Source organism: Cinclus cinclus, chromosome 6 (assembly GCF_963662255.1).
Source record: "Cinclus cinclus chromosome 6, bCinCin1.1, whole genome shotgun sequence".
In the NCBI taxonomy this organism is placed as follows: domain Eukaryota; kingdom Metazoa; phylum Chordata; class Aves; order Passeriformes; family Cinclidae; genus Cinclus; species Cinclus cinclus.
In genome coordinates this window covers 25738744-25877749 of record NC_085051.1, presented here as the reverse complement: position 1 = coordinate 25877749, position 139006 = coordinate 25738744, and the positions used below count along the sequence as shown (strand labels likewise).

Here is a 139006-nt window from a genome sequence, read left to right as displayed (position 1 = left end):
TTATCCAGAAAGTCTATATTTGGTAAAAAGTGAAATGATGGAACGAATGTCGAAGAAAAATATTAGGTAAAGAACACCCCCCCCTCCTCCCCCACCTTCCCCCCCCCCCCCCCCCCCCGCGTGCTCTGGACGTGGGCAGGATGGCTGAATTGTGTGGCAATTGTAACCGAGGGCTGTAACTGCATCAATGAGGAAGGCCAGGCCTCCCCTGCAGTCTTGAAAAATAATTTCAGGTTGCCTAGGGTAAAGGCAGATCGCATGTAATAGAAACTAATTTAAAATTTAAACAAAATCTGGTGGTAAACAGCACCATAATATAGTCCTGGGCTGAAATTTCTGTGTTGGAGGTCTTGGCCTCGAAAGGTGCTCACAGCAATCTGCATTCCCCAGGCATTGTGACATTACTGAGAATGTGTGACAATATGGCTGGGGAGTCCATAAGGAATGTAAAAAGGGAAGTGTCTAATTAGACATGGATTTATACTTCTGCAGAATTGAACTTTGTGTTGAATTGATACCAAATTGAGTGGTTGGGTCCCAGATCACTGAGATGCTCAAAGATATCTTCCCGCACATCTTAGATAGGAATATTTGAGGAATCTGTATACAAAGGTTACATATATATTAGCTGGTACATAAGCTAGACTTTTGTTGGGATCTAGCAATCTTACAACCAAAGTTCAGAAGGATTTGCCTGTCAATGGAGAAAGCACTGGTGGGTTTAGGACCTCTCTTTTTGTAATTTCTGGGCTGATTGAGGGATAGCTTCTTTGAAATCCCTGCTATAAGGGATGAAGTGCCCAGTTCCCAGCTGCAGGATCTGTTTTAGTTAATAGGCCAAACAGAGGAAACATCATCCAAATAAAATTTACTGTTTGACATTAACTGTAATGTTGTTGCAAACATATAAAAGGACAAAGAAGTAATGCCAAGGCAGTCAAAGATATTGGAGTTTTGGAAAACTAAAAGATAATACGTTGAGGGGAAGTAAGTCTTTGATAATGTCTCAGGGGGAGAAAACAGCAGTTTTGAAAGAAACCTGGTGGTGTTTGTGAATATCACACTAATGAGCCAACTGCATGTTGCAGCTAAAAATAAATAAAAAAATATTTTTAAAAGGGTGTTGTTTCAGTCTCTAAGTGCCAAAAATATCCTTTATTGGAAAGAGGTAGATCTTATGACTGCTGTCTTTAAGAAGTTCCTATGCAAGTTAGATTGGGAAATCTTAACTTTAAAAATGCACATGTCATTTGGAGATACCCAAATTGAAAGTGAGGTTTTGCACCTCACAAAATCCTTTTGTTTGTTGGCTAATTTTTTATCTTTTGAAAGCTAAGTATTGGGAACCTAAAGTTCATTAGAAATTAAGGAACCTTAAATAAGCAAGAAAAAAAATATCCTCCTCTCCCCCCTCCTTTCCCTTCTGAATAAGACCTTTAAAAGGGGGAAGAGCAGTCAGTACCTGTTCTTCCAGAGGTGTGTTTGCCCAGGGACCACACTGCTCTTCAACATCATCTGTTTACCCAGAGGCTCCCACTAACAATCCCAGTTCTCTCCACCCTCTGTTCACACATCGTTCACTGTGGGCATCTTCCCTTCACTTGAAATCAACACCCAACTTTTTCAGTTCTTCCATCCCCATCCATCCCATTAAGAGTGATAAAATGGGCCTGGAAATCCAATAGGAGTGTTCCCACTGAGGAGGATATTTAGGAAATAATGATTTAGAAAACTGAGCAGAAACAGGCACATCCTTTTATAAGAAGAAATTATGCAGGTTTTGAGTGGGCTGAGCTGTGGGAGGAAGGAAGTGTGATACAAAGAGAAAGGGTGGTGCTAAATCTAGTCTATGCCTAAGGCTGGCATTTTATTACCAAACTCATTACCTGCTCTGTTTATTCCTCATGACTGTAGAAATCAAACCCCTATAAACAAATTTTATTCTCCCATTAATAATATCCATTTGTAATTAATAAAAATGTAAAAATAATTACATTTAAACAACTATAACTGCATTTAACAACCACCACCACCCTTATGTTTGAATTACATTATTTAAATGCTATAATCCATCAGTCAAAGCCTTCAAAATGTCAGATTAAGGATGCAACTTCCTGGGCACTGAGCAAGTCAGGATCACATGAAGAAAATAATGTGTGAATTTTTCATGAAATCAGCATTACACACATGGGAACTAGATAAAGATTGCTGAGATAATAGTGAAGCTGACATTTACTAGCTTTGCAGCATGGACTTTGCATTCCAGATGACCTTCTTATCTGAAACACGGAAAGGGTTCATTGATGATGATGCTTTCTAAGAGTTTCCCTTGGTTACATTGGAGCTGCTGCTATGGTGCATCCTTGTGAACCTGAACCTTCCCTTTACACCGGTCACCGGAGCTGCAAAGGTAGCAGTGTAACTGTACAGCAAGAAAGGTTCTTCTTTCCAAAGCCAGAGGCCAGGAATCAGGCACTGGGACTGGAGAAGAAAGGTTGGGAGGAAAGCCTGTCCAGGTTTTCTTAAGTAATTCGACAAGGAAAAATGGCAGGCAAAGCAGAAGACCTGCCCCTAGCTTTACTGCTGTTTTTGTTTCACAGATGTGATATAGTCCCCTAAGAGCTCATCGAGGTCTCCAGACTGCTCCTCCTTGCAGTCTTCCTTCTATTGTCTTCCCATCTCTGGACACTTGCAGGAGCCTGTGCTTCTGAGGCCGGGTTTGTGCTCTCTCTTTTACAGAAGATTGCAAGGTGGCCAAATCCTCTTCTTCACAGGGATCGCCTCAGCTTCCTTCCATGAGGGCCGGGAGTTGTGACCTCCGAATTCCCAAGCTGTTGCCTTCCCCAGCCCAAAGTAGGCAGGGCTGCAACAAGTCTGCACTTCAGCTCCTCAGTCATTCCACGGAGAGCTGGGAGACCTGCGGCAGCACCCACAGGAGAGGAGCTTCTGGCGCCGGCGCGTCTCTGCAGCTCGCTCCTGGCACGGTGTTTATTGAACGCAGAAACCCCCTGGGAATGCATCAGTGACGAGACGCTGCGATTTGGCATTCTTGCTGTAGGCGCGTTCCTAACGGGCTAAGGTGCCTTTGGGGTTTGGCCCAAGAGTCGCCGAAGGGAGCAGCCCCGACCATCCCGACGGAGCTCTCTCAGCCTCGCTGTCTTTCCCGACTGCTTTGAGTGCCGCAGTTTTGGCTCTTCTGCTGCCTCAAGCCTTGCCGAGCCCAGTCTTTCTTCCTTCCTTTTCCCATTCTGAAGGGACCGCAGGCTAACAAACCCTTTCCTGCCCGAGCGGTTCAAACCCACCCTCCCCAGGCCTTGGGCTGCCCCTTCCTCTCGGCGACGAGCGGCACCGCAGCCAAGGGGTTAAACCTTCCCCCAGGCAAGCCCCGAGCAAGGAGGCTGCCGGCGCAGCTCCGGGCTCCGATGGCTATCGCAGCGCCACCGACCTGAGTCCCGCTGGTCAATGGGGGCACAAACCTGCCCTGAAGTGCGAGCGGGGCGGGGGCTGCCCTGCGCCCCAAGGTCCCCGGGCGGGCGCGGTGCCTCCATCCCCGCCGCCCAGGGCTCCTCCGGGACCGGGAACCCAAACGCTGATCTCTCGTCATCCGTGTGAGCACGGAGCTGTCCTGGAGCCCCGGCAGGAAGCTCCAGCTGCAAGCTCCTTGCGCACGTCTGCCGGCAGCAGGGCGAAAGCAAGCTGCGGCGCGGAGGCGCCCGATGCCAGCTCTCCTGGCTGAGCTTCCCGGTAGCACCCAAAGCTCTCCCTGGCTCCTAGAACTATTTCCTTTTAAACTGAAAGTGGTGGTGATTTTTCAGATATGTGAAGCCTGTAGTTCTCATTGCTGCAACATCCTAATTTAAAGCAGTTTCGAGAGACCCAAATGATATTACAGATCTAACGGACAGATTCTTACCCGTGCCCTGCAGCCTCTCCCGGTGAAAGGAGACATGAAGCAGGCGCAGCTCATCCCTCCTGCAAGGGGCAGAGCTCTGCCCCTGCAGCCCAGGCTGCTACTGGCACACTGGGGCCAAAGCCTTGGACCTTCACCAAGGCAGGAGACCTACCCGGTGAGTAGCAGGGAGGAAAGAAAAGGGAGAGAGTGGAGTAGAGGAAAGGAAAGAGGCGGGCACCAGGTGCTGGGGTACTGCTAGAGGGGGAGCAGCGGGGTCACAGGTTTTCTGGGTAGGTTGGAAGCCATTCTTAGACCGTTGTGGACCATCTAGAGGCTTTCACGCATTGGCAAAATTTTTGCCTTCCCCAAGGGTGTCTGAGTGGTCAACAGCAGGTGAGGGGACCCCAAGGTATCTGCTGTCCCACTTGAGCATGAACATCCTCCCTGCCCTGTCTCCCGGCCCAGCAGCACTGCCCTGGCAGGACTAAGCAGCAGGGTGGACAGTTTTGCCATCCAAAGTAACTCGCTGCCCTAAGCACTTGTCTGCTACCCACATCCTACCTCTGAGGCTGATGCAATGGAAAAATAAAGTTCCTGAGGCAGGCATGCAATGTAGAGACCAGCTCAGACACCTGGCAGCAGAGCACCAGATCTCAGAGTCTGATCTGAGGCAAGGAAACTTGCTCAAAAAAGCTACAGCTGCATCAGTGAGCAGTGCAGTCAGAGCATGTTCACAGACCAAAGCGGTTGGCATTAGCAGCCTGCTGCTTGTGCTGCACCCATTTGGGCAGGGATGGTTTCCTCAGTCCAGCTCCTCACCAGGTCTGGGCACTGACAGCCCTTGGGCAGCCTGTGAACAGTAGATGCATTCTCGCAGCCCATCTCCCTGTATAGTCTCAGTCAAAATTCCCCCCAGCAGCATGAGGAGGTACTGTCAGGACTTTCACTATGAGTGCACCATCCTTATCTAAAGCAAGGACATGCTGAGGTGTCCATTTCAAGGCAGCCCGTTTTCATGTTATACATTTGCTGAAATACTTCCAGAGAAACTACTAAAATGGCACAGACAAGGAAATGATCAAATAAGCAGCTTCTTCATAGATGCTGCTGATAAAGAACATAACCACATCACAAAACTGCACAAGCAGCCTAGGGCACAAACAAGCAACGAACTCTGTATGGTCTGAGAGTTGGCACTTGAAGATGTTTCTGCATCGTTCCCAAGCCTGCTTCATAGGGCACCTCACCAAATCTACATCCAGAAATCTCATCATGTTTTGCACACTGAATGTCAATGCAAGCAAAAATCACTCATTTGGAGCCAAATTCTCATTTCAGTTGCTTCCTGTAATTTTGCAGGAGTCAATAGTTGTAACTGACCCGAGGCAAAGTCTGGGCAGGAAAATCTCCCAACTCTTAGACTGTATGGACCCAGAATAAAGAATTTTCTTTCACTCAGAAATCTGCTACTCCTTTTTGACAGCAGAATCACAATAAAAAAACATTCAGAAACATAAGCAGGATTACTCTTCACTATTCACCAGCAAGGTCAGTAAGTGGAGTAAAGCACTGAGGCCACCTCAAGAAATGTGCCTGCTGTCAAGGACCCTTAGAACAGTTCAGTGGCATGGTGGCAAAGATCCTGAATTTGTCAGCAAGGGGAAGATCTGGCTGGTCGCACACAGCATCCTTGTGGGTGTGAGTGTTAGCGGGGGTCAGGGGCTGCTGGTGGTGCTGGGGCTGCCCTCAAGCCAGTCAGGATGGGTGTTCTCAGTCTGAGTTGGGGCAGGGAGAGGAAGGAGAGAGTGACCATAAGGAGGTATTGAAATTGCATTTGTGGGATGCAAAATAGGATTTCATGGCTGAGCAGGCAGCAGGGAGAACTTCAGGGGAAACAGAACCTGCAGGGAAAGGTTTCCCCTATACACCTGCAGACCATTAAATGACTTCAGCTTTCTGAAGGGCCTATGTTCAATTGCTTTTGTAGGCATATTTCTTAGGATTGTGAATAAAGCATGTGAAGGATTTTAAAAATCAGGCAAAGTCTGCTGTTACAAGAGTCCCAAGAGCAGCTCCAATTTGTTTTGCAGGAGAGGAGACTGGCATTTCCAGAGACACAAATGTCATTCTAGAGACTACGAAATATCCCTGACTGGCACATTGTCCCTCCTCTGCCCTCTCTTAGCTGTCCCAGCTCTCTCTGGAGCAGACAACACTGGCTCACTGGTCAGTCCTCAGCAGCTGGCCCTGGGGGTGCAAAACTGAATCGATCCCCAAACTTCTTCAGGATTATTCACTTCAGGTTGCCCTGGGCTTTTTTATGCATGAGGGATCCCACCACCAAGACCTGCTCCTGTTTCCAGAATCCTCCCCGCAAGCGAAAGCTCAGGTGGGAAGAAACTGCAGTTACAGAAGCCATTGTCTGTGTCTTCATCTGCACAGAGGGAAAAGCATGTTGTGCCCTTTAACCACACCTGGTGAAAACAAGTCAGTGCTTTGCTTCCTTCTGTGCTAGCAGGTCCAGGAAAAGAGTTGTGGGAGAGACACAGATCACCTCATCCTGGTACTGTGTGGCAAGACCACAGAAAGCCTTGTCTTCTTTAAGATTTAATCCCCATTAGCACCAATATTGTCCTAAGAACAGCTTTTTCTTTATTTGCCAAATTCAGTGTCAGAGATGCTCTGTGACATGTTTACTGAGAAAATAAATCCATTAATTTTTTTTCTCATGAAATTTTGGAGCCTTCCTGGAACAAAGAAAAGTGCACATTTTCTACATTCACAGATTTCTGATAAACAGGCAAGCTGTAAAGCACGATGTTGAATTCTTGCCAGCCTTGTGACGGCATCATCCCCTGGACTTCCGTGAGCTGCTGCGCAGTGCCCCTGCTGTGGGCTCAGCATCAGGGCTCAGCAGTGCTACATAATGCTTCAGCAGCTAAATGGGCTCAAGGAAGAAAACCAACGTCATCCCAGCAGATCATCTTCACCCAGGAAAGGTCAGGGCATGGTATATAAGCAGACTGGGTGCATTTCCAGGTTACATACCACATCCTTCCCTCAGTTGCGCTATTTTTGTGCCAGAAATCAAGCTCTGATGATCTCAGTGCCTTTCTCACAGATTTATACCACTATCAGCAATGGGTGGTTCAGACCTACAGTACAGGAGATCTCTGGAATGAGGTCTGTTTCACTGAGACTACAATGGTCAAGCGTGTGAGCATAAATCCCCCCAAAAATTCCTGTGGCCCAGTTGTGTCTTTAGTTCCAGCACTGCAGCTCCCTACCCTACAGCTTGACAGAGCTCAGCAGACTGGCAATATTTCATGGAGTGTACTAAGAAATAAAACAGAGAAATACTGAGCAGTGCTAATTTCTGCCATAAATGAACAGGTTCAGCCCCTTTCGTTTGGATCCTTGCCTGATGATGCCTGCAGAAAAACCCACTGGCCGGTAGGGCAGCAGCCCTGACCAGTTTCAGTGTTGACCCAGGGAGACTTCACCAATAGGTGGAAAATATGGGAAAGATTTCACATGGTGAGCCTGATCGTTGCCTCAGGTACAGCCCAGCATATCAGCTTCAATGGAAGCGCATTGGCGTAATTGGGAGTGTTGGCAGACAAGCTGGAGTGAATCAGACAGGGGGGAGGGAGTGTGAGAAGTCACCGGCTGTTTGCTCTGCCAGAGATTTCCACCCCCTCAGTAGTGCTGGTAGAAGCATGTGCCTGTGCTTCATCCTTTTCTGTGCATCATCAGCTATATCTTCACTACCCTCAGCAGCACCAGCACTGCTGGCCCTGGCTGACGGGGTCCCCAGTTAGAGCAGAGAGGGAGCAAATAAATACTGGGGAGAGGGTCTTAAACGGCCCCAGAAGTCTGAAGAGATGCTAAGCCTTGAAGTTCAGATTTGACACATTTTTTTTTTACTTTGCAGGAGTTCTGGCAACAGCTATGTGTCTGCTTCTTTCTGGAATGCAGTTCGGGTCCCTTGCATAAGCCCCAAGTCAGCATCTTCCTTTGCCCTTACACCCTGCAGCTCAGGTACAAGGTTCATGGTGACCAAAAGGCTGCCAAAGCTCAGTCCCTCCTCATATGCCCTGTCACATGCCTACACAGTATTTCTGTTCCTCTTCTTCTCTGTGTACCTTTGTGTAAGAAGAGAGATTCTGTAGACAGATAATACCAATAAATGTATTAATTATCTCTGAACCTTGCCTGATGCTGGGGAGGCATGCTGCTCTATATCATCTAGCAATGGGAACCTCGGGGACTTTTAGCTTCTTTAAAGGTAATTTAATAAGAGGGAACAGTGAGAGGCAGGAGTGAGTGACCAAAGGGCTCTCCGCTCTGGCTATCACCATGTCACACAAGCAAAAGTCGCTGTTGCAGAGGCATTCATTGGCAGAACAGAAGTAAAGAGGCAGCAGCAGTCTCCCACGCAGCTCAGGTAATGACAGGGTAGCAGCCAGGATCATTGTCTTATATACTAACTAACAAAGCAGAGACGTTCTGAATTTGCTGCAGTAACTGCCTTGTTGCAGTGTACAGTCTGCTTCTCTCCAGTGACCCCTGTTTCTGTCAGCTCCCCCTTTCTGTCACCTTTACTGGCACTGTATGTTTATCAGCATGTGCTGCAGTCTCCTGTACTCCAGCTGGATCATTTATGCATGCAAGCCCTCTTTCCTTGTTATGAATTTGTGCTTCCTTACACCACATGGTGGAAAGAGCCAGCTCCTATAAAGACTCTTCTGGAAACTATTCCAGTCCTATAAAATCTATACTGAACTGAGCAAATCTTAAATCAACAAGTGCCATCTATTTCCTGGGGTCTCACATTTCTTTCAGTTCTATTTCAAGCCAGTGAAAAGAAAATGGAGGAAATAAAAGCTGTTTAGATACTTTCTGTGCTGCTGAAATACCTGCTGCCTAATGTCAGTCCTACTGTCAAATATAACCAAAAGATGTTCCATTTCACCCAACTGCAGTTGGGAGTGACTTGGCTTGGCATGCCTCAAGCTGGAGGATCCATGGAGTAATTAGGAAGTGAGGAGTCAATCATCTTTGTTGTTGCTAGACCTCAGTGCAGTGACTGAGGGCTGATTCATACTGACACTGAATTCCCTTTATATGACAGAAAATGCAATCAAAACCCATGTCCATCGGTCTTTTCTGTTCTTGGACTAAGTAATTGATTTGTAGCTCAGTTTCCCATGGTAACAAGGCTCTCTGATCACCAGCTGCACGTGTTGGCCCTAATAGCTTTTGAATCCACTGCTTTATTTCAGCCAAATAAGATGGCAAGATTGAGGTCTGAAGGATAATTAAGTTCCCACAAGTTTCCTGAAAAAGTCTGCATGTGGCAGACCATATTACTTCCACATCAATACCTTCACTGCAGATGGAAATTCAATGAGTATTGGACGCCAGAGACTCCACCAAGGGAAAAGGTCTTCTAAGAACCTTAACTAGGGGCAAGCTTCACCCAGAGGTTGCAAGGACCCATTGGATCCAAGTCCACAGGAATCCAGTGTTTGTAGAACAACTTTATATTTCAAGGGAGTACAGTAGGTGTGAAATAACAAATCAGTATAAAATTAGGACTGTGTATGAGGGTTCCCCAAAGAAATCCCAGCTAAAAAAATAAGAGGATTTGCAAAAGTTGGTGATTGTTGAGCATCAGGGGAGGATGAATACTGCCATCAGTGTATGGAATGTAAATCAGGAAAATATCTATGTGCAAATATTTTTCCTTTCACTGGTCAGTGAGACTCAAGATTTTTACTAAAAATTATTTGCATTTCACTTCTAGGGAGTGTTTTTACAGAGTCAAGACTTCAACACTTCCCACCAATCCTAAGTGAAGGCGGAAGGTGGCTGTTCCAGGGTAGCTGGGCAGTAGCTCCAAGGTATATCTGTGCACTCGATGCAAGTGTCTGCTGAGCTGTCAGCCCTGAACACACCATTGCTCACACTGATCAGGTACTGGATCAGGCTGGAGCATCCCCATATCTGCAGGCTGAGCTGCCAGCACAGCCCAGTCTGAGGCTCATCAATCAGCTCTGGAACTGGAGGGGACAGGGGTATGTTTCCTCCTGCACTAACTACTCCCATACAACACAGGCAGTGCTGTGAGCTTCTGCTGTGCTCTTGCTTGGTGCTGTGGGGTCGTGCTGCCTCACAACTTAACTGGTAACTGCCCTGCATGGCTTTAGCCTCTGTTAAAAATTAGGAGGCCCTGTCTCATCAGCAGGGAGATGTGGATGAAGGAGTGTGGTCAGGCTTAGACACATAGGACAGAATTTGCTTCAGCATAAACATGCAGATGTTGGACATCCCACTGCCCCAGTACAGTGGGCAAGGGCTGCTGCTGGGGAAGATAGGGGGGACTGCACTGCTGTACTGGAATGGTGGAAAAAAAGGGTGGTTGTGGGAGAAACATTTCATTTAATTAGGAAAACAGTGTGCCAGGCTGGTGCCTAAATCAGAGCTGTTAGGCTGGAGCTTCCCTGGGGTCAGGATCACAGTGCTGTCTCCAAGTAGACACAGGGCCAGGCCAGCTCTGTATAGGCTCTTCACATTTTGAGAGCAAAACACTGCAGGGCACCTGGGCTGGACCAGAAAGAGCACCTCATCCTTTACCAAAACACACAGCCAGCCCCCACCTCAGACACCTGCTTAATCCCAGCTGAGGCAATGCCATCTCTCTTCTGGTATGTCATATATAAAATTTCACATTTCTGCTTTCTGACTCCCTCTTGACAGCTCATCCCATCTGTCCCTATTTTAAAATCTCCTTCCCTCCCTCTTTTTTCACTAGTTTTTCTTCTGGTGTTGCCTCTCCCACCCACAACACAGCCTCACTTGTACCTGGTCTGTCCAGGCTTTTATGCAAAAGGATTAAATCATCATTTGAACCAGATCACTGGATATCACTGGGCACTGGAACCTTAAAATATTAACTAAATCAGCTGCTTCATGCTTTGGAAGTCGTTTTTCCTGCATTGCAGATGGGGGGTGAGTGCTTGTGCTGTTTCTCATCACTCTTCCTCTCTGTGTGAGCTGCAGGCAGAGGGCGTGCAGCATGCTGTTTGCTTGTGAAGAACAAAAGCGTGAGGTACGCCTTTCCTTCTCTGCAAGTTGGAAATCCAGGGGCTCTTTTATGTTGTGCTTGGAACATTTGAGTCAGGAGCTGAATTTTACCCACCTCCTCCAAAGCTCCTTTTCACTGAGATCACTGCCAGTAGCTGGATGGGTGCACGCAACAATTTTCAGGGAGGAACTGACACAAAGGTCTTGCATTCCTGGGTAGGAAGCACCATGTCCCAGGAAAGGGCTTTCCCCCAGGTTCCTGCAAGAGGTGGCCACAGAGCCTCTCTCTGTGGAACCACTAGCCCCTGCCTATCAGATTTTGGCCTTCACAATCTCAAAGCTGGCACAATGCAGAGTAACTGGCACCTGGGCAGGCCAAACATGTTCTCTGCCCCCAAGAAGTAGCTCAATCATGCTTGGTGAAGGAAGAAAGACAACTTTCAGCTGGGGCTGACTATGACCCCACACAGTTAATGAGCATCATCATACATTCTGCCACAGTTAAGAGGCTGGGACTCAAACACAGTACAGGTTTTATTATTAAAAAATGCATAAAAACTAAAGACATGCTTCCCAGAGTTAGAGTGTATATGTACATCTGCGCTTCCTAGGCAGCTGCAGGGAGCATAGCCTTCTGCCCTCACTGCAAAAGTGCACTGCACAGGTTTTTGTTACCCTTTGTCAGGTGTTATCTTCTCACCTGCATTTACAGCATTCCAGCTAAGAGAAAACCCTGTATCACCTGGGGTGCAAGATGGTAGAATTTGTATCTGTGACTGAGAAACCATACTGAATTTCTGGAGACACCTGTAGGACATCTCTGTTGAGTAGGAAACTTGACAGAAAGGACCCATGCTCAAGGAAGAGTTCTCACTAAGGCCTGAAACTTGACCTGAATTTTATATTTAGACCCCGACCTTACAATAAGCAAATACTGGGTATCGAAGGGTGGAGTGTTCTGATACCAAGTCTGCACTCTCACTTGACTTTTTGGTCCCACCTTTGCCAACTCAGTAAATACTGACATTTGTGGTATTAGTTTGAGGAAGTGCAATGTGGAATCCTAAGTAATACTGCCAAGTTTTCAGCGCAGTGAAAATAAAAGAAATTAAGATCTAGCAAATATTTAGGATAAGTAGAGCAAGATGTAACTGCACTTCCTTGCTGGGAACCACTGCACAAAACAAATGCTGATTTACAATAAAATATTAAATTATTAAAAACCACAAAAGCACTTGCAGTTACAGTGAGTCAGACATGCTGATTGGAAAACAAAACAAAACCCAAAAGAGCAAAACCATTAATTTTGCCCTGTCTGGAAGGCTGCAGTGATACTACTCTACTCCATGTTTTATGTGACTTTTACAGCATGCCAGAAAGCCTCCTAAATAGGAAGGCCAGTGGTTCTCAAGCTTTTTCATGATGAGCCCTCTCTCTTCAGAAACAGATCTTCCAGTTGATCCCTCCCCCCCAACACACATGTCTTCCCCAAACTGATTTCACATGTCACTATAGCAGCTACAGTTCTTGGTTATTTGAAGAGGACATAGGACTAATAAAGGGAATGATTGAAAGAATCCCACTTTGAAGCAAATGCTGAATCCTGCTCATGCTGAAACTGAGCAAGTCTGTCATTCTGTGTCTCAGTCTTCTTCCTCTCCTGGAGGGCAGCACTTAGCATTAATTAGCACTGTTTCCCCATACTGCTGTTAAGTCCTCTCTACACTGCTTCCTTTCCATTCCTTTGAAGTTGGATTCTGCCCTCACACAAGCCAGCTGCTCTCCCTCCCTTTGCATTTTAATGACAGCTGCAAGTCTAGTCAGGCCTGAACTGGCATCAAACAGAAGACAAAGAAAGATATATAAAAAAAGGCATAGGGAGAAGAGGAGTGCTGGATTTTCATTCTTTTTTCTAATTTTCTTGCCCACCAAAATGTCTGAAACTCTTAAAAGAGCCCTGGACTGAGGAAGCAGCAAATGTCACTGCATGAAATGAGCCAGATGTTCAAATTCAGTGCTGGGTAGGAGCAGATCCACTGATCAGTTTGAGAACCACTGAGGTAGGCAACAAGTCTAGGGAGTACTGCTGAGTGAACATGAGGGGAATTTTGCCCTCTTGTCCTGAATGACAATATAAATACCCATTAGAGTTTTCAGAGGTACCAGTCCCAAAGTCACGCAGGCAGGATTGAAGACAACATCTACACAAGAGCAAGCACTGACTGAACAGAAGGTATATTCAGCTCTGCTCCAGCATTCAAAGACAAGAAGCAGAGCACAGACTCTGACTGCTGCCTTAGCTCTGAACTCCTTTCAGCAGGATGTGGTCAACCTGTAACCCTACTGTCTCCCCACCAAATCCAAGGGGTTGTTTGGGTTGCAGTTCTTCCAAGTTATTTGCCACTGCAGCCCACACAGGTGGTGAAAGCTACAGAAGCTGCCCAAGAGCCCTGGCCAGTGCTGTTCAAAACCATTCCAGGTCTGGCATTAGAGCCCCAGGAGACACAGCACCATGCTGCACACATCCAGTCCCAGGGAAGCAGAGTGTCACTGCTATATACAGGCTAGCAACTTTTCTCTCCTTCTGTCTCTAGCTCATACAGAAGGCTTTTGTCCTCCCCTTCTTGTCCATCTGGATGCCTCTCACCCTCAGCATCATCTCCAAGGCACAAGGGGCTCATGATGTAGCGATAGTCACTTGTAACAGCAGCAGCTGCCCCAGCAACAGTCTCTTCAGCATCCATATTTCCAAAGGAGGCGTGCAGAGCAGGGTCACTTGCAGACACCTCTTTGTCCTTCCCAATGTTGACATAGAGAGGATCTTGACTGGAAGAGAGCGTGGACATCCTCCCGCGAATCATTTCCAGCTGTGACCGGAGTACTCCAAAGCTGGGGCGTAGTTTGGGCTCAGGATGCCAACATCTGCACATGAGATCATAGCTGCAAAACAGAGGGAGACAAGAACACTGAGAAGCGGAGCAGCCATGCCCTGCGCCTCTGAACAGAGGCTCTGGGCAGTGAAGCTTAAAAGACACAGACACTTCCCCCATAACCTGTCAGTTTTGGCCTTGCACAGGTGACACACCGTGGATGGCCATTGTGGGTCTAATTTATTGTTTCTTCCCATTTTCAAGAGCATTCTCCCTATGGTCAAAAAAATTATTTAGACAGTATCAAAACCCCAAAAGCCCTGTAAAAGTATGCTGAATTTCTTGGTAAAGCCCTTGTTCCACTGTCTCTAGGGAGCTAGAATACGACTGTGAGTGCGACATCACCTAGTAATAGCCTTTGAATTTATTCACAAAAAGCACCCTCACAACCTCTGCCACAGTTGAAGCCATCCTTCCAAATTCTAGTTCAAGAGCAGATAAATCAGGAAGAAAACAAAGATCAAACTGTGGGAGGTGCATGTTCTTTCCAAAGTATTTTTTCTTTCATGCCATGTTAACTCAGCACTCCCAGAGTAACGGAAGTGTGCTGCTGCCTGACACGTTGTCAACGGGACTGGAGAAAGCACACTGAGTTTGTTTGGAGGGCCGTGAAAGAATGGACAACAGCTTCAGTGCTGGAAGAGGGATGCTGAAATGGCCTTTCAACTACAAAGGTGCAGAAGATATGTTCAGGGCCATTACCAGGTCCAGGTCCCATTCTGCAGCCTTCCTCCTATGGTCAAACACCAGCTACCTCAGCTCTGGCTGCCCCAGGGCCAGCATGAGGAGACAACCACTGGCTCTGCTGGCCTGTGCTTGGGCAAGGGAAGAGGAGCTCTCCTGCTCCTCTGTTCAGTGCCTGTGCTGGCTGCCCTCCCACCCGGAGCTGTGCTGGAGCACAGCCAGAGCCATTGTCCTGTTCCTCTTTGTGCATCACCCACAAGACTGGCAGCTGCATTCCTATGGTGTTATTGTTGCCAGTTTTGCAGGGAACAGGAACAAAGCACAGTGCTGGCACTGAAAAACACTGCATACAAATAAATGAACCTCAGTTGAACTTGTAAATAGAAAAAAATCTGATATGGCCTTTACTGGGAAATAAAGCATTTCATGATGGGTTTAATTTTACTTTTTGTATTCCTTGCAATCAGAATTACAAGACTGTTTTTGATCTCACATTACTTTTGCAAAAAGCTTTTACAGTTCATTTGTCTTAATCCTGATTTACATCCCTCACAAACAGTAGAAATAATTCTAAATACTGCAGATAAACCAGAAATTTCCAATTTTGTGCAACTAAATTAAATACTTCCTTTTACCTTTGCTGTCAATCAGCATAACCCATTTGAAGTAAAGGTAGAAAAATACTGGCTGTACTGAATCAGCCCAAAAGTCCATTTGCCCCAGTACCCTATGCCTGACACAGTCCAGTAGCAACACCTGGGGAAAGCATGTAAGCTGAGGGTGAGCATGTAGTGAGATCTTTCTGGTATATTCTCCCAAGTCTCAATAACTTATAGCTCAGGGACCTCACAAAACAATGGTTGTACCTTTTCAGTAGTTTTTGATGGATTTTTCTCCAGTGCCTTTTTAGTAAGTTTTTGAATCTATACTCTTCTGCATCCCTAACATCCTACAGCCAAAAGCTCCACAGGCTGGAACCAACGCTACTCAGAGCAGTCAAGATGCAGATATGTATTTAATTTAAGCAGTGATATAACAAGGTTTTAATTTATACTCAGTAAAAGTTAAATGAACTGCTGAGAAGATAAAAGTGTTCGGCTTCAGTAACATGAGTACAGATTATACCCTATGTAGAAAAAAAGAAAATGAGAAAGCAACTACATGAAATAATCCACCATGAGAGCAGGAGGAAAGAGGGAGGAAAGAGGTCTTAGACCACAAAAGTCAGTGCTCATAGTTATATCTTTCTTTGGGCATAACATACAGAAAACAGAGCCTTGCTTGGGCTCTCAGTGAAATTATTTCACCTTGTCCAGGCAAGGCAAGCTTTTGCCCTGGGATAAGCTACAGTGACACAAGTCCCTGGGGAATCCCAGCCCTATGTGAGGAGACCAGGAATCTCTAACCACCACCCATGGAAAAGGAGTTGCTGAGCAAACATGTCCTGTGACCTGCTGGCCAAGAGTGGTTCCTTGGCAGCAGGATTAAGGCAGGAGCACAGGCTGCAGCACGTGGCTGCCTGCTGCCCTATGGACTATCTAGGTTCTTCCTGAAAGTCTGAAAATGTCTGCAACCAGAATTATCAAGATTGTCTTGGATTTGTTCCTAGAAGTAATTTAAGGTGGGACACTGATCTACACAACTTTAGTTTGTCCCATCTGCTCTCTTCTCCTTCAGCCTGCTATTTCTGAGAGTAGTAGATCAAATTTTGAAAACTGGGCCAAGCTTTGAAAGAGACATGCAGGCCACGGCTCTGCAATCCAGTCTCCTTGCAGTCTTGCTAGATTGCCTCTCCATTCAGCCTTCAGGGTGTGCCATGGAACTCATCCCTTTGCTCAGATGCTGGCCTGAGAAGGCAGTGTTCAGTGATTCTGGAAATACAATTACAGTTTCCACAGAGCCAAGAACTGCTAATGTTGACACTGTTGAAACCATTGAGCCAAGTTAGCTGCTTGTGTAGTTACCACAGGTTCCTGGGAGCTCTGCCAGCAAAGAATGTCTAGTAGCTAACCCAGGGGCTTTCTAGTGAATGGCTCTGTGTACTGGAAAGTGGAGAGATTCAGATCAGCATCCCAGCCAGCTGCCTCTGTTTCCTTCCAGTGAGCCAAATTTCTCAAATAATCATGTCAGCAGGGTGAGGAAGTACTCACACATCTTCCAGGCACTCCGGGGGCTGCTTCAGCCTGTTCCCACTGATGAGGTAGTTGTAGATTTCTGCATTCTCAATGCCAGCATAAGGGGTTTGCCCTCGGGTCACAATCTCCCACATGGTCACCCCAAACGCCCACTGAAAGAGAACAGCACACAGAACAAGTGAACAGACTGTTCCCTGCTCGCTGGGCTTGGTTTCAGTACGCTCAGACTGTGCTGGGTAATGTCATCTGAGCAGCAGTGATGCAAGGGCTGTCCAAACTTTAGCTACAAAACAGAAATGACCCACCAGATGCTGCTGATGCTGACACATCATCTTAGGAGACAGCTGAAGGCTCTGCCCAGCCCCATCCTGCAGTGGAGCAGGAGAAGATTTGGGAGCTCTTCCTGTCTTCCACCTACAGATCTTTCCTACTTATGTTCTTTAAGGTATGTAGTATCAGTTTTTTGGTTCCCAGCTAGAAGAAGATTTTTGGGGCTCACAAATCAGTTTCTTAATTCATTTAACCATATTCTGAGTTTATAGAAATGTACAGGCACAACTGAAAGCAGAGTTTAGCCAATAAGGGCAAGGAACAAACCACTTATGGCTCACATTAATTTCTGCTGTACACTGCACAGTTGTACTTGTAATTTTCAACTAAACTCTAAGATTTGTGAGGTGCAAAAAAATTTTTATTTTCATAAGCACACCCCTGTCCAATATCTCTTGTAAACTGGCTGGACCAGTGACCACCAATCACTAAACACTGCCTACAGTGGATGCAGCAATGGCTGGGCAACACAGCAACCACATTACCGAGGCACTCTTGGTTATCTCTTCAAGGACACTGTGACAGGGATAACTGGAAAGGCAAGTCCCAAGGACTGAAGGACAAAACTAGTGTGAAAATACATCAAAAGGCAGCAAGGAAGAGGGAAGACTGTATCAGGAAAAAAAAAAATATCCCAAAAGGAAAATAAGCAACAATTACAGATGAATGGGTTTAGCCTTGCTCCCCAGGGGCAAAGTTATGGAGAGTGTCTAAGCACTGATGTATTCTGATCTATGGAGTTCCACCAATGCCTTCTGCAGCACAGAGTACCTTTGCTGCACTTATAGATAAGTATGTGGGTTACATGCATTTCAAATATCACTTCCAAACTGTCAGGCAGAAGAGAAAGGAAAAAGAATAAGAGAAGAAACTGCATAAAGAGAGGAAAGGAAGAGGAGGAGGGGAAAGATGAAGAAGAGGATGGCAATAAACACTGAAAAATAAAGGACAAAAGGACAACAAGAAGAAAAGGGTCGATGTATTTTGCCATTAACCACCCTCAGATATATATTTTAGCCTTGAGTTCTGTCAGCACCCAATGTAGAGGCAGCACCATCCCTCAAATACAAGGTAAACTCCCTTTCCTACCACCAGGGCATTTCCCACCCTCAGTGGGATTCCTCCACTTCAGCAGGAGTACAGGTGGTCCCCAATGCAGCAGAGCAAAGCTCACCACATCGCTGTGCGTTGTGTACAGATTGTCTGCCAGACTTTCCAGAGCAAGCCACTTCACTGGCAGCTTGGAGGCACAGCCCTGGCGGTAGTAGTCTCCACTGTAGATTTTCTTAGAAAGCCCAAAGTCTGCAACACTCACGTTCATGTTCTCATCCAACCTATGGAAAAATTTCCACAGTTGAGGAAAGGAAAGCATTTATTGGCTAACTCAGGCCAAAAAAAAAAAAAAAAAAATTCAGAGAACTGAGGTATATGGCTTGCCAAGTATTACACAAAAGGAGAATGATTTCATCTACTTGGTAACCAATGTGAAATAGCTTAGTGGTCTTAAACTAGTTCCTTCAGACTAACAGGGAACTAATTATTACTAAGGAAGAAAGGCAGTGGCTAGGCTCAGATGGTCTAGTCTCTTACACAGAGAAAACTCAGATACTTCCTGCTGTTTCTGCGATTATCAGAGGACATCTGCAATGCTCACTGCTACCACCAAGGCCTGCACCCCACATTGGCAATCAAAAAAATCACAGATTGCCTAGACTGCCTGTTAAAACTGCTTGAACTGCTAGATCTGCAACACCTCCTCTTCAGGCCTGGCTAATGGTCTGAATTGCTCTGTCACCCACTTAAACCTATACATGTTGGCAGAGTCCAAGTAAAGGCCACAAACACTTCATGCTCCTGTGCCTCATAAAGAACTCACTGCTTTCCCCAGAAGATGTGCTGAAACATGCATTCAGCTTCCTCTGGAGGATTTCTATGAAAATAGAAAATCAGTATGGGTTTCTCATAAATGTCAAAGCAGGCTAACCCATCATTTTTCATCATAACTATCAGGCTCTTTGTCTGTACATCTGGACATTAAATGCCTTTGGAAATCTGTGTCTCATTGTGGATTTTATTGGTTGTTGTGGTTTTGTTCTGAGGCAGAGTTCTGTTGTCACAATTAGTTGTTCCTTCCTCCATTCTTAGGGAAGAAGCAGAGTGGAAAGTATAAAAAAAGGACTTTTCCTTCAAAGCAGTCAAGGTAGTTTGGTGTCAAGAACAGTGAAGTGGGATCATACGGTGTGTTCACCATGCAATTATTTTTAGAGACATTCTCCACAAGCTTTCAAGGAAACTACAATTCTTATATTGTGATAATCAAGTCCTCAGAATAGATACCAGAAATGCAGACTTCATGATACAATGGAAGCTCTTTTCTCCTAACACAGCCAAACCCATTCCCTCCTGTTGGTTACTTTATATGGTGGAATAAATAGCTTATGCTGACACACAGCCACTGGAATGGCTAATTACAAACACATATTGTAATCAGCTCTATGAAACTCCATGTGCAGACCAATGATGGAAAATTTCCTTATATAAAGGATTTGTCTGAAAGATCAGTAGGACTTTAGGAGTTGCTCCCTGTTCTCAGCAGCACCACCACATACTCCACCACAATGACCATGACTCCCCTACGTCTATTATCACTTAAATGCAAAGATCAGCACTCTTAGACAGGACTCCTCACACTTCTGTCATGCAAAAGGTTTTCCAGCCCTCCCTCACCCACTCTGGTCTTTCTTTTCTCTAAAAACTCATGAATCACTTACATGCAGTTCCGAGCTGCAAGGTCCCTGTGTATGAAATTTTTTGAGCTCAAGTACTCCATCCCACTGGCAATGTCAATCATGAACTTGAGGAGTGTCTGAACAGGCAAGTTCTGTAAGAAATAACAGTTTAAGTTCTGTTTCTGGAGGCTTTCAAGCACATATGACAAAACTGCAAAGTTTGCTGCCACTTTACAAAGTAGGGATGAGGAATACAGGGATGGGATGGGATGGGATGGGATGGGATGGGATGGGATGGGATGGGATGGGATGGGATGGGATGGGATGGGATGGGATGGGATGGGATGGGATGGGATGGGATGGGATGGGATACCTGGTTCTCAACATGCGTGCAATGAAACACTTCAAGGTCACATCTCACAACTTGTCTGGTGTTAAAACCCAATCATCTGCCAGTGCCTTTGGGAGACCAATCCTGAGCTGCTCCAAAGACATTCTCTGAAAATCCCCACCATCCCAGAAGGAATTTTACAGTAAGACAGACTTACAAATGGGTTTTCCCCAATCCGTGACATCAGCAGAAAAGCATGGAGGTCTCCATGCTTCATGAAGGGCAGGATCACCATGGGAATTGGGAGACGGCCCTTGGGACGGCTTCGTAGACTGACTCCTGATGAGGACACACACAGCAAAGGGGTGTTAGCAAACAGATTATTCCCAGGAGGAATCTTACAGGCTGCTGTGCCTTCCTCTTACAGATCTGTAGGAAAATGTGCGGTTTTGGTGGGTAGATTCCATGCTCCAACCTTTCATGACTTTATGCCAGGTGGTGTTAAGATGCCTCTAACCCTGTTTACTTCAGAGGCTGTACTAACAACCTCTCAACTCTTCTTGCAGGACCAACTATAAATGTTCCTATGATCACTGCAGACCAGACAGCCCCAACCCCAGGCTCTGCAGAGCAACCTCCACATTCTGGAAAATACCTGCATTCCAAAGTGTCTACCCACAAATGTCTTGCTTCTTACTCAGTATTTTGGAAAGGCACAATCTTCCTTCTATTTATAGCCTACCTGCCCACCTGTTCACATTTCACAGCACAGTTTAGACACGTCTCAGCCAGCCAAAGTCTCCCTGATACATTTGCAAGAGCTAAAGAACCAGCTTAAACAGGAGATGTGTGAGGGCAGGCGTGGGGAGCATTACACACACTCCAACTCCCCGGGGCCTGGGAAGGAGCAGTGCTGGACTATGCAGGACTCCAGGCAGCACAGAGGAGGCTGCACCAGCACTGCTGGGGAGACTGAGCCTATGTGGGATAGTGCAGGAGCAGGAGGAGCTCTGTGGCACGAGCAGCAGCACTGTCTTACCAATCAGTTTGGTGACATGAGGGTGGTCAAACTCCTTCATACAGGCAGCCTCTCGCAGGAACTCCTCAATGTCAGTCGAGGTGAAGATATCCGCTGGAAAAAGTGACTGTAAGTTTTGTTTCTTTGTAAGTGGCTCCAAGGGACTTCACAAATAATGACTGCCAAAAGCTTGTTCTTTGTGGAACAGCACATCTTCTCAGACCTATAGCTAGATAAGCCACTTTACAACAAAGCAGAGCCTGATGCTCTCTCCTGAGATGGGCAGCAGTAAGCACATATCAGGGACATCTGGGAAATTAGTTCTTGGCAGAATAAAGAACTGCCGGTTAGCAGCTCTTTTCTGAGTAAGAACTTTCCTTGGAAGTTGTGCAGACTGTGTGGGGGTTAAAGATCTAAGAATAAATTCGGTAAAAGAACCTAAGCTACAAACCACAGGGAGAGGAGACGTCACACAAATGAAAAAAAATGTTAAAACTGAGGAGATGGCCTAGAGCCCGTGACTGGCACAGCAGTGCCCAATTTATCTCTGACAAGGAAGCCATGAAAGATCAAAGCTTTTATGTCTCTTAGCATGATTGAGTCTTACAAGGTGCTAGAGCTAAGATTTCTTAAATGACTACTACTACTGGATAGCTTGGACCAAATTCAGCAGTGACATTCATCAGCAAAATTTTGGAGTAAATTATTTCTCGTTGCTATAACTCCAGATTTATGGAAATACATCAGTATAATCAAGAAGTATCCCAGCTGACTACTTTCACCACTGCTGCTGCTGAATTTAGCAAGAGTCCTCCAGTTCTGCTGCAAGATCAGACTCAGACCTGCAGGGGACTGTTCCCATTATCTGCTTTAGGCAAGTAATTTCAATATGATTCAGAAGACAAGAGGAGATTCCCTTTTTGCAGTCAATGAAGAAAGGAAGGCACCTCTGGAGGCTGACAGATTGTTCCTAACTAAGTTAGATGCCTGAAGGGAGACATTCTGACTACAAAAAAGCTTTCAAACTGATTAGAATTATTCTTAAAACTGGATAAAATGATACAACTTACACTAGAATGGTACTAAGTGTATTTAGTACAAGCTGTTGTTCTGTGACAGCAAACTGAGCTCCAGAGATAAGCGAGTGTGACTGCTTTCAGTCAGTCACAGTTAATTTTTGCCTTACAGGCAAAAGGGATCAAATAATGTAGGTTAACATATATAAACACACATATACACACATTTCCTTTGATTTATACCTAACTCTTAATTGCTTTTCTTGTTCCAGACTTTTGCCTGTTAGTTGCCCTTGTTATGTACACTCACCAAATGACAAATCAGAAAGGAGCTGGACTGCTCAGTATACGTGCTGAGAGGAGTTACCATGTCACTGCATTCAGCCCAAACACTCTTCTGTTTATTCCAGGCTATGTGCTTGCAGGAATACTGTTCTTTCACTGCTGAATTATTAGGGCAGAGCAGACCTGTCTGAGCTGTCTGTGCTACATGATGCAGTGGTTTTGACTGCATTCACCACGTGCTACGTGCTCTAGAAACAACTAGGTGGTATAGGTCCTTTCCTGAAGGGCTTCCACTACAAAAAGACTGACATGAAAGGGATGGGAGACAACATGGGTAGTGTGGCTGAGTGGGAAGCTCAGAGAGAAATAAAGAGCATCAGGGAATATTTGCTGAGAATAGGACAGACAACATTTAATCTTTTCAAGCTCTCTTTTCTTAAGTAGTTCAGATAGCTCTGCTCCCACATACCTTTCAGCATCTTCACTGCCACTTTCTGGAAAGAGCCATCATCTAGCTTCAGTAGTGCCTCTCGAACTGACCCAAACTCCCCTGTAAAATTATCAGAGTAGGCAGTGAGGGAACAGCTTCTTGTGAAAAAAGTATGATTCACAGCAGGTTCACTTCAGGGGTCACTGGCAAAGAAGCTGAGTACCCATAAGAAATGCTTCATTTTTCATTCTGCAGTTCCAGACAGCAGCTTTCAGCACATGTGTGTCTAGAAGAGATATCACTACAGTAGACAGAACTCACTGTGCAGGCAGCCCAAAAGGCAAAGGAAAACAAGAAAGGAAAAAAGCAATCCCTGACCAGACAGATGATGCAGAGACAGAGTTTAAGCTGGGCAGACATTTCTGGGGAAGCCATATCATGAGGGATGAGTCTGAGTGAGGTTCTGCTCAGAGAGGAGTCTCTTTGCTGAAGCAGCAAGTGGATGAGTTGGCTGAGGAAGCTCTTAGTATTGACAGCCATCAGAGCTGAGTGATAGTGCCAGCAGTCAACCATTTGAGACACTGTCAGCCTTATCTCTCAAAACTCAGAGAATGACTTCTATGAATCACAGCTGACCAGAGTAGCACAGACTATCTACTTGTGTGTGGGTGATATGTTGATTCACAGAAGGCAGCGTTTTGCCCTGGTGTGTGCTCTAAGGAAGTTAAAAGGAAATGCAACAGGCCAAAACCTCTTCAAAATATTTAGCCTAAAGAGGCTTCATATCATAGCCTAACAGCCTCTTTGCATTCAATCTGGCTCTAGATTTGCTCTCCCTAATTATCCCACCCAAAATGCGTATGAGGAACTCTGACACTGAAAAGAAGGAGGCAAAATATGGCACTCAGGACATCTAACCCAGAAGCATTATCTTCCCACCAGCTTTTCACCAGTGTCCTTCACTGCTATATGGCATGTGCCTACTTCACAAAAACCATGAGCAGTGGATCTGACAATAAATCAGGAAAATGGGAAGGAACAAAGGCATTTTGTGCTGCCTCCATACTATGGAGCTGTTGCTCAGCTGTAGAGTCAGCAGAGCCCAAGATAATGCAGTTATGTCATCTTATAACATGTAACCTGGGGTTATGGCAGTGGGGCTGCCATAACACTGATCCTGCCAGCTGGCATCTCCACACCAAGGCAGTGCCCTGGGGCCCCTCTCCAGCCAATTTCAGTTTACCTGTCATGGGAACAGCCCAAAAGGGTTGAAGTAGGATCCCAGAAACTGGCCAAGAGCTAACACTCACAAACAGATGACACAGCTGTTTAATTACTTAGCATTGTTAAGCCCTCTGAGACCACTTCTGCAGGAAGGTCATCTTCCTGCTCTGACAGAAACGTATTTGTTCTAGGAGGGATGGAGTGGAAGAATGCTCTCTGTGGGAAAGGGTCAAAACAACCTGCAATAAAACTAGTCTTATAAAGAAAAAGGTGAAGTTTATTTGAATATTCCTTTGTTAAAATCTCTGCAAGAAATTCACACACCAGTGAATTAACACTACTTTGGAAAGCTGAGCATAGACTGCAGCTCCTGATTGTGTAGAGCCATATTATAGGAATGGCTTAGTCAATATCCTCTTAGTTATGCTAAACCTCTGAAATGTTTTATCCCAGTGGAAAGGATAGTTCCATTTAAATTTCCATCTACAAGCTGGAGAGAAAACAGGCTGCTTGTAATTGCTTCTCCCTGCCCAAAAGTTAAAATAACACAAGTGGGATTTTCAATGTAAAGCCTTCAGTTAAGTTTTGGTTCTTACCCTTGCCCAACATTCTTCCCAAGGTGAACTGCTGTTCCTGGATTAAGACATCCTTTAGTTTTGTCTTCAACTCATCACTGATCCCTACACTCTCCACTGGAAAAAACAAACAAAACAAAACAAAACAAAACAACAAAACAAATGAAGCATCAAATAAGGGATATTTAAATATTCTGTCACAACATCAAGAGTCACCTGTTCTACTCTCCATCTCCAATCTGATACCCACACTGTAGGCTGGAAAACCTGGAAAAGACAAAATTCCCTTCCATGTCCTTTAGCCTCACCACAGACAAGCAGCCAGTAAATTTCAAACATCAGAAAATGTACTTACAGTACTTAAAAGGAGAGGGTGTGATAGTACCACCCTTAAATACTCCAAGAATAACAGGAATGCAGAAATAATGTAAAGAATGCCAAGAAGACAAAATCCAATCTGAAGGGCCATTGATAAACAGTGGTTCATACATCTTAAGTTCATGGAGCTGCACCATTTTAATGACTACCTGGAGGATCATCCTAACCCAGCTATGCACTTCTGCCACAGAAGCCATGCCCTTCCTGAACCAGGAAAAAAATGGATCATCTTAATGGATCATCTGGCCTTTCCTGGGACTCAATCTCCTCTTTGATAAGTCACTAATTCCTGGCTTTCCAAGACTGATTAATTGGTTCATGCTTGTAGCATAGCTGTCACCGCTGGATTATATTCCAGTCGAAGGAGTCCTTGTAGAGTGAAACTGGGGCAAGGGAGTGGTGAATTTATGTCTTGCATTCATATACATAATGACTGTAGCTGCAACTAGCAAGGGCTATGCAATTGGTACAGCAATAGCCACTCTGGCCTTTCACCTCTGCAGTAGTCAGTGTTTAAGCCTCATTGTAAACTAATCCTATGTTTTTGATCAAGAAACATCAGTTTCAGTGTAAACAGAGAGAGCATTGTAAATACATGAACACTGCTTCCCAGGCAGAATCACTCAGGTCATTTTACTTACATGTTGCTTCAATGAGCTCTGGGCCCTCCCTGTTGAAAGACCTGGCAGCTCTGAAATGGACTGCTGGATCCCCTCTGCCAACCACACTGCCAAAGGCATGGCTAGAAGGCAGAAAAGACACACAGGGCCATGATTACATGGGCCATTCGCTTCTAAAAGGGTGTGTTGAACAGTATGGACAATTTCTTGCCCCATATAAACACTGCAGACTGTTTTGTTAAAGAGGTGTATCTGGATAGGAGGAACAATGGGTTTATGCTGCTTTGCTGATGCACCTACAGCCTTCCAAAACAGGCAATCACTCCTCCCAAGTGCCTGGGAGAAGCTGCAGGTTGGGGCAGGTTGCAGGGGTCATAGGAACAGAGGTGCTGCTGTGACAGGGAGGCCTGGGAGACTGGAAAGAACAGGAACCTTGTTTGCAGGAGGGAGCAAACCCCAGCTAAGTGTCAGAGGTGATGCAAAGGAAACTTTACTGGGAATCCAGAGGGTTCTGGGAAGTCAGGAAGTTACAGTGAGCTGATAGACTGAAAACCAGCATGGGATAAAGGGCTCAGCCCATGAGAATACAGATATTTCATCTGTGGATCTTTTCTCTTTGCATCTCTTAAGCAGCAGTGCTAAGAATTACCTTGATAGAGTTTATATTCTTGATAGTCTAATAAGGCCTAGCTATTAATGTAACATTTTTTCTACCGTATTTTTGGTGTTATTTTGAAGAAAAGGCAGGCACCTCAAAACTATGGAAAAAACCAAACAACAAACTCCCAAAAAACATCACAACCAAGAAAGCCAGCCAATACAGTTACACAAAGAAACTGGCAAAAGTACTCCATCCAAAATGCTTTTTTAAAAAATAATTGAGTCAGAAACCACAACAGAAGAGAAAGCAGAGATCTCTCTAACCAGCACAATGAAAAACTCCCTTACCCAAACCGAGTTTCCTTTCTTCTTTTCCGAAGGAGAATAAGAGCCAGGGCAACAGCAGTGACCAGAGCAGTGAGAATGCCCAATGCCACAGGAACCCAGGATGTTCCATAAGGAGGCTGTCTCTGGCCACCTAGATGACAGAGAAAACACCAGTGAGGAAATACAAGACTGCCAGCGTTAAGCAGACTAATTTCTCTTTTTGCTTTTAAATGGGAAAGCCACGCTGCTGAACCTGGTGGATCTTTGTAATAATGAGAAAAACTAGCTCTTTCTCACAGCAAAGGCAGAGCAGAAGCATCTAGTTATCAGAAACTATTGGTTTTGAACCTTGAGAAAGTAACAGGTGCTGCACCAGATTACACTATTTTACATGAGCTCATGATCTGGCACTTCAAACTGGAGCCTCAGGACAAAAAGGTTGCTTAATATGAGCATTCTGTGTGCAGGTTTCACCCTGTCCTTTTTGAGGCAGACATCAGAACCTTGACCAGGTAACACAGCACTACCTGAATGTCAGCCAGGCAGCATTTTGAAAGACAACAGAGAAAGACAATTGCCTTATGGCAATCCGGTTAAAAATGTTTATATTTTTCCTCTAACCTTTCCCACAAAGAGAAGCACCCTGAGGGACCTGGTATTAGCTGTAATTTCACAATGTTGGTTGGTTGGTTGCAGCTCCTCAATGTCTTTCCCCAAAGAAAAGGTGAATTTTGAAAAGTCCCTTGTGAGTCAAGAAATAAGTTAGTCAGCCTACAGGTTCCAAGGCTGAAATAATATTTGTTCCCAGAACACATATACTTTTTACTACAAAATGTCTACAGAAGAAATGGAGATGCTGCCAATCTGAGCAAGCTTCCAGGCAAGGAAGATAAGCAGTATGGTTCTGAATTAAAAGAATATTACGTATGCTTGGCAAAAAAATGATAAATTAATCCAATTCCCTGAGAGATTTCTTCTCATTACTAAATAATAAATGTGAATTTGAATGGGTTTATTAAATTTTGGGATAGCCCTCATATCTCCAAATTTTTAAAAAGAGAACAAGATTGTACCGGGTCCCTGAGCACCTCCTTCATCTTCGTGCTCACTTGCTCACTCTCAGCAGCTGACTGCCCTTTACCAGAAAGTAAGGAAGAATCATCTTTGATGATGTAAGTAATCCTGTTATAAGTCATGGCAGTATAAAAAAACCTGTTATTAATAAGAGATGTTAGGGCTGGAATTTGGATGAATCTCTGCATAGATGCACATGAAAAAGAGACAGACAATCTTAACTGATTATAAGGATTAATCCTTAGAGTCCTGGCAGGCAAGAAGCTTCTGAGGCTTGATTAACAGCTACATTGAGAAGCCTTACTATCCAAGATTTTAAAGAAGCAATATTAGTCTAATAAACAGGTAGAGCTTAAGGACACAGAATTGTGGACAAAGGAGGAAGCAGACTAGCACTTCTCCACTTGAAGCAAATTATCAGATCCTTAGTACTTCTTTTCCAGCATCTTATCTCCTTCAGTGACTCACATATTCTTTCACCACCCAGAAGGTTTTTTACAGGCTCTGGGCCTTATGACACTCCCTCTTGCTGCAATTTTCAACCCAGCCTTCAAGGCTGTTGATGAGGAAGCAGAGATCAAAAACAGAAGCTGTATGTAACTCCAAACCCTCTCCACAATCCCCAAGCCAATCACTTGGGCTGTTTCTGCCTAACAATCAGGGTAGAAACAGCTAACAACATTGATGTAAAAGATCCTCTCTGATAGTTAACAATTAGGTTTCCTTTCCCCTGTGGTGACACAATCCTCCCCCAGCTCATTTTTTATAGTCTCTGTCTGTTGACTGCTCTAATGAGAGGAGCAGTGATTTAGGCCAGCTTCTGGGGAGCCCCTCCAAAAGGAGTGTGGATGAGAACAAAACTAAACTAAATTATTCTCCCTGTTTCTAAACTGCTTGGAATCAGGAGCCCATCCCACAGTTTACAGCAAATGTGTCAGAAATAAAAATGAATATCAAAATTCACTGCTTCTCCTCCTCTGCCCCACACATTGTTGCTTCCCACCCGTGTCACTCAGCTTGAGAGGAGGCTTCAGCACACAAGTTGCCTCTCCTCTCTCAATTCTGTCTCTCCCCCATCACCTGCACCCCCTTTTTCAACCAGCATATGCCTTAAGACTGCACAAGGTAGAGAGAAGACAGTATTATTAGAACAGTTTAAAAGAGTACTAAGGAACCCTTTGATGATGAGCCCTTTTATTTCACAGAAAGTTTATATCTCAGAGGTATGCAAAGAGCATAATCCAATAGTCTTCTCCTGCCTACAACAGTGAAGATTACAGATAGGAAAAGGCTATTAAACCACCCTGTTCCTTGCTCTGCAATGAAAAAAAGAGGTTTCTACTAAGAAAGTTTCTGAAAATATTGAAACAACCTTTGTCAATAGCACGCAAGATCTCTGCATAAGTAGGGTGGAGCTCCCACTAGCTTTGCTGTGATGACAAATTCAACTTAAAGTTTATACGAGTTTAGTCATCCCTATTGCTGCACTGGGAGCTGGTCAGAAACCACCCCTGGCATTTCTCACATAAACCAGTGCCAGTTTGCTATTTTAAGAAAGGAAGCGACTTATGTTTTCTACCAGGCCTGAAACAAAACTGCAGTCTTTCTGCAGCTCTGCTGCTTAAGGCCTGTCAGTGTTTCCACAGTGAACTTTTACTTCCAGCCTGCTACGCTTGTGAAGAAATAAATGTGCTTCCAGACAGCATTTGGCCAAAACAAGCACCACTCCTGATGCTACTTTTTTTGAAGTGGTTTGTAAACAAAAACAATCAAGCAACAACATATCATGCTTTCAGGATTATTCCATTCCAGCTCCCTGTAAGATGCAAACCCTAAACATTCCCTGGGGCTTCTTGCCAGTGATGGCCACTTTCCAAAGGGAACTCCTAGTTCTTTCAGATATTTTTGTCTGTATTTGGGTGCCACAGAAAATACCTGATCAAAAAGTAGGAAGAAAAAATTGATGGAGCCAGTGACCAACCTCAGTAGATTCAGCTCTGAACCTTGTCACCCCTTCAATCTCTTTTAAATAATTTCAGGGCTTTGATCCTACAGTGACTGTGGGCTCACATTTGACCTTCAGAGCTGACTTTGTCACAGGAACTGGGCTGCCAAGGGACCTGAGTAATGTGCATGCTCAAACCAGCATTAAATGCCCTACTGCAAGTAAGGATACAGCTCTCTACTGGTTGCTCTGCCCACATCCCCCACCTCCTGCTTGCTTAGGAACTCCCCTCTAGAGTCCCCCTGCCATTCCTCAGTGTGGAGGGATGAGGAGAGGTCAATGTCCATGTGATTACTCAGAGACACGTGGAGTGGGAAGATAGCAGCAGCAGGGTCAGCATCAGAAATTAGAGACTGATATCTTGTCCTGCCACAGGCACTTGGAAACAAAACCTCAGGAGACTGTGGTATTTTTGTATAGTTACACCTCACTGACTTCTTACCACCAAACCTCATCTTTATTTGCAACATCTTCTTAGTTCTGTTACAATTTCCTTCGCAAGCAAGAGCATTCTCTCCCTTCTATCCATCTCCCCATGTAACATCCTGCCCTGCTTCACAGCCTGCCTCCCATTTCCCACTCACTGTGAAATACAAGCAGCAAGCAAATCACCCCAGGTGAGCCAAACTGCCCTTCAGCACTAGGACTACACTCCACATGTGCATGTTTTTGGCTCCCAACAAACCCTTCCACATGGTCCAGATTGCATGTTACAGCATCTGTACCATCATCTTCCTCTTCTATCAGTAGCTGAGCTTTCCCATGGAGACAGCTCAACTGGTTTAATATAAATACCTTTGGTAAAACCATTATGAACCCCCATGTGGCCATGGTTTAAATCAGGCTTCAATAAAACTAGTCAGGAATGGTATAAAATTAATCAAAAAAGACAATGCTTATTAGAGGAGTTTTCTGCCACATTTACTTGTGTAAATCTGTGTAAACCTTCATTTGCATGTTTTCTATTGTGTCTGCTCTTCTGCTCTGCACTAAGCACAGTAAAACCCTATTCTAAGAAGACACAGCAGAGGCCATAACCTATTTTGTTTATACCAGCTCTTTAAAGATTATAGAATTTCTAGTCTTCTTGATGAAGCTGCTGTTGTATAAGCCCACATGTCTCAGTAAGTAGTAATCACTGAAAGAAAAAGACTCAGAAAAAATAGCAGATCCAGTATTTCTGACTTTTTTCCCAAAGTGAGGGGAAAAAATGATGGACACTCACCCATGACTTCCTGGGCTTCAAGCAGGAAGAGGTCACTCCAGGGCCCGCACCCTGCAGAGTTCAGCACACACACCCTGATAATCAGGTCTTTGAGAGGATTCCACATGGTGAGATTGGCTTTTGTGTCCTGCACGATCATCTCCCCCTGAGTGCAAACGAAAACGAACTGTGAGCTGTCTTACAAGGCATCTACTGTAAAACTTCACCTTCAAACCAGAACAGTACCAAACATGTACTTCACTGGTGCTGGAACAAGGGCTGGGAATTGTGACTTCTGGGTCCTTGCTCAGTTTTGCCTGAGATTTGGGCTGTTGTCTTGGGTTTCTCTTCCCAAAAATTGCTATTAGTTTTTCAAGGCATAAGGAAGATGGAAGGTTTAATAATTTCTTCCTTTGAGGTCCTCCCATGCATGTTGCTATAGAAATATGGGGTTTTTCTGCTATTAAAAGATATACCTCCTTCTTGTGGTTCACTGTAAAGCATTTGGTGGTTTTAATCCAAGGGAGGAGTCTGTCTGTCTGTTTTCACTTGTTGACCAAATCCTAAATGGCTTCTGAATTTCAGTGCCAGTTTTCACTTAGGATGGCCAATATATTTTCAGTAGTTCTATGGGTCTTCTTCATACAGAAAACCCATGAATATTTGGCTGCCACCACTGACACAAAGTAAATTCATTGAGAACTCAGAATACCATCACTCAAAGTCAATGACGCTGACCTAGTGTGAAATGGGTCATACAAAATAGGAAATAAGTCTCTTTTCCCTCTAGATGTCTATTATTACAGACTTGCTCTTCATTAATAAGCACTGGGTAAACACCTATTAGGAAGCTAGAAACCATAAGAAATGCTGTGAACTTCAAAGGCTGATAGATACCTGGGAAAGGTCAATGCCAAAGAACAAATTAAAGGCCTTCTATCCTGTCAGGGTCCTTTCAACTCCCTAAGTATTGTAAATGAAGCTAAAGAATCCACAGCCTTCTTTCTGTGATTTACAGCACAACTTATTCACTTGTTAAGTACACCTTTGCTGCTAGGATTTGGAAAGCCAAGGCCCAGTCACAGGAGACAGAAAGCCCATATCCTGCACTGTCTGAGCTGGACAGTCCTAGAAAGAGGCAGAGAGAGACAAAATGGATTCTCTCTATGTTGTTCTTCTTGTACAAGGAATGGCAGAGACCTGGTCTGTCTGCAAATGAACATTCAAGTGAAGGAATTCTGAATATGCCAGGAAGGAGGGAATGGTCCTATATCTTGAAGTCAAATACTAAGGCATTCCCTAAAGTCAGAATAGATCCATTTACACAAAAGCAATGTCAGCAATCTAATCCCCTGGTATGGATGAGGGACCTTAATGCCTAGAAGATTTAGTATGAACCTTCTGCAGTTCTGTGTTCAGTGGCTCAGTACCTTCTCCATCTGTTACCTGAGTTACATTATCCTGAATCCATTCCAGTCTGTATCCCAGGACATTATCTTTCAGTACATCTGGAGCCACACCTTCCCACTCCAAAATCAAACCAGGATCTCTTTGAATGACATGGATATTTTGAGGGGTGCTGTTTGGAGCTGAAAGCAGAGAACAGGACACAATCCTTGTGCAGGAAAATAAGGCACTAGCCAAACTGAAAATGGCAGTTCCACTCTCTTTTCTGAGAACATCCAGAAAAGAGAGGGTGTGAGGGGAGAAAACAACTTCTGCAAGCCATCAGCACTCTGTTGTTCCAAGTGGAGAAGGCAGGTCAGCACTTCTCAAGATCCCAAGAATCTCACAGAGCTAATGGGACCAGAAGCCCCATGCATAAGCCCAGTGACTGAGTCAATTCCTGTATCACCCATCATTGCTGTAAACCATATTTGACTGTGTATTATTGTTTTGTTCTAGGAGACCCTGAGAGTGGATGTGCAATCTAACAGCGTAACGTTTCCCGTACTGCAGAATCAGCAAGGAGTTAATGACATTGATAATTGTCTCTTTTTTCAGGTTCAGAACTGCTGTCATGTTCTTGTCTGCTGTTTCTTACCAAGCTCCAGGGTCTGGAAATAAATCCTGTCAGTGAAAGGGGAGTTGCCCATCTCATTGCTGCACTGCACACGGACGCTGTAGTTGGTGGAATGCTTCAGGCCTTGCACGGTGTAGGAAAAGGGTGGCACTGGGGTGACTTCAGTGGACACCTCCTGGCCATCTGGTGACTCAGCTACCTATGCCAAGAGTGAAACAGAGACGACTCTTACCATAAACAACATGGCTAACATGTCCACATGGATTAGAATTCATTTAATTGTCAGTTTAAGAAAGTGTAAGAATAGATATAGCACCAGTGGTGCTTAAAATACTGAAAAGGGAGTTGTCAAACTAAGAATCATGAAGTGACATCACTTGAGCTTTACAAAATTTTTCCACCAGATGAAAATCTGGTTCTGCATTTTAAAACATTTCCTTCCCTATGTTACAATTTCTACAGCTGATTATTATTCCTTTAAAGAAAACTAAATGTGCTTGTCACTTTGAGTAGTAGCAGCCGGCCTCTGGGGCTTGTTTAAATCTGGGCAATGAAAACCAGTAGAGTAACTTGCCTGTTGCCTACTGCCACCTTTCGCCAAACTCTTTTTTCCAGAAGTTAGTATATTTTCAATTTGTAGTGGATGAGAGACAATGATAGACATAGGTGGCTTGGTTCAACTAACCTGTTTCAAATTAAACCGAAAAGAAAATTCTTAGCACTCCTGCATCCCTTCTTTTTCCTGCTTCCAAATCTGAACTTTAAAGCAGCATGAATGTTAATTTAAATCTGATATCACCATGTGCTTTTAATGCACAGAGTCAGTGTTCTTACTTTTGTACTAGCAATAGCAGAAATCACTGCATAGCTCCCAGGCTCAGATTTTCTCCTCAAGTGCATACAAAATAGAAAAGCAGAGAGTAAAGCAAGATGTACTGACAAAAGTGAAAAAGTCATATGGATTTTATGTATTTTATATGGCAGCCTTTCTTCCTTTCTCACTGCCCTTCTGCTCGCTCTCACAAACACTTACGACACACTGATTTATTTGGCTGCTAGAAAGGAAGAAGCTCAAGTTTCCTGAATAGAAAAGCATATTGTTGTCATTATCGCTGTCATCCACAGCACGGAAAAATCAAGACAACTTTTTGTAAAACCCTCTCTGCTGGATGATGTGTTTCTGTTCAACACTCCCAGGGGCTGGTGCTCATGCATCTGACCCTTTCACACCCTGGCACTTGGCTTGTGTTAGCAGTCAGAAAACGCTGCCATTCCCTGCCCTGTCTCCAGGAGCAATCTGCTTGTCTGAACACGGCGCTCCTGGGGCACCCACTGCAATGCCCAAGTGCCACAAAAACACAGCAAACTTCCAATCTCCCTTCTCTTTCTGGGAGACTCCCAGCAGAAGTGCAGTCATGAGGAGCCAGGAACATGTGCATTTTCACATGGAAATGTAGGTCATTGCCTCACACAGGATCTCTCAACGTGGGAATCAGAGGAAGCATGGTATTCTGACAGTACAGGGTCATTGCCAAGTTATCCTGCTCCCAGACTCAAATGCAGGAACTCCATCCTCCCCAAATAGAACAGAATAGGCTTAGAAAAGGGGTGAGAGACTGCTGAGTTGACAGAAACTGGGCTGCTCTGGTTCAGCCTCTTTTCTACATGTCCCATCCCCCACCCCTGCCCCTGCCAAAAGTGAGAGGGAGAACTTAAACCCCAGAATGATTAGCATTGCAGCGTGCAAGCCAGAGAGAATAGGCTGTTCCAGCTTGAGATAACTAGCATTGTAAAACAGAAGAAGAAAACCATTTTCAACTGTGAACAAGAACAGAAGCAGCAACAAAACCCACAGACCAGGGCCAGCTGCATTCAGGAGCTCTTTCTGCCAGTGAGTTAAAACTAGATGATAATTTCCTTTACTTCTGAAATATAACAAACATCAGAGCATAAAACCTCTGGCTTCCCCCCGCCCAAATAAAAAGAGGACTGCAAGTAAATTAGCTAGACTGCTTCCAGTGTACCTTAAGTTTATAATCCTCCTCTGCATAGTTGGCAACACAGCATAGAAATTCCACTCCAGCTCAAAATGCTGCTGTAATGAGGTATGGAAAGATAGGGGCCTGGCAAATAAATCCATGGGGAATGTGTCTAGCTGTGTATGCACAGCCTGCTTTGGTATCACAATTTATTTTGTCACTGGGTTACCTGTTCTTTGATCTGATTCTACAGTTAAGTATGCAGGGATAGAAACTGACTCTGCCTGAGGTTGGACACATAGCATTGTTCTCACGAACTTCAAGAAGCAGACCAGTTTTTTAGAGATGTGGAGTACTCTGCACCTAGTGAAGCCACAGAACAGTAACAAGCTCGATTTTCTGAAAAGAACTGGTCTTTTCCAATGGAAAACCAATCAAGATTTAGAGACGGCTTAAAATTGCTCTGAAACATGCAAATAGGCCTGATCTTATACCAGAAAGTCCAATCTGCCTGCCTCCTGCTTCCATCATTCCTACCTTTCCTGTACCACATCCTATACTTTACAAGCTCCTCATCCTTTGGACTCATTGGTATGTCCGAATTCCTGCACTTTTTCTGGCATCATACAGCACAGGCCTGATTTGGAATGGGACTCACAAGCACCTGCACTGGAACAAGGTACCATGGGTCCCTGCTCCATGCAGGAAGGGTGAGCACCCTGCAGCCACAGCTGCTCTAGGCACTTCCAAACAGAGTGCTGTGTGCTTCATGTATGCTGCAGTGTAATAACCTGTATGGAGCAGCTGCCATGGAGAAACTGATGTGATAACCTGCTGGCCAGGAGAATGGGGCCAGTCTTTAACATAACTTCTGAGCATGAAGTTCATGACTTGCTCTTTGGCACCTCTGAGCTGCCTCCTTTAAGTTTTTATGCTTTAAGGCTGTGAAGTAAGAATTGAAACACTGCTAATAAGCTGGGAGAGCAAATGACAGGCAAAGAAATATCGTGGTTCAGGAGAGTCCTGTCATTCATGCAGAGCAGGGCACAACCCAGAGAGGCCATACCTGAAGAGTGCAAGAATGGAGAGGTGCACGGCCATCAAATCCTGGCACCCAGACCACGCTGGCATTGCTGCTGGTGACTTGGCTTACAGTTACATTGAGAGGCGGGAGAGGCATGGCTAGGAAGGAAACAAAGAGACCTTTCAGTGTACACAGAACTGAGCAGGTATTCACGTGGAAATGGAAGAGGCTCGAGGCTAAAAATTATGGCAATGAAATCACTAACAGAAATGTGGTAAAATATCACATCTTTAGAGAGAGTCCCTGACTTGTTGTGAATTAAACTATTATTTTAACATTGCACAAGCTTTTGTCAGCCATTCTCACACTGCCCATTCATGCACACAGGCAGAGGTTGATCTCTGATAGCAATGGCTGTGTGTGATATTTACACCTTTGCTACTCAGCTCTCTTCCCTGCCCCCTCCATTGCAGTGCATGACTCAGCCCTGCACACAGCTGCCTGTGGACCCACGTTGTGAACTAAATCAGGGCTTTAAAATCCCACCTTGGCTTCTCAGTCCAGCCTTTGACACCAGCTCTGCCAGCACCGGCTGGAGGGTGGTTTGCTGTAGTGACCTGGAGCTGGATTTGCAGTAGACCTCTCTGTGCCGCCTCCAGGTGTCCATTGCAAACTCCCACTGAAACAACCTGGGACAGAGCCTGGACTGAAAGCTGCCTTCTCAGGCTTGGGAAGAATAAACTCCGTTTTACAGAGGGGAAATTCAAGCCAAAGGGAGTGCCTGCTACACTGCCACACATGGCTGATACCACTCCACAAATTAAGGGCAGGGCCAGGAACAAAATCAGGATTCCAAGACTGGGCAGTTAATCAGATGCTCGCGCTTCCTACCACCACAGCACAGCACCAAACTGCTTGGCTTCCTTTTAGGATCCTTGATGCTTCCTTTTGACTTCTCCTTTCCTCTCAATATAATTCCATATATTTAATTCCTATCCTTCCAGTCACCATCTCTTTTTCACCTCTGAGTTTTCATTCAGAAACTTCACTCCTGACAAAATTAGCAGCTTCATGAATACTAAGGTCTCCCCGACCTTTTTCTCATATTAAAAAATTGTATGCTGATGCTTGTGACAGTTTTCCTGCAGCACCTCAATGAATTGTCCCCTCAGGAGTCCTCTTTCAGAAACCCCTCCTCAGGACAAGGCTCTACCTGCAGATTGAATTTTCCATGTCTCCTGAGTTGTATCCATCACAAAGCAGAATAGAAAAGTAATCGCAAACCAGGATTTCTCCAGCTGCATCTTCTACCCTGCCAGAGCACCTTTGCATTTCACTGCACCAAGGACAACCTCAATACTGCTGCCTTCAGCATATCCACCATCTTGCCATCCTGCAAATGAAATGCAGAGCCCAAACACTCAGGTCTCTGCAGAGGTCCTGGAGGAGAGGGATAGATGGGGACACAGATTAACCCTATAAAACCTTTGTTGCCTAGTTAACCAGTTACCAGGACCTGGCCTGGCACTTGGATAAGAACAGTGTGTGTGGGTGGGGCAGCAGACCAAGGTCTGGGAAGGAAGCTGGGCAATGAGTCCTTTGTTAGTTAACTTAAGACATTCCTGAATCTTTGTTTCATTCTCTTTTGATGCTTTGTGTTCAGGTCTATAAACTCCTAAAGGGGAAGAATCCCGCTTTTGGGTATTGTTCAAACATTGTCCATAACTCAAGTTTTTGCAGACACACTTCTAACTTTTGGGCTTAGCAACGTGTACTTTTCAACACGGGATGGCAGGCCTGAAGGAGGTACGTGCTGTGCCACCAGTGGGAAGAAATAATCAACTGCTAACACACGCCATGTGTAAAGGAGACGTGGCTGAGGAGGGCTGGCTTGCTAGCACCTTCCCCTAACTCTGCAGGCAAGGGCCAGATGCATTTTCCTGTCTTCTCTTGGGAAAAATCTGTGGGCGGCAGTTTCCTGTTGTGTTCTGAAACAGGGGATACAACCCTGAAAGTGTTAGCTGCACACATAAAGGAGAGAAAAGCCTGTCAGAAAACAGAGTGTTAACATAATGAGAGTTAACTTCCTCTGTGCTTAGAGAGTGGCTGAACAATGGGGCTTTGTAATGGCTGGGGACTGTGGGCTACAATAACAGTAATTTTCTGCTTGGAGTACACCCAGCACATTGTGGGCACTACAGAGAATAGATAATAAACAACAACAAGAGCAAATAGGAAGAAATGTTAACAGTTTGTCAACGTCCTAGCAAAAATATTTGCCTCTGGAAACACAGAAGAAGCTAATTGTTTAATAAATTGTAGAAAGATTTAAGAGGCCTCATTAGCAGATGGGTTTGTGTAAGAGAGGAAGGCCCTGAACATGCATGTGCAGACAACTACTCCCAGGAGTAACTTCATCAAATTCTGCATGTTCATAGGATCAAGAACTAAATAAACATTATTTGGGCCTGCCCTATTACTGCTGCATAGGAGCTTTGCTTTAATTTTAACAGGGCTATACTAGATCTTCAGATGTTTTCTATTTAGAAAAGCCTCATCACTTAGCCAAATTTACAACTACTTTTTTAGACATGCCTTTGAGGTATTACAGACATAGCCTTTATGACTACAGCACTGAACTTGCTATTCAAAACATGAATTTTTGTCTCTAGGACATACCACATGCTGGTGCAATGTTAGCTGCGTGACCAATGCTCTTTCTCAGCTCTAGAACATGTGTGTGTGTGATAGCAACATGTCCCTCCTAAACAGGCTGTATGGATTCATCATCAGATGATCCCTGAGGAACACTTTTCAGCTAAACATAGTTGTGGGAAATGAGAGAATTCTGAGGTCTTTACTCCATCTTATTAATGGTTAAAAATATAATCTGTATTAACATTAAAAACTTTAAAAGCTTGTTTATGCTAAATGTTTTTTCAAATTATGGCTTGGCAAGATTTTATAAAGTGTAATAGCTTTGTGAACTGAATTCTATCCCAGGATAAAATGTCCATAGAAGATATATTCTACAATAATTAACTCCTCTGTGTAGATAAGCTTTTAAGGCAACAACTCCAACTGGTTTTAAATTAAGTTATAAATCTTACTAGTCCAACGTCCTACATTCTTGGCATAGCAGTAACTACAATGTCCTGAACAAAAACACACTCCAAGAGCAGTAGAATACAGCTGGATTTCGATCTGTCCTTTAATGAACACTAGCTACTACAACTGTGAGTTCTGATACTGATACAGAGATAAAGGATTGCTTGTATTTGTGCTGAGCAATAAGCTTCCATTTGGAACAAATGATTTTTGTGCCATGCCTGTCCTGGAACTGATGCTCATGTAATTAAAAGTGCATTAAGGCATGGCTAAAAATTTAAATGCAGAAGCATCTCAATATGAACAAGAGGGGAAGAGCTGATTGCTCTCATTATCCCTGTTTCAGTTACCTGGAGGAACAGAGGAAATGTCACATCAGCCTGGAGACTTCCAAATGGCAACTGGTAATGCACAGGCTAGGAATTATTTGTTTTCAATGAGCTACTAAAGAGCAAAGAATTAAAAAAATAAAATTCATCCAGTGTAGATGAGCAGACCTTACTGGCCACTGGTGATCACCTTCCTCGACTTTTTTCAGCACCTAATGTGATGCTAATAATAGCAAGCAGAAGTAATGGCCTCTTTAGCTCTAACAAGACCCATCTATTCCCAAGAGGGAAAGATTTCCCTGCTACAAATTTATATCTGCTTTATCTCTCACAACTTAATCACCCCAGCTCTCTCCTTTTCAAGGAAAAGCTGTCATTCGACATCACATTTCCACTCCTGAATCAGATGTGGATTATTTTCAACAGCCTGGGGTATGCTCTGCATAGGAAGTGGGAACTGCTGTTGGAACACAAAGCATTGTTTTGACTGCTGAGAGCTCCAACCAGTGCTGGCAGCTTTGAGGCAACTCCTTGCACTAAGGAGCCCTACTTTCCCTCCCCAGAGAGCAAATTCCAGGACTTGCCCAGGCTCTTGCACTGAGTCTCTCACCTTTAATTTGAACAGTGGCAGTCCGAGATGAAGACAATCCCTTTACGTTGTGAGCTTCGCAGGAGAAAACTGTGCTTTGATTAATACCTGGAGATCAGCCAAGAAAAGGAAAGGAAACACAAACAGCTATATAATCCAGCTTCAACCTTCAGCAGAATTTAAATTATTTGTGACATCCAGCTCAAGTTGTACAGGCAGTTGGAGGGGTGAGCTGGGTGCCAATCAAAGGCATGCAAATTTCAATGTACCTAATGTGCTAAACACGCTTTTAATGGAGGGAGTGTGGCAATGTAGAAAAGCTTTCATGGAAGTGTCAGAAAGCACTGAAAAGGAAGGAAGAATCTGTCAGGACAGCAGCTCATAGTGCTCAGGTATTACAAGTCTGCTTCTCACATTCTGGTGAGCATCTTTGGAGCAAGGATTGTGCTGAACTGTGAGCTCACACAAAGCCCAGTGCTTTGGGCCTCAGCCTACACCTGAGCAACATTCATCTCCTAACTGGGCTATAATATAAGCCCAGGCAAACTTTTAATTAGGTGCTGCCTATTTCTAGTCAATCCCTCACTTTTCATCAGACTTTTGAAGACACACAAAAGAAGGGGAAATGCTACTGCATCAGCACTGAAACACTTTCCAAGGGTGATACAAGAATGTCTTCCGTGAATATCCATCCATCCATCCATCCATCCATCCATCCATCCATCCATCCATCCATCCCTCCATCCATCTCTCCATCCCATGGCATCATACTGACGTCTGGCTGCTCCAGGACACATACAGATATTGCAAATGAATCAGAATTGAGATAGATTTGCAAGGCTGCCCAGAGAACTGTGTCCAGCAACTACAGTCATGCAACTTAGCCCTCAGTTGTCTTAAAAGGATCTAGCTAAGAAAAGTTAATTCGCTCACTGTGGGCATACAATTTAGGAAGGAAGAACATTTCAGAGCTGCACAGAGCAGCTTGCACAGTGTCTCTGACCTTTGACTCATCTCCCAAGCCTGAGACTGACAGCACTGCAAGGAAGGTGAAATGGAAGAGAGGAGGGAGTGCTACTCTCATCTCTGTGAACAAGAGGAGGATGCTGCCAGCAGGCTGAAGGCCAGATAGCACAGCAGAGCAGCACCTGATGTGGTAGGCCTGTCCCAAGACAGAACCTAACACAGCCCTGCCCTGAGGAAAACACAAAACACACCACAAATCAGGAGCTGTGTGTTCCCTAGCACCATGTCAGCACTGCTTTCCAAATACAACATTGCTGAACCTTCTAAATGCTTGCTTTCTAGCCAAGTACTTTGTTACTATCTTCTTCAGAGCATGATATTTTCCTCAGCTGGCAATGCTTGTTTTCTTACCAACTGCCTTTTTAGACATGCTTTGGTAATCCAACCATGTAGGTTGTGTCCTGCTATGTTTTAAGTTGCAAAGTCAAGATATGCTCAAGGGACACCCCAAAGTGCACTGAAAGACGGTGTGTCCAAGGGGCATCCCAAAGAGCACTGGAAGCAAACAAAGGTGCTGATGACACTTAATATATAAAACAGAAATTCATTTGGAGAATCGGTAGGAGTAGATGTCTTTTTCAGGCTTCCAAGCCAATGCCCCCCAACAGATATTTTGTGAAGCACTGTAGGATGAGTTTAGTGGAAGAAGGGTGACTTATTTTTTTGTCTTTCCCCTCTTGACTATCCATCTTCTCAGTTTCCATTTCAACAGGCAGATTATATCATAAGGGAGCAGTTTTCATTTCCAACTCAGAACAGCATCGGTGGTTATGTAAGAGAGGGAGCAGATGATTAAAACCATTTCAAATCACAAATTATGTTTTGATTTGTGAATAAATGAGGTTCTAAGGAAAGCCTTAATAGGATTGTATAGCTCAAAGGATGGCCAAAGATGGACAAAAACTCACCCTGGGCGTAACTGTATTAACACTGATAGAGAGCACCTAGAGATGACTCTTAGTTGTAAAACCCGTTCTTTCTAAATAACGAGTCAGGCTGCTGAGAATAATAAAACAGTAGGAAAGAGAAAACATAACACAGGGCTGTTGGACAACTAACTACAATAAAGTTACTTTTAAGAGGTAACTACAAGAATAACTGCAGTCAGTTTCAGGTGGAGAGACATCACCCTTTTCTAAATGTCGTCTGAAGAGAAGCCCTAACACCTACTGGCTCCTGGGGAAAGCTCTGCTCTGGGGCAAACCTTGGTCTTGAAGGGTATCAACCAGCCCATTTGAGCTCTGATACAATCATTCTTGAAGTGTCAAACAATTGCATGAGGCAGTCAGATTTTAATGATAAGAGCATCCAGCGAGCCTGCAAGAATAGAGTTGGGGGTGGGTAAGAGGCGAAAGCAATGCGTGACAGGGCTGTGCACAGGAGGGGATGGCCTGTACTACACGTGAATGCTAGGAGAGTTCCAAGAGAAACAGCACCAACAGCCAGTTCATATAACCATGAACACCCTCCAAGTGGGGGAACAAGAGGCACCCAATGCATCATCTGTTCAATAGCATCTTTGACAAGAGTGCCAGTCACACAGCTCATGTGCCTCAAGCCAGCAGAAAACACACTGAACAAACATCACCACTCGATATAATCTTTGCATGTGATCATGACCACTTAACCCTTAATGCAGAGTTAAACATCATTCCCACACTATGTGGCTACCCCATGTACAGGGCATGATCAGAAGAGAGCTCTTCTCCTCTTCTGATGCTCCAAGTGATCCCCTGTATTGGCAGCAGCCTTACCTGACACATTTAAGATGGAGGGGGAGACGTCTGGAAGCCCCACTCTAGAGTCTCCCATCCACCAGACAATTGTCACTGGTTCAGGGGGGCCAACAGCAGCACAGGCCATATGAAATGGGGCATTGGGGGACACAGACACATCCTCAGGTTCCACAGTGAAGTAGGGCACACCTGGAAAAGCAACAGACAAGTGACAATAACTGGAGCAATTGCTCTTGTTTATTTCCACAAATACCAGTGCCCAACACTGGACATCCATCTGTCCTGCTGCTTGGCTGAATCCGACGCCCTCTAAGCCCTTCACCAAAAACCAACAGTCAGATATGCTGGATCACCTCAGGGCACAAGTGCCTCAACACTACTACTACTAGAAGTGAGAGAGAAAGAGCGCTTGCTTCGCACAGTGCCTTTGAAAAAACACTTTCAATTCAAGACTCCCCTATGAAACAGCTTTTAGTGGTAGTATTTTCTCAATTTTTCAGCTGGAGAGATTGGAGTTTAAAGAGGCAACAGTCAATAACTTTACTGGTGGCAGACATACACTTTAAAAGGCAGCTAATCCAGCTGCAGATACTTCTTGACATGCATTAAAAACTGAAGCTTGAGAAAGTGTTGAACCACCGGCTTTAACAAACCCATGAATGAGGAAAGAATCCCCGCAGTGAGAGGCTGGGAGCATTTACAATGCTCTCTCTGGAGCTTAATTGAATGGAGATGCCTTCCAGCACACTCTGACACCACGACAACCAGGCTGCCTTGGAGTCAGGGGTAATTTGTTTCAGAGCTGAAGGCTATCCACGGACACAGCTCTCTCGGTAATTATCTGTTCCCCACCATGGAAAGACTCTTGGTTGGTACAACAGGTATCAGATTAGGCCCATGGGGAGCAAAACACATCTGCACTGCTACCTACCTTAGGTCATCTCTAAGTGGTAATAGCTGAGTGTAATTCGACACATCAAGAGATGTGGCTCCTCTTATGGGCAATGCCAAAACTCTCATGGTTTCAGTTCTCCAAACCACTGGCACGGATTTCACCAGCCATCAGCAGCAGTGCTGACCATGCAGGACAGCCAGTATGTACTTCTGGTGGTTGGTGGAAGAGCTGAAGGCCCAGAGAAATGTTCAGCTCCCTTTTATACAGAAATCTTCGTGTGACAAACACTGCTGCTACCAACAGCACTTGCCCCAACCAAAATCAGGTATTCTCAGCTGGAAAAAGCTTGTTCTGGAAACTGCTGGTCTGTTGCCTCAAAGAAACAAAAGAACTGACAACATTGTGCTGAAATTACACTGTCCCTGGCCAAAGATGACAGGCCCAAGCACCTCCACCAGCAGACAATTAATACAGGTGCCTAAATAGGGATTTGGAAGCCTAAAACTTGACATTTCCCCCACGCTACAGCCAAAAGTGCTTTTCTGTCTTTCCCTGACTGTCCAGTCACTGTGTCTTTCAGGTAGAAGTTCCTTTATGCCTTCCTTGCCTCCTTCACTTAGAGTAGTAAGCAAACAAACAGACTAAACTCGAGTCTCTTGAGGAATGACAATGCCTATCTGTGCAAAGGCTATTGTTCAGGACAGGTATATCCTTCATCATGGCATACTGCTTGTTTTTGCTGACATATTTTACTTCATTTTTTTATTGCATTTATACATAAAAAAAATGAGTAAGCTTTTGAGATACCAGCTGTGTCACCTCTGCCTGCTTTGCCCTCCTTCTCCAAGAAAGATTAGAAGGGAAATTAATCACCGTTTCTCTACCTGTGAGCAGGATCCCTGCCTCCTGTCCATTTGTCATGACACCCCAGGTAAACTTTCAGGAAGATCCTGCCCAGCTCGGCAGGTTTTCTCACTTTGGAAGCAGCTAAACAGAGCAGACAAGACCACAATTAAAAACTTTCATAGTTGAGTGAGTGCAGCTGACTCATCCAGCTGAGGAACTCGCACTGCCCCGTCTGTATGTTACCTGGACAGCTCACTACCTGTGACACCTTTAGACTCCTAGGTCAGGGTACAAGAGATGAGTGTCAGCACATAGCTTTCACAGATGCCCCATGGAGACACTGAGCAGCCAGCAGTCAGGAAATCAGTGGCAAAACTAGGAAATTATTCCCCCCTTCCAACAGCATCCAACCTTTAAGGCTGCTTTTTATGTACAGAGCTCAGTTTTAAGACAGTGTTGATTCAGTGGAATGCATCCACATGGGTGTGGCTTGGTCTCTGACTGTAGCCACAATGGGAGCTAGCAGCCCCAGGAACAGCCACATAATCAGAGGTGTAATTTCAGATAGAAAGTTCTGTAAGAAACACAATCCATTTTTTTAACACTCTACCGTGTGCCTCTGAGATCACCCCTCCAGGCATCAAACACTATCATGTTCTCAGTAAGGCCAGAGACCAGCTTCTAAACCAGAAAACAGGTTCAAATCAATTTTGGTTTTGTAAATTCTAAGTGTTTCATAAGATCAAACATTTTTATTACAAAGACAGTTCAAATACCATTGCTAGAAAATCTGGCAGATACAGAAAACCTAAGCAGATATTATACAGCATAGAAATCCACTCAAGCTCACTTCAAGTTAGATCACCATTAGTCCACATTGGTTTGTGTGCCATACTGAAGCATGTCAGCACCTACTGAAGGCTGCAAATCAACAGAGGAAAGATCCTCTTTCAGTCAGAGGACAGTTGTTATGGATAGAGCAACCACTGTGACCCAAAGCTGGCATGTCCAGGGAAGAAATACACAGAGATAACAGCAAAAGTTGGTCTGATAGGCTTTTGCATTCCCAGGTGTTTTCTTACATTAAGAGCTGACACATTTTTTAAACTCCACCCCTTATCACTACTTGTTAATTTTTAATTTTATCCACCAACTCCCTTTACACATGACTATATGCCCAGTTCAACTGCCTTCTGCCATACTTGTTTTTCTCATAAAGGCAACTGGTTGCATTTTTTCACTTCTGCTGTAAGCTTCAGCCTTCATTCTCAACACACTTTGCCTCACATAACTGCAGCTGTTTTTTTGTGACTTTGATACTTTTTGCCAGTGCAGTCCAGAAGGGCAGCATGGTTTTTTCAGACAGCTTAGCACACTGAGCTACGCAATCACTCCTAATACCCCCACCATGCAAACATAGCCACCTCTGGAGCAGGCCATGGTAATTGGATAGAAATAGAAACTCTGCACAAGAGTTTTAAGCTGTAAACAACATTCTCCAGTAGAAACTACACCTGAAAATTCAGGTGGACAAAAGCCTGGAATTTATGGAAGGCAGAATGTGTTACTCTTCTTGTGAGAGCTGCTATGAATATTTCCATGCTCTGAGTGAGTGAGACCTTTTGCTGTAAAACACCCAAACTACATCATCTCCCACAACACCCTCCCTTGCTCCCCAATATTTAGGACTGTCAATTCGGCTCTGGGCCCAAAATATTACCAAATACATCCAAAAAACTACTTCTTGCTGCAAATGCATTCTTCTGTCAACTTCTCAAACAAATATCAAGCCATCCTATGACCACTAGCTTCTGAGGATCTAACAGAATCATGGCTCAAGTGAAATGAAACTAGAGAAAGAAAGAAGCCACCAATCTACACTGCCTTGGGTGACTTTTGGGAGGCCATGAAGAAGCCATTCTTATCAGACAACCCCGGACAGAAAAGAGCCACGTGGAGCAGTCACAGCTATGAAGTGCTGATGTACAGCACTTCACCACTGGGTTAAAACTCACCATTGGCTTAAAACTGTACTTTGCCCACAAAGACCTGTTTGGCTGACACACAGAAAGACTGTGACCCTGCTTAGAGAAGTGGGTTGAACCAGATGAGCCCCATGGATCCCTCTCAATCTGAATTATTCACCATTCTATGAATTATTTAGAGATGACCACAACAATGCATTTAAAAGCTGGGAAGAAATGTGCTTGCATGAAAAGATCTTGTTTCCTAACATGCCAAAATAAAACCAGAAGGCAATGAACTGACAGCTCTGCTCTTTGAAGCAGTTCTCCTACTCCTCTTACTCCTGCTCCGTAGAGATCTCCCTGCAGTCAGCAGCAATGGTTCAGAGCCAAGAAGCCTGTCTGGAGCAATCTGCTCTCACTACTTCAACCTAGAGCATATTGGTGGGTCAGCCCTGGAAGGAAACCAGCACTACTACTCCTCCTTACCTTCCACTATGAGCCACACTTGTTGTGATTCTTCCTTCTTCCCCCCGTTCTCAACCTGGCACCAGTACTTCCCAGAATCTGTCCGCTCGACGGATTTCAAGCTGAAAAAAGTCAAAAGCCATATCGATATTTTATGTGGATAAAGCATGTTTTTGCCCCAAAGGACCCTCCAGTGTTTGGCAAACCAGATGCATGGAAAACACCCACTGAGACACAGCCAGCTCTGGGGAGGAGATCAACAGCCAGCCAGCACAAAGCACATGGCAAAACAGCAGAGATGGGAGGCTCCTCTCTAAAGTGGGTGGAGAGAGAGTCCTTGCAGAGCAGACAGTCTTCCTCCAAAACATCCTCGCAGAAAACCAGTCATCTGTGTCCTCTGAGGATAGGAAGGGGTCATCTCCATCCTGAATCATGACTCTAGCTAGCCTTCAAGTGTGACAGCTTGGCCTACAACATCTGTGCTAGCAGGAAACTCCACACTGCAAACCTCCAGCAACTGCTTTGCCTCAGGTGACAAGACTGGCAACAGCCTCACACAGGAACAGATGGGTCAGACAAGGGTCCCCCTCACCTCCACTGCGCTCGGCACTACTCTGATCCCAAGAGTGGCTCGCTCTGCAGAACTCCTTGGGCCTCCCAGTTTGTGATTTCAAGGGGTTATGCTGGTGCATGGTGAGCAAGGGCAGAATTTGGCCTCAAAGCAACAAGATCTCAGCTACCCAAGGCAGCAGTGTGACTCTGAGATCCCGTCAGTGCACCTTGGCAGACTGCTCCCCATGGGACATGCAGCCATGTGTCTGCTGCCATGCAGGGATTCTGCACAGAGCTGATGCCCACCTTTCTAACGCTAGCAGTCCTCCTGGAGAAGGGGAAGGACGTCCCAGGAAGGAAGACAGAAAGGGGAGAGTGTTTGCCGAAATGCACAAAATGGACCCACTAGAGCCTGATTTTCAGAGCTGGACCTTCAAATGGCATCAGCTGTCCTGCCGTGTTCTGAAACACAGTGATCACAGCAGAGGGTCACACGTGGGTGGTAGAAAGTATCTCTTTAGAAGAGAGGAAAAAGGAGAGAAAGATTCAGATACATCCAGATTTAGCACCCTAATTCTCTGGTGCTGCAGAGAATTCCCAGTGGAGTAAAACAAGAGGCAAGAAGAGAACAGAATGAGATTGTGAAGGACAGAGTTAACTAGTGGAACTGGGGGGAAGTAAACAGTATCATTTCAAGACAAGTTGTTTCCACAACATAATGTTATGCAATAGTTTTACTGTGCACAGATGTTTTTTCCTACCAAAATGTTTCTTACAGACAAGCTTTAACACAAAGACTTTTAGTCTTTGGAATTGGAAACTCTGTGCAATGTCAATCCAAGAAATGTGTTAGGAGATGAAGCCAGAGCTCAGGGAAGAGTGATTCTCAGTCAGTCAACAATTTTGAGCTCTCGTGGTATTGGTATATTTGCCTGCACAAGCTCTTTTAATACATTAAAAAAGACAGAGAAGAACCTTGGGTCTCGTTTATCTCAGTACTTCCAGAACTAGCTGACATCCCTCTTCTGCTGAAATAAAGGTATAGAGATTTGCTTTGCACAAGAGTTTTATGCCTCTGAATGGGGCAGGACTGATATCAAGTAGTGTAAACGTATTAGGAATAAATTAGGATTCACTGCAAAATGAATCAGGGATGTTTCAGAGGACAAACGCTCCTCCCCAAAGAAAGGAAGGGGATAGAGTCCTGTGAGTCTCATTTCAATCAACAATCCTCACCCTTTAGGCAGACTGACAGCTCAAGAGAGAAAGAGAACAGGATGAGCACGAGAAGAAAACCTATTTATACTGCTGCATGGCAGAACAAGATGAACAAACGAAGCAAGACCATCCTTTCACCTTGAAGTCACGTCTCAAGCATTACAAGCATTAGCAAAGCACCTGTCCCCACAGTAGTCAGAAAACCAATATGATTCTAGTGGATAAAATCTCAGCGCTCAGTGGCTTCGGTTCTGCTCTCAGTTATGTCCTTGCCACGCAGTGAACTGCAGACCTAAGAACTCTACCCCACTGAGGGCACTGCAGTTGCAGAGAAATAGCTGACAGCAGAAAACTGTGCAATAGTTTCCATGTTATTCTTCCTTCTCTGCATCTGTTGTACCTGAGGAAGCCGATCCAGTGTTCTTCATCTACTGGAATGTACACCTGGTCTACGCTTTGCACCACTGCTCCGTCCTTGATCCACAACATCTCGGGATCTTCCATTCCCTCGAGGCTGCAATTTAGTTTCACGGGCTGACCCTGGGACACCTTTAATTTGATTGGAGGTCCTGTAAATTTCATACCTAAAAAAAAAATACTACTCCGCCCCACCCCCAGAAGAAGGGGGGTTGGAGTACAGCAAATTACTCTAGGTTGGTGGTCTGGAATTACATACCCTACCAGCACACACTGCAGAGGAGTGTGTTAGTCTCAGCACTGCTCTACTATGTCTGCTAAGCAATAGGCAAATGCAAGCACTGAAAGCACAATTGCTGGAGAAAAGTGGTGGTTCAGTGTGTACATGGGAATTTTTTCAACTTGTGTAACAGCAGGGTGATGTTCTGCAGAGCAGTGCCCAAGCAGAGATACACAGAAACGCCGGGAGCTTTGTCGTGTCAGTGATCCAGCAGCGCTAACTGCATCCATTCAACATGCTACCACACCTCCCTCTTTTCCCCAGGCCTGGATTTATGCTACGGAGTTCTTGTGCTGCTAAGAAATCATCATGCTTGCTACATTGTATGCATTTGTAAAGAGCTTGGATATGAGAAAGAATCAATTATGTCTTGTTACTCAGCATACACTGTTCTCCTGCCTTACAGAAAGCTTCTCTACAATTTGCAAAACCCATGAAAGCAAAGCCTATTCCACAGAATACCTCACTGAGGAGCAGAACTGTTTAGAGAACAGATATTTCTGTCGCGTGATGTGGGTGTGTGCTGAATGAGCTGCCTGGAGGACCCTTCAGTCCAGCCAAGGGACCACACTGTACCCAGAGCTACACCATCGCGACCCCAGAGCAGCAGGGACAGAGCTGGTGAAGCTGCTCAGGTTTATGTTGACACAGAAGTGATCGGAATTTGGCCCGGAGCACTGTTACATGTGTAGGTGGATGGGGAGTGTTTCCCTCAAGCAGAGCGAATGTATGGAATTTGTTACCATGAGAAGACACGGAAGCCAACTATCTAAGCTCATTTAAGAAAGACAGGCATATAAAGGAGGAACCAGACGATCAAAGGAGACCGTGGGAAAGCAGGAAGGTAGCAAATAAATGTAAAGTTAGTTTTTGTTAGGGAGAGTGGCTATTTCCTACGCAGTGGCATAGGACTGACAGACCAGAACACATCTAGCCTAGTCCAGCAGTATTATGCCCTGGCAGTGGACTCCACATCCTTCAGAAAAAAATTACTCCATCACTCTTGCCTGGCCATGTATCACAGTACATTGCAACTTCACCCAGTTCACTGCTCAGTCAGCTTCTCACAGGATGCCTTGCTAGCTCACAGAGCCAGTCAGAAAGTGCTGCTTAGTGAGCAGCCCTGTAGCTCCCAAACTCTCTTACAGCCTTTCCGGTGATCCAACACAGATTTCAGATGTGCCGCTTCCCTTCTTGCTAAAATGCCACCCTCCCACAGCCATGAGGGCACCACCACAGGACAGAGGAGCAGCAGAGGAACTCCCAGCGTGGTTGTGACAGCTGGGAGAAGGGGAACCAGTACTGTGGGACCAAGCCAGTGCTCTGCCGCCAGCAGCCTGTACCCAGATGAGTATCAGCAGTCTAGGAGAAAACTCAAAACACAGGCAGAAGATCTTTACTCCTTTCCTTAATGAGATTCCCCAGCCGGTTTCCCAAAACTCAGTCTTTTGCCTTTTTGTCTGGTGTTACTCATTTAGCAAATTCATGAAGAGCACTGGAAAATGGGCAAGCTGATCATTTGAGTTTAGTTGCTACAGCTTATTTTCTGGGCTAAAGATTTGGTCACCTTGGGTGAGGATAGAACCTCACATTACTTAACTCAAATGTAACACAAACAACATATCTTGGTGCGTGCCAGAAAGCATCCTCCCTTTCACCACTCACAGTACTGAAAGACAACATGAAAGCCTCACAGCAGCTCTCTCTGTGTTTCAGGAAACTGACACAGTCAGGCTGCTACATGCGCACAAACTGACAGACATTTTCATTACAGGTGCCTTCACGGAAAAGTCAAACTATTCAGCATCCTTCAGACCGCCCTGCTGAAGGAGTTAGCCACATATTAAACCAGGAAATATTGCTAAAGATCCTTTATGGTTTTCAGTTAGCAGAGAAATCAATGATGTAGGAAATTAACATAGAGTAAAAGTGTTCAGAGTTGTACATACTGTCAAAGTATAATCCCTCCATTAATTTCAACCGAAATGAAGAATCACAGATCAGGTATTTTTAATAACTTTATAGGTCAAAAATGCAGTTTTGGCTGCAGCATCTCTTCCTGCAGGTATCAGGAAGAATCACATAGGAGGCAAATAGGAATTTTAATTTCCACTTATTCCTCGTTTTACTCTCCCACTCACTATTTCTCATCTGACAGCATTCTTGACTGTGCAAGAAGTAATTTCATCCAAATAGGTTCCGCCAAGCCTACCTGTAAGAGCTGCAGATTGAGAAATGTATAGACAGGAAACAGAATGGTATTAAATTTCTTATCAAGCAGTTGTCTGAATTGACAGCAAGTGAACACACTAATTGTCAAAATACATGACACATCTGTTTGTTTGTTTTTTACACCCGATACCTCTGAATATTTTAATTCCTAGGAACAGAATATGTTTTTTGTGATGGGAGTGGAGAGAGAGGAAGACGTCTGCTCATGCATGCCAGGGTAAAGGCTTTTTGCTCCTCAGGACACTAATCTAGCGATCCAGCCTGTGCCATAGCCTCCCCAGCTCCGTGTCACTGCACGCACCCCGCTCCACACACAGCGCGGAGCCCAAACTCCCGCTGAAGTCGGGAGGAGGTTGGCCGGGGCTCCGAGACGCTCCAGCACGCTGACTTTCCCGGCCGACTAGGGGGTGAAACTTCGGAAAATGAGTTCATGAAGGGAAAAAAAAAAAAAAATCAACCAGCAAAAGCCACTCAGGAATGCGTTAGCGCCCGGCTTTCCTCGGCGACGGCCCGCGCTAGGCACATACCAGTGCAATGCCTCCGCAAACACCGGGGAGGATTACTCGCTACTCTCTACTCGCAAGCGGGCGAGGCTCGCACAGCCCGGGCTCCCCGCCGGCACCGCCGGCTCCCGAGCGCCACGTCGCTGGCCCCACAAACACGGCGGAGCCGTCCGTGCCCGGCCGGGAGGGGCAAAATGCGCCTGCCCCGACCACCACCTGTGGCCGTCCGAGGCTCCGTGGCCGCCGAACCGGGAGGACCAGGCGCCCCGGTGCCGCGCCCGGCCCCTCCTGCCCGGCGACCCTCGGCGGGCTGCGGACACTCGCAGAGGTGGCGGGGCGGGAGCTGCCCGCGGAGAGACCCGGCCCGGCGGCAGGAGCCGCGCCCCGCAGCCCCTCCTGCCGCGCCCGGGGTCTCGGGGAACAGTGCCCCGCCGCCACCGGGCCGTCAACCCCGCTCACCTGCCACGGCAGCGACGTCCCGGAGTGCCGCAGCCCAGAGTCCCAGCACGAGGAGCCGCGGGATCGCCATGCTCCGCTTCAGCTCCATCGCTCCCGCATCACCATCCTCCCCCTCCGCTCCCGGCGCCGCGGGGGGCTCGCACCGCCCGGGCAGGCGGCGGTGACAGCGCCTGCGGCTGGGGGAGCCCCGCGTCGCCGTCCGATACCGGGCTCGCCCGGGAGGCTACGGGGACGCTCAAACTTCTGGCTCCGACCGGGGCGAGCCTGGGGAAAACCTGCTGCGGGCCGACGGCACGGGTCGGTGGGGTCGGGTCGGGTCCGCTGCGGTCCGGTCGCCGCCGCCGGGCGATCTCCACCTGCCGGCTTGGCCGCCGCGGCGCCACTCTGCGGGTCGGTCCGTCCGTCCGTCCCTCCGTCCGTGCCTGCCCAGCCGCCGCCGACTCCTTCAGGAAATGGCGCTCTCGGGCGGTCACGGCGCGCTGTGCTCCCCCTCTGACATCACGTCATGAATATGCATGAGCCGGGCGCCCACCGCCCCCGGAGCGGCGAATCACCGCACCCGCCGCCCCCGCTCCCCCGCCCCGGGACGGGACCGGGGCTCCGAGCCCCCGGGAGGGCGGGGCGGGACGGGACGGGACGGAGCGGGGTGGGGCGGCAGCGGTCGAGGTGTGTGGAGGCGGCGCCCCTGGCGGGCTGCTCCGCCGGGCGGCCTGGTTTCCAGAGTGCCGGGAGCAGTGACCCACATCCGCGGGAGCTGCCGGCACCGCTTATCCCCCCCTATTTACTTACATGTGGCCCCTCTGGAACCCAGGCACACCATCCAGCCCCCAGGGGAGGAGGACTTGGGGCCACCACCGGGACTCAGCCCCCCTAGTCCGAGGCTCTGCCGGGATGAGCAGAGCCCGCTTCACGCACACAGCACCCCCAGCTCCCTCGGCCGGCCCTCTCCAGCTCCTTGCTTTGGCCACACTCTCCGCACCGTTCGTCTCCGGGGCTGCCGGTCACCCCATCCCGGCGGCTGAGCTGTGGAGGAGCACCGGCAAGGTGAGGAGATCCACCCCGTGCCCTTCAAGTAAGATCGGCTCGGCCTTGACCATTTTTCCGCTAGTGGAAAAGTAGGGAGAGAGCTTAGGAAGGAGATCTCTGCTGCCACAGGGTTAGTAGAACGGCGTGGAAAAAGTCACAGATTTTTTAAAAATCTGGCGCTGCCTTTTCGTAGGAGTTACGGTGAGAATCTGGGTTGAAAGGTGCCATAAGGAGCAATATCGTTACAACACGATACAGCTCTTAGCTCTGCCACAGCCATCAGCGTGCAGCACTTGCCCAGCAGCTCCTGCAACACTCTGAAAACCTGGCTGGAAGGAGGAGTGCAGGGAAACTGCACTATCTCCAGTAGGGGGAAGGAGAAACTGAGGCACAACAAGCTCATATAATTCCATTCCAAACTCTAATCTTCACCCCCCCCCCCCCCCCCCCCCGCCAAGTCATTTGCATTTCTGATAGGAATTCCTAGGGGACTGGAGCAATGCCAAGAAGATTTCATTACTGGAATGGAAATGTCACTCCTTCCCCAGTGCCTCCTGCTGCAATGAGGTAGCTGGGAGGAGACACTGACAAAGCCATCCATTTGAGTGCTCCTAGGAAGTCTAGTTGCACTTGGGGACAGGAAATCACCGGGATCACTATAGCTCTTGGGCTGAGAGGTTCTGTGCTGGTGCTTGCTAAAAGCTTCATGCACACTTGCTGTTGCTGCCTCTCCCCCATGCATCTATCCAGCTACATGGTGTGTTTATGCACTTACAGCAATAGCAGCCTCTAGAAGGTAGCTACTTCTGCAGATTTTAGTTGTCTGACGAGAAAAAAAAAATAATGGCCATTAGAATGTCATGTTTCTATGGTGCGTTTTTTCTAAGGATTGCTTCCAGCCCTACGATTACAGAGGCTTACATTACACTGGTCCCATGGGCTCAGGAAGTGCTCCAGCTGTAGCATGGCACAGGCCAGATTCTGGGTTGGTGTAAGAGAGTAAAGCTTTGCTGGAAGCTGTAGATCAAGGGGGACTTTCCCCATCAAGAGATCTGACTTCAGCTGTTCTGAGAAGGGCTTTGTGTTAACAGTGATAGGCAGGGAGAGCCATTTGAAAATTGGACTGAAATTCTATGCACACTGCCAGCTGAAGTGCAAACTGCATTGGGAAAGCTTACAGAGGAGTGCAGTATCACCATGCAGAAAGCAAAGGAACTGGTGAATCTTAAATGTTTTCAGGAATTGGAAACAAATAAACTTGGCCTCTTGTGGCACTGAATCAAGCACCATGGCTTTATTCTTCAGGCTGTAATATCAGTGACAGTGCTCACTGTTCACACACACAGGACACAGCTGTTGGCTGTCTGGATCACACTCTTTCCTTACTTTTGCTGCAATAGGGTGTTGCCACATGTCACCAGATGTGCTGGGAAGTGTAGGTATATTCCAGAAAATGCCTGAATAGCTATACAATAATCCAGAGGTGAATGCCCAGTGCTGGGAGACTTAAGACAACAGAAAAAGAGAAGGAAGGACAAAAGGGAGAGAGAGGAAAGAGAGAAGGCAGAAGGAAGAGTAGTATTTGCTGGACTTTTTCACCTTCCTCTACTGTTCAGCCCCTTCTAACTTTTGAGACCCAACAGGGCATCTGCAACAGGTTACCCCTGTGAGAAAGCACCCCAAATGCCCAATTTCCACATGAGAAGCCATAGCCCTAAAAGTTCAACAAAAGCTGCTGGTACATGCCACTGCTCCACTGTCAAAGTAGTCAGTCTGCAACTGGACAGAAAGCCCCTGTGTTTTGTACAAGGTGTTTTCTGTAGAGTTGCCCAGTTTGCACTGGGATTCAAGAACTTGTCCATTCCATCCTCTGAGTTGGGATTTAAAAAGCAGCATTAACCCTTCCATTGCTAGAGGGCAGACCCCTCATCCTGCATTGGTTAGCCGTGGCAATGGCAAGAACAAGGATGAAGTGACATTCAAGGGTTGCAGGAGTACAGGAGTAGCTCTGCTCTACAGTGTAGGAGACCCAGGATGGCTATTCAGGGGCTTCCGGAATGGAAGATCTGTTGAAGCCAGCATATTTAGTCCCAGACTAGAACAAGAACAGCTCCCAGCTTTTTGGTCACCACCAGAGGCTACAGCAAGTGACGGGAAGAAGCTCCATGTGTGTGAGGGCTTTTGCAGCTTAGGGATGGCTTCTCAAATTAATGCCCCAAAGTTGGGCCAGAATACAGTGACTAAAGAAGCACAAACCCTAAGGACTTTCCAAAACTTGCCAAAGACACAGCTTGAGAGCTACTGGATAACACAGTGGCTTTTTAGGTCACTGAAAAGGACTAAACAGGGAATAAACTATCTCCATCCTCTGCCCAACCCATCATAAGGGATTGTTCATGTCAGATAATAATAGCGTTTAACGTGGCCACTTCTGAGGACCCAAATATAACTCTCCATCTTGGCACACACGTGGGACTAAACTAGCCATCCCAAGACCTTGGGTATGGTATTTAAAGCCACGTGTTGCTGCAGAGGCAACAGCAGCTCACAAGAAGACTGAAACTCATCCTGCCTGTGTCTGGGCTAAGCTTGCCATAACTGAGTTAGGGTGCTCATTTGGGAATTCTCTTAGCTACAGCTGAACTCTGTTCTCTTTTAATTTATATTATTCTACCATCTCTTCCCTTCTCCTTTCTTGTCTTCCTCTCAACCACCTTCTTCAGTAAGCACTGTGTTGAAATATTCCTGTCTGTCTGTTTCAGCCTCCTCCAGCTCTTATATCTTTCATATGTGCTGGTTTTAACTTCTTGTGTGAACAAAGAGGACAGGGAACTCTATTTAAGACTTGCATTTACTTTGTCTTCAGAATACAAGGTTATCAGGTATGAGTCTGAGCTTTGAGTTTAGGCCTGATCCTTTCCTATTTCCCAAACTCTCCCAGCTCTGCCTGAGTGTGGCAGGTGGCATGGTGTAGATGAGGGAGCCAAGGATTGGGTCACTGTCTGGTGGATCTAAATTTGGATTTTTCTCTAAGTTTCAAGGTTATCCACTTTGGCCCCAGCTCAATCATAATTATCACCCCAAGCCCAAACATTGTTCCTCCACATGTCTGGGATGGTTACTTTTTTTAGAGGTGATAAAGTAAAACATCATATGTGTTATCTGTCTTTTGTGATAAATGCCAAGCTGTCAGAATGAAAATGTTACATAAATCACACATGAAATATTTACATTAAAAAAGATCAACTCATATGAATTTTAAAAACCTTTCTGATGGTGCCATCATTTGGAGCAGGTTAGCCACATACTGCCAATGTTTCCATTTCTAAGTTGAAATAAATACAGCACATCAAAACAGAGTCATCAAACAAAACCAAAATGTATTGAACATGGTGCAACAGTCAATGCCATAAGAAATCACTATATAAGTATGCAGAGTTACATATAATCTATGCATATCAATATGACTTTACAAATTTCATATTACATGTTGATACACACAAAATGGACTTGGGAGGAAGCACTTGTTGCCAGCCCCTCTGGGGGCTCAGTTTCTTACCTACTCGTAAGGTAGGGTGAGACAACACTGGTTTGAAAGTGACCATATGTATTGCCATTGTATTGCATTCTCCTGTGAGTCAGAGGGGAATAATAATCTCCACCAGCCATGTAACAAAATGGTATGGAGCTTGCTCAGAGTACAACCATCCCTCGTGGGATGGAGATTTGGCAGGTGCGAGGTCCCTGCTGGGTCCTCAGTGTGGCCACAAGGTTCTTGGACCAGCCCCTGACTCTGGGAGGGGGCCAGGCCAGGGGGGCAGAGCCCACAGCCCAGAGTGCAGTGGTGTGCTCTGTCAGGACCAGACACCTTCTGGATATGGAGAGGCTGGCACTAATTCTGGAAGGTGGCACACCTGCTCCAGGGGAAGACTTGCAGGAAGAGCCTGGAGCCCCAGCAGGAGTGGCCAGTGGGGCTGGCTCCCAGCTGTGCTCCCTGCCTGGGGCTGGGGTGGCACCACATCTCGCCTGGGAAGGTGAAGTGGGCTGCAGACCAAAAGCTTTCCTCAGGGCACACCGAAAGCTGAAAGGTAACGTAGGCGGTCCTACAACTACTGCAATAGACACTGTGGGTGGAAGAGCTTCCTAACAGCTCCAGACTCTCTGTGGGAGGGTTAATACCATATTTACCTTTCCCTCTCCAGCCCCTCTCCCCTTGTCAAGCCTGTGCTGCTGTGCTCAAGTCGAAGGAATTAAACAACCACAAACCAGACCTACTGTCCTAAAAATAGTGGCATTAACAGGGCACTAATCTACATCCTAGCTATCGGGGTGGAGCTGGACAAGGTGAACTACAGCTGGAAATGCAGCAGCATCTCTGCTGCAGACCAGGAAGGGCAGTGTGAGCAAAGGGCATTTTGCTGTATCGGTGTACATCACTGCTCCTGAAGAAAGTCCTCAGCACTTCTCAGGGGCTTCATTTGTGGCTATGTGAGCAGTCAGTGACATTTGTGCCATTAATACCTTACTTTTGCTCAATGGAAGATAATTACACCCTGAAAGATATCCTCACTGGCAAAACCCCAGAAAAACTGGAAAGCAGAATTGAGAACTGAAAAAAAAAAGGAAGATGAGGATGAAGCAAAGGAGAGAAGGAATGACAGAAGAAAAGGAAAAAAAGATTGGGGAAAAGAAGATTTTTTAAAAAGCACCTCATTTGGGGTTTGCAGCAGGTGACTCAGCGCCTGCAGATCTGAATTCTCCTTCTGACTTGACTCTGGCTGGCTGTGTGCCTTGTGCCTTGCTCTATCTGAGGTTCTTACCTTGCAAAGCATCCAGGAGAGCAAATGTACTGGCAAAGCACAAGCATTTAAAATCCTCCAGCAGCCACAACAATCAAATGCTGTGACTGAAATGTTAAAAAAAGAATGAGGGTGGGATGGAAGGAGAGGCAGGGAATCAAGGAGCAGAGGAAGGGTGAGGAGTGAAAGAGTTAGAGGAATGGGGAATGAAAGACATGAGAGACCAGGTGGAAGGGGAGAAAAATCTTGGAAATGAGGTTAGGTGTTGGTCAGTCTTTATGTCCTCTTGCAGTGGCAGGGGGAAGAGCTCAAACTCATCCAGCTGACCTGCTGTAGTCAGGTCACTCCATCCTGGTGCCTGCAGGCTCCCCACTGGTGTCACCTCTGCAATCCCTGTCCCAGAGCAGAGGAGCCAAGTATCCACGGAGGCCTGTCACAGAGAGGTTTCCAGGCAGGAGGAACGCCTGATGTAGAAATGCCGCCTGTCCTGCCCCTCCGGCCTGTGCACGATCAGGACAGGGAAGAATCGGGCATCATGGTAGGTTGGGGGGTTCTCGTTGACAGCCAGCTGACTGGAGTAGGAGCAGCACTGCTCATCCTGGCAGCCCCGGTCTGCAATGCTGCTGCTGCGGCTCCTCCAGAGGCCTGTCCTGTGGGAGCCATGGATGCGGCAGAGGGAGAAGCGGCTGGTGTTGAGGGAGAGGCGGGAGTTGCCGCTGCAGCTGTGGAAAGCGTGGCGTGAGAAGATGGAGGAGGTGCTGGAGGCACGGTTGCAGCGCTCACAGCCGTGGGCCGCCTCGCCGTACCGACACACCGTGTAGCTGTTGTAGGCCGGGGAGCTGGCCAGGTCCATGAGCATGGCCTCCGAGTAGCTGGGGATCAGCTGCCGGTTGGTGCAGATGTGCCACTCCAGCTCGGTGCTGTCCTGCGTGGTGTCCCGGGGCATGCGGTACCGGTACAAGGGCTCCTCGGCCGTTGTGGGCGCCGTGTACTCCAGGCCCAGCAGCTTCTCCACATGGTAATGGACATAAGCAGTCCGATACTCTATAAGCACCCTGAGTGGCCACGAGATCATCAGGATAGCTGCCACCCAGAAAGCATAATGGGACACGTACCACGGGAGGTGATCCGGGTCTCCGTAGGCCATCATAAGCTCTTTAAAATCCACATTTTTGAGTTGCATGCCTTCCCTTACCTCCATGTAGTCATCAAGCCCCTCGATCTCCATGAAGAAATGAGCTCTCTGAGTCAGGTAAGAGTTCTCAGATTCAATGTTGGCAAAGCTGAAGCACTTGGTGAACCTCAGTTTGGTGGCTGTATAGCTCTCCAAGCCCAGGAGCTCCTTGGAGATGTCCTTGTAGCCACAGTGAGAGTAGTCAAATTCAGCTTCAGCCACGTGTGTGTTGACCCTCTCGTGGTAGACCTGTGTGGTGGTGTAGGCATCACCGTTGCGGTACCGGGTCACCTGCCGGGTTCGCCGTACGAAGTGGTAGCTGATGGCCTTCCACCAGATGCACGGAGTGGCTTGCTGCATGCGGTTGATGCACTCGTACACACTGTCCACGTCTGCCTTGTACTGCAGCTCCCTCTTGACGTGGCAGTGCCAGCACTCCACCAGGTACACCACATACAGCATGGAGAGGAAGGCCAGTGGGATATAAACATAGCCGTCTGAGCATGGGCTGTCGTGGTAGATCATAGACTTGCCCTTGAAGGAGCTATCGAAGCTGAGCTTGGTGACTCTGGCCAGCTGACACCAGGCCACGGCACCCAGGCAGCCATACATGAGGATGGAGAGGAGGAGGCATTTCCAGTGGGACTCTCGGCACATGCAAGCGCTCAGGGACTGTTTCACGGGGCGTTGCTTCAATCACACCGCCGTGCAAGGGGAGAGAAAGACAAAGAGAGAGCGAGGAACCTGTCAGTCACGCTGCTTTGCACAACACACACAGTGGCTGCTGCCATCAAGGCTGTGTCTGGCTTTTCTCTTGACTGCCTGAGAACTGGGACACCACCCTAATATAAATGTCAATATAAACAGAAACACCCTGCCAGGGACAGAGGGCTCTGGACAAAGCTCTTTCCTTGCTTCCTTCTGGCTCTGGGGAGGGAATTTGTGCAGCAGTGACTCGCTGTGCCCACACCCTGGTCAGATGGGCACCTCTGCAGGGAGCAAGATATATCCCCATCTCCTTCTCCCTGCCTGCTGCCAGCATCATTTACACACCCTGCCATCTTCAGAGGTTGAGAGTGCTGAGCAGGTGAACAGCCAAAAGTGTGGGACTGTGGAATTGTCCCTTTGCTTCGTGAGTGCCCCATGCTTAAGTTCCCACATGCTGCTATTGGGGAGGCTCAGGAGCAGTGTCTGTCACACAGCTGTGGCCCCACAGGTTGTGCCAGCACCGAGGACCAGCACCTCACGCAGCTAAAGCTGCTGCCTGACTCAGAGCTGACTCACATCCAACCCTGAAACCTACCAAATGATCGACACCATTTTCTTGGAGATGAGCCATCAGGAAAATGACTAGATTCAAGCACATTTAGTTGAAAAAATTGTCAAGATTACAGCACGATGCAGCATTGCTTCAGGCTGGTTATACCAGCTTTGACCTAAAATGCTTGAAAGCTTCAGTGTTGAAGCTAAGGGTGTATGCGTGAATATTTAAAACTGCACACCCCCCCTCTTTCAAGTCCCAAAAGTCAGGCTGGGAACAGAGCTGGGTTTTCACTCCCGTACTCCCACTTCATCCCCTGAGAGGGCACAATTGCAGTCCTTACTCCAGCCCTGGTGCAGTGAATCAGCTGTGTTGTCATACGATGCTGTTATAAAGAAAAATGCCAACTGGAGCCAAGCATCTAGTGCTGTCCCTGCAAAGAGCAATGGCAGCATGAGTTACACCACTGGCTGGCAGCTGTCTGTCTGTAGACAGTGCATGAAGAAAGATCCCCACTGCCCTAGTAGGCAATGAGGAGGGCTGTTTGCGTCCCTTTTGCTACTGCCATCCTCTGCCTCTCCTAACTGAGGAAATGACAGTGAGAAAGCAGATGCACACTGATACTCATGCATCATTATGCCCTCTGCTGAGCCTGATTTCATGCAAAAATAGAAGCACGATGTTACTCCTTCTCCCAAGGGCCCACCTCTAATGCATCAAACTGCTCTGTAGATGCCAACAGATGCTAGGTTCAGGAAATGTCTTCTCTTTCTTTATCCACAGATAAATTTCTCCCCCAGTAAAGCTTTTCTTGGACCTACAGCAGTTAGGATTCAGTAAGTGATCTTGAACCAGCAAGGAATTTAAGAAGCAACATCTTACAACTCAGGAAATAATAGCATGGCGCCACTGGAAAGAAGACTTTGCTGGCTTCTCAATAAGATGGAAGCATTGGCACCTAACTTGGCAGGGCTGTAGGGTCAGATTTAATACTGCTTTGCTGTTTTGTTTTTTTTTCCTGAGACAGAGAAGCACTTCTAAGTAACCACAGAGGGTTTTACGACTTGCTGTGAAGACTGCAAGACCAGATTTCATGGGGTTTGGTTTTGATTTCATGGCTTTTAATCTGACACTGTGTAAGTGCAGACTAATTTTATTGATTTTAAGTTATACCAGCATACACTTGCAGGGACTTATGGCAGAATCTGGCCCTTGATTCTTCCTGATGCATCCAGAAGGAATCTGTAAAAAATTTATATTATTTTCCCAAAACTTTTGTACATGTGTCCGAATAAAGTATAATTATTCTGGGCTGTATTCTGGTTTCTGTATTCTCTTTACAGCAGCTAAAACAGATGTAGAGTCAAGTGGGTTATAAAGAGCTAAGTGGGTTATAAAGTACAGGGTACATAACTTCTGTAGGTAGGGCAGTGTAAACAACTCAGTGTAGGTAAGAATAAGGCTGTTTTTCTTAGCCTTTTGCACAGAACTTAGAGGAAAGCCACAAGGTGGCTTCAGGCAGTCCCTAAATCAGCTAAAAAATAACTAGAGAAGTTTTGGGAGTGAATCCCCTACGTGCAGTCTATGTGAAGTCATGGAGTTTAATCTCTTGAAACTCTCGTCAAATGCCCACTGCTCAGTCTCAGTGGGGTTACTGCCCCAATGTAGGCTTCTGCCCCAGCTGTACACTGGACTCCAGGTCAGAGCCCCAGGTTCTCCTGACTCGTGGGAAACCCACCAGAAATTACTGACTTGTATTCTTTATCTCTTCTTGACATGAAACTAGAGTTTTTAACTTCTATAGTAATGCAAAATATAAACTGTAATGAAGAACTGAAAAGCTCTACCTATTTTTTTTCCTCCCCTGGAGATTTTACAAGGTGAAGAAAACTTTAAACATTAAAATCTCTCTACTCCAGGCCCTGAGACTGTGCAGAAGGAACAGCAGGACAATATCCCAACACAAGAATTTTTGCTCTCATTCAGGCTTCTGCAGGTACCTCTAACTGAAAATCACTTATGGTTCACACAGTGAAGAGTGCCAGCGGACCCACCAAAAAAATGCCCAGCAGTCAGTTTTAATGTGAGTGCTTAGGTCACCCATACAGCTCCAGGAGCCCCATTTTTTTCTATGACTTGTTGGAAGCACTGTCAGCCAGGGGACAAAGATGTCCCATGCCAGCTAGGACACTATTTGCCAAAGGCAAACTGCAATCCCACCTTCCCTTTATCTCACTTGCTTTGACTAACAATTTCTCTGTGGTCCCACCTACAACCCACAGGCTGGCTTCTGCCCAAGGGGTGGTTCAACCAGCCCTGCTGCTTAGGGCTATCAGAGCCATATCAGAGTGGGCAAATGCCTCCTAATGTGCTTATCTCCATGAAATGCCATCTCCCCTTTGGGGGATGAGATAGCTCTGGTTCCACCAGCCCTAGAGCAGCACCCAGCTGGGTTAGCAGTAGCTCAGAGGTTTGCAGGTCCAAGATGACATTTCTGTGTGCATCCTCTGGAGGCACTGCAAAAATGGTCTTCAACCCACTGCACTCAAAGGGCTGGATCGGCCCAAGACAGATTTTCTCCACTATTCTCACAGCAGCCTACAAAAACGGCAGCTTCTCTCCTCTTTCCATTAGTGAAGACGTGCGGCTATAGAGCCCACTGCCACATCTGATTCACACACCTATCAGTCCAGTTCAGCAGGGCCTTCATGTTCAAAAACCTTTGGTAAAAAACACAAGTTCTTTTGCCGGGCTTTTCTGACCCACTGTGTCACTCCTGCTGTTGTTCCTAAGGCAAAGCCCAATCCCTGCAAGTCCTCAGTTATAAAAAAGATCTCCCTTCCAGGGTCTACTTCCACAGTTGTCCTGCATGTTTCAAGTTCTGACCATGTTCATCTGGCCTACAACCCCCTATTTCTCTGTCTCTTTGCTGAACTAATTATCTAACACAATTATACTATTAGAAACCCTATTAGAATGTTTGTAAGAAAGACATGAAATAGAACATAACTACAATAAAAGTATCAGACATTCAAAAATCTAATAAGGAAATTATCTTTTCATCTCTCTCTGCATAACAAATTCATTAATATGTTAAACCAGTGGCTCCCAGACTTTATTAATTAACATACCACCTTCTTACAAGAATTATGTTTGTGGTACTGTGTGGAATTTTCTCCTTTCATGCACAGTATTTTGGATTGAAACAGGGCAAGCTTGTATTTCTGGATGAGTACAATAAATGTTTAAGGAAACTAATAATTTCCATGATAACTTGGGCTAGCCAGAAAACAGAGTTGCAACCTTTGAGGAATTCTGTGGCATCTGTGTTGTTTTGATGTGGAATAAAAGCATAACCCCTGGAAAATCTTAATAGAGAAACATAATTGAAGAAAGCAAAGACAGAGAGCCTGACAGAAAGCCAGAGCCAAATAGACACTAGAATAGATGGAGGCTCAGTCGCCAGGCACTTTGTCTGCAAGCTAGCCTAAAGGGTTCTCTAACCCAAACCAAGAGACATGTCCTCCCTCTCCAGCTTCTGGGGGGCTTTGCTTTGGGCTTTGCTTCCAGCATTGACCCGAGAAACATCCTGACAGGTTAAATGAGGCACAAGTTGCCCAGAGAAGTTGTGGATGCCCATCACTGGAAGAGTTCAAGGCCAGGTTGGACAGGCTTTGAGCCACCTGGTCTAGTGCAACATGTCTGTGCCCATGGAAGGGGGCTGGAACAACAGGAGCTTTGAAGGCACCTTCCAACACAAACTGTTCTGTGATTCTGCAACCACATACTGTGAAGAGGAATGGATTTGTCAAACTAAACGTTTCACCCAAAATGTCCCAACCTGCTCTGATGACAGTACAAATTGTAAAAATCTCCTGTTATGAATGGAATGCCACGAAGCAGCAGCACAGCTGAGCTGTCAGTATCACTGCTTATGAATTTCAAGTTGTGTTAAATACACATGCTGTTAATAACATCTTGGTAGTCTCTGGCATGCTGCTGAACTGCTTTCAGAGGCCTCCCTTCTCATTGCACCTGACTGGATTGGAAACTCCTGGTAACTCTTACTGAAACTATCCACAATCACATGCCAAAATTCACTTAACTCTTCCACACTTTAAAACAGTTAACAAAAAATATTTTCCAAGTTCTTTAGTAGATCTCAGCATGAATGAGAAAAATGCCATGAGTGAGAGTTGGCATGAGTGCAGAGGGCTGTGGGTGTCTGTGTTGTGAACCTTGTGGAGAGCGACAATGTTTAGGGATAGCCTGCCCTGAGCTGTCTCTGGCCCCAGGCAGTCAGCCCCCACAGCACTGCTCTGCATTTGATTTTTTGGGCCCATCATTTCTAGAAAGCTGACAGAGCAAAGGACCTGTGTACCACTCAGCCAGCTCCATATGGTTTGTTTGCTATCTGGTGGTGTGGAGCACTCTGAGACACTAAAATGATATATGCTATTTAATTTGTGGCCACAGTCGCTGGAAAATAGTCTGGACATCCCTAACTGCTGATGGAGAACTGGAATTTCAATTGACACCGGTAGGAGACAGGAGTTTCCAGGCTGGCAACATTTTCATTGTTTCTTCTTTAAGAAACTCAGCTTGCAAATGATAAAACATCCAGGCAGCGGCTGAAAGGGCAATTGCCTTCAAAGGCACCCTCTGATGGCAGATGCCCAAGATCAAAAGCATGTTTACAAGGGCTGAGGTGGAGCCTCCTTTGCACAGGCACACCCACCCAGCTGCCCCTGGCTCCACGGCAGGCAGGTCAGGTTCTGGCCGCAGCAATTATAATTAAAACCATTCAAATGTGCTCTGTGGCGTAGGAGTGTGCAGATTTGGGCTGTTAATCTTGCTACTGTAAAGATATGCAGAGAGTCGAGGGGGTGTGCACGTCCTCTGCTTAACATCTGCTTAACATCTGGAGCCGAGCATGCTCTGGTGGCAGGAGCAAAGGCCTGGTGGTCAGGGTTTTGGCTCTCTGACCCATCCCCTGACTCCTCCCAAGAGACCAGATTTAGGACATTGGTAGGTAAATTGTACCTGGTAACCACCCTAAGTGAGCCTGAAAGTGACTGTACTGGGGGTGGCCAAGAATGAAAAATTACTTTCCCTCAAATCCTGATTTTTCCTTAAAAAGCATATTCAAAATGTAACACTGATGCTAAAGAAGGAGAACAACACATTTCTGGATAAGAAAATTGTGCTTATGATTCCAAGTCCCCTTTCTCTTATGGGTACATTGAACAAATGAATTCCTCAAGGCAGAAGCCAAGGTGGTCTGGTATCCCTGTTCTTCTAAAGGAGCTCCCTACTTAGCAGGAGGAGGAAGGGCCACACTCAGAGAAGCTCAGACTGATTCCACAAGCCCAAGTTTTTGAATGGCTAACCCGAAACTCTGGAGTCTCTGTTTTGCTAGTGTGGGCTTGCTGCTTTTGCTGGCCTCTGTATACGAGCGTGCCTGATAGCAGGACTCACCCACCAGCCATCCACTAGTGGCAGGGACTCTTATTAAAACAACCAGACAGTTCTTCAACCCTTACAAGTAGTCACAGAAATTTCTCCTACCAACTTTGCATGGTTATGCTGGGTCAGGAAGGCTTAGCTTATATTACAACCTGATTTAGATTTACACCTTAAGGCTGGGAGACACTATGCCTTCTCCTCAAAGCTTCTGCGTCTCACAGGCAATGAAATTTCACTCTTCCCTCCTATGGACAGCCCAGAAACCAGTGGCTGGTAAAAGCTCATCTTCTATAAATACACTACTATAACTGAGAGCCTAAAAGAAATGAAGAACCTGCAATTCCTTTTGAAATTTGTTCCGATGATGAACTTCTACTGCCTTTGTAATTCTGTCTCACTTCAGCCCCTGTTCATGGTAATGAGGATCCCATGCCCATGCAAGTGATGAAAGATTTCTTTTATATGACTGCCTTCTCACTCAGAAGAGACTTCTCCATTTTAATTATGACATCTCTCAGCCTTCTTTTTGACAATTTAAAGAGCCAAAGACTTCAAGTCCTTCACTTCACTGCTCTACCTCTTTCTGGTGCTCTGGTCTCTCTTCAGCACCTTGGGATCCTTCTTAAATCTGTACCTTGCAAGTAAATACAGGACTTCACCACTTATTTCACTAGCATCATACCAAGAAATAAGATCACCTTCCACTCCCACTCATTCCCCCTTTTTACTGTCTTCAAGGGTTGCACTAAGAGATTTCTGCCCAGCAACATCTCAGTTCATGTTCAACCTCTCACTCACTTGGCTCACAGGTATTTTTTGAATCACTCTTTCTTAAGACAGTTGAAAGGTTGGCTGCACTCTCCATCCTGAAATGCGTAACTTCAGATTTGGCTTTGGACTGAGAAACTAAATTATCAAGTGAAGGAGATCCCTAAGGAGAATTGTGCTCATCTCATCATTATAGACCTGCCTGCTAATGTTTGTGCCAACTGTAAATGTTACCAGCAGTGATTTTATGCCTAATTCAAGTGAACAGTGTCAGATCTGGTAATTATTCCTGCAGAACTCTGCCAGTCTAATAGCTAAATACCCCATTAACTTATACAAGATAACTGTTTTCACAAAGCTAAGTGCCAATCACAAAAACAAGGCTGTAAGCATTATGTGGACACCGAGGTGCTCCTCACATTTCCAGTGTTCACTGCCAGGAATAATTCCATGAGCGATTCTGCATACAATACTAAGAGAAAAACACCCAAAGCTTCAGCAGAGCACATTATCACCTAGCTTGCTATGTACGATGTCCATCAGTAGCTGTATTTTACTCCAGAAGTAGCTGTGTCGCAGTGTGGGCTTGAAGCATCTCTCCCCAGCTGCCTCAGTAGTGCTCATGGCATGCAAATGGTCACGGTGACACTGAAAAAACTCTTGGTTTGTCCCCTGTCTATTTTGACCAGCACAATAAACTTGAACTGAAAGTTGCCAAACTGACTCCAATAGAAGGCACAGAAATAGCCTGTAATGTCTAAAGGAAATACGCCAAATTATTCTGGAGTCACATTCTTTAAACATTTGATCTGTAATTTTGCCTTATCCTTGCTATTTCTCTATATATGTCTATTGACAAAATTACTCTTTTCCTCTTCTGTCAGACTTTATTCTTCAGTCTCCTAGAAAACTCCAACATGTATATGCAGAAAATATGCTGCCACAGCATGAATTTATTCTGCTTGTTTTGTGGACAGTTTGGGGTCCAAGCTTGATTGTCTGTGCCTGGTTCACAGACAGGTACCTGTGCTCCCCAGTATCAAAAGTGTTAAAATTCTCCTTTGGGGAAATCATGTCAAAAGCATTTCCTGTCCTTTTAAATCCCACGTGTGTTTGTCCTTGGTGGCTGACCTTAAGAGCTGCAAATCTGCTGAAGGAAAATGCTATCATGTCTATAATGAAGGAATGAGAGAAAACAGAGGGTAGCAAAGACGTGACCTGAATGGAATTAGAGAAATGAGGGGGAAACATGGAAGGTGGGAAGAAGTGAAAGAGGGAAAAGGATAGACAGGACGTGCTCCAAATGCCAGTGCCACTGAGGCAGGGGGAGGGTCCTGGCAGGTGAGGATAGAGACCAGTCAGCCTGGGCAGGGGCAGGAGGGAATCACATCCAGACAAAGGACCCGGGTGAAGATTAATGGAGGCAGCACTGAGCCTGACAGCACCAAAGCATCCTTGAGGCAGCAGTTACCCCAGCCCATCCATGGCCTGGAAAGCAAGATACTCCTTAATGGCTGCTTTCTCGCTGCTGGGAACTTCTCCAAAAAATTTTATATGCCCCTCTCTCCTCCCCACAGCCTGGGGGGTAGAATAAGAGTTATGTAAGCAAAGAGTTAATCTTGTATTTTTTTTTCCCCTCTTATTTAGCAAGAATAATCTTACTGTCCATGGGGGAAACATTGACAGAAGACTGCAAAAAAAGAGATAAAATCAGACAAAAAAGAGGAAAAATGGTGGATAAATTGACACCAGTCATAACTGAACTTGCCCCTGTGGATTTATGCTTATGATTAATATATCTCAATAAGATACTTGAGAGGGAAAGAGTAATCAATAACAACAAGTCATAAATTTTGGCAGGTGGTGACCAGAGTCTGGATGAAAGCAGAATTTTGTCTCTAACTATGACAGACTCCTCAATTTTGGTTAAGACAGGGCAGAGGAGAATGTCCCACCTCCTGGTGGCAGGGTATAACACAGAGACAACCACTGAGTCCTTGCTAGACAAGCCCTAGGCTGTGCTGTTAGTCAGAACTGAGGAGAGCCCTTACACCAGGACTAGTCTCTGGTGCTGAGAAGGGCTTCACCTCTTCTGCAGTGGACAGGGAGGATGCAAGAACGAGGAGATTTTTATCCACTGTCCCCAAGAGGCCACAACAGATGTGGGTGCAAGTACCATCTTCCAGCTCCTTAGGTGATCCTGGTGAAAGACAAGCCTGAGAAGTCTGGGGTGACCAGGGAGATGACAATTACAGAAGTGCAACCTCTCACTGCTTTCCAGAGGTAAATGAACTCCCAGGTCAGATGCTCTTTAGTACAGTGAGAAGGAGCCTGACGGGCTGTGCTAACCCAGACTTTGGGGTAGTGGTGGGTAGAAGAGCTCCTCCACCACGTGACCCAATCTGGGCATGGCATGGGGTATCAGTAACAAGGCCTGGTAAGCAGAAAGGGAGATATTACAACAGTCATCTCATCAATCCCCTCCTGGGGAGCCTGAAACAACATGCCTCTTGCCATCCGTCTTGAATGGCAAGAAGCCCATTACCCCTAGCTCCTGCTGAGCCAGTAGCAAGGAAAGGGAAATCCAGGGGATAGAAGGCAACCAAAAAAAGGCCATTTTGCATCAAAGATAATCTCCCTCTAGTCCTTGAATACATAGCAGATTGGTTGCTGCGCATCTATTTGCTCGTCTGCCAGGAAACTCCTGTGAGAATAAAAACTTCCTGCAGGCGGGAACCATGATGTCAATGTACAGCAGAAATGTTGTTTCCAGGTTTGAAAATAAGAACCCACATCATGCATTCCACGTGTTTGCAGCATCACTGGATCAGGCATTGGCAACTGCCCTCCTGTGGTGAGCAGGGATCGTCTGGTTTCTCCTGGCTTAAATCCCTGTGGAGACATAATCTCCTCCTTCCATCAAGGGAGCTGTCAGGGGGAACACCAGGGTAGGCAGGTGCACAAAATGGTAGCATGAAGTCCTTTCCGCAGCAGAGCTTATTGCAGGACAAGTCAGAATTATGAAAAGACACAAATCTTGCTGATGCACCTGAATTTCAGATGCTAGGATGCCCCTGAAATACCACACGAAGACAGTCTGTTATTTCACACTAATCATCCTCATGAATTCAAGCCAGCATCTGAAGAGAAGGAAAGCAGAGATCAGGACAGAAGAAGCCTACAGTACTCTAAAATGTCAGATTTGGGATTAGGTCCTGCAGGATACTTCTGAGTACTTCAAGCAGAAACAAAGGAAATCCCAGAAATAAAAGACATTTGGATCCCTGCCAACATATATGCTGCTCATTGCAGCAGGATGGGAAAGCTAGTTGGTACAATACAAGGATGCATATGTGATTGTCATGAAGAATTTGGCCCCAAATACATCCATAAGTGATGCTTCCTCATGCTGCTCCAAGAAAAACTGTGCAGTTGCATCTTCAGTGCCTAGGAATCCTAGCAACAAAATGGTCACGATTTACAAAAGAGAAATTAAGGCTATTTTTGTGGCAGCTTTTTACAAGATCACCAAAATGCCGCACTAACAAAATCACTGCTTTCCCCCCTAAATTGCTGATGTTGCTGCCACTGGCTTTGACTCCATACCAATAAAAAGAGCATTTTTGGAGGCAGAGGATTTTTCCCAGTAATGCCAATGCTGGGTATGAATTAATGAGGAAAAGAAAGCTGGGATTCAAGCTGCCTCAGAGCAAGAGAGTAACTCCAAGAACAAGGTTTTTTCCTACACTTTAAGAACCCATCGTACTTAGCTCATATTACCTACTCCTTTGCCTTGAATATTTGTGGTTTCCAGTAGACATGGCGTACATTTTACAGGTATAATCAAATGGCTTACCTCAACACTTATCAGTTAACCAATAAAAGCATCACACAACCACAGGAAAGCTCCTGGGACGCATTTCCCAGCCACTGTTGGATTAGTAAGGCCAAGGAATGACATGAGCCATAGCTGGCTGTGTCACTTGGTGTTTTGCAGCCTGTCTCATGCCTAGGCAGCCAATTGCCCCCCACCACAGGCAGCCATGCTGCAGAGGTGCCCAGGCAGGTGCTCCTGCCCCTGTTCCCACACTGCAGGGACATCTAAAAAAGAGCTGATAGTAGCATCCATCCACCTGTTCATCCTATGGCTGCAGAGTGAAGTGATTCTCAACAGTGTGCTCCAGCCTGTGAGAGCCAGACCCACCTCCCTGCACCCTTGGTATGCTGCAGACAGCACAAAAGTACCACAGCCCCCGGAGATCAGCCAGGTGCAGCTTGCTGACTGCTGCACTGGTGTGCACTCAGTGGCTTTGCTGAGTTAAAGGGAAAATTTATACCAGCCAAGGGAAAACAGAAGGGATAGTGGGACCAGCTCCCACTGCTTCAGTCCTTGAGGGATGGGGCCAGCAGGGAAGGGAGAAGGAGACAGTAGCTACCTGCCAGCCTCTGTTCTTGACAGAGTCTCATCTGGGGTCAACAGAATTCCTGCGGTGCTTGCTTTGCTCCTACCTTTTCAACTCCCCAGGGGTAAGAGAGGAGCAAGCAGGGAGAGGAGGCTGGCTGTGCTCCAGCAGGTGTGTGTTCTCCTGGGCTGTGCACACCATCATCCTGCAGCAGGGGATCTTAGTGTCACAGTCCAGTGGTGTTTGGAAGCTTGTTCCTTCCCACTCCCAGGTTCCTAGGGTCACTGGTGCTCTCCTTATCCTTGAGGAGCACGTCCTATGCCTTTGTGTTCTCACCCCTGCCACAGGTCTTGTGTCCTGCCCAACTTTCCCTCAGCTTCAACATGGTGAAGTGAGGGACTGATCTGAAGCCAATCTGGACAACAGCTATGGACCAGTTTCCCTGCGGGAAAAAGCAGAGAGACAGTAAAGACATTCTTGTGAGGAGGAAGTTAGTTCCACACCAATTCTCTAGTTTGCAGCTTAGTCATTGAATGCCTCTGTTTAGAGACTTCATAAATGAGAAAAATAGTTAATTATTACAAATCCCTTTTAATCTTTGCTCAGTTTAAAGGAACACCTTGAGATTTAAATGAAGGATATAGAAACAGCTCTCAAGTCCTCAGGGGAAATATAATCCAAGACTGATCCAAGCTCCAGTGAAGTCTGGGAAAGTCTTTCAAAGGGACCTGTGAATGAAGGTTTGTCCAGAAACATGGCATTTTATTTTTATTCTTGGTTATTTGCAGTGCCATCCTTTTCTCTAGCTAAACCAGAACAACATGGCTCTGTGATTTGAACTGTCAACTTCCAGCCTTCCACATGTGACTTCCCAGATGGAGTCCTTCAGCCACACCTCAGAGAGGCAGTGCCAGTCCCATGATGCTGGGCTGCTGCAGCTCAGGCTGTGGCTACACCAGCTCTTTCGTGCTGCTGAGCTGAGCATCCCTCACAATAACACCCAGCCACTACTCAGGCTTCAGCTGCTTTATCAGATTTGGGGAATGTGCTTCCCCATCTGTACACCTTGCTGTACACAGCTGTGACCTCAGCACTGTCAGGTTTTTATAATGGTGCTCCGGTTAAGATATAGGAGTACCCCAGCAGCTAATGCTTCCCTGGGAGAAACAAGTTTTCATAATAAATGTAATTTCTCTCCCTCTCGCTTCTCTGTGACACATTCTGCAGCAATATGTGACAGCACAGCAGGTAGAACTTCACCAAAAATTCATTTAAAAACCTAATGGTTAAAAGGGATCCTGAGAGCCAGGACACCTGTCTTTTATTTCTCGCCTTGACTTTGACCCATGGCATGGTGTTAGCACACCTTCTTACACCTCCTGAAGACACTGAAAAAATAGCACTTACAAAGTGATTTCACATGAGCATTGCAGCAACACAGTCCAGGAAGGTACATCATCTTCATGTGAGCTGTTGCACCCTGCCGCTCTGAGTACCAGCTGCTGGGGAGCACAGGATTTAGCTCCTTGACCTGGCCGGCTGACAGGCAGTGCTCTGCAGAGAACCATGGAACACCTCAGGCCTGAAGACAGACTGTCAACCCCACCCTTTCAGCACATGCCCTCACTACACTCCTCTTCTACTAGGTACTGGCACTTCTGCCTGACCACTTCACCTCTAGGAAGCCATGAGGGAGCTGTTCCCTTTATTTCTGGTGTTTAGAGGGACCCTAATGCTGCCAAGACTCTCCTGGCAGATGCTACCACTCCAGCCTCTACGGTGCTCTGTGCTCCCTCTGCCCATTGCAGGGCGGGGGAGATGGCACAGCTTGTGCCTGTGTTGTACTCCACAATTCCCAGGCCAGCTCCTAAGGGCAATCAACCAACCACACGAGTATGAAGAAGGCCTCCAGCCATAAATCCATCACCATCTCTCCCAAGGCCATTAGCTGCAGAAGACTCTGACTGATCCCACTCTTTTCCCTGGTAAGGTCACTTTATTCAGACTCCTCATTTGCCAGTCACCTCAATTACCTACCCTTGGTTTCCTTGCCAGGAGTGGGACCCTTCATGATTAGTAAGACCCTTCCTGCTCTTTGCCCTTTGCTGTCAGCTCCTGCCTTGCCAGGCCCTGCTCTCAGCAGCTGGTGGCTGATTCCAGCCCTTCCCTGTGGCCCAATAGTACCAATCTTTCCCAAACAAGGCTTCTGGTGGCTGAATGCTGAACCGGGATGTGGAACACCTCAGATTTATAGGAACTGTGCTATGTGTGAGTTGGGATTCTCTGTGCATTATTTGCCTGATGCAAAACCACGGAGGCCAAAAGTTCACAGATTTCAGGGGGCGTGAGCCCTCTCATCGTCTCCCTGTGGCATGTGTGGCACCTTGAGAGAGGTTGCCAGTTACTGCTTCACAACCTTAACTCCACACTGGGAAGGCTGCCAGCCTCCTGTGCCACGCGCAGCCAGGCTCTTCAAGACATCCTTCCCACTCGTCATCTGGCCCGCCTGTTTCAGGCACTTGTGTTCCTTGCTTTTACTGCAGGGGAGAGGTGCTGTGGGCAGAGCAGCCAGCGCTCAGGGAGAAGCTGGCACGGGTGCCTGTCAAAGGCAGCCTCAACCCCTGTCCCCCCCGTGTGGTGCTGCTGGTAGAGACCTGTCCAGCTCCACTGCAGCAGCATCCTTGCTATAACACGTGGTTGGCTCTCCTGCAGAATGCTGCTGAAATGAAGCTGCCCTGTTAAGAGTTTTGGGGAGTTAAAGCTACTGTGACCTCAAAAAGTTTCACTATGTGCTATTTTTAACTTTACAGGTCTACAGCTCTGAGGAGCACAATGAATGATTGGAGTCTGAAAGTGAACTACATTTTCCATTATTAGAACTTAAAAACTAATTAACTACTTAACCATACTTTATCCAAAAAGTAGAACTTGTGAAAACTCAGACACAGCCTTCAGACATCTGCTCTGTCACAACAGTGTCACTGTAACAACTGAAGGGCCTTGCAGTGCTGGTGATAACTCAGCAGTCACTACTTTTGGTGTCAATTCATGACAGTATGTTAGGACACATGGAGAAACAAGCCCTACTCACCGTGGATTACTTGGGGATATTTTACTCCTTTTGCTCTCTGTTTCCACAAAGTCCCTGGTCACTGGCAATGAGCCGAGTTACTTTCTTCCAAGGTGTAGAAACAGAGGAAAGGAAGTAAAGGGCTGCATTCCCAGGAAGATACCTCCTACCTCACTCTTGCAGTGGCTTGCACTGATTGCAAAGCACCCTTGGTATCAACACTTCCCTTTTTGAGGGAGATCTCATCCCCTGGGGTCTCTGAAGTGAGAAAGGGAGAACAAAGAGAGTATTTGGGGCTTCCAAAAAGTGTGCAGACCCATTGCTTTTGTACCAATATCAGGTGACTGTCTGTCCACCTGAAAGAACAGCATCAGAAACCAAGTCTGAAGGAGACCTACCACTAAGCCACCTAGTCTGTCCCTTTCCCATGAAGCAACATCTACATATTTAACAGCCATTTGCCTAAGTTGTCCTTGGAACCCTCCAGCAGCAGAACTCCACAAGCTCCACAGTTGCTACAGTCCAGTGCTTCACTGAAAAAATTCCCCTGCTTGGAGGGATTGGAAAAGTCAGCCTGAAGGAGCGATTTACTTCATTCTCAGTGGTGGTGGTGAGGAGCAGAAGACTCTGCCTGTAGTGGCCCACAAAACTGAAGACCAGGCTGCCCTTCAGAGCTCAGACACATCCATTTTGTATTTCCTATCTGGTTTTTTAAACTCTTGACAGTTTCTCATGTGAGGTGCAGAGAAGACAGCCAACTCCAGGGCACCAAAACCAGACATGTGACCAGAAGATAAATTGGGACAACAAAAAGAACAAAAGCAGAAAAAAGATGCAATGGCTCAGCATGGATTTTCTTATGACAGAATCTGCAATGCAAATACTGCCTGAAACTGCAGGATCATGAAATATACTGCCACCCTGATGGGCTTTTTCCTTTGTCTCTATGAGGGAAATAATTTGGAAAAAGGAATGAGGAGCACTCTTTGGTTTATAACTGCTCTATAGACCAAGAGGGGAAGAAAGGGGCCTGTCCTATTTGACCTGCATTTAAGAGGGGGAATATCATACACTTTGTCTTAAAAACTGTTCGGTCAAACACACTCACTTGGGATGGTGACAGCCTTCCACCAGGCTAACTAGCACCTATCATTTAGGGGATCAGCTGAGCAGGTTTTTGCATGAGTTTTAGAAGAGCTAAGGAGAAGGAAAAGAGTTTCCCCGGGAATCATGTCTTATTCATTTCCTACCCTTCTCTGGGCAGTGCCTGTTGTGTGAGTGCCCTGGGCAGCTTTTGAAGGGAGAGGTTACAAGGAAATAGCCCTTCTCTGGAGACTGATACCCAGTGGTGTCTCAGCAGCTTTGCTTAACCTCTCATCACCTGGGTACAACTCAGCCCATAGATGGGGACAATTTAAAGCTAAATGATCTGTTAGTAAGGGTTTTATGCCTGGTGTTTTCAATGCCATAAAACAAGCCTTGGCAAATAAAATTAAATGTTGGGGGAAAACGATAAAAAAGCTGGATAACTAAATGGAGTCAATGCCCCAAGCAGAGGGTGTCTCTCCAGCGGCACACTGAAGAAGAAAGGTCCCAGCTACCCTTTTGACCCGACAGCCTGTAAAGCTGTAGCCAGCAACAAAAGCACTATGTATGGTTTCTTAACTTATAACACCCCTTTGGCATTGTTGCGACTACAAGTAACACTTTACAAATCAGCCCGTTGTATTTTGCAGTGGCAACATGAGGCAAATGAGGCAGTTTAAAGTGGCCCTTCTTTTCTGTAAAATTTCCATCAGAAAGCCAATGACTGTGGGTTTCAGAAACATGGACCCACGAGGTTTTCCCTTGGATTTAAATAGCTTAACTGATTACATTATGTCATACCCAATTTAAGTTTTTAAATATGGAAGAGAAGATAAAAACAGGCATGGGCAACTGCTGTTTAACTTTGCCAGTACAGACAAGACAAATACATATTTCAAAATGTCAAGTGGCTGCTGCTTTCAGCTTTCTTCAGTGATTACTTGGCACTGGAAACAAAAAATGATGTTTCTACTCACCAGCTTTGTTTTCCTGAAAAAAGCCTGCCTGATTTCCAACTAAGTTTTAAAGATTTTAATATTTAAGACCATTTCCCAATTGAGTTACAAATTGGCAGAAATTACAAAAAGTCACTATCAATTCTTTTGGTGTACGTATAGACTGTGACAGTAACAAGAAAAGTTATTGCTTAACCAGGGCAGTACAGAGCAGCAGGTTCTGCTATTTCAGAGAGGAAAGCAAAGACAGTTATTGCTGAAGATTGATTCTCTGGAGATCAATCTTCAGCAATAACCACTGAAACATTTGGAAAAATGAATCCTTTGCATACTCTCCCCTGAAAGATCTTGATTCCTCTTCACAAGAGTTGGTGGAATGGTAGAATCCTACACTAATAACATAAGTACATCTGTTCCAGATAATTTGGCTCAAGCAATTAATGTTTAATTAGAAAAAACCCAAACCAGAACACTGTCAGGTAATCTGAGGGTTTGCTCTGACATTCAGCAAAGTCAGCAGGAAACCTACATGGTCCTTGGCAGAAGAGGACAAGGGCCGAGGCAGGTAATTGAACTGCTGCTCTCCTTCCTGCTCCGCAGCTGCACCTTCGCTTGTCCTTCTTTCAAAAATAAAAATGTAGACTTCAGACACATTCTCTGTTACTAGCTCGGGTTATATTGATTTAATACCCAATAAAGGCAATTTTCAGTCGTTGTTACCATTTAGGTTCATGCATTTGACCTAAGAAATCCATAAATGACAAGGCTTAACAGAGGAGCCCACAAAATGCCCATTTAATACCAATACAGGGCATTTACATGCAACTGCAGGCCCAGGTGCAAAAAGACAATTTACATGTTGATAGGGAAGGCATGAGGAAAGACCAACATTGTAGGACTGCAGTGTTAAGATACCACAGATGTTTGAGATATAGACTCAAATGTGCAAACGTTTGTGTTAGAACAGAAGAGAAACTGAGAACAGGATGAATGAAGCAAGATACAGATAGTGCTTAGCAGAGAGATCAAGTGCTTTCCTTCTACAAATGGCTTAGATGTTTTTATGGTGGACTTAATACATTGGAAAGCCTTCAGTAGCTCCTGCTCCTAGACCAAATAAATTTAAAAATCCCTTCTAGCATTAAATAACTATTGATCATCTGCAGGGCTGTAATTACATTGGTGTGCTCCACTGCTGGAACACCAGCCGTATCCTGGATCCAGCCACAGCTCTTCACCATGAACTGTGTCGCAGGTGTTTAAAAAGCAATCAAACAGGACAAAACCCTAATTTTCACCCATGGATGACAGTTTTTTCAACCTGAGCTGCAAAGCCAATTTTCAATTATAGGTAGTTCAAAAACTGCTGTTTGGTTTTCAGCTAAGTATCCATCCCACAGCTTCACATAGCCTTTGTTGAGGCTACTGGATTTTGACTACAGGATTACGTGACTGTTGATGAGCCATGGGACCTGCTAACAAAAGCTTTAAGCAGACTAACTGCACACAGCAATGTTCCAGGGCTGCTTTCACTTCTGTTTTCAATTTTCTCTTCTCTAAGCCTATTCCAAGGCTGCTCTCCACATTCCCAGGAGCATGTACATTCGTTTTTAACTCCATATTATGAAGAAGGTTCACTTCCATGAACTGCACATGGATTACATGATGTAAATGGCAGACCTGTCAAAACTGTTGGAAGCAAAGGCTACACTGTCACACAGCCCTGCAGTTCTGTCTGGCCAATACCTTGTGGCTCAGGATTCCATGTCAACATTCAGACACATCCATTATTCTCTCTGCGTTGTGCAAGGCCACAGCAAGTGCTTCACAGATTATCTGAAGAAACATATTACGCTATATTTTCTTCAGTTTTCTGTTGCAGATTAGCCAACAGGAGTGCCTAGGTCCCGAGGGAAAAGGAGAAGCACGACCTTCTCCTTTGCCCCCAAACACCTGAAAGCCACAGAACCCCCGACTGCAAGCCCATTCTCATGCTCCGTGTGCCCCTCCGGCCACTTCCACCAGTGCCTCGCAGAGCTGCAGTTTCCTTGACCATTTCACAAGCCCCAGGGAAGAGGTAGGCTCTCCTAGGCCAAACCCCAAGGGGTTCATTTGGCCAAACTTCCACTGGGCAAGCCCCCTTTCGCCCCCACTGCATCACTCCGGTGCAGAGCCGCTGGCCCAGCCGCCGCCCCGATGCCGGCAGCCGGCGCAGGGCTGGGGTCCGTCGGTGAAGGTCCGCAAGCAGCGGCCGCGGGGTCCCGCCGGCGGCCCCGGCAATGCAGGGCGCGGCGGGGCAGCACCGCAGCGCACCGCGGCTGCAGGTACCCGGGCGGGCTCTAGCTGCGCTCCTCGCTTCTCCCCGCGTCGCAAACACCCCCGGGCCGGGGCACCCTCCTCCGCCGCGGCTCCCCACACCCCAGCGCCCTGCACCCCGTCCCCGCGGCGGGGCCGCTTTTGCCCCTCCAGTGTCCCCCGGCCCGGCCCGGGGCGGACGCCCCCGCCGCCGCTCACCTCCTCCCGCTCGGCGGCGGCGGGCCCCGGCGCGGGGGTGCTGCCCGGCCCGCTCTCAGCAACCGCCTCGGCTTCCCCCTCCGAGGACATCCTTGGCCATCACCGGCAGTTGCGGCGGCGGCGGGGACTGCGGGACCCCGAGACGGCGGAGCCCCCGCGGACCGCGCCCCGCGCCGTGGCCGGAGCTGGGGCGAGCCGCCCCCCGCGCCCAGGGCCGCCCTGCCGGGTGCTCCCGACTCCCTCCACCATCCCAGGCAGGCGGGCAGGGAAGGAGGGAGGGAAGGAGGCGGCGGAGGGGAGGAGAGAAAGACGAGGCGGAGTGGGGGGGTGCCCCGGCCGCTCCCGACCCCCCCAGGTGGGCAGGCGACTGCCCGGCGGCTCCCGGCGCGCCTCTGCGGGCGTCTGGGAGCTGCCGGGTGTGCCCCCTTCCCGGGATACGACCCCGCAGCCCCTACCCTTCCGGGGTGCCCTCTCTTGTCTTCTTCTCAGGGTGAGCCTCGCTCCCCATCCCCGGGTGCCCCCGCCCGCCCGAGTGCACCCCCGCCGCCGGCCGCCTCCCTCTCAGCGCATCTTCACGCCTCCGCCGCCCGCAGCTCAGCCTCGGCCACTTCTCCCGCTTTTCCCCAGCGCCCGGACTTTGTCCGGGCTAGCGGCGGGACGTGGCCCGGCAACTGCAGCAGAAGGGGCAAAAGGAGGAGGAGGAGGAGGGGGAAGAAGGCTGCCCCGCGGAGGCGCTCCCTCCCGGAGAAGCCCGACCATGCCCCGCTCCCCTCCTTGGTCGCTGGACCTGCGCAGCGGGAACAGAGGGCAGCGCCGTCGGGACAGAGTCGTGGGGCTGCCCTCGCACCCCGGCCCTGCTGCCCTCCTTCACCGCCTTATTCTTGGAGGAGTAGCTGGCAATGGAAATAGAGGCACCCAGCTGCTCCTGCCCCTTCCTACTCTCTTTGTGGCCTGAACCTCTCCTCTGGTTTCATCTGCCTTCTGCACAGTCTTTCCCCCACAACTGCAGCCTCCTGCAAACTCCCTGCCCTGACAGTATTTCTTCCTCCTGCTTGCATCCTGTGCTCAGCGCATCCAGTCATGACTGGGTCTCCTGCTGATGAGAACTGGTGTACTGCACCATCTTACCTTGGCATGTTTGCTTTATGTTTCATTACACCCTTGTGAGGCTCATCTCATTTGATCAATTTCTCTCTGTGTGCCTTAGAGCAGCATATATTTTAAATCCTTCATAAAAATCTTACAAACAGGCAAGTGAACACTCCTGAAGCACCAACCTTCACTTTAATATTTGTATTTCAACTCCTGTCACAACATGCTTGGTGCTTTTTCAGGCATGCTGCTCTGGAAAATGCTACTCCAGGTTCAAGGCACTCAGTCTGCATAAGAGATTGTTTAGAAAGACTGTAGAGCAGAGAATGGTGCTTGGTATGTGAATGCATAAAGAAAAAGCCCCCAAAACATGGGAATTTCTAAAAATATTGGGCTCTGCTAAATCTGAATTTTAGGATATTCCTTGCATTGGAGAAGTCTTGGCTGATGCCACGTTGAGAAACCTACCCATTCCTAGGGGTGCAAGATGTCCATGAGAGACTAATTAACAAACTCCCTTTGCCTCACATGTCTCTGGCTTACACCGCAGTGCAGCGACTGCACTGTAGCTACAAATACCTGTGCCTTGGCCTCCCCTGATGACATCTCCTCCTGGCAGAAATGGCACTTGCCTGACTGCATCCAGTATATATGTCCAACGTAGTCTGGCTTTTACTTCTCTCAGACCTGAAGAGGAGCTGTGAGATGCACAGTGAAAGAGGCTAAAATGCAGGTTTATAAACCACATGAGAATGCATGTTTAAAATACTCAATTTCCTTTCTCTAAGTGGTACAATGGGAAGTCTCTGTAGGATAAGATACTCAGTAGATTGGCAGGGAGTGGGTCACATCTCAGACAGAGAAAGGAGCCCAGAAGAATGCATACGGAGTGCCTATGTCATACTCACCAAGATCTATAGAGCAAGAAAGATATTAAAAGTGTTCTTTATTGTCAGCTCATACCTGTTTGTCTAGGTGGTTTTAGTGACCCTTAAATATGCTAAGGAATGGGTGCTGGGGCATGATGAGGTGTTGTGGTTAGAATGGAAATGTGCCAAACCAGAAAACTGTGCACTGAGAGACTGGGAATGAACTTCATATTTGTGCCAAATTTCTATTTGTAAGGTCTGTTAAAAAACCTTAATGAAAGGCAACATGAAGGGAGATAGAAAAAAGATGGTCTTTAGTGTATCACAAGGCAGCATTAAGAAGCATCCCCATTCAGTAAGGAAAAAGGTTGACAATTTTCAGAAGATGGGGCAGACAGCAGGGTGTGGCTGTGCACCAGAAAGGTGTTAGGCCACACAGCCTTGGAGAAAGAGCATCATATTCAAAAGCTGAGTCAGACAAGAACAGAAAACAGAGCTGGCAGAGCTCAGCCTGTCAGATTTGTCTGCCATCCCAGTCCAAATGGTTGCTTTTATTTATTAAATACATCTAATACCCACTGGACTGTGGTGCTGTCTGAACAGCTTCATGAATTTATTTTTGTTTCCACAGTCACTCTGTTTTTGATGTTGAATAAACTGTGATTTATTTCATCTAAACCAATCCTGACTGTTTGGCTACAGCTGCCAGCAGTCCCAAGGACTGGCTAATTGGCCCTTCCTCCTTCAAGAGACGAGGCTGTCTCTGAGGATATGTAACCCCCCCAGCTGAAATCAAGCTTTCGATCTGGAAGGCACATGTGTATACATCTTCCCACCTGCCATACCATCAGAATTCTGCTGGTACCTGAAGCCAAAACATGGCAAAAAAAGCGTACAGATGAAAGAGATCTGGAGAAGGGAAAATGAAAGGTTACTATCCCTGAGATTTAAGCTTTGGAAATGTCATCTCTCACTGGGTGCCTTTGTTTCCACCTCTGTAGCTCCAGATTCAGGGTATCAATCTCTGCTATCAAGGTCACCCTCACAAACTGAAAGATCAGGGCAAAAAAAGGAAGCTTGAATTCCAGAGACTACTGCAAAATCTATGCAGAGAAGCTCAATTTTAAATTTCAGAATTGCAGGGGATCAGTGTCACTGCTATGAGATGCCTGCAGGGGCTATTTTTGTTCTTTAGAAGCTTTATACTCTATTCTAACACAGATTAATTATTAATATTTATGTATATACCACCAAAAACATGATAAGCAGTTTGTGGTCTGGCTTGCAAAATATGTATATCATATTGCGAAAATCAGCTCTCTCTTCTGGGCTTTGTGCCTGGTCACTCAATCTTTCTAAACAGCCAGCAAGGAACAGAGACAACATGCATGTGTAGCTTTGCTGCCTCTATTCAGAGCAAGAAGAAACTGGTGCAGTCAGGAACTGCAGTTTGTGTCAGTTTAAGATCAGCACCCTGTCATTCAGAGCATGCCATTGTAAAAATGTTGATAATCCTTTCCCTCAGCTCAGCTGGGCCATTGCACTGACTTAGCAGGCAGAATTTTGCCCTGCTGTTTAGTGAGAGATGACATTTGGGCTAAACTTGCAGAGATCTGGTACCATTTTTAAGATATACCTGGAAACCAGGTGTCTGTCTTTAAGATAAGACAACTATGAAGATCCTGAGCATTTCTGGCCATCAAAACTTGCAGAATACTTTATTGAAAGAGAAAACCTAAGCCTGTTCTGGGGAGACTCCTACCCAGAAAACTGCAGTATGAGGGCTTCAAATTATGTCTCTGGTGCTCCAAAACCAGCATCAATTAATATATGCTGTTAAGGAGCTGCCACATACTGCCCCAAATCTGACAGTAATGTAAAGACTATTTCCAATACAGATGGTTTGTTAGTTCCCTTATGCAAACAGGCATATTGGAAGAGAGAAGCTATTGCTAAATATAAAGTAAGTCTTACCGTCCTATGCCATGTCCTGCCAAAGAACTATTCAGACTATCTGTAAGGACTAAATACTGTGATCTCAACAGGCTTTCAATATTAAAAAAAAGTGTATTCCTAGTTAATAAGCTCTGCATTTTTAAAATTACAAAATCAAACCTCTATTGCACTGACAAGTGTCATATCACTGTATCTATTTATGAGTCTGTGTAATCCAAAATATGTCTATTATCTTTTACTAAACCTGTAAAGAGAGAACACTATGTTGTTTCAATATTAACACTTAGTGAAATATCTGTGAATCAAATTATGGATATAGCAAAAGAGAATCTGTCTGGACCATTCACAAAACGAGCTTTGATATCTTTTTAGTAAGTCAAAAGCTGAAGGGAGACATCAATAATTTATTAGCACTTGGATTACATCCTCCAGTGCTTGTAGTTTGCTGCCTTCTTGAAGGAAAAGAGGACAAAGGCGATACTGCCTCTTAGGCTGTAAAGTCTTTGCATGCTCCGATCTCTTGGTGCTGTGTATTGAGGGGCATTTTCACAATGACTGTGATGATCACAGCTCCGAGGATCACAGTGGGATGAGCCACTTGCCCGTTGTCATGTGATGCCTTTCCAATTACCAGCATGAAATGAGCTGTGTGGTATTAGTGCCACCCTGGCACAGGGACACCCTTGCTGTAAACAGCTGGCTTGGTGTTCTGAGGGGCCTGAATTTTAACAGCCCATCTACACTTTAGGCTTCTTGCTTCCCTCCTGTTCTCTCAGATGTCTGTGCCCTTGCTTCCCTCCTGTTCTCTCAGATGTCTGTGCCCTGTCTCCTGCCATCTCTTTCCTGGTGGCAGTGATGCCTATGCTCAATCTTTAGATTTAGTAATGCAACTGCCACATTGCAGAGACATGCCAGAATTTGTGCTGACATTCACTCTTTCTTTTCAGAATGAAATGTTCTCTCCTCTCATCTATTTCTCTGGCTTGTGTCTTTCAAATTTGGCACTTGTCTCCCGTTTCTCTCTTTCCCTTATCTTACTCCTTCTGAGGTGTTATTTCCAATACTTGAACAATCATTACCCCCCTCAACTTGTTTCCTGTATTTTTCAACCTCTAAGAAATCTTTCCTAATTCTTTCCCAATCACTGTCACCAAGAGCTTAATCTTCCCTCACAGCATTGTCTTGAGTTGCTCCCAGAAGCACTTAGAAGTAAGCAAAGGCTGCTCCTCTGCTGTATTGAAGCAGAATCCAACATCTCTTTTCTTCTTCATCAACTTCCTCTGATGGAACAGATACTCTCAATTCCAGATAGTATAGGAAGGGATCTAGATGTGCCTTTGTCCTTGTCTTTGCACAAGGGTGTTGTTTCCTGCAGGTATTGACATTTCCTGTTCCAGGTGTACTGAACAGACCTGCACAAAATTGGACAGATGTTCTGAGACAGGCAGCAGCAAAAGGTCATCCTCTGAGGCTGGTGTTTGCTGCTCATGTCATTCCAAGCCTGAGCTGATGCACCTTGCTTTTCAGTGGCACTTGGTAGCCCAGCCTAATGCTAGCCAGGTTTTGTCCACAAAATGTTTTAGAGAAAATGAGGACAAAACTCTTTTTATAAGTACTGTAAAGACATCTCAATATTAATGGGGTGCTATGGACAGTCATGAGAAATTTGAGCCCCCAGGTTTTTCCTCCACAGCATTGTGGGGCTTTGTAAGTCAAAGGGAATACCAATGAAAGAATCTGTTTCAATATTTTGTTATCTTTTATAAGAAAGAGAGGTTGTCAGGCATGGTGGCTGACCAGAGGAGGAACTCTAGGCTAGGCAAATTACCAACAGCTCCAAGCACCAAAATACTGCATTGTGTAGCTGGCAGATGAGGAAATACCTTTCATTCTTATCAGGAAATACCTACCTATCACAGGGCTTGGACAACTTCTTTCTCAAGCTGAACTCAGAAGCCCAAATCCACCCATTAACCTCCACAGCTCATGACTTCTCATGCAAAACAGCCATCTGGTCAGTGTCCTTCCACAGCCAAGTCGATAATTTGGAAAGTTACCAACATTTTCCCATGGGAAGAAAGCTGGGCAGTTGCTGCTGCTGTATGCCTCTAGAAGGCAGTCTGCCAGCACTCAGGGCTGCTGTCCTGTGCCAAACAGACGTTTAAAAATCATGGCTGTCAGTGACAAACCATAATGGAAAGGTTCAACACGGGCACCTGAGCAATCAATGCTCCCACATGGTGACACTGAGTAAGCACTGCAGTGATCTCTGCCCTTTCTCCTGTAGCTGTGCTGCAGAAGAAAAGGGCTTTTAAATATCGGTGTTGCTAATGGTATGGTATTACTTGCCACTAACAGGAAGGGTGTTCTCTGCCAGTGAGCTTTACTTTGGCCACTGTCATCTTTGCTCCTGATTTAGGCATCTCTCTGTCATGAGAGATCACAATAGCTATAAATACCTCTGAAAATAAATTAAAACAAAACAAAACAAAACACAACCCACAACACTGAAGAGAGCTTGTTGTCAGGCAAAAAATAAGCATAAGAGAGTACTCTAGAAAGATGCCTACATGTCAGCCTGGTAGAAAAGCATGTGAAGCTTTCTGCTGACTTCACTTCCATCACCAAATACCACCAGTGAGAGAACAGTCCTGTCCTGCTGCCATGCATATACCCAACCTCACATGGACTGAGCATCTGGAAATACAGGGTGCAAGCTCCTATCCTGTAGAAGACTGGCAAAGTAATTTCTTCTATTTATATGGTGGCAAGAGAATTTTAAAGTTATGCAGCACTATGTATCAGAACCATCTTTAATGGAAATACCATTGTATTGTATGGAAATATTGTGATAACAATATAGTTCTGGTAGCTTCCTTAAAATACCTCTCTTCCAGGTATCTCTTCCACTTTGCTGAGCTGTCCTTTTGTTTCTCATTAGGCTGCTTCTCTCTCCCTACCAAAAAGCTGGGTGAAGCAGTGTGTTGCGTGTGAGAAGCAGAAATGCATGCCACTGGCACGCTCCTCTGGGAACCCACAGCTTTACACATCGCTCCTAAGGAAATGGGAAACCTGCTCTGGCCTAATAAAAACCCATAGAAAAGTACTTAAGAAGACGAGGCACAGCTACCCATCATAGCCCTTTAGATTTCCAAAGATGAAGGTGAAAACCCGACTCTGTGTGACTGCAGTTAGTTCTGCCAGATCACTTAAATCATCAGGACATCGGGACCATCACTGTTAAAAACTCTTGGCAGATCTAGCTGCACTAGCACAGCTATTTGGAGTTGAGTACTTCAGGCTTGGTTCCACTGGCAGTAGGAACTACTGCTGTGCAGGCATCTACATCGAATATTCACAGAATCATTGTAGGCTTTGAGTTGGAAGGGCCTTTAAAGATCATCTAGTTCCACCTGCCCTGCCGTGGGCAGGGACACCTTTCACAAGAGCAGGTTGCTTAAAGCATCATCCACCATGACCTTGAACACTTCCAGGGATGGGATATCCACACCTTCTCTAGGTAACCTGTTCCAGTGCCTCACCACTCTCATAGTGAATAAATTTTCCCTAATATCTAATCCAAACATACTTCCTGTCACTTTAAACTCATTTCACCTTGTCCTGTTGTTACCTGCTCTCATAAAAGTCCCTCCCTGAAACAAGAGCATTGCAGAGGCCATGCCTTCTGTTCCCAAGGTGTGAGAGTTGAAGCCTGGGAGAGATGAGCTTCCCCTGGCAGTACATATGCTGACTAGTACAGATGGATTTTGGATAAAGCATGTACATATCACTCTCATCCTGTTCAGGTGTAAAGGTATAAGGTTTTCTCCATGATACGACAGTAATTAACCTGGAAAGAAGAAAGGAACAAATTCTAATACCAATAAAACAGCCAATTCTTCAGGAGATTTGCCATGGAGGATAATCATGTGAGCATATCCAGTGCTTTAAACTGTCTCAAATTGCTTGAAATCTCAGGCTTAGGCACTTTGACAGGCTTCCTTTAAAGTCTATGACAGTGGATTTGAATGCATTGACTACGTCACTCAGATTTTGTCAGATACATCCCACAGCAGCAGCCAAGGGAGACACTGTCCTCAGCCAAGAGAAGCTGGATTTCAGAAATGTTATTTTCCTCATTGACAGCAGGGGCAGAGGGCATTGTCAGGCAGAGATCATTTGCATTTAAGCCTTCTGTGAAGCAGTGACTGTCAATGAGAATGCATTCATCATCTGTGCAAATACGGATTTTCACCTGCAACACACTTCAGAGGCAGTGTCCGGATGGCCTGATTTTAGAAATACATTTGCTTGACTGCCCATTCCAATTTCCACAGGAGTCTGTTCTCTGGAGTCCCAGCTGTACAGTGACTGGCTTTTAACTGGCTTTTATTTGGATGTTGTGATGAGGAGAGGAAAACCCAGTATGATAGGGATACAATATACAGACTATACAGAGCAAGAAATATCTGTATTTGCTGAAGAGGTGTATTATTTCAGGATATTTTCATCTAGTCTGATAAAAATGGCATTTCTATAGAAACAACTGATGAAAAAAAACAACAAAGAGGAAATCCCATGCTAACTGTCAAAAGACAACATAATGTTTGGCAGATGCACTACTAGTGATGAGTAAATACTCTGCTGTTTTGGGTTTTTAAAATACACAATCCTTTCCTCTCACTTACATGGTTAAATCACTTCACATTGAGCATGGATGTGTGGTTTTTACTGGTGAAAAAGCAGAGATTTGATTTTAAATATCCCTGCTTCACCTAGTCCCAGAGATGCCCTATACTCTGTGGGGTGTTGCTGTCATGGAATGCCAGGGTTCAACCCCAAAAGTACTTTGGCTTTAAAAAAAGCTAACAAAAGTAAGATTTATATCTTGGACTGATCCCTTATGGTAATTTGTTTTCTATTAACCAGCAGACCTGTGTGCTGCTCACCATGCTGCTCTGTTCTCAACTTCAGTTTCTGTCTTCTCAGCAGAGTAATGATCTGCTTCCATGCTCACCTGCTCTTTAAACAACTCAATATTTATCATCTCTGCAACATAGATAATACTGCTACATTTTCAGATTTACCTTTCTAATCCCACCAAGGCCACTGCCACGTTGTTTTTGTAGTTCTGATCCCTTCCTGTTATAATCCAATGAGAAAGCATTCAGCTGTAGGCACTCCTGCTTCTCTACTTTGGAAGACCAAAACAACATTGTAGAAAGTCACATGAAACTGACTTGTGGCAAGCTAGAAGAAGGGGATGAGAGTGATTTTCAGGGCTTGTGAGAAGACTGACAATCTTTTAAAATCTCATAAAATAGCTCTCGTTGAGTGAGGAATATTTGAGTTCACCACCAAAGACTCTAAGACATGCACTGCTGGATATTTCATTGCTAGAATTGCTTAGGAAATCCGTGCAAGCACATTGGTACTTAGAATTTTATAGGATAAACATGAAGACACATAAGCATGATTTATTGATAGAGCATAAGCTATATATAGTGCCCTTAACTGTATTATTAAAACTGAAGGTAAATAATTAATGGAATGAAAGAGAGATACATACAGCTCTGGCAGTTTTGATGGGAAGCATTCCTGTCTTGCAGTAATTAAAATCAAATCTATTCTATTTGTATGTCTTTCTGGCAAAAAATAGTATTTCCTCATTTCACCTGCATGCTAAGAGACACCGTGTGTGGCCACAGAAGCTGTGCAGCCAGTGCAAGGGGAGTCAGGGAGGGAAAATGCTCATGGCTGTCTTGAATCAGAACCACAAGCAGTTGTCAGCCAGCCTAAGCAGTCCCAGCACTTCACCCAAGCACATTCCAACACAACCACTGCCCTGACCTCCCTGCCTTACTGTCCAGGTGGGAGAACTGAACTGTGCACGTGGGGTGCATGGGAAACCTTTCCCAAGTTCAGCTCCAGGAAAGCCTCGAAGTGGGAGAGAAAAGTCTTCTATTTGCACCACTGCATCTGCCCCACCCTTTTGTAAAACCTGTGGTGCTCTGATGCTTGGATTGAAGATGAGTAGTGCAAAAACTAAAACCTTGTTTTCTCATTTTCATTCAATCAGAGGCACAATCTGTCAATGTTAATAGATTTTGGAGAAGCCTCAGCTGACCTTTACTGCCCCAGAAGCAATGATCACAAAAGGCAACAAGGTGCCAAATGACACATTAAACTCCTCACTTCAACCAGCCAGACCTGTGGTAGCAACAGAGTCCTAGAGCCATCAGGATGGTGGGTGGTTCCACAGGAAAAATATGAGAAAAGAGCTGCTGCTCTTGAAGTTTAACTGCAAGAAACCTGCACAATTATTTCAAAGTGTTTTTTGCATCCCAAACCAGCATGAATTGGAAACAACAATATTAAGTGGCAGATGGTGGTGGTAGGGTAGCAGTTATTTTCAGTGAAACGGAGAATTTGACACTCTATTTCTTATCAGGCACTGCTATTCCTGAAGTAGGTTTGACTTTAATATGATTTCTTTTGCTTCAGGGAGTGCAAAGCAGAGCTCTACCAGCTGATGAACTGCAGTCTGGCAGGGCAGCACTAGAGAAGCACTCCAAACACTGTCAAGGCTCCCTTCTGCAAATCTCCAAATGTAATTAAGAGCAGATATATTTATTCCTCCTTCTAGAAACCTCTATAAGCACACCAGAGTAACAGCAGTAAACATCTCTGCCAGAATCGTATGTCTGATCATAAGGTTAGAATCACGGTCGCTCTTGGTTATGTAGTTGCCTAATGGGGCATCTTCAAGTCAATTCCTACTTCAAGGAGTACTCAACGGCATAAAATAGTGCAGTTGTCAACTTTACCATGTCAGGAACATGGTTGCTTATCAGAAGATATAAAGCTGAGGGAGATTTTGCTGCCCAGCATTTGAAACATTGGAATTTTCATTCTAATTCTTTATGAGCTAATCACAGTCCTGTTTCCCTGACAATATAGTTAAGGCTGGCTGGCTGCTGATGGATTATCTTTGTTTCCATAGATATAAGTACTTTCAATAACCATAATGAGTAAAACTTGTTCCTGATTGCATTTTTTCTTTAGTATCACAGCTTTCTGAAGGGATAAAAAAACCCCAGTGCTTCATTTCCTATGGCATCAGAGGTCTTGCAGTGAGTCCTTCCAAACAGTGAGCCTAGCCCAAGACCCAGTGAGGATCTATGCCTGTTCTCATGCAGAGAGTATTCATTTCCCAAGAAAAAAGGCTGAAAGTTGACCAAGCACTAAAATCAATAACCAGCATTAAAATCAGAGCTCGTGCAAATTCCGACAGCTCCGCCATAGTTTCTACTAAAGCTTGGCACGTATTACAAACAAGCAGTCAGTCCTAAATAATAAATTACAGCCATGTTCACAGAGCTTTATGTATCTGCTCTCCCAAAACACCTCAGGTGTCCGGCACGGCCACGCCCTCCGATAATGACGAGGCACAGCTCCTGCGCTGACATAAATGAATTTCTGTGAGCAGGCCCTCGCTGTGGGCTGCAGGTGGCCGGCGTTCGGAGCGCAGGACAACGCCCGGGGGAAGCTGCCCTGGGCCGCACAAGTGCAGGGCGAACCCAGAGCCGCGGCGGGATGTCCCTGCGGGGGCCCCGGGCCGAGCGGAAGCAGCGGGCAGCCGTAAGCACAGGGCCGGGAACCAGGGCCGAGATTAACGCGTCAAAAGCCGAAATGAAAATTCAACTTCTTGAGTTGAACTCCCCGCGGGCAGCGAGGGCCGGGCCCGGCCGGCGGAAGTGACGGCGGCGGGGCGGAAGCGCCGCCCGGGCAGGGCGGAGGTGCCGGGGAGCGGCGCGGTGCCGGCGCAGGTGAGTGGCGGCCCGAGCTGCCCTGAGCAGCGGCCCAGCGGGGCCCAGCGTTTGCCTCAAAGCTTAAACGCTGGTGCTCGAAAGCGTTTGGGAGCGCATTGTGGCGCTCCGTTGCTCTGTAAAGTAAAGGCCGTTCGCTGTAACACACTGGTGCTGCACTAGTGCTTAGGGCCCATCGCTGTCGTCGCTGACCTTCCTGCTCAGGCTCACACTTGGACTAGAGTTGGTTTATTCAGAAGTGGATCTTGGTCCTCAAAGCAATCTGTGGCTTTACTGCCTTCTGTGCTCTTGTGTTTTCTTTCTTTTAGCCTGACTGAGCTCTCTCGTCGCAGCCACGCCTGTAAAAACTTCGTGCAGAGCTAGTGGGTTTTTCAGAGAGTGTCCACGGCCGGTCCAGTCCATGACACGAGACTCTTCCATGAGGCTTTTAATACAGACAGGGTGTATAAGAGCAGATGATAGTGTGGCCACATAACAGTTGATATGTTGTGCAGAGCAGAAGTGTTCATGGACCTTGGACAGCGTTTCTGATCCCTTACCTGTGTTCCCAGGACAATATCTCAGTGTGTTGCTTATGCTGGCTGGCTGGTGGTCCCTCTGGGCAAACAGATGGTGTTTGGTTAAATAGCCAGTTGCAAGGCTGGAGGTAACCAGGATGCTGGGGTTAGTGCTGGTCCTCAGGAGTTTGTTAGTTGTCGTGCATGTTTTCTCTGAGCTCTGGTGGGTAGGAATGAGGGCTCCTGACAGCCAAGGTGGTGTTGCTAATGTGCTGTGATGGTTTCCATGGGACATGGGAAAAGGAACCCTGAGAGGAAAGCAAAGTGTTTTCCCTACATTCATTCTCTCTGCAGGTCCCACATGTACTGAAGCAAAGGCATTGAGGAAATGGTTCCTGGAAGAATATCCAAGCTCGTTAACAATGGCTGCTTAGTTGTCTTCTTGTGCTGACAATTTCCCAGAGAATCAAAGGCAGTTTGAAGACGCGCTGTATTTCTTGATATTGGGTTTTGGTAGGGAGAGACTTGGCCAAGTTCATGTAGAGCTCTGTGTGGAGGAGGCTTCTTGCAGAGAGCTAAGCAGCAGCCTTTGCTTGCAACTGTGTGTTTTGTGCCTGTCAAAGCAGGCATCCTCCTCTTCTGGGCTTTGAAGCCTGTGATGACAGGGCAGGGAACACTTGGTTTGGGATGCATGTTCTGCTCCTTATGGATATCAAAGAGGGTCCAAGCAAGTGAAGTCTGGCTGTGGGAGCCCTGTTGTGGCAGCAAGCTCCATAAATAAACAGCAAGTTGGTGTGTGCTTATGCTAGGAGTACAGAAAAAAAAAACTTTGTGGAGGTTTCAGTTTTTGCTGTGCAGTAGTGAGGGGAGTGGGCTGGAAGGGAGTGTTTCTGCATTCTCAGCATCAGTCAGAGCCGCAGCGAGATCCCAAGTGTTTTTGTGTTAGTCCCTTCCCTGACAGTAGCAAGGTACCATAGCCATGTACTCCTTCCTGCCTTTCTGCCCTGAAGTGGCCTTTGGCTGATGGTTTTACACCAATCCCTTGTATAAAACAAATAAACAAATGTAAAACATCTTGCTTGTTCCCCTTTTTTCTCTTAGAACCAAGAGCATCTCACTTAACCAGCCTTGGTAAAGAATGAGATCTCTGAAAACAGTATAAATATTACAAATTTAGGTCATAAATTCTACAGGGAGTAAATCTTGTGTCTGAGCATCTTTCCCACAAGGTTTCTCCCCACATATTTTACAATCAATTATGGTAATAGTATAAGTGAAACCATGGCTTCAGGGCAGTGGCTGTGCCTTCACAATGGTTGAACTCTGGTTTTGTTTGAGACTGGGCAGATTTACTTCCATGCTTTGCATTTTCTCATGTATTCTGCCTATCCTTATGGCAGATAACTATAGTTTTAAAAATCCAAGTCCACTTTCTTTCCAACTTCTCAATAAATCATGCCTGAGTCCTGGGTTTTTAAAAGTGGAAGAAAACAAATGTGCACAAACTATTTCAGCAGACTGAGGGTGGGAGGGTGCCAAGTCTGCAGCACTAGTGCTGATCAGTGACTGAAATAAGCATGAAATGTATTTGCAAACAGTTTACTTGCTGCCTGTAAAAAATGGATTGCTGGTCCTCACCTCTGGGAATCAATAGTCACCAATATTTTCCTGCCTGGTAGATGGGAGGTGGAGTAGTTGCCTTCCTGGTGAGCTGTCATGTGCATAGAGGTAAAAGTCTGTATGAATATCACCCTTGTTTTTCAACTCCAAACTGGCCTGGGCAGTGAATGAAGATACTTGGAAATAGCAGCCATGAAGATGCATGGGATTTGGCTTCTGCCAATAAGGGGCCAGTGAAAGAGAACTAAAGCAGGAGGTCCACATCAGGAAGAAAGACATTTTTCACTTGGGAGATGTGAATGAGAAGGAGAGAGAACAGTCAGGGAGTGCATTGTCCAGATCTATGTGGACAGGCTCTTGCATCCTGTCAGGGATGTTAATGCTGGGATCTGGAGAAGATGACATGCTCTGTAGTGATGCTTGTGAGGGGAGTTAAAGCAGATCAATACATCTGCAATATATTGGTAGGCAGCCCTAATTCCACAATAGTAGGACAAACCCAATCAGAGATAATTAGTTGCCCTGAAAATTTAGCTTTTCAGATTTCAGCAGAAAAGGTGCAATACCCATCTTCTGAAGTAAAGTAAAATATACTTCTGGGAATATGGCAGAGAGAAGGAACTCTGTGTGTTAACCCCAAAACATTAACTTCCCTTGAGCAAATCAGAATTCCTGGGTAGAAGCAGGAGCTACAACATGCCCGTGCCCTGCTGGTAATTTGGAGAAAACATATTCTGGCTTTCTCCCTCATAATTATTTAACACGCCAGAGGTCCACCTGTGACTGGACCCCTGTCCATGCAGAATTCTTAAAATTGTTAATATTTGAGGCTGGGTTATATCAGGTTTTGGGACCAATGTATCTAACAGTCCACTTCATATCCAATGGGGCTTTGCAATTCATGGATTATCAATGCATATGTGGCAATGGGGACCTGAGGGTCCTACTTGCCCTGTCAGGGTTTATTTTCACTGCTCTAAAAACTGTATTCAGTTTGGTAGAAGTGCCTCTGTGGCTAGTCTAGCTCTACAGGGAGCTGAAAAATCATATGGCAAGAACCACTTATTCTAGTGGGACTTTTCAAGGTCTTGAAAGTCATACTGGCCAGAACCCCACCTGGTGTGGGGGTTGTGCAGGGAGAATCAGTCAGTAGGTGGTATGAACAATTAGATCATCACTGCCCTATGCCTGAGATAGGGGAGGGAGCACCCAGAGTGCTCCAAATACAGGAATTGCCTGGCAGTCTACTGGACCAGGAGCCTCCCTTCTTCTATAAAACCTACCCCTCAAGTTGAGCCCCACCTGAAAAGTGTGTGGTTCACTGAAGCAACCTCCAAGGAGATACTGAGCAGTGTTCTTGCGTGTTGATTCAGGGGACAGAATTGTGAGGAGAGAAGAAAGTGCTCACATGGGAGAATTGGTAGCCATGTGCAGGGTGGTTGTTTGAGTCTGACACTAAAGAACCAGTGTTTATTTATACAAACCCCTGTGCTGTTTTTAAGGGATGCATCAATTGACTCCGATTTTGCGAACAAAATATGGGTGATCTATCGAGTTTCCAATATGGCAGTGAGAGAAATGAGAAGACATGCTAAACTTGTTAAGCAAAAGTGTTTCTTTGTGGGATGGAATCCTGCCCACCAGAAGAGGGATAACCTGGCTTTACCTGTTGAATCAGGTAGATTCATTGACCTGTGTTGCAGATATGGCAGTAAAGGTAGAAGAAAAATGGAAACGTCTGTTAGAGTGGTTACATGTCAAAGGACACCATTCAGGAATTCAAGGATCTTTTTAAGGGAGCTGGCAACAGAGGGTGACCTGTCACTTGGAGACTGTGTAACACTGTCATCTCAGTCTGTGGCCAGTGTTGTACAGGCCTAGAGAAACAACACTCCTTGCTGAAGGCATCCCTTCACTAATGACATGGAAAAGGCCTCTGGGAGACCTGGCAGGTGGACTATATAGGGCCTTTCCTGAAGTCAGGGTGGAAGTAATGTCAGAGCTCACTCAAGCTGAGGCAGTAGCAAGAGCAGCAGGGCACAGCACTGTAAAGGGACTGAAGCTGTGGTTTAATTATTTGCCCCAATCCCTCCAATCCAACAGAAGTCACTTTACTGCTGGGGTGGTTCAAGAGTGGGCACAGGATGAAGGATTTCGGTGGATCTTTCACACTCCATACTACCCCCAGGCAAATGAGGTTGTTGAATGTACCAATGGACTCATGAAGAGGAACCTGAAACCTCAAGAACCAGAATGGGCAAGAGGGTGTCAAGTGGGGTACATAGAATCAGTAGCTGCTGGGGAGTTAATGGGTGCCCATAATTCACAGCCTTTTGTCTTCAATCCCCATCCATGCTCCCTGGATCAAAAGAAGCTAAAGACCATGCAAATCCTCTTCATTACCTAGGACAACTGGTTTTGGCAGAACTACCAAGAGTGGGATTGGTACCCCTGACCTTAAAAAAGCCACTTAACTTGTGTGCCAGGTGGTGGATTGTTCCCTCCTTTTAATCATGTTTTGTTTTTATGCATGTATATGTTTTACAGATTATCTGAAATCCACTACTGGACCTATGCTTTCAACTGTTGAGTGGACGGATGATTTTGTGTATTTTTTTAGTTTGATTTTGCTAAGCCTATTTTCCCTTTTTAATAGAAAAAAAAATGGTGTGGGAGAAGTTTTTACTGTTATGTTATGGATGTATGATTTTGTCTCAAGCAACTGAGAATCAGAGCACTGAACCAAATTTAGCTTGGGAGTTGATACAAGGATTTATGCATATTTGGAATCATACAAATCAAGGAATATGTATTAACCTCCCCAACTCTGCATCGGAAGGGTTTAGATTTATGATGATTTGGTTAAATTTTTCAGAAATACTAACAAGAGAACTTGATAATCTGAAAAAAATGGGAGGAAATGTTACCTGGGGCATGGTCGAGTCCCGGTTCCTAGACCAGAAAGAAGGACAACAATGGGATGCAAATGGGACATGGGTAGAATACAGGAACACCTTTTACCAGCTCCCACGTGACACTACCTGGAGCCATTTATGGAATCAGACATGCTATCAGTCATTAGACACCAACCCTACCGAGACATTGCAAAATGTCACTTCTATCCCTTGCACTGTGGTACCGTGGTGGGATTCTCCTGCTGAGGGTGGGTTTTTTGAACATGAGTACAATTTACACTGGGATGCAGGATGGTGTATACAAATCCCTGATAACCCAGGAACTGTGCACGAAGTTAACCGAACAAATTATGAGTGGGCCTGGTCCCTGAAACAAATCTTTGACCCTATCTCTACCCTACAATGGGCTTCCAGGGCCCCAACAGGGAAAATAGTAGAATGGGAAGTGGAGAAATCAGACTGTAAGGACCATCAGACCATACTACCTAATGGAGAGAGCATCTGCTGGAAAGTGAGGAACCATAGAAGCATTGCCCAAAGTAAATCAGAGACCTCCTTTCTGAATTGTTCCCGTATATTAGATTGTACCACAGGAGCAGGTGAGCCTATAGAAACCTGGTACATCTCGGAGCTGAGAACTTTTATCCGGGACATGTGTACCTGTTGGGATTATCCCAACTACGGCTATCTAAACCAAGACACCCGATGCAATGGGTCTTACGAAAATTCGGAGACAGCACTATCCTGTGGCATTCCTATTACACATGGCCCTGACCGAAGCAGGTTCTGGAATTCAAGTAGTGAAGCACAGGAAGTTCCCCAAGGTGACCCGTATCAGTGTTCACAAGCCAAATATCCAGCTCCACGGGGAACGGTATGGGCATGTTCAGATGGGAAAATGTATTCCCACTTGAACATGTATGATATGGCTGGACTCCAGTGTACTATTGGGTTTCCTACCATGTGTCCATCTAAAATGTTCAATTATACACTTTTTCGTAACAACAAAGTGCAGAGAGAAATCCACGATCCAACAGATGCAAAAGGGTGGATTCGGGGGATTCAAGTCCCCAACTATTATACCTGGGGACAAAATATTGCTGTAGACTTAGAATCATTTTTTGTGTCCACTGGAGTTATGCAACAGCACAAGTATGTCTTGGAGAACTTAACTAGGCAAGTCCATGCATTAAGCAACTGGACTGGACGTTCACTCAGGGAACCGAATGTGCAGGCCCAGCAGGCATCAAAAATGGCTTTGCAGAACCGATTAGCCCTAGATATGTTGTTGTTGAAAGAGAATGGAGTGTGTGGGATGCTAAACCTAACGGATGGAGAATGCTGTGTCACTGTCCATAACGCCACCACCACCATAGAAGAGGCTCGTCAGAAGATGAAGGAGATTGCTGACCAGATGGGAGAACTGTTTCAAGCAATGCAACCGAAGGACTAGTTTGATGGACTCAGCCTGGATTGTGGATCTCATGTACTAAAGTGCCTTGGATTTATGGGATGGGGAAGGTGGCTTGTGTACATTGCCCTTATGATACTGTGTGGATTTCTTGGGTTTGATGGTAGGTCAAAAAGTCACGTCAAAATGTGATGAGTTCATTATGGATATAGAGGAAAAGAATAGTTTCTAGCACTGTATAATTCCATACCATTCATGTCATGGCAAGAATGTGGTTACAGCAGGAGGAAGTTGGGCTGGAAGTGGAAGGGTGGCCATCTTTTGCTATGCTTGGAGCTGTGGCTTCTGGTTTGGTGCTCAAAGACAGCACTGGTGAGCCCAAGAGCTGGTGAGCTCTTTCTGAGAGACAGAAAGGAGAGAAAGCAGCAGCATGGCAGAGCCCAGCTGAGCCATGGCTGCAGCTGCTGTGACTGCAGCAGCCACTGGAGCTGCTGTTGGAACTGCCAAGCTCTCCAGTCCCACTCCCACAAAGTCAGGCTCAGGAGGAGGGTCCTCTGACCTGCTTCAGAGCTCTGGCAGGTCCTACCAGGTTTTGCCTTGTCCCTGTTCTTTGCCTTCCCTTCTGAGGGGGGAAGGTTAAGTTGCAAGCCTTTCCAACATTCTGCTTTTGTTTTCCCATATATACCATGCTGCCCAGTGCAGGGCTAGTCATCATTTTGCCTTTGTCTTGGAAAACCACACTGGGTGTGGTCTTTGGGAAATGTTTTTGTTTGTTCAGTGGTGAATACCCTTTTGTGGGTAAAAGACTCTCTCTTTTGTATACTCTTTTTATTAATATTGTTGTGGTTATTGCAATTTTTCACTAAACTGTGATTCCAATTTATAATCTCTTCTAGTATTTCCTCCACTACTGGAAGGGGGCAGGAGAAAGGGAGCAGCCCATGTGGGTTTTAAGTCAGCACAGAGCTATAAGAAGGGGATGAAGGAAATTGTTTGGACTTGTGAAAAGACTGGTGACCTCATAAAATAATAATTAAAAAAATTGCATAGCAAGTCTCATAAAATAGCTCTCACTGAGAGGAATATTTTGAGTTCACCACCAAAGACTCTAAGACATGCACTGCTGGATATTTCATTGCTAGAATTGCTTAGGAAATCCGTGCAAGCACATTGGTACTTAGAATTTTATAGGATAAACATGAAGACACATAAGCATGATTTATTGATAGAGCATAAGCTATATATAGTGCCCTTAACTGTATTATTAAAACTGAAGGTAAATAATTAATGGAATGAAAGAGAGATACATACAGCTCTGGCAGTTTTGATGGGAAGCATTCCTGTCTTGCAGTAATTAAAATCAAATCTATTCTATTTGTATGTCTTTCTGGCAAAAAATAGTATTTCCTCATTTCACCTGCATGCTAAGAGACACCGTGTGTGGCCACAGAAGCTGTGCAGCCAGTGCAAGGGGAGTCAGGGAGGGAAAATGCTCATGGCTGTCTTGAATCAGAACCACAAGCAGTTGTCAGCCAGCCTAAGCAGTCCCAGCACTTCACCCAAGCACATTCCAACACAACCACTGCCCTGACCTCCCTGCCTTACTGTCCAGGTGGGAGAACTGAACTGTGCACGTGGGGTGCATGGGAAACCTTTCCCAAGTTCAGCTCCAGGAAAGCCTCGAAGTGGGAGAGAAAAGTCTTCTATTTGCACCACTGCATCTGCCCCACCCTTTTGTAAAACCTGTGGTGCTCTGATGCCTGGCCTGAAGATGAACAGAAATCTAGAGATTTAAGTGCTTTCAGTGGTCATAATGGATAAAATTTGTTAATGGCTGTAATTTTTTAGTAGCATTGCAGCTTTCTAAAGGTATAAAAAAACCCCAAACACTGAAAAAGTTCTTAATTTTATACAGCACCAGGGCATTTCTGTTGAGTCCTTGCCAAACAGTGAGCCCACCTGGTCCAGTCCAAGCCTCAGGGAGAATCTGTGCCCGTTCACATGCCCAGAGAATTTTTTTCCCAGGTCTGTCATCTTTATTCATCTCACCAGAGTCTATTGGTATCTCAAGGGAGGGTGTCAGAAGATGGAGCCAAGCATTTCCTGATGGTGCCAAGAAATAGGACAAATAAAGAAGGGGCAGAAACTGATGCGCAGGAAGTTCCACCTGCATGAAGTAGAACTTTATTGTATCTGTGACCGAGCACTGGAACAGGTTGTCCAGAGAAGTTGTGGAATCTCGCTCACTGGAGATATTCAAGGACCTGGATGCAATCTTGTGCCCTGTGCTCCAGGATGACCCTTCCTGAACAGGGAGGTTGGACCCCATGACCAGCTGTGGTCTCCTCCGAACTGACTCGTTCTGTAAAAAAGGCTGAAAGTTGACCAAGCACTAAAATCAATAACCAGCATTAAAATCAGAGCTCGTGCAAATTCCGACAGCTCCGCCATAGTTTCTACTAAAGCTTGGCACGTATTACAAACAAGCAGTCAGTCCTAAATAATAAATTACAGCCATGTTCACAGAGCTTTATGTATCTGCTCTCCCAAAACACCTCAGGTGTCCGGCACGGCCACGCCCTCCGATAATGACGAGGCACAGCTCCTGCGCTGACATAAATGAATTTCTGTGAGCAGACCCTTGCTGTGGGCTGCAGGTGGCCGGCGTTCGGAGCGCAGGACAACGCCCGGGGGAAGCTGCCCTGGGCCGCACAAGCGCAAGGAGCTCGCGGGGCTGTGGCTCCGGGAGCCCCGCGCCGGGCGGAAGTGACGGCAGCCGGGCGGAAGTGACGGCAGCCGGGCGGAAGTGACGGCAGCCGGGCGGAAGTGACGGCAGCCGGGCGGGAGCGGCGGTGCCGTGCAGGTGAGTGGCGGCCGAGCTATGGCGGCAGCGGGGCCTCTCCTGCCCGCGGGAGCCCCGGGACGTAGGCGGGGCCGGCCCGGCGTGGCCTCGCTCGGTGCAGCTGGCAGCGGCCCAGCACTTCGCCTTTACCCTGGTGTAAAGAAGAACGCAGCTACGAGAGCCGCGCGGCCCCCAGCCCAGAGGCCGTGCCCGTCGTGCAGGGAAGATGCTGCGGGACCTGTGCCTTCTTCCCTCCCCACATCAGAGAGGCCGGGTCTCCGTCGCCTGTTTAAGATTTGATTCAGAGTAGTTTGTGAAAGTCCATGAGGGCTGTGAACGCGTTGGGAACGCTCGGACGCATCAGCTGTTCAGTGTGTTAATGGCAGTTTCTTGTTTTTAATTTTCTTTTGCGCTATTCTGGCTCCTGTTTATTGTAGAGACTCTCGAGACGAGCTGGGACAGCAGCGTTTCTGTTGGCAAGGTGCTGTGTGCATGCACACGGTGTGTGCCCGACAGGCAGAGTCCCAGTCACCGAGTCGTTTGTGACCAGCATGATATCTGGAGGCTCTTTGAGGAGAATTTCTTGCAGCTGTTGACTCTTGTGACTGGGGTTTTTCATCTTGGAGGAGCGTCTTTCCAGTAGCTTCTCTGTAGCAAATGAAAGTGTCAAGAAGACTGTTGGCTATTACAGCATTTAGTGCAGAAAGCATTTTTGTGAGAGAGCAGAGAATGCGCATCACCATTTTGCAAAGGAGCCAGTAATCCTCAGTGAAGCTTTCATTGCTGGCTGATCTCAAGTGGGAAGATTGTACTTTTCCACTGGCTGCTGGGTGGCCCAGGAGAGACTGAGATTTGACTCTCTGCTTCTCCTTTTAAATTCTTAGCGCAAAAAACAATAGAAAGAGATTAATTAGAGGTGTTAATTGTGACAGCAGGACCTTGTGTTCATCTTTTGCCCAAATCTGATAACTTTATCAAAATAATGCAAAGTTGTAGACTTGAGAAGGGTAAAAAGGTCTTCCCCATGGTTCACAAATTATAGTAGCAGTCAGAGATTATTTTTTCGCTTCAACATGTACATCTTTTCTCTTTTGACTCTGTCAGGTTCATAGATCTTACTGTCTTTCTTTTGTATGTTAGGCTCTGCTGTGGTAGAAGAAAAATGCACTATAAATGCTGATGAACCAGAAGAAATGAAAAAACCTACTAGTATTGGATTTTATCAAGTAAGATGATAGTGTGGCCACACAGTCACTATGTTGTGGAATGCAAAGGTGCTCATAGTCCTTGGACAGCGTTTCTGATCCCTTACCTGTGTTCCCAGGACAATATCTCAGTGTGTTGCTTATGCTGGCTGGCTGGTGGTCCCTCTGGGCAAACAGATGGTGTTTGGTTAAATAGCCAGTTGCAAGGCTGGAGGTAACCAGGATGCTGGGGTTAGTGCTGGTCCTCAGGAGTTTGTTAGTTGTCGTGCATGTTTTCTCTGAGCTCTGGTGGGTAGGAATGAGGGCTCCTGACAGCCAAGGTGGTGTTGCTAATGTGCTGTGATGGTTTCCATGGGACATGGGAAAAGGAACCCTGAGAGGAAAGCAAAGTGTTTTCCCTACATTCATTCTCTCTGCAGGTCCCACATGTACTGAAGCAAAGGCATTGAGGAAATGGTTCCTGGAAGAATATCCAAGCTCGTTAACAATGGCTGCTTAGTTGTCTTCTTGTGCTGACAATTTCCCAGAGAATCAAAGGCAGTTTGAAGACGCGCTGTATTTCTTGATGTTGGGTTTTGGTAGGGAGAGACTTGGCCAAGTTCATGTAGAGCTCTGTGTGGAGGAGGCTTCTTGCAGAGAGCTAAGCAGCAGCCTTTGCTTGCAACTGTGTGTTTTGTGCCTGTTAAAGCAGGCATCCTCCTCTTCTGGGCTTTGAAGCCTGTGATGACAGGGCAGGGAACACTTGGTTTGGGATGCATGTTCTGCTCCTTGTGGATTTCAAAGAGGGTCCAAGCAAGTGAAGTCTGGCTGTGGGAGCCCTGTTGCGGAAGTAGGCATGTGGTTATGCTAGGAGTAGAATGAAATGTATTTGCAAACAGTTTACTTGCTGCCTGTAAGAAATGGATTTCTGGTCCCCGCCTCTGGGAATCAATAATCACCAATATTTTCCTGCCTGGTAGATGGGAGGTGGAGTAGTTGCCTTCCTGCTGAGCTGTCATGTGCATAGAGGTAAAAGTCTGTATGAATATCACCCTTATTTTTCAACTCCAAACTGGCCTGGGCAGTGAATGAAGATACTTGGAAATAGCACAGCTTCTGCAAATAAGGGGCCAGTGAAAGAGAACTAAAGCAGGAGGTCCACATCAGGAAGAAAGACATTTTTCACTTGGGAGATATGAGTGGGAAGGAGAGCAAAGTGAGAGTGTGCATTGTCCAGATCTATATGGACAGTCTTTTGCATCCTGCCAGTGGTGTTAGTGCTCAGATCTGGAGAAGATGGTATGCTGGAGGGGGAGGTTTTTGTCATACTGTGCCTCAGAGATTTATGGTTGTCAGTGATAATTGAGCAGGTCAAATCTATTGTCTTGGACAAGATGCTATTCTGGCTGTGATGATCCCAGCCCATGTTGTTGGCATTCTGGCAGTGATGCACTTTTTGCTGGCTGGATGTCATTCTGCTCCTAGCTGACTGACAGACCATGTGCAGACTTGCTGAGTAGTTTTTTGTTTAGCAATGAAGAACAGGGTTTCATTCATGTGGGACTCTCATTTAAATATTTGGGTGATCCTGAAGCAGGGGATCTGTAGTACGTACAGAAACATAAGAGTGGGACAAAAATGACTAGTTTTCCCATGCTGTCCCCACCCTATCTCTAGGAAATCCGGTTCTGTTTCCAGTTTTCCATGTTTTTGAGTCCTATGTGAAAACCACATGTGGCTGGGCTGCAAGAGCAAGAAGGCAGGATGTTGTCGAGACCAAAGCCTGGGGAGTCCGAGGCAGACCTGCTGCACTTTCAGAACCAGTTCCTGGCAGCCAGCGCTACACCTGCAGTGAAGATTGTGAAGAAAGCAGACAAGAGGAAAGGGAAGGAAGGGAGCACAAATGCTGAGACACCCCCGCTACAGGACAACAAAGATGTAGTCATGTTGGATGGTAAATTAGTTTGTTTCTTTGAATTACTAAGATTCTCTGTCTCTCAACTCAGTGTTGCTTTTCTCTTGCATTTGTGCCCTTCTTGCAGTATTATTTATTTCTTAGCCTTGGAAATTGGCTTTTCCAATGTTACTAGTGTCCAGTAGAACCACCTTTGATCCTTTAGTCCACATTTATCAGCTGTCTATGGTACCTTGCCAGCAAAAGGTGTTTTGTGTAATTTGTACTGTTTGGACACTCATTGCTTATTTTGCCAGCTATCCAGACCCAGTATCTTTGAGATATACTTCTCCTAGCAGCTGCAGTTTTCAGCCAGCAGATCTGGCTTGTTTTGTTTTCTCCATCAATAGCAGCTGTAACACTTTTGTCATGTGCTTGATCTCAGAAGCACAAGGTGCATTTTTAGAAGCAACACTATAAATCTTGTAGTACTTTTGTTCCAGGTAGAGTAAATATGATCTGTTTATAGCAGGTGGAAGGGAGTTTGTTCATGATCATACAAATCCCTCACATTTGACAGTTAGCAGCAGAAATGTGCTTTTTTATGCCCCAACACGACCTGCAAGGACAGTACTTGTTTCTTCCTTGCTTCTTCCCTTAATACTTGCAGTCAGACCTCAGTACCCTTTCCTGCTTATGGAGCTCTTTGTAAAGACCTTGTGCCAGTACATAAATAGAATCTTCATGCATGTTTCTCTCCACTACACACTTCAAGTTAGAGACAGGAGACTCTTAATTGTCTTATTGCTTCCTTACCTTAATAAAAGGTGCTGCTAGGAGGCCTTGGTCTAGTACCAATTGCACTGTGGTTATACAGCAATAACTTGGACTGCTTTTTTTTTTCTTCTTACTGCTTCCCCTGCTCAGGTTTTCCTGATACTCTCCCAGCTCTTACTCCAGCTCCTCCAAAAAAGTCCAAGATCAAAAGTGCTAGTGTCCACTTTGAGGATGAAGATCCAGAGGAAAGATTGGAAAGCCATGATCAACACATTACAGCACTCTTCAGCAAAATTATTGTATGTCTGTTTTTTGTGTGATGATCTAGTGTTTGTTTATTTGAATGCTGTGAACTCTGCAGGGATGAAGGGCTCTGCGGCTGCTTTTAATTTCTACAGTGTAGGGAAGCAGCACTGTAGACCAGTGTCCTGTAGCACCTTGAAAGAAAAAAGCTCTTTGGGTGAATTTTCGCTCTCAGTTAAATATAGATTCAGATCTGCCTTCCAGCCCTGACTGCTGGCAGGTCACACTGACTGCATGCAGGCATGTGCTGTAGTGTGGATTTGGATGAGTTTCTGGATTCTACTGGGGATGTTCTCCTTGCTTTTCACTGGCCTAAGTTTTCCTTTATCTGATTCTTTGAGTGCTGTGTGGAGTTTGGCAGTCCAGTCTTTTGGAAAATAGCCTCACTTTGTCTCTAAATAAGCACAAGGTATTCTAAGCCTGATGGTGATGTGAGCTGCATAGCTAAGAGATTTTGAGCCTGCTCTCAGTTAAATGATACAAACATGTCTGGCTGTTGCAGTGGTTTTACAGGGTTTGAATTTTTTTCTTTAGGAACGAGACACAAGCACAGTAGCAGTGACCATACCAGTGCCCACGGGAGACGCATTTCCAAGGACATTTCACCGCTCTGAGATAAAAAGTGAGGTAAGATTAGGAGCTGATGTTTCATGCTACCTTCATGAACAATTAAACTTTCTCCTATTAAAGCCTAATGCTTAGTGGGGCTTGGTAGGACTCAAAATAACCAAACTTAGCATGCTAGAGATTATGAACTAGCTCAGCTTATCTCTGGTGTTGCCACCTGAGTGAAGGAGAGAGTTCTACCAAGCTGCTCTCATGTAGCTACTCCATACCCAGCAGTTAAGTAACATTGGAATCCTCTTGGTTTAGCCTTCTTCAGCTAACTTCACTAAGGTGGATCAAATCTGCAGAGCTGTAGTGGAATTGATCCTGTTCAGCTGGTTTTTCTCTGAGGAGCAATCTCTGTTAATTTGTCCACCAGGTTCTTACTGAAGTTGCACCTGATTACTCCTGGCATAACATTTGAGTATGGTTTCTCAGGTTATCTTTTTGCAGCTTTTTTGATTTTGACATATTTTTTTTCTGAAGCTGTAAAACTGGAAGCTGTGATTGCTATTATCAGTCGTTGCTGTAGTAGCGAGGACTGCTAGCTGAGTGGGAGTCAGATGCTGGGAATTGATAGTGATTGACAGCTGTGGTTGCTTTGAGGAGGGAGCTTGTTTTGAAGGACAGCTTTTTTGAAAGGCAAGAGTAATACTTTTTAAACTACCAGTTTTGTTTATCTGATGCAGAAGCGCACAAATCAGCTACCAAATGTTCAGACTGCTTTTTAAGCTTCTTCTCTGGACTGGGGACATGCAAGAGATTTTTTGCTTAGTCTCCTTTGGATTTCCTGTGCATCCTCTGTGCAAGGCTGTTCAGAGCCATGCCCTTCCATTACCTAGGCAAGCAACACAGTAATTTAGCCAGGATTATTTTAGCTCTACTTTCCCACTTCTTACTGTGTTGATCTCTTCACCCTGCTGCTCACTAATCACCTTATAAAAAGCGTGTTCCAAGCATGTGGTGAGCACAGTGAAGTAAAGCCCCATTTATACTCAGAAATCCAAGGTGTTCAGCTATGCAGAGCTTCCAAGCAGCAGGAAAGCTGGAACTATTGTGTTTAGTGACATTTTAGATACATTTTCCTTGCTTGTATATATTAATCATCTTCCTTCTCTAGGTGCCAAAAACATCCATGTCTGTGTCTCTGTCATAGCAGTAAACTGTATGTTAAAAAAGGGTCATGCATGCACAGAAAAGGGCAGGTGACTGCCAGCAGCCTCCCTGTAGCATGTCCCAAAGTCTGATCTGAGAGTGTCTTTAGGATCAGATCTATATATTTGTTAGTGGCAGATGTGCAGGGAGGCTCTGGAGAGAAAAGTGGACACGTGGCTTCCCCGTTTGCAGGTGCAGCTGGGATCCGAAAGGAAAAGCATCTTTGCACAGAAGATGGCAGCGAAAAGAGCTGCCGAAAAGGCAGCGGCGGCTCCCTCTGCTGCCGAGTGCGTGCAAGTAAGATCAGCTGCGCCAGATGCCTTGGATCCTGTGGGATCCGCGGGAGAGGCACCTCTCCCCAGCAGCAGGGGTGGTAAGTGGAGAAGGTTCTGCTTATCCAGCCGACCGTATTCACATAGCTTTAGTAACCATAATGTCAGCGCACCGTATTTTAAATTAGGTTGTCCTCAGTTTAGGAATCTCAAGGTCAGTTGGAATGTCTGTATTGGGGCATTGATTTGAAATGGTCTGAGATGCAAACTAAAAAAGAATAAAAAAGTTCTGAGATGCATTCTAAAAATTTTGTTAGCTTTCTCACTGGTTTTCATTTTGCTTCACACAGGGAAGTAGATTTATTTTGCAAGGTTCTTGTCTTCTTTTTCTGTTATATGTAAAATTTTTCTTGTTTCATCACTGATTTCCACAATTTTATGAAGAGGGTGGTTCTGTGTTGAAAGTACTTGGGACCACTGTGATGTGGGTTCTCACTCCTACTGAAATGTTTGAAAGCTCAGTTTTCTGTCTCCAGATCTGCTGCCATGAGACTGTGGCTTTGCTCCATAAGGAATGCTGTGAGGCAGTGCTGATGAGTCAGTGCCACCTCCAGCAGTTACTTGCTGTCTGACAGCAACGTGACAAGGAAAGATGAAGCCAGTTCAATTGTTACCAGCATCTCCAGGCTTTTTTTTTATTTGTGTTGACTGGGTCAGTCTGGTTTGCTTAAAACCCACCCTGTGTCTGGGTTTCACCCTGACACCTTCTTTTTCACATTGGAATAGAGACCAGATGTCATTTGAAGATTATTACCATTCGGCTAAGGTTTGTATCAACCCTACCCCCTGTCAGAGAATTGGTAAGAGAACTGCCAGGTGTGCTGTGCTGTGTGTGCACAAATCCATCATCCAGGTCACTATACTGTGATCACTGTGTGTCCTATTACAGTTGGACATGTATAGGTCTGCCTGAGAAAGCTGAAAGGGAAATAGAGCAGCCTTGCAGCTGTCATCCTCTTGAATATGAATGCTTTTAAAATGTAATAGCGTGACAGAAATTACAAAATGGCTTGGCCTCTTTAGCCAGACTTTTGTGGCAGGATCACTAGAAGAAAGAGAAGGGGGAAGCTTAATTTCTTGTAGTAACAAGGTGCTTCTCCATTGTAACCCTTAGTTTAATGGCTGGTGGTAGGAACCTTACTGAAGCTTTTGCCAGGTCACCCTGTCTTCTCTCTACTCAATATGCAAAACAACTGTGGAAATTACATCAGGTTTTCCTGGTGTTATGTTGAGAGTCATTGCTGCTGTTTGGACAGGAATTTGATGCTTTCAGGACTAGCTGGTTTAGGGGTGTAGGGGTGGTCCAAGTCAATATATGGAGGATATGAATAAAACATAAGCAGTAAAGTCACAAAGTCGGGTTCTTGTGTAGTGGGTTACAGGAGAGCTGGAGGGTCTCACACTGACCAAAGGATCATGTTACCTGGTGCTATGGTTAAATGAAATGAATGTTTAAAATTGATTTAGATCAGGTGATAAAGGGGACTCTGTTTTATTCAGAGTAGGAAGAATGCCCCTTGCTGTAATTTCTAGTATGTTCAACCCTTGAAGGTGAGTACAGGACATTGTTAGAAGCAAACATGCCTGTGTTGAGAATTGAGTATCACTCTGGAAGCTGGTTTACCTAATCTAATTTTCTGTCTTACTCGGCAGATATTTACTAGGTCACAGTTCAGCTGACATATGAATGTGGGTTCAGGCATTCTTGAGCAGAGAAAGAATCTAGTGTTCACCAGCTTGGAAGTGAATGCATCTGATGCATCATTTGTGAATTATGCTTCAGTTTACCTTTTTGTGCTGTTGCTTTGCATAAAAATTTTCTCTGCCATTCCTCCTCAAGTTCCCTAAGAAACAAGCTGGAAATTATATCAATATGTTTGTTGTGACATGGGATGAAAGCACAAATGGTTTAGTTTTGTTTGAAGCTAAACTAAACTTCTTTACTCCTAACTTTACTTCCAAGGTAAAAAAAAAAAAAAAAAAAAAAAAAAAAAAAAGGAGAAATTATGCAATTCTGTTAATGACAGAATTGAGATTTATTCTTGATGCTGTAGGCACAGATCACTAACTGCTTTCTCTGCTGCTTCTTATAGACAAAGATGGTGACTTTTTAACCTCTCAGCGTCCTTGTCTCATAACTGGAGAGGGTCTTGGAAGCCAAAATAGTGAGGAGGAAGCTCAAGCTATTCACAAAGAGAACTTGGAGAAGCTGCAGTCCATGTCTGAGGAAGAGATCCTGCAGGAGCAAGCGAGGCTTCTGGCTCAGCTGGGTATGTGCTTCCCAGGGTCAGCTCTAGAGTTAAGGCAGTTTATTGAATGTGTAGGTGTCCCGAAGTCTTAGCAAATTCACAGGTCAACGTTGGGAATTTGGAATTCTTGCTCATTCCATATGTGGATAATCTTGCTTCCATGTAATGTCAGTATCTTATGAGTAAGAACTAAGTGTGAAAAAAATTAAAGAGTGTTTGTTTTTCAGTGAGGGTTGGTTTGGCTTAAGCCTTTCTCATCACCCCTCTGCTGTGGGTTAAGATGATTAGTGCACTTTATTGCCTTGCACTCCAAATACATGGCTGCACATAAAGGTCCTAAAATGTAATTCTCTGAAGCTGATAAGAAAGCAGTGTCATAGCAGTGCTGAGATGAGAGAGAACCCCTGGTCTTCCCATCCAAAATACCTAAAACTTGGGCCAGAACTGTCAGTACCTGGATAGGGAGAACTTATGGGCATGTGGGAGATTCCAGTTCAAACCTATACTTGTAGAGCAGAAAAATGTGCAGTTAACCTTGACTTTTTGAAAAAGTGTTTTAATTATCAGGCTATTTGGTACAGGCATATTCTGGCAGGGGTCTGGTTGCTGGTTTGGAGCCCTGTCCACAGTGGTGCCCTGGGAATGCCTATCCCTGTCAGCTGATGACAAGGTAGAGGATAACACTGAATGTGGTATGTTTGCTAAGACTTCAGTGATCTGGGGCACTGCAACACTATTTGGCATTGGTTTGATGAATTTATATGCTCAGGAAGAGCAGATGTACAGATGTAGGTGGCAGACAAGGATTTTAAAAATTTTCATGATTTCAGGTCAAATTTAGATGTGAGTGGCATTTTAGATGCACAAGTCTCTTGTGGGTTCAGCTTAATGATCATATTAATTATTTTGACTTCATTGCAAGCAACACGTATAACTGGAAAGGTGGCAAAGGAACTGCACAAAATAATTGCAGCCAGATTGTTTAGGTATATCCTTCATTCAGAGAAAGGTATTTTATTTGGCTTCACTGCTTATAACAATGGCATGTGTATGAAAAATACCCTAATTACATACTTACTTCTTGTAAGTGATTTGTGATCTTTGCTCCTTGTCCTCACCACTCCATTGTTTGGGATATTAGAGAGGTGAATACTTATGCCATGTATTTTAAGTGTTTTTGAACAATATTTTCTGAAGTAATGTATTTTTTTATATGTCTTGTAGGTTACAATTACAGATATTTTAGTGTTTTGAGGCCTTAAAGAAACTGGGAGTGATTTTGGAATTCCAAGAATATCTGTGGGTAGAGAATTATACATGATGAAGCAACTCCTAAACTAAATTGCTGACTTGGAGATGGATTTAGGAACTGGACAGGCACAGAGCTGTCAATTAAAGAGGCTTTTTCTCCATATTCTTGAATGTGAATGATGTGTATGTGTTAAATGCTGTCCAGTCCCTGAATTAACTTCTTAGTTATGAAGCAGATGATACTCTGTGGTGTGAAGTATGAGAATGGGTACACAGTTCTGTGCTGGGCAGTTGGTACTGTGCTGGTTTTATTCATGGAGACTCTGGACAGAAGTAGGCTTGGTTTCTGATGTACTATGCACAGATTGACATCAGTGACTTTTTTGTCACTGTGTGGAACAATTAAATAATTGCAGTCTTTCCTTGCTGTGTACAGTGAAGTGTAAGAAAGTGAGAGCTCTGCTTGCATTCAGAAAAAATAGGAGTACTTTAATGAGACTGGGCTGAGTGCCTGTCCTTCACCAAGGACAGTTTAAACTGCATCATTGAGGAGAACGTGCAGCAGTCATGAGTGTGGGGTAGATGTTTCAGAGATGTGGGAGTAATTTTTGAGATGACTTATCTCAGGTACAGAGCATTTCTCAACTGCTTGTCCTTTGTCCTCCAAAGAATAAATAACCACTGTAGGTGTTATGTTCTGCTTTATATATCTCTGACACTGCTTACTGGAGTATTTCTGTACCTTGTTGAGGCACAATGCACAATCTCTCACTGTTCACCTCTGGCATAAGCATCCCAACACCATCATCTAGAGAAGTGTGTTCAGAGACAGTGCACTTCATCTAAAATGGTGTGGGATATCTGTAGCAGTTCTGAAAGTAGAATGATGATCTTAAAACCATATGAACATAAACTTTCTTCAATACACATTCACCTCCCAAATGTTTCCCTTCAAAGCTCGAAGGGAATGGCTGTGTCTTTTCTGGGTGTTGTCAGATGATAATTGCAATGGGGAGTCAGTTCAGAACAAACAAAGGTCACCTTGTAACATAATATCTGAGCTATGACTTGCAGTTCTACTGCAATTCAATAAAGATCAGGTAATTCTTTTTGTGGTATCTGTCCTGTGTATTCTTCTAGTGTTCAGATTGATGCCACTGAGTGGTCCACAGGCAGGGAACACAGACCAGAATCCTCTCCATGGTTAATAGTCTTGTTTAGATGTCCCACTTGAGTGGCAGTGAGGGGAAAAGAAGGAATTATCTGTATTCATTTGTAAGCTGGGAAAATGGAATTTTTGTGGTTGCTTTTCTCTGAAAGGCATTTGTCAGTTCTTTCTCTGGTGTCTCCTCACCAGTCAGTTACACCTACCTTATGTGCCTGAGAGGTCATAAAGCAGTGGAGTGCCTCAGTTTGAAGAGGAGTGACAGCTGGTAAGAGAAAGAGGACATGTAGAAAAGACTGAAACATAAATAGCAGGAACTATAGGCATATGAAGTATTTTGAGACTTTGTCACTTCTCTGTCTGTCTCTTTGTCAATACTTGCAGATCCCAGTTTAGTTGCTTTCTTGAAATCACAACGTGGTAACAATGAAGGCCAGAAAAAGGAATTAAAAATGGAACTGAACAGACCGGGGGAGTCTGTGGAATCTCTGTCTGTGGCTGAGCATAGTGCAAGATCATCTCTCTCCATGCAGGAGTCAGGTCTGGAAGAACCTGTAAGGAAGGAAGAAAATATGAAGGTAGAAATAATGGGTAAGAAACAGAGTGCATATTGTTAATTTTCTGAACAGAAATGTCAGATTTGTATGGTGTTTGTATCAATCTGCATTAGATTACTGTGCTACTTTGTAGTGATCCAAATCTGAATTTTACCATGATACTTAAAATATAGGTATTTTGGGTTCGAAAAATAACATCTCTAGATAGGCTCCACAGATTAGAAAGGTGGTACACTATGTGATGGAAGTGACCTGTTCATTGGGAGGTCTTGCTTTTTGAAATTTGTTCTAAGGCCTCTGAAGGGAAAAATGTATTAAACTAGGCATCATTGCTCTTCTGTTAAGTCATGTGAACAAAGAAACAGAAGAATGTAGTAGTGAGATTCAGCTGGTGCCCGATTAATTTCTTTTAGCTGGTACTGGTTGGGGACAAGAGAGTGTTGGGTAGGTAAGGGTTAAAAATTTGTTCACTGAATAGCACAGAGATGACAGTCTCTCTCACCAGGGAAATTGCTCATACAGAGCATGTATGTTTAAGCATGACACTGCTCCTGGTGGCCCTACTGTGTCCTGTATCTCAGAAGCCACCCAATGACTTTCACAGGATTGAGTTATTTTTTGTGCTTTGGATGGAGGGGGAGGTATTAAGCTGTAGAATGTCCTGCTTTTTTTGGAGTGCTACAGAGCTATTGCCTCTTATGGCAGAACCCTTTAATGCTCAATATATGCCTATATGAGGAGAAAGCTGCTTTATCTCCAGTAGTTAGAGCAACCCCATACATTCTCATAGCAGAGAAAGGAAGAGTTTTCCCTTTAGGTTTCTGTGCTTATTGTTGCTTTCCTCGCTGTATTTTTTCTTTAGCAATTTCTTTTTCTCTGTTGTGATTTGTAAGCTCCTGTTGTCATCTTCCCCACACTTTTGTTCCTAATATACTTGTCCCACAATTTCTTGTCAATTTTTGCCTTTCTCTATCTCTTGATCCTCTCTTCTAATGCATCCTTTGTGTTCAGTGTAACCTGCAGACTGATTAGAGAAGTCTCTGAATCACTTTGGGATTTCAGCTTGATGTTTGCAAGAGATAACAAGCATTTACCATTTTCTTGCTGGGAGGGATGAATCTGTCAGTGTATATATGTGTGTGTACATGTGCAGGAGAAATAAAGCTCAGGCTCTTTTTGATGAAGACACTTCACTGCACAGTCCTTTGCAGTTTCTCCCCAAGTTTTACTTTTCCACAAATCTATATTAATCAAAGGGACTGTTTTTAGTTCTGTTTAGTCCCAGAATAACTGAGTGCACAAGTAGCACCAGGTCAAGTGAGATCTTTTCATCTCCTGGGAGCAATAGAAGCATGTTGTTCAGCCTGTAATAGTAACAACAGTAATGCTCTTGGGAATAGCTCAGTGTTTAAAACATTGTGTGCTGACATCTTTTGCCTCCTATAGAAGATAGCACAGAAAAAAGATATATCCCAGGATATTTGAAACAACAAAAAAAGGGTGAGCTGAAACACAGTTTAAAAAGCAAGGGAAGGTTTTCCAGTATCTCAGTTTATGCCTGCAACATCTTGGCCAACAGGAAATGTAAAAATTAATTTGGCATTAGCACTTACTGTTGGAATTTTAGCATCTGTTTATACTCAGAAGTAAATGCATTGTGAATAGCTCAGCAGAAATGGTCACACTGAATTTCTGGTGATGACACAAAGCAGTAATATTGCTCAAAAGTCAAATCTGGCTCTCTAATGACCTAAAAAGCTACTGTTTATTAGAAACAAGATGGTGAAACCTTTATCCAGCAACTTGTAACCTTATCAAATGGAAAAGTTAATTCTGTCACTGAGGGAAAATGGGAAGCAAAGCAGAAGGTGAAGAGGTTGAATGGTAGCCTTTAATGTAACCCAAGTCTGAAAAAGTTCAGTGCAAATGTTGCATTCACACTGTCATCTTGTGCTTCTGTAAAGGGATTTCTCAATAATAGTCTGCTGATGGCTTGAAATATATAACCATCTTTTCTTGTTGACAGGATCATTGTACTAAGGGCTGCTAGTAACATGCATAATCTTATTCACAGAATGATTAGCTCAACCCTGTCAATTTAGTGATTAATAGAGAAAACATTTTGTTAAATTACAAATGTCAATATATTTTGTTTTTCTGCTGGTTTTATTTCCTCTCATGTTGCATCTACCACCCACGAACATTCCACTTTCGTACATTTCAGATGCTTTTTCCTTTGCTTCAATTAAAATGCATGCTGAGCCTTTGGCTGAAATTCTGTGGAACAGCTTTCTGGCTGAGCAAGATAACCCTGTGCTTGGTTCCTTGCCCGATTCAATACCACATTGATCATAAGTGTGAGGCTTCATTCTGGAGAGGATGAGTGCTTTTCTTGAAAGTTTATCTGCTAATTGGAAGAAAGTAAAAGGTTAGGTTTCAGACCAGTGATCAGCAGGAAAAGATCTGATGGAAGAAGAGCATCTCAGTGGGACTTCTTCTTTGCAAAGAGAAGAGCAGAGTACTAGGATTAATAGCTGCAATGCAGATGAGTTCAGGGCTGCTCCAGCAGGAGTGATGCTAATGCTTTCCATGCCCTTAGACTTCCTGTTACTGTCCTTACATGTGCTTTCTTCTGAGATAGCAAAGACTTCTTAGCTCATCTCATTCTGGTTTGGGGTAGTATCCTAGTAGCAAAGCTTTACCTTTCCTGGCTGTATCTCCCTGGTCTCTTCACTTGTGAGATTCTTTCACATCTGATCTGCCTCTTTCCTAAGGCAGCTCTTGTGATGTCAGGCACAAATGTCTTATTTCTCAAATTTTTGTAGTCAAAGCTCCTTATAAAGTTAAATTAGTATTTTCTCCTTTAGTACTTGCACCTTTGAAATTCCTGTTCAACTGTCCAGTTTCCCCACTGAGCTGGCTCTGGAAAGCTATGCAAATTTTCAGCTGTTTTGATCTTTTCTTCCCAAGCTGATCTCCTCAAGCCTTCAGGGAGGGCTACTGAAGAGCAGCATAGCAAATGCAACCAAAGCACAAATATTGTGCTGCGTTCATTGTAACTAGGCTAAAATCTTACTGGGTTCCAATAATTTGCTGGGACTCTGTATTAATACTTTTCAATTTCATGTCCCCCCCAACACTCTCTTCCTTGATGATATTAGTTTGCTTTCCCAAAAGTAGGGTTGATATTGTTTTTTCTGCACTGGTTCTGATAATTTTGCCTTACTTGTGTCCTGACTTCTGTTCAACTTCTCCTAAATTAGTGTTGTCTGAATTTCATTACAGTGCTGTTTACTTCCTCTTCTTGCTCTCATGAAAGATGAAAATAGCTTTAAACCTTTGATGTTTATGCATTACACAAGTGTCAGTTTGAAAATTATTTTCTTTTTATTTTACATAATCTTATATTTGATGCAATCTTTAAGCCAAGTACCTTGGCAAACAAGGAATAGTATTTCCTTCATCTCTGCCTTGGAAGGTATGACTGACATTTCTTTCTCTCTGCACAAAGATGATGATCTGCCTGTGAAGCCCAGGAAGGAGTGGATTCACATGGACAATGTAGAGTTTGAGAAGCTGGAATGGATGAAAGATTTGCCCTCACCTCGGCAGAAGAAAACCAAAAAGGTTTGAAAGAAGAAACTGATATTTTGTGTGTTTGTGTCTGGATCATGCTTCTTAGTAGTAACGGTTTTGAAGGCTTCAAAAGGGAGTCCTCTGACTGCTCAGTCTGTGGGATTTCATCAGATTGAAGGATTCCCTATTTTCTTTCACAGGATGGGATGATAACAGGATCAGTTCAGTCTGTAGCACTTGAAAGCTAGGAAGTGACAGTCTAGCCATGGTAATCTGGGATAAAACAGGTGTAAAACTGAGAAAAAAGGAAAGATAGGAGTATTTTTTTTTTGAAGAATTTGAGGCCTGAGGACATTTGTGAAGTGTCATCTTCCAGCAGGTGATGTAAAAAGTGTTATTTTAAGAGTGGATAGCAATAGAAATAATAGTTTTCTCCCTACACCCTTTTGCTGTAGGGAATGCAAGCTCGATTCAGTTTAAAAGGAGAATTGATTCCCGCAGATGCTGATTTGCCAACACATCTAGGCTTGCACCACCATGGAGAAGAGGCAGAGGTAGGTGGGTGTAATATAATAGAAAAGATACACACTTTTCTGTATTTAATTTGGTCGATTCCGTTCGTGTCAAGGATTTTCAGTGACAAAAAATCCCTTTAAAAAGTGCAGTAATTTTTCTTTAGAAACAATTCCTGAAGACAAAGCTGTGTCTGCATGCATGAACTGCATTACTTCCAGAAAACTGTTAATGCCTTTTTCTCTTTAATGCTATTAAAGTCCTGTGGTGCTGGAAAAAGGTGCATGTACTTCCTTTGCTGAAGAAGTTCAATTTTCTCCTGTGACACCTAAGATTAGAATGGCTTCTGCAATTGCCATAACACTTCGTGGCAAACAGCATTGGCTTACAATTTATATTCTGTTACACAGTATGTTACAGGTAATCTTGTTTTAAAGGACCAGTTTTTTGCTGTAGCTGAGGGTGTTTTACAGTTTCTTTGTTTTGTTTCCCCCTGCCATTTAGAGAGCCGGTTATTCTCTGCAAGAGCTCTTTCATCTGTCTCGCAGCCAAGTTACACAACAGAGGACACTGGCTCTACAGGTCTTAGGTTGTATTGTTCAAAGAGTAAGTTACTTTAAGGAATTTCTCCCCATAATTCAAGTTCATGGTGGATCAGAGCCCAGATTCTCTGGTGGTAGTTGTTTGTTTTCTGCTGTTCAGTGAAGATGAGCAAAGTCACCAGCTGGGCACTCTGTTCCACTGAGGATCCTTACTGTTAGATAAGCTAAGTGTTGGGATATAACAAACTGAGATGCAGTTTTCTCTGGGTGGTTCCAGAGTATTGTTTTTCCAACAGGTTGTTTCAAGTGCTGTTCAGTGACAGTGGTGCAATTTTAATTCTCTTGTTAATTTGGATGCAAGTTGATTTTTTCTTTTTAATGTTACTGTTGTGACAAACCTGTTATTGGCATTGACCCTTTCACTCCTGTTGTCTGAGCCAGCTTCACGATGTGCGTTTTCTGTAGGAGGTGAGAAAAAGCCAAGCCTACTCACAGAGCAATGTGCCAAGAGGAGAAAGCAAAATGAATACTTCTGTGCACATTTCCACCTAACTTTTGAGGGAAGTGCTAGCATTCCCCCTAATGGCACTGGAACAGAGAAGTAGAAACATGATGGTTTTGAGAAGAGTGATGGGGCAGAACAGGAGGAAGTCAAAAGATGAGTGCAGACTTTAGAAAGAAGGGTTTCTTGCACTAAGCAACTGTAGTTGTGTTCTTCTGTGGAATGAATGGAGGATAAAATAGAGGAAGAATAACCTCTACACAGTTTAGCAGTTTTACAGTAGAAGTGAAAAGAGGCAAAGATGCAAAATGTTGAGATGTGACAGCCCAGAGATGTATCTAGCTGAGATGAGACATACTTAACCCTGGCTCTGTCTGGCACTTCCCAGGCCAGGGCTGGAGAGTTTGCTTCCTCACTGAAGGGCAGCGTTCTGCGTCTGCTGCTTGATGCTGGCTTTCTCTTCTTGCTGCGCTTCTCGCTGGATGATGCAGTGGAAAATGTCATGGCAGCATCTGTTGGTGCTCTCCGGGCTCTGCTGGTGTCACTTGATGATGAGGTAAGATAATCATTCAGAGCCTGGGTTTGATTTCATGCTGAGCTGCTTACAGGGTTTGGAGTGAGAAGACAAGGTAAGTAGCTTGAACAAAGGTTTCCTGGATGTGTTAGTTTAACAGTGAATAGAATGTAATTGCTGCGCTTTGAGACAAACGATGGAGTGTGTTATCACAGTTTGAGACACTCAGTTGTCCTTTTTTCCCTCCAGTTTGAATTATCTCTGCCCTGTGATTAAATTTAGTGCACGCTGCTGAGTTTCTTCTTCTTTTGATATCTTTGCAATCTAAATCAGGCCACTACTAATGTATATGTATAATTTATTTTTTAATGTGTCCTCTTATGTTGTTTTCTTATTTCATAGTTTTTCTGCTACTTAACAGATTAAATAGTCTTCATACTTTCCCTTATGCCTCATAATAATGCTGTGTTCTTTTTTCTCTAATGGTCCATTTTCTGCTGTTCCCATGTATAACACTGATACATACCTAATTTTTCCTGCTCATGTGTTTATTTTCTCAATGATTCTTTTTCCCCTGTTAGAAGGTTGAGACTCATTTCAGATTTTCAGGGCTATAGACAGCCAGATTAAGATGTACTCCTGGTTGGATAGAAGCAAAGGGGCAAGTGATAGAAGAGATGGGGTAGAAGTCCCCTGCAACTTCTACTAGGCCTGTAGAGCTATCCCTTGTGGGAGGTAAGAGAAATGAAAAAGTAGGTAGCTTTCTCCACATTTTGCTAGTTTTCCATCTATGAGCCTAATGGAGTTCTACTTAGATGAGTCCTGGCCACCCATTGTAGGTAATTAGTACTATGAATCAGCTTAATCTACTTTTTCTCTCTTCTGGTGTTACTCTGGTATGTAAGTGTCTGAAGCGGTCTGATTTTTGAGATCGAAGCTTATGATGTGATGTCTTGTGTAAGGAGGGATTACTGACTTGATGCCAGAAGCAGCATTGTGAATGCTGTGTCAGTACATTTTCTAACACAGAGAGTCCTTCCTAGAGTCTCGTGTTGCTGAATTTCAGAAGGTCTCTGAGGAAGGGACAGGGTTGGAAGCCTGGCCTTCTGCTCCAGAATTTGTATGATAAGTAGGATTTATCTGCACTACAAACACAGAAGATCAGCACACATAAAAATCATGCTGTCTGAAAGTTTTGTTCATCCTCCAATGACTGTGGGAGAGAAGCAACTTTCTTTTTGTTTCCTTTGGTGACCCAGCTACCTCGTGTTAATGCTTTCCCTTCTCTTGGTGGAAGGAAGACTGTAGTTCCAAATTCTGTGTTCCAGATGGACTCTTGGCTTCATCCCCTCAAGTCAGGCCTCTTCTGACCATGCCATTCACTCACCATCTTTATTTCGTATTGCATTAGGGGTTTTCTAATGTCTGATGATAGCTTGTGCTTCCTTGGTACTTGGCAGCTGAAGTCTACCACTACTTTTCTGACTACTGTGGTGTTTGTTTCTGATTGTGGCTGCAGGAAATGGAAATTTATAGGAGTTATTAAGCAGAGCAAGCATTTGATTTGTCTTTCATACTCATTTTGGCAGAAGTAGGTCTGTTATGTGAGCTGTCCCCTCTCTGAAGAATTGAAACTCTTAGCCCAGTTGGTCTATGACCCTAGAAGTTGAGAGTACCTAACACTCATCAGCTGTGAACAAAAAAAGAGGTTTTCCTATTTGCTTAATCTGATGGATGTTCAAACAAAGTGAAGCAAACATGAACAAATAGACCAAGCAGTCTTTATTTTATCGTATCAATTTTTACATGATATTTCTGTGCTATTTGTGACCTAAGTTCAACACAGGTCCAAGAATAGGAAGACGATAGATACCAGATTTCCGTTTAATGCCTAGAGTCTTGATGGTTGTTTTATTTATTTACTTATTTATAATCCTATTTTTTTCCAGCTAAACTAAATTTCTGTTAGCTGGGTAGTGAATTTAATTCACATCACAGTAATTCTTTTAAAGGTTTTCCAAGTCTGTGTGTGTGTCCAGCCAAAATAATTTCCCTGAAAAATCATTGAATTCTGCTTGTTTATGTTTAGAATAGCTTTTATTGTCTTCACATCTTCTAGGGATTATAGAGAAATAAAGCATTCCATATTCAAGAGCATCCCTGAAAAGTTTTTGTCTTTTTATCTTTCTTTGAGGATTTTATTCTATGTGCTTTAACATTCCTTATAGAAATATCTCGATTGGACTTTCTCATGGTACCAAGGGATGGCTGCATTCCCCTTTGTCCCTAACAATGAGGAGGAAGAAGAGGAGGAAGAGGAAGAGTTCAATGGAACAGAGAAATCTCAAGATAAGAAATTAAAGGATGAAAACAAGCCAGACCCAGATGTGGCCCGATATGATGTTGTAAAGGTAAGCACAGAGTTTGACCCAGAATCTTTCCAGGAAAATAGGCTCAGCACAGTGCTGTGTGTGCTATTGAATCATCCACCCTCCTGTGCATGCTGGACAAGAACATTCTGAGCAAGAATTAGAACTCTTTCCTGGCTGTTGGTTGTTGAGTTTCTGTCATATATTACCAGGAGGATAATTTTATTGGTCTCCAGAAGTGTTGAGACTTGACTTGACTTGACTTAGTGATACTTTCAGTATCATTAATATCTCTTTAACTTCTGGGGAATTCAACAACAAGTACACTGATGACCTGAGAAGGCTTTCTGAAAGACTACATACAGACATGATTTTCAGGCTCACTTGAATTAAAAATGAAAAGGTTCCAACCATTATTAAAATGTCTATATGCACTTTTTAAAAGTTAAACAAGAATATTACAGCTGGATAGTTCAGAACTAGTAGATTTGTACAGTGATACTCTTTTTATTTGACATCAGGTGGCTATTTACCATTTCCCCAGATGTAATGTTTGCATTTTTCAGACTATAGCATTCAGAAGGAATTTCTCACACATTTTAACCTAATCCTGTATTTTTGATATGAGATCTAAAAATAGCAAACTTTGTTACCTCAAACTCAGCCTTGGTGGAGCCAATACACCCCTCTTGCCTGCTGCAGGTGTTAAAACCTGTGATCAGATCATTTAATCTTTGAGTTTGTGTTTGAACAGCACTTGGTCTAAAAGCATTGAATGTGAATGAATTACTGTACTTGGGCATTTGGTCTTGTTTAGAGGCTTCATGATTTCAGATGTATTCTGCTAGGTGTGTGGCATGTGGGACTGTTTAAAGAATGTAACAAAAGAGTGGTAGATAGATAGGAGATCAGTTTGTGAATCTGTAAACTGACATGATTCAGCTTGTTCTGAGTGGTCTGAACTCAGAAGGTATTTGGGATAAAATTCCCCTCTGTTCCCATTGCTGTGCAGTTCCATTTCACACTTGCTTATTGGCTGTTACAACCCATTTCAAACTGTTTCCCACAGTTGGAAAAGGAGTTTTTAAACTAGCTGCTGAACTTGGTCAGGCCTAGAGGTACAACTTTCTTGGCTGCAAATTTTTAAAAGCATCAGTGGTATGAACTCAGGTATTATGGATTTGCCTTTTCCCTGAACCAGGAATGCATCATACTGTTATGTAAACTGATGATTTGTTTCCTGGCACTGCCACTGATCATAAAAAAAATTACATCATCCCTATGCATCTCTTTTCTTACTGCAAAATAGGAATTTGTGTCTGTTCTCTGTTTCTGTCAGCTTTCTCTGACATGACAGGTACTCTCAAACAGAGTGCTGATTCAGAATAGAACTAAAGTTGTTTCTGCTTTCTTCAGATAACCCTTGCTCATTTGCCAGCATACTTGCAAATAGGCAGAAATTTATTTGTTTCGTGACAGCTAATTTTAACAGTCCCCGAAGAAGATACAATCTCCTTTTGGCTTCCAGCAATTGAAGTACAGAGAGCACTTGTATGTCCTAACAGATTTTTAAATTTTTTTATAACACCTTTCAGGGACTTTTGAAGACAAGGATCCAGCACCGGCTGAGGTACATCCTAGAGGTGGTACGACCTGTTCCAGCAGTAGTCCTGGATATATTGCACATCCTCACCCATATAGCAAGGCATTCCTCTGAAGCATGCAGTCAGGTATATCTCCCATTGTATAAGAGCTGGGGAATGATGGAGAAAGGTTTGGAAAAGGGAAGGAATATCAGGTTAGATTATGGCAAGGAGATAAAACAAACTCATCTGTTTTGCATGTCTTCTGCATGTCTGCATACCTCTAGTTATTTGTGCTCCCTACTATTTCCCTGCAGCTGCTTGACTGTCCTCGATTGATTGAGACCATTGTCAGGGAGTTTCTCCCTACTCAGTGGGATCCCAAAGTGGCTGAACCAGGGTTTTTATTTACCAGTCTCCACGGAGTTGCTTGTGCCAGTGCTATGAAGTTCATCAGGGTGTTGGCATCTGGAGGCCGAAATGCAACAGCCAGGCTGGTGAGTGGTTCCTGGAAGAGCTTTTCTGATTGCAAAGGCCTTTGTTCTGTATGCCTTCCTTCCTAAATAAAAAGAGAAAGCTAACTGGAGGTAGCTGTCAGTGAAGCTGAAGAAACCAGGATGAGGAAGGTGCACTAGTGTGTTTTGAAGGAATTATTGACAGCATCATAATAATGATGCTTTTCCTGCATAATGGTAGGTGAGCTGTCTCAAGATTGACTCTGCTTTTTAATGGTTTGTGTTGTCCACTCATGTGAAAGTCACAGAGCCCAGCAGGGTGATACTGACCAGGAGCAGGTGTTTAGAACATGCGTTGATGTGTGATGCTCTGTACACACCCATGTTTCAGGAATAGGCAGCATAAGACTCTATAAACCAGTGAAATAATCACTATCCTTGTGTTTTATACCCCTGGTTGAACTTTTCTGCCATTAATTTGCCTTAATAACTCTGTGATAATTCTTCAGTGTTTTCAACTCCTCTTAACTTCTGGACAGATTTTCCACTTCAGACATAATTGCTTTCCCTTGTATAGGTTGCCATGCTGGTGCTATAAATGCATGAAATCTACCAAGAGCAGCACCCATTACAGTGCAAAGAGCACTTCTTAAGCTTTTTGGTTCACTGTTGTTAACAGCATCTAACAAATTGCTACCCAGGAAATTGCTACTGTCAACAGAACACCAGTCTGTACTGTAAAATATGGAGAATAATGATGAATAGTGGGATATTTAGTGACTGTAAGTGGTACTAGGAACATAACAGAGTAAAATTCAGACATTTATCTACTTCAGGCTTTGTGTACTCCAGGTATTTCAAGGCATGCAAAAATTAGAAGGTTCCTGACACTCAGGCTTTGCTACTGTTACGCTCTCATATATTCTGTTACATGCACTTAAATGTGGGAGTGGAAGATCATAAAAAACTACATCAAAACCATCAATATAGGAATTTATTTTAGCTAATGACGAAGTTCTTCCATCTTCCTCCTGGAAGTAAATTTGACTTTGTCCTCTGTTCTGTAGGGGAGGTGTCAGAATTTATAGTTTTGACTCATCAGCTCCTTTGCTTTCTTGCTGGTGTGCATTGATTTCCCTACAAGATGTCTCTAAAGCATTTGAAATTTAAATTACCTATAATATGTCCTTGTGCTGTGAAAAAGACATTGTTACCTCATTTGTTTAGACAGAGCACATAGAAGCTTTTGTATGTGTGGGAGAAGGAAAGATAAGCTTTTTTTTACAGTTAAGTAAAAATACCCAGATGTAGGGGAGGATAAAAATTATTTCTAGAGAACTGCAAATGAGTCATGTCATGCTTAATTCAATACCAAAATAACCTCAGAACATTTACAAGGCATCAAATTCTATAACCTTATGAAAGTAATAGGCAGGAGGTATTTTTTGCATAAAATAAACACGAATTATAGAAAGATTTTTGGTTGTAGAGCCTCTGAACCCCATCTAGTGTAACCTCCCCAAAAGAATGTCAGCATCAGTTCAGTACTTTTGCAGACATCTTTTGTCACACAGTATATCTTTACATGTAAGCTTAAGAGAGTTGTATTTATGACTATTTAAAGGATAATTATATAATTTTTTTAAAAGTAAGTTAAATGCTGCAGATAGTGTCCAAAACAAGAGTGTGCATGGGCCAGACAAACCTCCATCAGAAATTATTTAGGTGTAGTTGGTTTGTGTTAGGAATGGATTAGGTATCCCTGGGCATCCCTTCCTTCCCTCTTAATAGCCGTTGACCTTGTAGTGATCCTTTGTAGTCTGCTCCTTAAGATTGCATAAAATAAAAGCAGATTTGAGTAGTGCAGGAAGAGTCTAGAATAAGCTGAATTGAAATCTGCAGCTCTTTGTATATGTCAGAACAATGAGATAATGATGCATGCATCTGATGCCCCTTGTCCCTTTGTCTTTTTTGTTCTTGATAATTTTCTTTTTTCTTGGTTTGGTTTACAGCTTAACACATTTGAGATGAAGAGTCGGTTAAGTCGCTTTGTCGCTGAAGACCCTCTGGATGTGCCTCTGCCTGGGGAGGAGGCCATGAGGCTGAGCACCGAAGCCTTCCGGCTGTGGGCTGTGGCTGCTGGCTACGGACAGGCCTGCGACCTCTACAGGTACAGCTCAGAGCTGGAGAGACGAGGGTGGAGGGCACAACGGAGGCAGTGGATATCCTGTTCCAGAGGAGTGAAGAGAGGGCTCTCCAGGCTCAGTCTCTAGTCCCTTCAGGGTGTCATACCTCACTTTCTCTGGCCTCTGCAGTAAAACTCCATTTCTAAGGGTGTTCATGATGTGTATTGCCTTTTTCTGGTTGTTCACTATCTCCTGTGTTTAAGCACTGTTTTGTTGTTTCTTCTTTACAGTGGGAGACCATTGCAGCTTTTTAGGGCTGCATCTTTTTCCCTTTGAAGGGATAAATAATCTGTGTTTGTATGGCATCAGAACTTGTGGTTTGCAGTGCATCCAGGACTGAATCTGCTTGACCTAGGGGCAGTCTGTGGGTAGCAGTCACCACACTGAGTGGGGCAGACTGGCGCAGACAAACTGCACGATGCATCAGCTTCCAGGTCAGGACAAGTTCTTGTGCTTTACTGCCAAGGTCTGCACAGGTCTGGTGTAGGTCTCCCCTACCTCAAGCATTAAATCTTCTCCCTGCAATTGCATTGAATTGGAGGAAGAGAGATGGCTTTGGAGTTGTTCTGAACTAGAGTAAAAGGGAAGCCAGTATTGAGTTTCAGAAGGGAGATTCTCATCCATAACAGCATTTTATGTTCTTTGGCACAACCTGGTGTATGATTAAGAAAGAGTAAAAACTGTATTTACTATTTTAGCACTGTAAATAATGTTGAGGAAAGAGATGGCAGATTGCTTAAAGTTGCAAGATTTTAAGTGTGGCTGAGAATCTGAGAACTACTCCCCAGCAAGAATAAAATCAAATTCGTTTTTTCAAGAGGTAGTCAGAGTGCTTGGAGGCAGTGTGTTAGGTAGGTCCCATTCAGATGAAATTGGAATAGCAGTAGTCCTCCTATGTTAGCTTTTTTTCTATATCAGTTTATTTTTGTTATTGTGGTGGTGATTCTCATAATCACACTTTAGCAATCTTTATAAATAAATGATTTGAGAGTGTAAAGAAGATAAAGCCACATTCTTCCAGTGGAAAGTGAAGAGCCAATGGGACCAAATGGAAACACAGGAAATTCCACTGAAGTGTTTTTACTGTAATCTTACTAACTTTACTGTAAAGGTGATCAAATGCTGGGCCATTGTTGCACAGCAAGATACTGAATTCTCCATTCTTGAAGATATTCAAAATCTGACTGGACATATCCCTCTGCAATCTTGCTCTTGCTGGCCTGTCTTGAACAGGGAGTTGAAATACAATTGATCTCCAAAGACCCTTTCCAACCGTATCAATTCTGTAATTCATACTGCAGTGATCTCTACCCTGTGCTGGTGAGGATACTGCAGTCCCTGCCCGAGTTGCTCAGTGGGAAGAGCCCTGTGGTTGAGTTGGCTGTGCAGCGAGCTGCAGCAGTGGTTACTCTTTTGACACATGTCACACAAACAGCAGGATACACGGCGGAGCTGCAGGCCAAGTTGAGCAGGTAGGCTCTCTTAAGTAACCATTCTGTGCATCTCAGTAGTTGGCATCCCATCTTCCCATTCTTTGGTATGGAGACCTGGCTGTCATATTCCCCCCCCCACCCCCCCCCCCCCCATTTTCAGTTGTTTACTGTCCCATGTGTGAGTCCCTGCATGGTGGGGTGACACAAGATCAGAAGTAGTGTCTGGTCTGACAGCTGTATGCCTGCTAGCATAGCCAGAGGCAGGAGTCAAAATCTACTTTAACCTAGGAGGCATAAAGGGCACTGTTAGCCAAATTCCCTGCTGAAAGGAGCTAGGAAGCCACTCTAAACTTCTCTTGGGAGTAAAGAAAGTAAAAGGTTTGGAGGAAAGAACCTCTGTGCAGAAACCAAGATGAGTCGGGGTTAAGAGGTGGTTGGTCTTGAGAGACATCAAGCAGTAGCATTTGCTGCAGACAGTTACTTTTTTCTGGTGGAAAGCAAGAAACTTTAACTGAAGCTGAGTACTCAGATAGTATTTCTGGTAAAGTTAGAGCATAGCTCAGGGGCAGAGTAGTGCAGGAGAAGAAACTTCAGCTTTTGTATGTACATTCTACATTTATCCTTTCTGCTTAAAGTACTTGATCTAGGCTGTGGGACTATGCAAAGACTTTCCCCTTAGTTATGCTGTTAGATATAACTTTCTAGACCACATCTTTCTATTAAAATTGATGATTTAGAGAGAGAGTTGTTTGGTATTTGTTTGCTATCCTGTGTCATTCTTATATCGTATTTCAGCAATAACTCAGAAGATAGAGAACCGATTCCACCTCCTCCAGTAGCATGGAGTCAAGTGTCAGGCTTACAGCCCTTCCTTGAGACAAGTCTGAAAAAAATCCTTCAGCAGATATCCCAGACAGAAACTTGGCAAACTCTCCAGCCTCTCACCACAACTTGTGTGATCTTCTTGGGAGTTTATTACAGTGCTTACAGCCAACAGGTAAGGCCTGACAGTACAGGCTGTCTTCTCACCAGCATCAGCTTGTGCATTACCTCTGAAAACTGGAACTCACTGGCAGTACTGAAAAAGACAGATATTAAGGCACCTAGCTGAGCACTGATTTTGTTACGACAGCTCATATCTAGGCAGCATGACATTCAGGGTCACTTAAGTCTGGTAACGCTAAATGTTAACAATGCCAAATATCTGTCTTGGTTTTTTGTCCTTTAATCCCTTGTGATCAGAGTCTTAGTCAAGGTATGTGGTAGTTCTGTTATTGTTCTGATTTACTGCAGAGCTCCAAAGCATGAAGCAAATACAACATAATTTTATTGGGCAGTCATTTTTCCTAGTGCGATAAATCAAGTCATGCATTTTTGCATTTGCTTTGGTATGAGAGCTTACATGTGGACACCTACGCTGCAGTCATCTGGGTGGAAGATTGAGCATTAAGGGGTCATGCTGTATGAACTTTGGGTAGGAAATAATCAAGATGGATTTATTTGTTGCCCCACTGGCATTCAAGGTCAAATTCTGTAACACACAGCTGTAGCATGTGATCATCTTTTAAAGTGAGTTTTCTGAAGGTGACATGTCAGCGTGATGCTGTTGAAGAATAATGTCTTACGCTTTAGCTGCCTTAAAGATTCATGTTCTGAAGATAAATGCAATTTTCCTCTTTACTGCCCAGCTGACATGTCTGAGTTCCAACTTGGGAGAGCTGTGTTGAAGGTGTGGGGGTAATTTAATGGCTGTAGTTATTCACACTTGTGCAACTCCTCTGAAGCTTGCCAAAAGCAACTGAGTTTATTAGTTACGGCTGGGGGGGAAACTGCCAGGATCTCTCAAAGATGTCTTCAGGGCCCCAAAGGTTGGAATACCTTTCACAGACTGTGAATATGTATGTCCTGAGCATTAGAGGACCAGGACAGCCAAGAAGTTAATGCTCCTTTTTAACCTTTGCAGATATCCCAGAAGAGTGACTGAGGAAACAATTTTTTAAAGTCCTTGAATTGTGCTGGATTTTTGAAATTCCATTTAAAAATAAGTTCATTCATCTACCTGTAGTTAGCTGATTTAAAAAAATTGTACGTAGCATGTTTGAATAGATTAGTGCAAAAAAAAATCAACTTGTACAGTAATTTGATTAGTGTATACTGGGACCTTCTTGGAATATTTTTGTTAGACTGTTAAAAACTAAGGTTAACATCTTCACAAAGGTTTTACTGATTTCTGGAGGTGGATTTCACCTGGGAGAAAATCAGATTTTATGTAATGGAAATGACTGTTTCTATAACCCAAAGCAGCATTCTAATGAAGATAAAAAGTGCTAAAATTTGCCAGCATGTCCCTTCAACCTGGAATATTGCTTACTAGAGTCAGAAGAATTTGGATGATTCTCTAAAAGCCACAGTTCCTCCTCTATGCAGTGTTTATCCACAGTCATGCTTTGATGGATAGGTCAATCACACTTTATGCAGCTGATTTTTTTTTTGTTTGTTTGTTTGTTTTCTTTTCTTTTTTTGGAGACCCTTATGGTGCCAGTCAGATTTCTCAAGGTAGTTCTGATCACCTTTGATCTAGTCATCTTCAATTTAAATAAAAACAAGTAGTTGGTAAGGGGAGGGGGGTCCTAGCCAAGTTTTCATTTAGGGAATCTTGATTCCAAGGATCCCATATCTTGTTTCCAGCCAATTAAGAACCTCTAAGATGTACTTTAATGCTTGAGAGTGAGAACACTTTGAGGTGCCAGCTCTCAGCTTCCACACTATTAGCAGTGAGGCCAGCTCTAACCTAGAGTAATACCACTGTGTAGGTGATGGGGTCTGGCAAAAAGATAATAAGCACAGAGGAAGTAAATAAATCAGTCTGTCTTTTTGCTATCACTGGATGCTGTGGTCATTCACTCTCTTCCTGTCATTCTCCATGTCTTTTATAGCCATCAGTCAATCCAGTTGACTGCTTAGAGGAACTGGAACGTTTGACATCAGAGATGCTGCAGCCCCTTCTCAACCAGCCAGCCGTAGACAGCATGTGGGACTTGCTCAGGTAAAACCATTCCACTGCTAAGATGCTGTTGTCAGAAACTGAGCCCCATTTCTTTACTGTACTGTGTGTCAGCTCTCCTTCCTCTCTCCTCTTTTGCCTGTGCAATATGCCCCAGGTATGGGAATTGGAGTGTAGTAAGGCTGTGTCTACACCCTGCTTTGTCCTCTCCCCTCTCACAGGAAAGGCATGATAGCTGCAGAGGTTTGCTGGTCTTCCTTTTCTGCTGATGCTGTTGCATCTCTGCTTTGCCATGTAGCTGGGTTTTTTCATAACTATTTCAGATTATTTTAGTCACTCTTGGCTTTGATTCTTCTTTGATTTCACTGGTCTAAAAAACCAGCACAAGTAGCATTAGTTGAGTTCCTCTGTGATGAGGTGAGTGTATGTGTTCATGTACCATTTGCGTGCTCTGTGTGGTGCTGCTTATATAAAATAATTTGGATAGATTCACATCTATAAGCTCCTGCAGAGCTTCACTAGCTCTGAAAAACTAGCTTTGAAAACCCCTGCAGAAAAGTGCAAGAGCAGATACCAAACTGTTCTTCCAGACATTTGGATAACACAAGCTCTGGCTCTAGGAACAGTTAAGCACTGCAGATATTCTGTCTTTCTGCTGTAGAGGGAGCCTCCTTACTAGGCTGTGATTAATCTGGAGTGGGGAATCCAGAAGGCCTGACTTGCAGTCAGAGAGGCATCCATCCACCTCTGAGAATATCTGATATAAAGGGCACTTGAAACTTTTGTTTTCAAGTGGTATTTGAATGGTCACCAAACTGTTTGGCCCATGTACTTTCATGACTGAAACTGAGATCTGAAACTCTTGGTGCCAAAGCTTCCAACACAAGGGCACCCATTAGACTGTTTTTCTGCCTGTCCTTGTGGTCTGAAGACAATGGATTTGGTCAGGCTATAAAAGCTCATCTGCAAGAATTCTTACTGTTCTTAACCCTGGCTGGTAAAAAACAGAGTCAGCTGATTCCGGCCCTAATATTTTTACAGTTTTGTCTAAACTTTCTGAGGAGTTTATGTTCAGGACTTCAGGATACTTTGTGAACCCCACATGTGTTTATGCATTTCCTACATGTAATACCAGTGGGAGAAAGAGCAATGCATTTAAGCAATTAGTTTTCTGCCACAGAGTAATGATGTGGATCTTTGAGAGGATTTGCCCTGTTACCCCATTACCTTTGTGGTGGTCTTACCTATACAGACATGATGTATCTACTCTGGGCCCTGCAAGCACTGCTGGTGTGAGAATTAGTAGTTTCACCTGCAGAGTGGTCTGCACAGTCATGTTCATGTATATTAAAGCTGTGTTCTTTCTGAGTACAATTTTAAAATATGCATTTCATTAGTACATAAAGGGCAGCATTTTTGCAATGTCAAGTTTAGATATAATCTGGCTTTTTGGTTTTGCCTACAAGTTTATTATCAAAATGTCTTGAGTGGGTGGGCAGCCTTATTAGCCTGGTGTGTGTGGGGGGGATTTTTTTTAATAAATCAAAGGTCCTACATTTTCAAGTATTTGACATCAGAGATACGTTCATTGCATCAGTGTTTCTGCTCATCATGACCAATTTAGCTGTTGGTTCCTGACAGCTCACTGGCATTAGCTTGTATGGCAGTAGTGCTTGGTGTACCAGCTGAGACACTGGCTTTTCACTTTCACTGTCTTCAGGACTTCCATTTTACTGCAATGTGCAGTACAGTTCAGATAGATAGCAACATTTCAACAAGATAGTTCCTCAGCACTATGAATGCTTTTGACCTAACCCCTCTGTCTTTATTTGTTCACATAGACCCTGTTCTGCTTTGTGCAACCCTATGTCCTGCTCCCTGGCACCGGAATCTGTCAGCAGCATTGCATCTCTGAGTTGCACTGGAGGCAAACCTCCTTTGAGCCTGGTTGGCTCCAAGTCGCCTTTTCCCTTCCTCACTGCCCTCCTATTTCTCATCAATAACATCACTCACATTCACAAGGGCCTGACCAGCAAGGTGAGAATAAACCTTTTCACTGTAAATTCTAGGTGAATGATGATATATTTGTGAGGGAGGGCAGTATTTGTACCTTCTCAGGCATAAAAGAGATGTTAGAAGGACTGTTGAAAGCAAATTGTTGTGCATTTTTATTTAAAAAATATTAAAGTATTATAGAGAGAAACAGCCTGACTTTCAGAACAAGTGGGATGAGGATCAGAAAAATATCTTGTCTTTGAATTCCAATATTCAGTTGACACCAGGAAGCTGGAATTATGAAGCAGGTGATGCTTAAAAGGATGGATTTATAAAGAATGTTGAGAAAAGTTGAATAACTGTTGTTTGGCTAAGCAAAATATAAAACTTGAGTGTCAGTGGAGGAAGAGCATGGTTGAAGCATATATAACAGAGGAAAATAAAGTAATACTGAAGAAGAGAATGAGTGCTACAGTGCTGCTGAAGATGGTCCTTCCTACTTTGGTTTGTTCTGAATTTTTAGAATGAGTGAGTCTAAAATGTCATTTAAAATGAATGTAAGATTGGAGACTATATAAAGAGCAAATGTCTGAGCCCTAGAAAGATGGAATACCTAGCATAAGCTTTCTCAAAGCCTTCTTATGGCAGTTCAGGTTGAATTAGCTGATTGGCTACTAGTGCAAATATCTGGCCAGATGAAGGAAAAAGATTTTAAGCCACTGGCCAGATTTCTGCCTTACAGAACACTACAGAAAATGTAGGCACGGACTGTTGGCTGTCTGTGATAGGGATGGTCATGATGGATGCAGGTGAACTCTGAGGAAGAAAGGCAAATATTTGTAGGGCTATTCTTAAATATGGCTTTTGGAGTAGCCAACAGTAATTCTCACGTGAAAGAAGATAGAGGGTGGGCCTTGGTGAGGGCTATGTTTTGCTTTCCTCCAAACATAAACTGTCTTAATGTTATTTGTCTCCACTTGTGATTCCTTTATAGTACAGCTCTGTGCTGGGCTTCAGAGGCTTGAAGGATTATCTGCATCAAAGTTGGCAGACTGGACCTCCCTCTGTGACTTCCTCATCTGCGTGGATCCTACGCCATGAATATCACCTGCAGTACTTTGTGTTAGCATTGGCTCGGAGAATGGTATTGTTATTAGTCCTCTCATTTCTTTCCCCCAAGGAACTGACTTCACTGGCAGCTGATCTTCATATCCCTATTCTTGCTTGTATCTGACTTAGGTCTGGCAACTCCTGCTGACTTTCATGACCCATTAGGAAATAATATCTTTCCAGTTACTGATGTGGGGATTTAGTTCCAAAATACTTTGGATGGAAAAATTGTATTTTTGCTTTTCTTTGGGATACAGTAGGAACAAAGTTTTCAACTGTGTTGCTAAAAAAAATATTACACTATCTAAGACAGTCAGGGGAAGCAGAAATATCTCTTGGTATAAGTGCTGACAGCTCTTGTAGTCTCCCTCAGCCTTTCACTTCGCATTGAGGTCTGTGTCTTGTTTGACCCTTCTGTCCTTGTTGATTGTCGTGTTGACAAATGATAGAGTGCTTTTATCTGTTGTTTTGTTTCCTGTACAGGCAGGCACTTGCCCGGATTACACCCAGCATGCCTCACTGCATCACTGTGTTGCCATGGCATTGCTAAGCCGTCTGTTGCCAGGGAGTGAGCATCTGGCTCACGAGGTCCTACTGGATCTTGCCTTTAATCCAGAGTTTCTTCCGTAAGCTTTGTGTTTTTTCCTTTCTCTAGTCTGGTACTTGGGAAAACGTGGGATAAAAAAAAAATACTGGCACTGCAATTTTTTCGTAAGTTTTGCCCTTTAACAGGACCTTTAGTTAAATTTTAGTTACTCATTGGCATATTCTCCTGGCATGGAGCCTTCTAATCAGGTAAGCAAGGTGGTTGCATATTTTTCTCTGATGTACTGCTGTTGAGAAATGTGACCAGTTTCTTTTGATTTCCTCTGGGGCAAGGCTTGTGTGATTCCTGGTAGAACTGGTCCTCCCTAAGGCCTAGCATCTTCCATCCTGAGAGTAGGGAGTCTAGAAAATAAATGAGCATTGGACATGCCTGAAAAGCTCAATGAATCTTCCTCAAATCCTTAATCAAGTTTGCTGATTTGACAAATGCCATGTCTTCCACTTCATGCTGGAAGAAGTCATGAGCATCTCAAATATGAATCCTCTCATATCTGGGCAAAAAGATGGGAGCAGTTTATCTTATTTATGTCAGTTTGTTTTGAAATCAGCCATGGTGTATCCCTGTAGGAAGTTGAACCAAGGTGCTGCAAGGAGGTACTGTGCTTTTTTGGAAAGAAGGAAAATTTGTTAGTGGATTTGTTTGTGTGTTGGTGGTTTGGTTTTTTTTTGGTTTTTTTTGTTGGGCCAACAAAATGGTGAGTCTTTGGTCTGAGATTGTAGCATGTGGATTTGACAAACACCCTCCACATGCACGGTTTCTGTCAATCTGTGATAGAAACAATCTGGCTTCCTGACCTTGCCACTGCCAGCTGCAAAGTTTCTGTTTTGAGAATTGTCTTACTAGTTTGTATAGGCCTTATCTGATACGCAGTATTTCATCGCAGCACTCATGTCTGTGCTGGTAAGTAGGGTGCCTCTCTGGACAAGGGGTTTCAGGCTCCATGCTAGACTGGCATTGTGTGGAGGGTTTTTGTGGCACAGCCTCAGTGTTGTGGGTTCCAAATGTGGGTCTGTGAATTCCCTCTAAATACTAGAGTAGCTGATGCTTTACAGGCCCTCTGTATTAGAATAGCTCAATGATGTAGAAAGTGTTGAGTGCTCTGCATACGCTACTCTTCCTGTTCCAGGAAGACTGTAGAGATGAATTTATGTGATGTTTTTGTTTGTTTGTTTCTTAAACTGTTGTTTGTCTTTACCTTACAGTGAAGGGAAAGCTGGTGGGCCAGAAGCAGCTGACTTCTCTGATATTCTGCATCTGGGCTCCAATGCCAAACTGGCACAGCCTGGCTCTGCAGCAGCATTTCTTCCAAAAGTTACTCGTGGTACCCTGCTGAGAGAATCGTACCAGAATCTGCCTTCCATTCGTTCCTGCTACCTCTCTCACTTTGTCCACTTGCAGCCCACCCTTATGCGTTCTCAGGCATCCTACCAAGGGCGGAATTACCTCATCCAGTCAATGCTGCTTCCTGAGGTCAGAGGGCCCATCCTGCCTTCAGACTGGCCATTCTTTCCACTTATCAGCCTCTACAACAAAGTGACTAATGCGGAGGCACGTGGGGCTGTACTGAACTCTCTCCCACTTGATCTCATCAACACTGTGACCTGGAACCTGCAGTGGGTCTTGTTGCTGGAAACGTGGCGATCTAAAATCCTTCAGAGCATCCCAACTGCTGCCAAACTTGCACGGCTTATGTGTGTCTTCCTCACTGGCAGTGACCTCTTTCTAGAAGCACCAATCCACCGCAACACAGCTGCCCTTCTCTCTGTGTACTGCCAGTCCAAGGCCCTGGACTCCCTGAACTTGGATGCTCCTCTCCCTGGTTTGGCATCCTTCCATGATCTCTATATAAGTCTCCTGGAGCAGTTTGAGGGCGTCTCCTTTGGAGATCCACTCTTCGGAGTCTTTGTTCTTTTGCCTCTGCAGAAGCGTTTCAGTGTTCATCTGCGTCTCTCTGTTTTTGGGGAGCACACAAATACGCTGCGGGCACTGGGGGTGCCATTACAGCAGGTAATCCTGGCTTATGGTAATTGCCTGTCACTGTATTTCTGGCTTACTGGGCTCTTACCTGTGTTTCTCCAACGTTGATTTGTGTATATATGTGGAGGGCAGGATCTGTGAAATTGCTCAGTCTTCACTGGAAACTGTCCCAAATCTTGCTTGGTTTAGCCATTGAGAAACTTCTAATTTATAGGTTTTATGTATGAAGGGCTGGCCACACCCTGTGTTCTACTAGCAATTACCTTTCCCTTAAATAAGTGTTTTCACACCTTGGTGACAACTTTTTCCTTGCCCATGCATAGACAAATAGTCATTTTCCCTCTCAACTATCTTTCCTTATATAGTTATACTGGAGTTGTGCTCTGCTGAGTAACAGCAAGAAAATTTGGTCTGTCAAGTGTAGGACTGCGTTTCTTTTGAGTAAGCAGAGCATAAGAGATAGAATTGAGCAGTCCTGTCAAAAATAGTCTGTCTTCTTAATTTATAAACGCTCATCTTACCTGTGCCAAAAATCAGCTGCACATCACATCAGTCAGGGTGGGCTGTAGCAGCTTTGCTGCAAATGGGGGTCCTGCTGCTGGGGTACATCGCATTATAGGAGGGCATGCACAAGGAAGGGCACTGTAGAAGTCATGAACTTCCTGTCACTACTTAGACCCTGACAAAAATGGTAATGTTGCCTCTGGATGGGTTTGTTGCAGTTTCCTGTGCCTCTTGAGCGCTACACTTCCCCTCCTGAGGATAACCTGAACCTCCTGCGACTCTACTTCCGAACGCTGGTCACTGGTGCGCTGCGCCACGCCTGGTGCCCTGTTCTGTATGTGGTGGCCGTGGCTCATGTGAACAGTTTTATTTTCTCCCAAGAAAGCACAACACAGGTGGGTAATGGATAGCAGAGCTTCAGGGCTGCAATCTTTGGGTTTTGTGTCTGTTCTCCCTGTAAGTCCAGTGTGCCTTGTGATGAATTGCTGACCTTTGGGACTTGAAAACAAAGTTAGTAAGCAAATGTGTTGAGGACTGCTCAGCTGTTTGAGAAGCCACATACAAGGCAGCAGCTTTTGTTCATTATACCCTAATGCACTTGCATCAATGGTAGCCAGTCCTCCCTAAGTCTTTGAGGTCAGCAATTATGTGTTCTGTGGTGTGGCAGGAAGAATAAGCAGAAAGAATAATGAAGGTGATTAGACAGAAAGAGCTTGTAATAGATTTGGCCTCTGCCTTAGCAATCTTAAGGTGCAAAATACTATTTTCTTTGACTTTGCTTAAGTAACCAAGCAGAAGCCCTCTTAAGGCCTTGAGGCCTCTATCAGTGAATAGTTGTGCTAACAGCACTTCACCTCTGATCTGCAGTTCTACCTGAAGGTTGATAAGATTCAGATCAGTGAAAGGAGCAGAGAGGCAGGATTTAAGTGATGAGACATCTCAAGCACTTTCTGCTGGAACAAGCTGCTCATCATTATAATGAACAAATCATCCTGGAGTGCTGCAGGCCCCTAGGCAAAGGTATTACTGCACCATATTAAGGAAAGTATGTGTTTTGTTCCCAGGAGATAGATGCTGCTCGGAAAAGCATGCTGCGGAAAACGTGGTTGTTGGTGGATGAGGTAGGATTTGTACGTTTCAGCTTGAGCCTCTGGGAATTAAGTTTTCCATGCATGTTACTCTTACAGGCTTGTATTTGGCTTTTAAATTTTGTGTTTAATTACCTTGCTAATTTGAGAATGAGAGATTAGCAGCAAAATTTTGGCCTGCAATCTCTGTAAATATACTTAACCAGTTCTTGTAGTAATTGACCTCAAAATACTGAGCTTATTGAAGGCACCTAGATGAACCTCCTGTACTGTATTTCCATGACTCTTGTACAAGCAGCCTTATATCTGGATTGCTAGAGATGTTAAAGGGATGATTGTAGCACAATTATGAATAAGTGGCCAGCAGTGAACTGTATTAACTCTTAGTTGGATGTTTCCCCTGAAAAAAAGAGGACAGATATAAGGTTTGTCTTTTTTTCGAGGAGCTTGCCAAACTCTATCCTTTGTGGGACAGAGAAGTGTCATTTGGCCCTCTGTGATTTGTGTCCAGGGTAAATTATTAGATCACACTCAAAAATTCACTTCCGGCAAGAAGTTATTCTGAGGGGCTGTTGAGGAGACAATGGAGTTACATTTAGAAGAGGAATTCTCATGCAAAAATAAGTGAATTTTATTGGAAGAAACTTGCCTTTTATAGTTCATCTATTGAAGATGATGTGATTAAATAAATATCTTGGGCATGATGGAATTGTACTGTTTGCAGATTTGCTGTGTTGTGTTGGATACAGTGGAAAATAATAGATAACTTTCTGTTTCTTTTTTCAGAACTTGAAAAAGCACCTGCTGTACTACAGACTGCTGAATGCAGAGAGTCCTTTGGGATTTGACCTTTATGAGCAGCTCCCTCCCATGCGACTGAAGTATCTGCAGATAGTGACACAGAAAGAAATTACAGAGAATGTATCAGCACTAGACTCATAGCAAAACACTTGTAAAAGAACAGGGCCAAGGCGAAGAATGGAAAAGCTCAGTTTATACTTCACTGGTGAAATTACTTTCAGTTCAGATGGTTTTAGTGTCTTACCTGGATACTCTTGGCATCTTTGCCTAGTGAAGCACTAGTAGAATGCTCCCAGCCCTGCAGAACAACATACACGTTGTCAAGATATGACAGCATGTATGTAAGTGTCCTCTCTGTTGATGGATGTTGGAGCATTTTTCTCCATTCTCCTTCAGGTTGTTCTGCTTCTTCCCAGAGGAGGTGAGAATGTGTCTAAAAGGCACTGGACTGTTGAATAAACTGAAGGAACTGGAAAAGCTGTTTTGTACAAGTTCTCAAGATAATGTCTCTTTTCCCAGATATTTCTGTTGCTTTTTTTGTACCTTAGATTTTGAATGGCCCTTTCCTCAGACTATGCCCTGCAAACAGAATGACAGTGTAACAGGGAGGAATCTGATCCTGAGAGCTTTTTTTTTTCTTAACATACATATACAAGCAGTTTCTCCAAGATAGTGTTTTGTGCATACACTCAGTAACATGTATTGTGTCAGACCTCTAAGAAATATGAGTTCCTAGTGCAGTGGTACAAACACTGAATATCCTCCCTTGGATGTCTTTTGGATGGTCTCTAAACTGCTTTCTTTTCTCCCTTAATTTGGTTATGTGTATAACAAGATCAAAAATAATTTCTTTGCAGGCCAGAATGCTTGGCAGTAAACACCCCTCATTAGAGAAAGAAAAAAAGAAGTGTCTGCTTGTTAGTTAGAATATGTATTGGTTGCCCTCTGAGGAGAATGCAGTTTAAATTTTGAAGTGGAGTTTCCTAGCTCAAACCTAATTTTAAAAATGTCTAGTTTGATCCCACTTCTACATCCGAATTCTGAATTGCAGCCCCAGACACAAGGGCTGCAAATATAGAGCCCTAAAAGGCTCATTGCAAGTGCCACATCAAGTCCAGAATTTACTCTAGATACCTGGATCTAACTGGGTGTTCTCTTTATATTTTTGCATGGCTACTCTGGCAGGCTTTTGTTTGGAGAACTTGACTTTTATGAACAAAACTTTTAAAAGAGATTTCTAATGTTTTGTTCTTACGAATAAATTCCTCTGGAAGGTGCAGGGTGATACCTGGTCTGAAGAGCTCTGCCTCTGTCTTCTCCTATCAAAGAAGCTGAACTAGCTTCCCTGTGAAGAAACCATGCCTGTAATTAACCTCGCTCCAGTGAATGTCCCAACAGGAGTATGAATCACTGTTAATAGGCCCACTTGTCATGACTGAAATTGTTCCTACGAGAAACAAATTCCAACTTAATAGAATCAAAGAATCATTGAGTTTGGAAAAGGCCTGGTGTCCAACCATAATACAGTATCTTTCTTTCACCTGACATTAAAGTTTTGCTGCCCCCTCAAATGCCTGCATAATCACGTAGGGCTTGGAGCATTTGTGACTGGTGCTGTCTTAGTATTGGCAGTTTTCTAAATGTACCAGTGCCCTTCCTTAGGCTGCCAGAAAATAGCCAGTTTCATCTCTTTTCCCCCATATTTCAGAGAGGAAATGGGTGGGCAGAACTGGTGGTTTGGTTTTTTTTTGTTGGTTGGTTGGGGTTTTTTTGGTGCTTCCCTTTTGATCTGTGGTTTCTATCTGCAGCAGATCAATGTAATGTAAAATAGCAAAAGCATAGTGGTCTAACAAGATTTTTTAAATTGTTAATTATTTTAAAAGTATTTGATGTGATTAAAAGTTTAATCAAAGTCATTCAAGTTTTAATCTGCCTAGATGGTGAGAGCCCAGCAGTTGTCTTTCAGAGCAATGGAAGGTAAAATTTAAGGACTCCTAGCTGCCCATTTAAGAGCAGCCTTCATCAAGGACTTTACCTTTTGCTTTTCAGACCTTCAGTTATAAAATCTCTTCCAGTCCTTAGAAGGATACAAAGTTGAGTTTTGTAATGTGTACAGTGTGTAAATAAATATTTTGATAGTTCTGCAGGAATTTTTTTGAACTATGAGAATACTTTGAGTCTTTCTTAAATTTGGATAGCAGTTCTATTTGTAGTTTATCAATATCTTGGGACAGCTGCTGCCTTAAAGAATTCTGCTAAACTCTGGAGCTCTGTAAGAAAGCACTTCAAGCCAGAAATGACATCCTGCTTATGTTATGGGTCAGTAACTCAGGGCACCAAATGCTGTGTGTACTTGGGAAAGGTGCAGGGTGGTATGATGTGTTTTGACACATGCCCCAGGTGGGAAGACTGTCCGCAGATGCTATTTGAAATGATGATGCAAGTATCAGGAGAAAAGGAAAAGAATGGATCCCAAATAGTTCTGCAGACCACAGTCATACACAGAATACTCCAAGGATGCTGCATATGAGCTGTAAGCTTTCAAAACGTTGACTGTCACAATGAGATGGTACATTAATTTTTAAGGCTTTTGGCAATCTTGTATGGGATTTCTCCACAGAACACTAGAGGGCATTGCTTTATCCAGTTTAAATGCAAGATTTCTCAGCCTCAGTGCTATTGGGACCTGAAAAAAA

General features: G+C 44.7%; 3 protein-coding genes across 4 annotated transcripts; 1 reads left to right on the top strand and 2 right to left on the bottom strand.

The window, feature by feature from the left end:
- Positions 1-13545: 13545 nt before the first annotated feature.
- On the bottom strand, positions 13546-52612 carry TYRO3 (TYRO3 protein tyrosine kinase). Its single transcript, XM_062494787.1, has 19 exons — positions 52525-52612; positions 49034-49217; positions 46885-46985; positions 42709-42879; positions 39950-40036; positions 35945-36060; positions 32921-33098; positions 32323-32465; positions 30898-31042; positions 26615-26744; positions 25688-25788; positions 24690-24785; positions 22909-22989; positions 21160-21252; positions 20338-20459; positions 19832-19941; positions 18235-18394; positions 16746-16882; positions 13546-13921 (listed from the first exon to the last, which is right to left on the bottom strand). Exons 1-19 carry the CDS (start codon positions 52610-52612, stop codon positions 13546-13548), a joined length of 2619 nt encoding a protein of 872 aa, XP_062350771.1.
- A 6170-nt stretch (positions 52613-58782) lies between these two features.
- Positions 58783-60207, bottom strand: LOC134045692 (transmembrane protein 151B-like). Its single transcript, XM_062495588.1, has one exon. The coding sequence runs from the start codon at positions 60178-60180 to the stop codon at positions 58783-58785; it is 1398 nt and encodes a 465-aa protein (XP_062351572.1). The 5' UTR covers positions 60181-60207.
- Positions 60208-90774: 30567 nt separating this feature from the next.
- Positions 90775-138460, top strand: RPAP1 (RNA polymerase II associated protein 1). Of its 2 annotated transcripts, none has more exons than XM_062495865.1 (25): positions 90775-90793; positions 102940-103216; positions 104084-104232; positions 104771-104863; positions 106190-106370; positions 108423-108599; positions 111379-111585; positions 115063-115178; positions 115583-115681; positions 116145-116246; positions 117073-117240; positions 119427-119609; positions 121163-121297; positions 121468-121647; positions 123618-123775; positions 125093-125263; positions 126020-126221; positions 128161-128270; positions 130070-130265; positions 131218-131367; positions 131817-131959; positions 133143-133947; positions 134640-134816; positions 135486-135542; positions 136296-138460. In XM_062495865.1, exons 2-25 carry the CDS (start codon positions 103027-103029, stop codon positions 136449-136451), a joined length of 4305 nt encoding a protein of 1434 aa, XP_062351849.1. In that variant the 5' UTR covers positions 90775-90793; positions 102940-103026; the 3' UTR covers positions 136452-138460. The 2 variants fall into 2 exon arrangements, with proteins under 2 accessions (XP_062351849.1, XP_062351850.1); XM_062495866.1 differs by lacking the exon at positions 90775-90793 and adding an exon at positions 101247-101304 and having other exon boundaries at positions 102961-103216.
- Positions 138461-139006: the final 546 nt, after the last annotated feature.

Excerpts from the sequence above, each read along its gene's own strand:
- TYRO3 (XM_062494787.1), bottom strand. The coding sequence starts at position 52,612 with ATGGAGCTGAAGCGGAGCATGGCGATCCCGCGGCTCCTCGTGCTGGGA. Across the intron at positions 42,880-46,884 it reads AGTGTGGCTCATAGTGGAAG|GTGTGCCCTACTTCACTGTG; the intron begins GTAAGGAGGAGT and ends TTGCTTTTCCAG. Across the intron at positions 25,789-26,614 it reads AGAAAGGAAACTCGGTTTGG|CCATGCCTTTGGCAGTGTGG; the intron begins GTAAGGGAGTTT and ends TCTGCCTTCTAG.
- LOC134045692 (XM_062495588.1), bottom strand. The coding sequence starts at position 60,180 with ATGTGCCGAGAGTCCCACTGGAAATGCCTCCTCCTCTCCATCCTCATG.
- RPAP1 (XM_062495865.1), top strand. The coding sequence starts at position 103,027 with ATGTTGTCGAGACCAAAGCCTGGGGAGTCCGAGGCAGACCTGCTGCAC. Across the intron at positions 116,247-117,072 it reads TAGGTTGTATTGTTCAAAGA|GCCAGGGCTGGAGAGTTTGC; the intron begins GTAAGTTACTTT and ends GGCACTTCCCAG. Across the intron at positions 135,543-136,295 it reads CGTGGTTGTTGGTGGATGAG|AACTTGAAAAAGCACCTGCT; the intron begins GTAGGATTTGTA and ends TTCTTTTTTCAG.